The following is a 144179-nucleotide window of genomic DNA, read 5'->3' as shown; positions in this document are numbered from 1 at the left end:
CCGGGGACATACTGTGGAGGTGGTTCTTTGTTTATCCTGAAATAAACGTGAAGTTCAATCCTACCTTGTGCGACATCGTCTTTGTGACCACAACATAATTTTGGCGACGAGTGGTCTTTTCCGAACCACCTCCGAACCTACGCACAGTGAACCTGTTGGAGGCGGACGCAGCACCATCAACGGATCTCCTGTGAAGGTGAGATCGATTCCATCGTTGGAAGCATTTATGGAGAAATTTTTGGGCGACCCTCTGTTGGAGCTCTGATTTAATTTTATACGCGCTTTAAGACTCATTTGGCATATCGCGTGTGCGATGTCTACACGATTTGTTTACATTTGTTCCCCGGCCGCAAGCGTTTTCTCGCTCCATTACACCTCGCATCACGCACTCTTCTGTGGTTAGCGCGCCCTCTGTTGTAACTGCCTGTGCGGCGCGTGTTTGTGTAACAGCGCGCTCCTTCAAGGACATATAATTCAAGGACGTATAATTCAGGACGTTTCGTCATCTGGTTTTTGCGGAATATTTAACTTACCATAGTTGTTTTGGAATCTCCTTGTGGATGTTTATTCGATCAACGGTCTAACAAAAAAAAAAAAAAAAAAAAGGGAAAGGAAGGTGAATTTCCTTTAGAAAACGGACTGGTGGTTCAAATATTGCTAATGAGGAGGTTGCAGTTATTGGCTGTACTTGCATTTACATTTTTTTTTTTACCTGTTTTCATTATTTTTTTTTACGTTCAATTAGTCAAGTTTTTATTGTTCATGCTCAGGCTACGTACTATAATTCTGAACAAATTTTGTCCAGAACAACGTCAGAAGGTTCTGTGAGTGCTATTTATATATTTTTTCTTTATTTAGACGGACACATTTTAATTGATAATATGCAATCAGTCTCTGCCCCTCCTCCATTTCTAGAAACACCTGGTGAACCACCGGTGTCTTGGTCTCAATGGTTTGATGCTTTTGAAACTTATTTAGGAGCCATTGGGGCATCACGATATAGACCTGAAAGGAAAAAGTTTTTATTATTACATTCGCTGGGATTTGAAGGCCGAGAGACTTTGAAACACCTTCCTGAAATCGAAGTGACAGATAATGAAGAATTGGATGAATATCAGGAAACAGTAAAGAGACTTATCTTGAGGTTTGATAAACAACCTAGTCTTGTTGTATTGCGCCACAAATTCTTCAAGAGGGTCCAGCTACAAAGTGAATCGATTGATGAATTTGTTAGTGCGCTTCGTATGTTGTGTGCACAATGTCAATTTGGTGCATTCCGGGATCAACTAGTCAGGGACCAACTCATTGGGAATTGTTATGACAGACATATTCAACAAAGACTACTTACGATGGGTGATCCTTCACTTGAGGATGTAATAAAGCAGATACTGTTGAGGGGTGAAAGGTGTATTCCCCCGTTTGATTTACGTTCTGGTCTGATTAATTTAGCGCATGAGGGACATTTTGGAGCGACTATGACAAAAAGGAGGTTAAGGGAGAGTTATTGGTGGCCATCTATGGACAAAGAGGTTGATATGGTTGTCAAGGAGTGTCTTGTTTGCAATTCGGCGGAGAAGGGATTGAAAGTATCTACTCCGCCGTTGCATCCTATTGAAATTCCTGCAAGACCGTGGTCTAAGCTGGGGATAGACATGATTGGCCCATTTAATTTTGTCCCTCACAATTTACGATATGCATTTGTTCTTATGGATTATCACAGTAGATGGCCTGAGGTTCGTTTTTATGCAGTTCCTTCTGCGTCTAATGCTGTGAATTTTCTTAAAGAAGTCTTTTTGCGAGAGGGCTTTCCTGAAATCATTATTTCTGATAATGGAGTACAATTTGTTATTTCTGAAATGGAGAACTTTTTAAAGCAATCTGATATTAGGCACTTGAAAAGTTCATTATATCACCCCCAGACAAATGGTTTGGTCGAAAGGATGAACTGGGTGGTTGGTGACTGTATAAAGTGGGCTAGGCACAATAATTACGACATACTTGAAGCAGTGAGCACCATGTTGTGGGTCAATCGTTCCACACCCCATTCATTAACTAATGTGTCACCTTTTGAAGCTTTAAAAGGGCGTAAACCAACCACCGTTCTCTTCCCTTCTTGGTTGGTGAGTTCGTTGAACGGCAAAGGACTGTGTGGAAGTAAAAGGGGATTGGAGTGGGAAAAGGTGAGGTCTGGTCAAGAACGTATGAAGAGGAGATATGATATGATCAGAGCTACTAAGTTATGCATGGTTCACCCTGGAGATTTGGTGCGTATTAAAAAATGTGTGTCTATAAAAAAAGGTGATGACAGTTTTGGAAAGCATGTCAGGGTGAAGAAAGTTTGTGGGAGTGCAATTATGGTTGAAGATGGTCGCTGGTGGAACGTTTCCAAAGTGGTAAAGCTATCTGATGGTTCTGGGTTGAGTCCTTGTAATGACATTGACAGGTGCACGAATGGAAGTCCATTGTTACATGTTCAAAATTTCCATGACTCAGATACTCAAAAGTCGGGCTTACATTATAAGGGAAGATCTCCACGCAGATCTTCCCGTGAAAGGTTTTTGCCATGGAAATTAAGACCTGATCAATAGTATTTTTTTTTAGTTTTAGTGTTTTTGCTCTCCTGGAGTTCTTACTATTTATTTTTTTGTATTTATTGTATTGTTTTGTTTTAATCTAAAAAAAAAAAAAAAAAAGGAGAGAGATGGTATGTTGTGTATTGCTAATCTAGTGTTTGGCTCGCGCGTTGTTGAGTCGAATGGGGGACTCGTGGGTAGAATGTGGGGTGTGGAATGTGGCCTCGGGGTATGGAATGCGGGAGGTGCGGCCAGATGGAGAAGGCGGTTGGAGTGGTGCCGGGGACATACTGTGGAGTTGGTTCTTTGTTTATCCTGAAATAAACGTGAAGTTCAATCCTACCTTGTGCGACATCGTCTTTGTGACCACAACACTCTTCTATTCAGACAATATTTACGGGCCTATTGCATTACAGGAGCCTGATCCATTATCTTCAGAAAGGCATGACGTATGATTGTCTAGTTTCATTATTCTCCAAAGCTCAAGAGGACCTCAAGTGGTGGCTTCAACACATAGAAGCGTAAAACCACAGAGCTATTTTTGGGACTGTCCCGGATATCGTCATAGAATCTGATCCTAGTCGTTGCAGCTGGGGAGTAAAGTGGGGGACTTTTCTACCGGAGGGCGATGGTGTGCACATAAATTGCTTGGAGCTCCTCTCAGGGTCCTTTACAATAACATCCCTCTCTCTCACGAAAAGCAACTGTTGCATCCTCCTTCAGACGGACAGTGTGTCAGCAGTCAGGTACATCAACTATCTGGGAGGAACCAGGGTGCGTCTCCTGGTAAACATCAGCAAGGAGTTTTGTGCATTTCTGTCTTCGTCAAAAGATCATTGTGATGGCAGAGTATCTTCTGAGCAAAACTGGAACTCCAGATTCCTGGTGGATGACAGCAGTTGGAAGCAACATCCTCAAGTTTTTCCGATGATTCTTTGATCATCCGGCCCGTGTCAGGTGGATCTCTTACATCTAGACTGAATTGTCCGTTGAGCAAGTTTTACTGCTGAAGACCAGACACAGCAGCGCTGGCTATGGATGCTTACCTGCAGTATTGGCTCAAAAAATTCATTATGACTTCCCTCCGTTTGCAATGATTCCCAGAGTTGTGGCGCAGGTGTGGAGACAATCAGCGACAGTAGTTCTAGTAGCTCCCGTTTGGAAGACTCAGCCTTGGTTCCCGGATCTTCTGGAGTTGTCTGTTTCTCTTCCTCTTCTTCTTCCCATTTTCCCAATTCTCATGGTGGATCCAGTTGGGTCTCTGCACCCTTTACTTCTTCAAGACCAGTTAGTTCTCATGGCCTGGAAAATATCGGGAGGCATGGGCAAATTGAGGGCATTTCAATGACCGCTGCTGCTTTTATATGACAGGCATGGGCTTCATCCACCCACAAGCAATACTCTTGTGCCTGGAAGAGAAGGGTGGGTTGGTGCCAGCAAAGGAATGTGGATTCCGTTGGCTCAGTCCTGAAGGATATTCTGAATTTTATTTCAGAATGTGTGGATTCTGGATTGTGTTACAGGTCAGTAAACAATTTCAGATCAGTTTTGGCAGCAGGTCATGAATATATTGATTGCAAAATAGTGGGTATGCATCCCTTGGTGTGTACAGTGCTGAAAAGTATTAGGATTGCTAATCCCCTTAAATATAGATAGGCTTAAGTATGGGACATCAATTGTATTCTGTCATTCTTTGAGACTTTGCTGAATAATGCAGATTTATCGGTGAAACAACTTTCTGCTAAACTGACCAAGTTTCTTTGCTTAGTCTCCTGTCAGAGGGTATCAGATGTGAAAGCCCTGGATTTTTGCCCTGAAGGTGTTTCCTTTATCATATCTAAGAGAACAAAGATAATGTCAAGCTCTATTGATTATCCAGCTTTTCCTCATAATGAGAAATTATGTGTGAGCAAATGTTTAAAGGTTTATGAAGATCGTACAGTATCTTGTTCAATAGATCTGTTAGGTCCCCTAATTCTGATGCTTCAAAAGCCTTTCAAACCTGTCTCAATGGCGACCCTCACTTGTTGGGTACGTTGGGTCATGGCAGGAGGTGCTATTGACATCACCATGTATATAGCTCATTCTGCTTGTGGACCTATGGCCTCTAAAACCTTTGTATTATGATCCAGATTAGAAGATTTATGGCATGCCGCTGATTGGTCTTCTGACTGTATTTAAAGCATTTTATTATAAACCTATTGTGCATGCTTCATCTGTTGTGATGAGTCAGCTTTGAACCAGAATAATCAGGAGCCTCCGGTTCTGATTTAGAATCGAACATTTTCTAGCATAGGCAACAAGAATTTTAGATTCGATTAAGGACACAGAGATGAGAATTATACCACCCTTTGAGACAGATAAACCGTTGTGTCATCCTTGATGAAATTGTACTTGGTTCCTTCCTGTATTCTGTCATGTTTTTCCCACTCTACTTTTCATTATCAGGGACATTGGGCTTATATTTTCAATCTCATGTTAGGCTCCAATTAGAAACAAGAATGAAGCCTTGTGGAAGATTCCTTTCCTGATGATGCCTGTTGACCTCTGGGGTCAAGAGAAATTCCATTCATCCGGATGTTTGGTCCAGAAGTTCATTTCCTGTTGTTTATGGACTTCGGTCTCATTAAATTAGACTGTTAGTGTGGTGTTCTCTGCATGTGATTCTATGAGTAGAATCACATGCAGACTAGTGGAATGTAGAATGTGGAACATATGGGTGGAAGAGGGATGGTTGGGATTTGAAGGAAAACAGTGAAGAGACTGTTGATGGATGAGGTGTTATGAATATACCTGCTTGATTCAGCTAATGGATATTTGTTGTGTTTTTGTTTCATATACACCCAACTTTACATTGGCGACGAGTGATGGGGAGTAAACACCTCAGTGTGTCGTATGCTATGCTTAATATAGCTGTGTGAATGGCACTTACAGAGGAGAAGAGGCGGTGCGAATGAAGAAGTATTTTTTTGGGTTACGACGTTGGAGGCCAGTTGGAGTTGTCCTGGAGTGGAGACAGCTGTGACTTGGACCATTTTTGGCAACACGGGGAAGATTGCAACATTTTTGTGGTTCAGACAAGGTCCCCGATCGTCAATGGGCTGAATGCTCATTTCGTCACTGGAACGCATTGCGTCTCAGGACAGAGAGCGTGTACTGTGGCCCAATTCCCTTTTGAAAGTGAGTGCCAGCAGCGTTGTGGTGGCCATCTTGGATGTGCCATTTCACTGGAATTTCACCAACAGCATTGTGGTGGTGAATAAAAAAAGAAAAGAAGGAACAAGTGTGTTTGGAGGAATGAGTAACTGAAGTGTAATCAGTATTATACAGTGACAGTATTATACAGTGACAGGCATACCACAGCCTTTCATCAGACCTGCTGCTATTGGTGATTAAAATTATGAATCGGTGACAGGCACAGCTGAGCCTGGAGTCTCACACTTAGTATTACATAAAGCATAAGAAGTATTTTGAAGCCAGTCTAAGGACAATTTTGTTGTTAAAAATGCTAAATGTTACACCACCCCCATTTTTTTTAAGTAGTCCAAGTGAACCTATATATTCGTGGGGCAAATGGAAGAAAATGTTTAATCACTATGCAAGGGTATGTGGCCCCACCCTGAGTACAGAGGGGAAACATGCATTATTAATGCATTGCCTAGGAGGAGAAGGGCAAGAGGTGTTAGAAAGTGTACCTAATTTGAATGTTGAAGAAGAAAGAAGTTTGAATGAATTTGAAATTTGTTTATTGAAAATGGATAAACATTATTTACCAAGACTGAGCACGATAATGGAGAGATATTATTTTGGAAAGAGAGAGCAAGGAAATTATGAGTCGGTGGAGGAGTATATGACAAGTTTAAGAAAATAAGCAGCTTCATGCAAATTTGGTACCCTGGTGGATGAAAGGATTCTTGATCAGTTTGTGTGAAAGAGTAGTAGTGATAAGATATGTGGAGAATTGTGGTTGAAGGATGAGCCACCTTTAGAGGAGGTACTAATGGTGGCAAAGGGAGTTGAGCACATGATGAAGTGTGTTACAGAATTAAGTTCTATAAAAAATAAAACAAGTAATGACACAAGAAAAATCGAAGAAGTATATGTGAAGTAAAAAACTAGGGCATGGTGAAAGAAAAAGAGAAGGATCCACATGAAAAATTAAAGGAAAATGTTTCAGGTGTGGTAATAGTGGCCATAAGGCAAATGCAAGTAGTTGTCCAGCTTTGGATGTTGTATGCAATGAGTGTGTTTTCAAAGTAGGAAGAAAAAAAATAATAACGTTGTGAAAGAAGTCAAAGAGGTATCTAAAAAAATAGTGTTTCAAGTTAACATATATTCGGATAAGAATAAACACCCCAGTGAAAATGTTATAGTGGATTGAGTGAAAATGTGATTTGACTTATGTTCACAATTAACCATTATTACAAAAGAATGAATATTGGTGAAAGGAAAGAAATTACAAGCAATGGATGTGAACAATTGAGGGTATGGAGGTCTGCCGATCAAAATGATAGGTTTCTTTGGATGATGCTTGGAGTTAGGGGGAAGAAACATTTTGGGAAAGGGGTAGGTTTCAAATAAGTTGGGCACATCAAAGATTGTTGGGGGTAGTGCTTAACCCTAATGCCCAGCATCATGTGCAGGTTAAAGATGTAAACGAAATTAGATGGATTTTGTGCAGAAATTTCTAGAGGTATTCTCTGAATCCTTGGGTTGCCTTAGATAATGCAAACATAGGTGGTCATTATGAACATGGCGGTCTGGACCGCCACGCCGGCAGTGGCATCATTACCGCCAACAGTACGGTGGTCTAGAACGCCATATTCTGAACACAGTAGTGAACTGGCTGCAAAGCAGCTAGTTCACTACCACCCACTGCCAGGCCAGATTCGACTGCCGGGCAGACTGTAAACACTTTCGACCCGGCGGTGGAGGCAGGACCGGCTGTGGGATTTTGATCCCATTTCCACCAGGGATTCCCTCGTGGAAAGCATACGGGTGACAGGAATAACCATTCCTGTCACCTGTATGTAAAACACCAGGGGCCAGATGTAGGAAACGATTTGCGACTCGCAAACGGCAAAAATTGCCGTTTGCGAGTCGCAAATGTGAGTTTGCCATGCAGAAATGCATTTTGCGAGTCGGGACCTACTCGCAAAATGCATTTCCGACTCGCAAATAGGAAGGGGTGTTCCCTTCCTATTTGCGAGTCTGAGTGGGATGCAATACCATTTGCGACCGCGTACGCGGTCACAAATCGTATCGCAGTTACCATCCACTTGAAGTGGATGGTAACCCACTCGCAAATTGGAAGGGGTCCCCATGGGACCCCTTCCAGTTTGTGAATGGACCCCAAACATTTTTTTCAGGGCAGGTAGTGGTCCAAGGGACCACTGCCTGCCCTGAAAAAAAACCAAAACTAAAGGTTTCGTTTTTTTTTTTAAGTGCAGCTCGTTTTCCTTTAAGGAAAACGGGCTACATTAAAAAAAAAAAAACTGCTTTATTTAAAGCAGTCACGAACACGGAGGTCTGCTGACTACAGCAGGCCTCCATGTTTGCGAGTGCCTTGACTCGCTATGGGGCCGCAATTTGCGACCCACCTCATGAATATTCATGAGGTGGGTCATTGCGACCCCATAGCGAGTCGCAGTCGGTGTCTGAGACACCGTACTGCATAACATTTTGTGAGTTGCAAATAGCGAGTCGCTATGACTCGCTATTTGCAAGTCGCAAAATGTTTCGTTTCTACATCTGGCCCCAGGTCCCCTCCTTGCTACTACACCCACACACACCCCCAAGCCCCTAGATCCGCCCCCACCCCTGAACCCTAAAATCCAACCTCCCAGCCCTCCACCCCTAAAACCCCATGTAGGTCCCCCAGCTCGACCCTCACCATCCCCCACCCCTACATACAGGTCCCACCCAAACCCCAAACCCCCACATCCACATGCACCCATTCACCTACATGCACACACGCACACATGCACTCAGACACACATCCCCCCACACTCACACACACCCCCATGCACTTGCATACTCACACACACACCCTCCCCCCCTTTCCCTCTCGGACAGCACTTACCTCTTCCGTTGCACTGCTCTGGGAAGGAACGGGCTCCCTAGATGCTGCTCCGCCGCCATCGCCGCCTCTCCATACACCACCACGCCTATAAATGCATCATTATAGGCGTGGCTGGTATGGACTGAGGTGGCGGTGAGGGTGGAGCAGCAATCACCCCTGGCACCGACCGACAGCATGGCTCATGGAGGCCCTCACCACCATCAATGGCGGTGAGGCTCCATGCGTCATTATTTGGCCGGATGCCGGCCGCCACCACTGGTGGTCTTCGATTGACCCCCAGCACGGTGTGCTACGGGGAATTCCGCCAAAAACGTAATGACCACCATAGTATTAAGTTGAAGAGAGGTGTGGTTCCAGTGGTTGCGAAGGTGAGGAGAGTTCCCTTGGCATTACAGGAGTTGGTGAGTACAGAACCTAGGAGACTAGAGATGCCAGAAGTAATAGAGGAAGGAGAAGCAACTGAATGTTTGGTTCCAATAGTTGTAGCAAAAAAGAATAATGGAGATATTAGATTGTGTGTGGATCTCAGAGCGTTGAATAGGGAAGTGGTGGTTGACAGGTTCCCTCTACGAATATTGAAGAAATAGTGTTGATATTGGGAGGAGCAAAACTTTTCACTAGGCTAGATTTTGCATCTGCCTACCATCAGGTGGAGTTGGATGAGAATTCACAGGATCTTACTGCATTTATAACACCTTTCGGAGCATTTAAGTTTAAAAGGATGCAGTTTGGTCTTGTATCAGCTGCATCTGTCTTTCATCAAATTATGAGCACAGTATTGAGAAATTTGGAAGGAGTTAAATTCTACCAGGATGATGTGTTGATATTTGGTAGTACAGCAGAGGAACATGAAAGTCATGTAGGTATGGTATTAAAAGAGATTGAAAAAGGCAGGTCTCACCCTCAAAAAGAAAAAGTGTCAGTTTAGCATGACTGAGGTTGAGTATTTGGGACATTTGAACTCAGGAGAAGGTGTTAAAACCCAAACCAGAATTGGTCAACACCATTAAAAACTTAGTGACACCTCAGTCTAAGGAGGACGTAAGTTCATTTCTTGGAATGGTTGAGTATTATGGAAGGTACATAAGAAATTTAGCAGAGAAATCAGTGAATATCAGAGGATTGTTGAAGAAAGGGAAAGAGTTTTTATGGAGTAAGTTGTGTAAGGCAGAGTTTCAGAGAATAAAGAAGAATTAAAAGAGGCACCGTGCTTACAGATGTTTATTCCTGTCAGGCAGACATACATTATCACTGATGCAAGCTCAAAAGCTTTAGGAACTGTGATGGTACAAGATGATAAGGGAAAGAAAAGATTGATAGTGTGTGCTTCCAAAACATTGAGTGGTGCAGAAATAAACTATTCAGTAATTGAAAGGGATACTTTGGCCATTTTCTGGGCTCTCAGAAAATTTAAGAATTTCTTTTGGAGAACTGATTTTGTGGTAATATCATATCATAAGCCTCTTGTAGGAATATTTAGAAATAAGGGTCTGGACTGTATCTCTGCAAGGATAAGAAAATGGATAATTGGACTGCAGGAATTTAAGTTTAGAGTGGAATATTTACCTGGGATATTAAATGTGAGTGCAGACTGTCTTTCAAGGTTAGTTGACATCAGTCAAACCAAACAGAAACAAGAAATGGAACGAGGTGTGGAAGAAGAGGTTTGTGAAGTTAATTGGAAGGTGAATGAGATTACTCTTGGGGCTATAACAAAGGAAGAATAAAGAGATGAACTACGTAAAGACGAGGTGTTGGGGAAAGACATGGAAGCATTGAAGAATGGAAATTTTCGCAGTTTGGAAAAAGTCTGGAATTTAATTTAAGGGGAACTGGCTATTGACAGATCTCTGTTGTTAAGAGGAACCAGATTAATTCCACCATTGAATCTGAGAAATGGAATAATAAAACAAGCTCAGGAAAGTCATCTAGATGATTGTTAAAACAAAAGAAAATTTGAGAGCCAGTTTTTGGTGGCCAGGAATGGATGTAGAAATTGAAGTCCCGAAGTGTGTGCAGTGTTCTTGTAGTGACAAAGTATTGAAAACTCGTCAAGTACCCATGGTCTGCAGGAAATTACCGAGCAAACCATGGGATGAGTTGTCCAGAGATATTGTGGGTCCATTGCAAGGCTAGCAATCCACTCCTTATCTCATTGTGTTGATGGATTTGTACTCAAGATGGGTGGAAGTTAAAAGTGTAGGAGATATCTCATCCTAGAGTGTGAGAAAATATCTAGAAGACATTTTCAAGAGAGAATGTTTTCCCAAGAGTATTTTGTCTGAGAACGGACCACAGGAATTAGGAAGATACTTGGAGTCTTGTGCCATTATACACAAAAATGTGTGGTTTATCATCCTGAAACGAATGGGGCTGTGGAGAGATGTAATAAATATGTAAAAGAGAGTATACAATTGGCAACAGTGAACTGTTTTGATTGGAAAAAGGAACTACAAGAAAGGATAACAGTGTATCGTCTCTCTCCCCACATGACGACTGGGAAATCACTATTTGAACTGTTCAGAGAAAGAGTGCCCAACATTAATTTGCGTCCAGGATGGATGGATTGTAGTAAAAACAGTGCAAACATGGTTAAGAGCAATTAGAGGCATAGGGAAGAAAGATTGATGCTCAAAAGGAAACAAGACTTTGATAATAGGAAAAATGCTTGCAATGTAGAAGTAAAAGTGGGCGATGTAGTAAAAATTGAAGCCCCAGTAGGATTTACGATATGGTCAATATATACTAAAGCACAAAAAGTAATGAAATTATTTCAGAATGCTATAAAAATGGCAGGTTGTAGGATATGGAAGAAGAATAGAGTGGTACCATTGAAAGTGATGGTTAGAGAGAAGTCGGGTGAAGAAATAAGTGGTGATAAGGGTGTAAATGAAGGTTTTGTGAAATCAAGAAGTAATCTCAAGAATGACAAGAGTGTCGATGTGAGTGAAGAAAGAAGGAGTATTAGGAAAAGAATAAGACCAGAATATCTTAAGGATTATGTTTTCAAATAATTGTTTATATGTCATATTTCTCTTCTGTTTCATTACCCAGTGGTGTGGTGTTTATAATTTCACTGTTATATAAATTTAAATAAAGAAGGGAGAAGTGTATTGTTCTCTGCATGTGATTCTATTTGTAGAATCACATGCAGACTAGTAGAATGTAGAATGTGGAACATATGGGTTGAAGAGGGACGGTTGGGATTTGAAGGAAAACAGCAAGGAGACTATTGATGGATGAGGTTTTATGAATAACCCTGCTCGATTCAGCTAACGGATATTTGGTGCGTTTTTGTTTCACCTACACCCAACTTTACAGTTACTCTTGCAAAGAAAGAGGCATTCAAGATGATGTCTCTCTGTTTTATGGTTTAAATCTATGTTGTTGGGTTTAGGCAAAAGTTATAACAATCTTCCACCCACAACCACTGGCCAGTGGGTAGAATAAACAAACTTTAATATGAAAGACTATCAATGGGAAACCGGAGGCAAGGAGTCAAAAAAGAGGGGGTCCATGAGGGTAGTCTGGGAGAATGACATCTGCTAGATAGTGTTGGGCACACGCATTAAATGAGGAGAGGGAGGAAGGAGACAAAAGGTCACCAGTCACCGGAGGGTGGGTCTGCCAGGCGCATGATCGGGACGTATCTGGTGCAACATGCACAGATACGTTGGGCAGGTCAATTCTATAATTTGTCTGAAAGGTATCGTATGCAAACTGCAGCTGCGTACGAGTCACTGCTGCCGTCAGCTTTTCCATACCCATTAGTTTTCACAGTTTATGCAGCCAATCAAGTCTTGTTGGGATTCTGTCTAAGCCCAATGGGGAAAGCAGTTGCTTGGAGGCTCCAAACAACAAGGGGAGGGCATGTCCTTTTGAAGATTTCAGGGGGTATGTCAAGTGATTCCGAAATCCCAGTAGGATATAGCTCGGGAAGTTAGGAATACTGGTATTGTATATTTTGTCTACTGCCTCCAGAACCTCCGACCAGAAATGTCTTATTTAGGGACAATGCCAAAGGAGGTGTGAAAGTGTACCAGTTTGACTGGAGTGGTGTCAACCAGTATTGTCACTACCCCTTTTCCTTTGGGCAATCCTGGCTGGGGTATAGTACCAATAGTGAGCAATTTTTAGAAACATTTCTTTGCTGGAGGTGCTGTGGGCAGAGGCATACACACGATGGAGGATATCCCGCCATTCTTTAGTGGTAAATGTGCATTCGCACTCTGCTTCCCATTGTCACTGAGCAGGTGATGTACAGGGCGTTGCAGCTGTATTAAGAAATAAGTAGATATCAGAAAGTAAGTGCTTGTCAGAGGATCAAGTGAGAAGCCATTTTTCAAAAGGTCTAAGAGGTCTGCTGGCAAAAGAATGGACTGGTGGGCAGGAAAACCAGTGGCGGATTGCGGTACCCAGCCAATAGGCAGTGGGTGAGAGGCCATACACCAATTGGCATTGAGTAAAGTTGAGAAGGCCATCAATGTCAAAGAAGTCACCTACCCTTTTAGAGTTGGCCTCCTGCCATTGGAGGAACGCAGAGCTGTGCAACGTAGGGGGGAAATATGGGTTCCCTAGAATGGGTGTCTGCGGTGACATGGGGTAGACAGTTTCCCTTGGGCTTGTACCTTGTCCCAGATGCCCATCGTAGCTCGAAGAATTGATGATACATATACCCTTACTGCCAGTGGAGTTTCATAGAACCCCTGGTCTATGAAGCACCAATGTTTTTCAGTAGTAGGTCGAGACCATTCCACCATGTGACACACCTATGCTGCCTGATAATAGCATAGCAAGTGTGGAATGACCAGTACTCCCTTTGACTAATGTAAGTATACCTGTCTCTTTGCCATATTTGCCTTCTTCCCATCCCAAATATAGGGGGTCATTACGACCTCGGCGGTCTTTTCAAAAGACTGCCGAGGCCGCGGGAGACAGAATACCGCCATTGCCGGCGGTATTTCTGTCTCCCTATTATGACATTTCCGCTGGGCCAGCGGACGGTAACAGTGTTACCGTCCGCTGGCCCAGCGGAAATGTCACATCAACATTGCTGCCGGCTCGTAATAGAGCCGGCGGCAATGCTGCTGTGCAGCGGGTGCAGTAGCACCCGTCGCGCATTTCACTGCCCGAAATTCGGGCAGTGAAATGCGCGACGGGGCTATGCCTGGGGGCCCCTGCACTGCACATGCCAAGTGCATGGGCAGTGCAGGGGCCCCCAGGGGCACCCCAAGTCCCCTTACCGCCAGCCTTTCCATGGCGGTGTGTACCTCCGGAGATGTTAAAAGGCTACAAGAGGGTCCCATTGACACTCCCCATTGCTTTACCGGATGCATAACTACATGGATCCACTGACAGAACTGTTGGCCAAGGCCAAACCTCTCCAACACCAGACTCAGATATGGCCAGTGGACCCGATCAAACGCTTTCCTTTGCATCAATAGAGAGGAGAAAAGACGGAAGGTGGGAGCATTGCGCCTTATCCAAAAGATGGCATGCGTTTTATACTATCACTACAGCCTTGTTCAGGTATAGACCTGGTTTGATCAGGGTCCACTAAGCTTTGCTAGGGGACTAGACGATGTGCCAAAATCCCAGTGTAGATCTTGGCATCTACACTGAGTAAGGAAATTGGCCGGTAGGGAAAACATTGTGTATGGTTATTACCAGCTTGGGGATTACCGTTAAGGTAGCTAGGTGCATGGTATCCATCAGGGTAACTGTAGAACTCAAGGAGTTATAAAGGCCCCCTCGTATGGGAGTTAATAAGGGCCCAAAGAGTTTATAGAAATCTGCAGTGAAGCAGTTGTGCCTGGGTGCTTTGCCTGGTTGTAGTCTCTGTATTGCCATGAGGACTTCTGTAGGGTAAATATCCCCATCTAACTTCAGTATATCTCCCTGGTGGATGTGTGACAAAGGGACCTTTGTTGGGTAAGAAGCTGCATTTGCCAAGACCAAGTCCTCTGCCGTATAAAGTGCAGTGTAGAAGTGCTCAAACTCTTTCATGATTGGCCCATTCTGGTAGATTGCGCGACCATCGGGGCCTATGAGTGTCTCTAGCCCCTGTTGTACAGATTGCGAGCGAAGACGGTGAGCCTGTAGCCTCCCCGCCCTAATCCCACCTGTAAAGTAGGTCTTTTTCGAGCACAGTAGGGTGAACTCTGCCCTATCCATATCTAGAGCCTTAAGTTGACACTGCTTTGCAAAGTAGCCAGTCTGTTTGTGTGAGTCTTCTAAGTCTCATATGTTAGCCTCCAACTAGGCACAGGTATCATGCCTATCTTTATTGAGGTGGGCAGCTGTTGCAATGAACTGTCCAACCAGCACTGCCTGCAATGTGTCCCACAGTAAGTCCATAGGTGTATCTGGAGTATCATTGTCAGCTAAAAAGATGTGATAGTGGCCATGATGTCAGTGACCATCTTTTCATAGTTGAGAAGTTTGTGGTTGAGGTGCCAGAAATGGGAGGGAGAGTTTTGGAATGAGGAAAGGCACACTTGAGCATAAAGGGAGACTGGTCATAGAGGACAGCCACTCCGATATCCACACTGAGGTTGCAGAAGTGATGCATGGGTACTTGAGGAAGAGGGGCATAATGATTTGCCAGCGTACACATGTGGCCATTGAGGTGCAGTTGAAGTGCTAGGAGCCTGCCAGGTATGTCTATATGTAATTGTGTCACATTCCCTAGGAAGTGTGTGGCAAGAAGAATTGCCACCCGGCCTTCTTTCCTTGCCCTGAACAAAAGTATTGTCAATCAAACCATCAGGAACGCAAGCGTCGCCAATGAGTCTGAAGGAGGTGTGTTTCTTGGATAAGGCAAACATCACGTTTAGCATACCTAAGCAAGGATAAGCATGCCAAGAGCATTGAGGCCTTGAACGGTCAAGCAAAAGATATTATTCACAAGTGAGTGGAGAGCCATGTGACTCAAGGGAGGGCTTGGTAGCAAGAGTGTATCCCCCAGAGGATTGCCCGTGTGGGGGTGCCCTAGGAGTATGCGCATTGGTGCAGGATGTTGGGTGAGGGAGGAGAACAATAAACAATATAACAGATAGGTTCCCCACCTGGGATGATGGTATACTAAAACCTGAGGGTCCAAGTCATTGGCAACAACTGTGGCAGTCCTCCAAAACATTGTGGCATGGGAGCTCTGCTACCAAAGGGCCAAAACAACAAAGGAGTTGGGCCAGTTCCTGAGCCGATATGGGCCATAAACAACAGGATCAGTGCTTCAAAACACTGGGAGGCCCCTGCATGTCATCACGTCAGCATGTGGGTACCATTAGAGACTCCAAAGTTTCAGTGTTTGCTGTCAGGTTCTGAGACACTGTTGCTGCACTGTAATTGATGTAGTAATGCTGCTCCTTCTTTCCGGCTTTCCTTCTCCATAGGTTTACAGACCAGCTTCTTGGATTCAGGTTTTAACCACTTAACGATGCAGCGGAGCTAGGCAGCCTGGTAGTATGCTGGAAGATTATGGACCCCTATGCCTCCTTTTATAGAAGTTCAATAGCTTTGCTCACGATTCATTTGAGGGCGTATATCCGCCACACAAATCAGTTGATTGCTTATTGTAGGTTATTGATCATTCTGGCAGAGGCTCTAATAGAAAATAATTTGTGGGAGATCAGTCACCTTGAGTGCTGCAATCCTACAGAGCCACAAAACCTGCTATAGACACCATTGTGTGAGGTCGCTCATAACCTGTCAGAGCAAGTTCTTGTAGTTAAGGTCACATTTTCAGTCACCGTTAAGATCAGTCAGATCCCCAGGTAGGGGTTGGAAGATGACAGCCATTGTATAGGGAAATGGCTGGAAAGCTGCACTTCTATGTGTGAGGGAACTGACAGGCTGAGGGCCAGGGAATTATGGATGTTGATCCGGAAGCCTGCAGCATCTCCAAAGCTCGCTGTCTCCACCAAGAATGCTGGCAGAGCTGTCAACAGACTGTCTAGGGCCACTATCACATTTTCCCCGTACAAGCAGATGGTGTGGTCCTCCCCGCCAAAGCGTACCCTAGTATGGGTGGTCATGTACCCTTTGGGCAAAAGGCTCCATATATACCGCAAACAGCATGGCAGATGGGGGGCACACCTGCCGAGTCTCCGTGTGAATGGTAAAGGGGGTCAGGGTGTGACCGTTTACTCTAACAGTTGCTCTCGGTGGTCCTAGTTATTCAGTTACAAAACCAGGCGCCAATCCCCAAATGGGTGGGTGTCGCCTCTAAATATGGCCAGTGTAAAGACCCCTTCTTTGTCAACTACATGGAGAATTGGCTTAGTAATGTGACTGCACTGCCATTGCGTGACAAAACCTGCTTGATCCGGGGCTATCAAATCAGGCATAAGCAAGTTAAAGCGTGCTGCCAATATAGTGGTAAGCAGCTTAACATCAATACTGAGGAGGGATTTTGGGTGATGCACTGCGGTTTGCCTTTCTCAGGCTGGGGAATAAGGACTATGGAGGTGGCCATCATGGTTGCAGGCATGGTAAGAGGGCTAGAGATGGAGTTAAATAGACAAGTTAGTATGGGAGCCAGCATGTTGCAAAAGTTCTTGTAAAAAACGTCTGGGAAGCCATCCATCCCCAGTGAATTGTGAGATTTCTGGCAAGCTATGGCCGATCTTACTTCCTCTAGGCGGATTGGGCAGTCTAGTTCATCTGATTGTGCTGCTGTAAACTGAGGTGTTTATACGCTTCGCAAGTACCTATTAATATTATCTGCAGGAATGGACTGAGCTGAGTAGAGGTCCTCTTAAAAGTTCTGGAACGGGAAACATTGAGGTTGCCCCTGTCGATCAAGGCACCGTTGCTGGTCACTAGTGTCTTGACCCTCGTAGCCTGCTTTTGAGCACGTAGTTAGTTGGCCATGAATCTGCAGCATTTATTCCTTCCCACATAGAAGGAGTGCTTCAGAAACAGGAGAGAATATGCTGCTCTATCAAGATTTATGCTTGTGAGCTGTTTTCTGGTGACCTCTAATTGTCGCCATACCCTGGGAGTGCACGTGCGGTGATGTATGCGATCTAACTCTCTCTAACCTGCTGTTGGAGCTACACCCGCTTCCCCTGGTGCAATGTATTATCAGCTGTGGAGATCGCAAGGAACTCACCCCTTATGACTGCCTTGCAAGCATCCCACAGGAGTGAAATGGGAGCGCCTCCAATGTCATTAATAGTCATGTAGTCGTGAATGGCTTTTTCTGTTTGCTTAGTCACATCAGGTCTCTGAAAAAGAGTCTCTTGGAGATGCCATGGCTGGTGCACTCGGGCGTTCGGGGGGAGTACTAGATCTAGTGTCACCACATGATCAGATAGGGAGCGTGGCTCTATGCCAACTGCAGTTACCATGACCTGCAGGTCGGTAGTCCCCAAAAAGTGATTGTGGTGGGCGTAGGTTTTGTGTATGTGTGAGTAAAAAGTATAGTCGAGGGACTGCGTATGGGAGGCCCTCCATAAATCCTGTAGCCCCATTTGATGCAGCCATCGAGCACCTTCCTCAAAACCTCTCCTGTTCCCCTGTCCCTCATTCGGGGCATAGAAAGAGCCTAGCATAGGGGTATCTGCCTCGACCCTCACCTGGTGGACCAACAGCCTACCCTAATTTCACTGAGTTTGTCCTCTATCTTCCCTCTAAAGGACCTGGAGATCAGGATGGCCACTCTGGCAGCCTTAGTGGGTGCTGAGGAATGAAACTGTTTCGGGAAGTCTCATGATTTAGGACAGTACCGATTCCCTGAGACCAAATGTGTCTCCTGGAGAAGGCATATATCTGCTCTGGTTTGTGCCAGGTAAGAAAGGATATCTCTCCTCTTAGTGGGGTTGTTAAGGCCCTTCACATTAAGAGTGGCAATCCGTAGTGTATCGTGTATGGAGGTGCTCGATTGTGGTCGCTATGGCAATTGCTACTCAAAGGAGCTTCCTGTATACTTAATGTGTGCTATTGGACTGTGAAGGCCTGGTGTTTGATGTTGTGATTTGAGCGTGGCCCTCTTCTTCATACCATGAGTACAACGCCCCCCCCGGAGAACTGCTCTCCAACAAAATAAACAACAACATCCCTGGATGGGTCGAAGCCTGGGCACGAGTCATTGCCACTCCATAATTCTCAAATTTCAGGATCCGTGGGTAGATCCACCTGTGCCACCCCCCTATGGACCCACCAAAACCCTCCAAAATATCCAACCATATGGGCTCACCAAATCAGGTTGTCTCCATTTTATCAGTATCGCCAGCTTGAGTCTCCAACACTGCACACTGCTCCTTGGAGATGGTTTCAGGGTCCAGTCACATGCCGCTGGGCAGAGGTGAGTTCCTTTGCAATCTAGAACATCTAGTGGCTCTGCGGTTTGAAGGGCTAGGGCAGTCTGTAGAATCAGGATCATGTTTGAGTCTGAAAAGTTCACAGGCAGCAGTCACACAGCAGAGTTGGTGGCGCCTGCCCTCCCATTGAAATATAATGTGGAAGGGATGGCCCCAGGAGTAGGAAACGCCCTTCTCTTATAAAGGAGCCATTACAAGGCAAAAGTCTTGTCTCTTTTGGAGGGTAAATGCTGAGATGTCTTGATACAGCATCAAGGTGTGGCTTATAAATTGTAAGGGATGGAGCTAACTTGCCTTGTGAAGAATCTGTTTCTACATTGGGAATTCAAGGACACACTCAAGGATATCAGCTGGGTGAGAGTTTGCAGAGCAGAGGAGGCCCACCCTGGGTGCCCTATCCAGCTGAATGTCCATTTTCAGGATCTCTAAGATCTGGGGAACTAGGGCTCTGATGTAGGACCCCCACATCACTCCCTTCCGCAGCTGTTGGGGCCCCTCTAATGTGGATGTTATTACGTCTTGACCTATTTTCGAAGTCTTCAGCATGTTTTTGTAAGTCAATGTGTTGCTCTTTGAGATAAATAATCTCCTTTTGGAGTTGATCAATTTCTTCGTCTTTGCTAGAAGCGTTGTCCTCTAAGGTGGAGACTCTGTCACCCATCTTGGCCAGGTCTGTGCAGACTGACTGCAGGTCTTGGAATAACTCTCTTTTGAGTGTTCGGAGATCTTCTTTTAGCGAGTCAAAGAGGGCTTTGAGAAAGTAGCAGGTGATGGGGCCCTCTTCTTCATTGCTTCCCGGCAATGGGCCTTGGATGGACTGGGAGGGCAGATCATTCACTGCAGACCCAACCGGCTTTGTGAGCATCTCTTTTAGGAAACGGTCTTTCTTGGTCCATGCGGCTATGGTCGGGTGCTCCAGCTTCTGGCAGTGCTTCAGATGGGGCGTAGCACAGGGACCTGGTTGGGCCTTCCAAACACAGGAAGCTGCAGTGGATATGGATCACCTAAGCGTGTGAGGCTGAAGAAGGCTGAACTCTTGGGCCTTGAAGCCCCTGTAATAAGGATGTTAAGTTCGCCTGATTCATGGTCATAATTGCAATAAGTAGAGCTTAATAAAACATATACAATTATGATATAAACCCAATAAAAACCTTTATCAGAAATAAACGTTTGTCTTTAGACTGTAATGCTTAGAAAAGCCCCAAGAGAACAGTACAATGAAAATAGCATTTGTAAGAAGCATGGTCATGTTGCTATATAGTTAGCTTCTAAAGGGCATACCCACATGAAAAGAAAATGACTGAAAGTATTGTAGTGTAACCATATAGTTATCCTTTAAAGGGTGTAGTGTATTACAAATTTTCAGGGCTAGCAGACCTACTACAATGATATTACAAACAAGACCCTTAAATCACAAACTACTCTCTGCTAAAAAAAACCAAAAGTTTCAGCCATGAGCAAGATTAAAAAGACACTGAAAGGAGGAAGGGGTTATTATTTTGGGGTCCCACTAACCTAGTGTGGGGACCTAGAGATGATCTAGACAGAAAGGGTTAATTGTGCTGAATGTTTTGAAGGTGGTCCCATTGTCCGAGGACCACCACAGGCCGAGGTATGAGCAAAAATGTTTTGCAAAAGAATGCCCTGCAAAGCACTATGGGATGACCGCGTGCATCAAATATTGTGGTATGTTGACTATAATGTTCAGAACAGCCCCTAAAGACCATCGCAACAAAAATATCATTTGTAAGAAACATGGTCATGTAACCATATAATTAGCCCCTAGAAGGCATTATCACATGAAAATAGAATGGCACAAGATAATCTAGTGCAACCATGTATTTAGCCTCTACAAGGCATCATGCCTCATACGTTTTCAGGCCTAGCAAGCCTACAGTAATATTAAGGCCCTTAGAACACAAACTATTCCAAGCTCTAAAACAAAAGTTCCAACCATAAGAGAGATTTGAAAGAAACTGAATGGTGGTTGGTGTTATTATTTTGGGGTCCCCACTAACCTAGTGTGGGGACCCAGAAGTGACCTAATTAGAAAGAGTGTGTCATGCTAAACGTTTTGGCGGTGGTCCCATTGTCCTAGTACCACCAGAGGCTGAGTTATGGGCACAAATGTTTTGAAAAAGAATGCTTGCAAAGCATTAGGGGGCAACATTTTCTGAGTGCAGTTAATGTGTAGTATTGGTTCTCCTGCTGTTCCAGGACAGCCGCGCTGCAGATTTCTGTGTTTTTTAGCAAAGTATTTATCAATTATAATTTTTGGGAAAGGTCTGATGTGTGAAGGGGAGAGCCAAAAGAAATGACTCTGATTAGTTAACTGTGTGAACAATGTGACCAGCGTTTCAATACTGCAGATGAAATTCCCGCTGTTGGTGCTGTGAGCGCCATGGCTGCCATGGAGCACGAAGTGGAGAGACAAAAAAAATAATTCTCTTACGCTAAATCAGCAATCGTGAATTATCCATGTAACAGGGTCAGTCTGCAAGCCGGTAATAAAACTGCCCCAAGGCGAGACAAACGCAAAGCAATTACAAATGACATCAAGCGATTTTTGAAAGGCACGTTCACAAACGAGTGAAAGTGATGGACGTGAGGTGGTCATTTTTAAAAGCCCACAATACTTACAACAGGTCAGAGCGCTTGCACGCTCGACCTAAAAAGCAGAACGTCTGTCTTTCATTGAGCCTCGAACTGCTCAAGCTGTTCCGCTGATGTGGGATTTCAGTTTATGTGTGGAAACTTTCCCTGCAACCCATTAGATTACAGTGGTTAACCAAACAGATTTTTATGTTAATTTCCAGAGCAACACTGGCATCTGTCTGGTTGCAAACGTTGGTTGGAGTATGTGCAGGAACTGCTGTGAATTCTTTCTCTTTTCTCACCTGCTAGATGTGTCTCAAATTACACAGGCTCTTATTACGAGTGGCCCATTGAGTTTAATGACGACATTAATAGCAGTTACCCGGCACACTGGAATTACAAACTGAGCAGGAACACCGGAGGTAGTTGTATTATACCCAGAGATTTCACCTGCTGTCAGATGGTGAAGTCTCTGGCTGAAATACCAAGAAAAACAAGCCTTTGCAATGCACTAGGGTCTCGCATTTGTCGGAGTTACAACTGTTCACAGTTGTAAACTCCCAACCGGATTTTTCCTGCATTAAAATAAAAAAACAGCGCGATCGCGCTGTACACTTCACACAAAGTGCAATTATGATCGTAACCGGCAAAAGGGCAATTAACGAAACGCTTGACTTCTGCCCAGCGAGATCGCGCTCGAAAACAGAGAAAAAGTAGTCCACAACCCCCAGCGAGCCTCGCATGTTTTCTGTACTTGCTCGCTGCGCTCGAGGAGGGCTAACCACGGAAAAGGCATGACGGATGCGTGCCTTCCACTAATCAAAAGAAGAGGATTCTAACAGGCAAGCCAACTTGCCAAAGAAAGACACTGACGTGACGTCGACGGGGCTCCGAGCCCTTTTCTAATACCTAAAGCGTCTTGCTAGCAATACTCATACGCGAGCACATGCGACGCAGGCTCGACCCTAAAAACGTGGGAATCACCATAGTAATTCCAATTCCCTTATCATTCCCCAAAAACTAACATTATTGGAACCCCTAGTAACTGTAGTTGCAAGGTTGAGAATTTCCGGGAATTATAACAGCCACTCATAATGAGGGACATAGTCACAGCTTTCTAGAGGTGCAGCACTCACACTTGGAAACAAAGCATACTTGTCGATTGCTCATTTGCTGGGGCTGGATAGATCTTTTATCCAGGGAGCATATCCTAAAATAGTGGGGGAACTAACCAAGTTTCGCAGTATGCAGAGTAATATCTTGACGCATGACATCACAACGTGTGACAGTGCACATGGCATCAAAACGATGAGACAGCACAAGAAGTTACATCCAATTTTAACACCTCAGACATGTTTGCAGTTCTATCATGAGTACATCTGGGCACACAACGAGATTTGACAAGTGAGAGTTTGTGTCAGGATTGTACCAAAAAAGTGATGCAATCATGACACAAAATGTGGTCCTCGATTTATACATTTATTTTTAAAACCTCTGCCACCAAAAAAATGGCAGCAGGGAGAAATAAGGTAGTAAATCTGTTCTGCGTAATTGGTTGCAAGGTCTGCACTTTATCTTATGAGGGTAAGACACCTGCTGCAGAGATCTTTGTGCGGCCAGTAAAGCTCAGGGAATAATAATAATGGAAAGATAACCCTAGAAGTTAACACATTTGCTGGAGAGAGTTGTGCTCTGTCCATCCCCAGTTTAAATCAAAGTAGCATAGAGGGTTGTCGTAGTTTGGACTCTTGCTTTGAGCAAGACTGCTGGTCTCAGGATGACAGTACTTTCGTTCGTAGGTGACTAGGTCTCTTCCTACAACTATTTGTAACTGTTGTCAAAACCTTACCGGCTTACTAGCAGTACCTCACCGAAAACACAATAGTAAAAGGTGATTTGTAGCAGTCGCTTACGCATGGACTCAAAATACAATATCTCAGGGTTGTCGTGGTTAAACGGAAATTACCCTTTTCTCACAGATTTATAATGTCTCATACAAACAAAGGCAATAACACAGATGCAGTAAAGTTATAATAGTTTTTATTCAACATAACTGCAATTTGTGATAAGTTGCATGAACTGCAATGATTAGGATAATGAATATACCAAGCAACAGTATAGTAAAGAGGAGAGTCATTGTTATAAAGACCCCCACCATTATGCAATATAAGATAAAAATATATGTATATGTAAAAGATGGAATAAACCCTAACACCCTAAGGAGAGTACGTCTAACCTTCTACTTAAAAAGGAAGAGCTGGGTTCGTTAAACCTAATCTGCCAAAACCATGTCCATGAGAGGAGCCCCCAACCCTCGTTACCTTGGAATGAGGTCTCTATCTCAGACTCCGCAGGGACACGAAGACTGGATCAGTGTCAAGATGACTGCAGCATCGGTATCAGCGATGGTGGCGATGCCCTCTGGTCGGAATCCCTCTGATTATCTGTCTAAAAGTGTGTTGTATTTATACAGATCTACAAGGTCCCCTGACATAAGTGTTATTCATAACAATAGATAACAGGCATGCTTGGGACGGCAATTAATATCAACAATCCCTCGAAAGTATAGAGAGGGAAAATCCCTAAGTGTGAATGCCTACTGTATGTTTGTCTTTGGTGCTTGATCTTGACGCCTTGGCGCAGTGACACTGATAATAGAACCCATAACAAGTGGCCTAACTATAAACAAGGCCGCCATTTTAAAGGAAATAAATAATTAAATGGACTAAGCCAGAGCAAGCTAAGTAGGTTAAAAGTCACTGGGTGACGGGGGCACGAGTTTACAAGCCTACGGCTAAGCTAACTCCTGTTAACCCGTTAAAATAAACTAGGATTCACTACAGGGTTAATGTGTCTCCTGCAAAACAAATCATATAACATGCAGATGACAGATACAATTTTATGTAGCTAGGTAAGTGGGTTACTGCTTTTAACACAAAGATCCTTTTTGGCCTTTGTGGTTCATAAATTGTACTCGTCCTAATATAGCACAGTGAGCTATGAATAGCATGTAACCTCATTGTCTAGTGTGGCATATCCTGTACGTTGATTTAAACAACATGACCTATTGTCAACGTATAATGTGTACATGTGCTACAAAGAACTCTGACACCATGCATTGGGATGAGTAGCTCTATTAAATAAAATAAAAGAAAATAGTGATGGTTTATCCCGTTATTTACACAAATATTTTGACTAACACATTTGACAGTCTTACATTGCATGCATATCTCTTACATACAGGGACTGATCAAAGTCAAAAGCATGCTTCTCTTAAGTACCTGTGAAGTGATAAGCTATGTGCCTTTTGTTTCCCCTCCATTGCATTTAGGTGTGAGGCTCCAGATTACTCCCTTGCCAGTAGAACCTAAGAAAAACAGGCCTGATGGCCCCTTAACTTCGGCCTTTGCTTTTGGCCAGCTGGAAATTAAAATGAGAAAGCCCCTCCCCACCTGCATGTTGCTGCCCAGAAGGAAAGCAGACAACGTGCAGGCATATTTTTGTGGGTCCCAACTTCTTGTCAGGGTGGACATCATCCACCCTGTAAAACACCATCATGCATGTACCCTCAACTTGTGCCCTGCTTTTATCCCACCAGGCATTTCCCTTGTGGGCTGGAGCTCAGGGAGGACAGTTTAGAAAGCCCATGGCCTCTCCTGAAGCCTTTGTCAGTTTCCTCAGACCGCCAGGTTAGTTTCAGCGTGGTAGAGAGGCTTCAAGAGAGAGGAAGAGAGGATGTGAGGGAGGCAAGAGAAGAAAGGAGACAGAAGGAGAATGGATGAATAGAAAAAGATTGTGCAAGGAGAGAAAGAGAGTAGGACTGGTTTGAGCATTTTTGCCAGGGCTGCTTTTGGTTCCCCAGTCTGGCCGTGCTCATCTGTTATTCCTTGTTGGTCTCCAAATAGAGTTTGCTATGGCTACATTTCTAAAGGTTAGACACCACAGTGATTTGAGGAGTAAAGACAGGCTCACTGCTGCACTGCTCAATAAGCCTAAAAGCTTGAATGATTTTCTTCCACGAGTAGATCAATATGAATTAATATTTACTTTTAATAATATAACAATTGGAGTTTCTTCCTTCAGTATTCACAATGCAGTTTTGTCCACATCCTTCTAAGTGCTCTTTTACCACCTCTTCAGCTTGGGAAACCCCACCTTTATCCCCATGATGATGCCTGGACTGGAGCAACCCCTGGGCAAATAATTTAGCAACACCATATTTTCTCTTTTTTTTGCCTGGAATGACACGCTCCGCATTGCAGATTTTCGTCATTCTCTTAGGTGGCTACCTATGTGATAATTATACAGTCTTCCTTACTGCCATTTGTCTATACACTTGTATCAACTGCTGAGGTCTGGCCAGATATTCAGAGCTCTTCTGCTATTTTCTCAGCACAGTGAAACAGGGGGCTTTAAACCCAATGGTATTGTTATTTCTTCTTGTGGGTAACACTGAAGATTTATTTCAAATCTACTCTACATATAAAGAACTAAAGACTGAGTTAGTGGTCACTTATAACAATTAGTTCTCCATGTTTTGCTGCTCTCTTTCTGGCGATACCTGCAATTGTTGCACAATATATTCTGTTGGAAGCCTTTTCAGTGCGGCTGTATTCACAGATTACTACATGTTCATGTGTCCATTAAGCCGCAGTCCAATTGCTTATAAAACTGTAATTATTTTTTTACACTCAGCTGGAGGGAAAATCTACTTCTCCTCAGTTTATGACTCAGACTGTTCCTTCCTCAATACGAAGAACACTGGATTAATTTGCTGATTCTGCGGGGGACATTTATCACTTGGTCACTTGACTTATGATGAGTTATTGTATGACGCCCTCTTACTCATTTCAGTCAAGTGCTTTTCTATACAGCTTCTTCTAGAAATTCTTCACAGCTGTTGTATTGGCAGGTCAAAGAAGCTTTATTTTCCCACCGAAGTTCAGTCATATAAGCTTTCAGACTCAGACTTTAGTGACAATTTAATGGAAAACCCAGTTCCTCCTCGTGATATGGTGCAAGCTGCTACTTCTTGCTCTTATCTGCATCCACTACCTCAGTGAAGCACATAACAACATCAACTAGTAAGAGACTTAAATAGGATCCTCCATCTCCTGACAAGTTACCCTCTCTTATTTCAATGGAGATCTTATTAGAGGAAATAAGACACCTTTGCCCATTTGTGGAGGAGACCAACAAGAGAATTCAAAGTTTGGATGAGAAATGATCTGTTATGGAGAGGAGGTTTTCTGAGGTAGAACAGCGAGTTAATGATTAAGAGGATGAAACTAACTTGGAAAAAGAAGTTCAATTAAAGAAACTCTCATAGGATTTAGAAAATAGGAATAGATGTAACAATATGTGTCTGTACGGCTTCCAGATGGAAGAGGGAGAACATCCTGTTTCCTTTTTTGCAAGCTTCTTGCCTCAATTATTGTTTCTTCCTCCCTCCACTAACTTAAATTTAAAATGGGCACACAGACTGGGCCGTCGTCTTTTTCCTTGTGCTCCATCTACCATGCCTCAAGGAGTGATCATTTCATTTTTAGAATTTACTGACCTCTTATAAGTATTTAATGCAGCTAAATAAAAGAGACAGGTTGTGTGGTCTGTCAAGGGGATTTTATCACATGGGATGTTTTGAACGCTACAGCTAATAGATGGAAAGAATTTCTCAACCTTCATCCTGCCAATACTTATTTTGGGGGCTCGCAATGGCCTCTTCCATCCATGTTGCTTCAAGGTCATCTATCAAAACAATACTACCATATTTGAGGATCCATCTGCACTCAGAAGATTTATAAACTCTCACATGGCTAATACTATGAATGCAGCTGGCTCCTCTAGTCACTAGCATTTTTCATATCAATTTCATTGAATTTCAATCTTGTTTATCTTGATATGATGTTATTCTTGGAGAAGTTTAAATGCTAATTTATTTTTTGTCTCCTAAACGGGATACACAAATTCTAGGATATTCCCCATTCTTCTCTCTTCCCATTCCATTGTTGGTGTGTGACCCTTGTAGGATGTGCCATCTGTGTTGTCACCACCCCACGTTTTCTTCTTGTTTTATATCAAGGTATGTGCTTTCAGTCATCAGTTTTTGACATGTAATGTCTTCCCTTGTGCTATTTCATGTTTCCTTTCCTCCTGTTCCTTTCCTTGTTTTCTCCTTGCTTTATCTTAAATGCCATTTGTTTATTGATATATGTTATGTCTCTCATTCTTGATCTGATGATATTTGTATTTTGTACTCATTTTACAGTTTGGATTGTCCTCCTGAGCTCTTCATACCTATCTTTTGCATGTCACATTCAGGATAAAGTTGTGGAATATAAAAGGATTCATTAACTCTATAAAGTGACATAGAGTGTTGTTCCATTTAGCTAAGGCTAATCCAGATTTGGTTTTATTGCAAGAAACTTACTGAAATGACTTTGAAGCATCAAAACATAAATGTGGTTGGGTAGGCTCAGTATTGGTATCTCCCACTTCTAATAAAAAAATGGTGTCATTTTATGTAGGAAGAATTTAGATCTTAAGGTTGTTTCACAAGAAACCTATACTGATGGCAGAGAGCTCATTGTCCAGTTGCTTATTAACACAATTTCCATTACGTTTTTTAATGTTTATGGCCCTACCCAAATTGATTACAATTTGTGCCCCACAATTTCACAAAAATGTCTTCAATATAATGTTACTTATTTTATTTTGGAAGGTGGTTGCAATCAAATTATAGACCCTTTTCTGGACAGAGAATCTTCAGTTAGGTTTCTTCTCCATAAAATGCATCAACAGTTTCACTCTGCTATTGCACAAAGTGCTTTAATTAACAGTGAGAGACTTTATAATCCAACATCTCAAGTTTCTGCTTTTTATTTTAACACACATGGTGCTGTTACTAGATTAAATCACATTTTTATTTCCGAATCTTTATCCAAAAATATTATCCAGTCTACCATTAGCCCTTTCCTACTTTCAGATCATGCTATGTTAGTCACAGCTTGGACTTGGTTGTTCTTCAACTTCTCTTACCTCACTGGCGATTCATTATCTCTGTATTAAAAGACACGCAGTTTTCTACATCTTTCATGTCTTTTGCCTCTGAATTCTTTTCCTTCAGTGACTGTCCGAATACTTCGCCTCCACTTTTGAAGATACTGTTAAAACTGCTACCCGTGGTTTTATTATTGGATATGTCTCAAAGAAAAATAAAGCCTTTGCTAAAGAACATAAATCTTTATTGAACTCAATAAAAGCCAAATTACAATTTAATGACACTTCTACTAAGGAGGCCTCTTCAATATTGCTGAAAAGTAGTTCCCGCTTCTACAGTGCCAAAATAAAGCTAGTACATTGTTAGCTAATTATCTTAAGGTCAAAAAGAAATGGTTTAAGATAGAAACCTTGACTAGCTCACATGGAACAACTCTATTTAAGGATAAGGTATCTAGAAGGAGTTTACTACATTCTACAAAACTTTATATACTCCTGAATCCCAGGTGAAGTTAGCCAACATTCACTCCAACATACTCCTAAACCCATTCCTACACAACTTGATTTTAATTCTTTAGAAGCAGATATATCTAAGTTGGATATTTCACAAGCGCTCATGATCTTCTGTAAAGGGAAGATGCCTGGTCCAGAAGGCCTCAATGCAGAGTTTTTTTTCCACTTTTCAAATGTTCTTCTACCTCACTTATTAAAACTTTTCCAATGTTTTACCACAGTAAGTTACACTTAAGATGCGTTTAAAGAAACCACAATTTATCTTATACATAAAGATAGGAAAATCCTGCTCTTTGTAAAAACTATAGGCTTATCTCTCTAGTAAATATTGATTATAAAATATGTGCAAACATTTTAGCATCTCGCATTGACGTCTCCCTCCCATACTTTATTGGTAAACAGCAGTCCGGTTTTATAAAGGGAAGATTAGCGCCTGACAATACTCAGTCATTTTTTTTTTTTTTTTTAATTTTCATTCAACAGTTCTCAGCATACACTGACATGGTCAAACATGCAATATCACAACTGACAATACAAGGATAGAAGCATATCACATTGTCAGCGTCCATTAAAGTCAAATAATCATTAGCAGCATAGAAATGTACAAAAGGCACAGCATACTACAGTTCCGAGCACCCTCCAAACCCCTTCCTCAACCTATCGGCATTCCCTCCCAGACACTTCTTTATTGTCCTCTGTATGCCCCCCATTAGCCCCAAACCTTTCCCCACTTTTACAGGCATCCCCAACTCCAATAGATCACCTTCTCAGCTCGTTGACACCAATCCACATCTGCTTTCCAATCCACCACCCTTGGAGGACGATCCATTCCCCAGGTCCTCGCTATGTTCCTTTTTGCCACTCCAGCGCCAGCAACAGCCATACCTTTTGGTATTTGGGCCAGTCCTCACCCCCAGTCACACACAAGCTATGCCACAGCGCCTCCAGTGGTACAGCCAGGCCCAGGACTCTAGCCATGACCTGTACTACCCCCCCTCCAGTATTGCTAGATTATGGGATAGTCCCATAGTATGTGAACAAAAAGAGCTGTATTCCCTAGGGCACAGGTCTGTGGTGCATCTCCCAAGCTGGTGCATAAGTGATCTGGAGGAATATGATATGCGCAGTATCCTCAGCTGTATCAGATAGAATCGGGTTGAATAACTATTTCTCTTGGACTTTGGATAGCTTCCACCCAGTCATCATCTTCTGTTAGCCCAAAGTTCATCTCCCATGCCTCCCACAGGCTTTTCAAAGGGTCTGGGGAGTTCTTCATTAGCTTCCTATAGATTAGTGAGTTGGCTTTGTCTATCATAGGATAGGATTCAGCAGTAGCTGGTCTTGTAAGGGCGTGTATTCTGGCAGTTGCTCCCCTTCCAAAACGTGTTGCAGCAGTGCGTGCCCCAACTGTAAGTATCAAAACCTTTCAGAATCTGCCATCTGATATTCTTCCTCCAGGTCCTCAAATGTGATTAGTGCCCGGTCTCTCCAGATATCCTCAAGATGGTCAATGCCCAGGAGCCCCCATTGTGTAATCCCTTCAAGTTCCAGACTCCCGCAGCAGATCGCTGTCCCATAGTGGGGTTCTGTCTGTTGGCCTACCATCCCATTCCAAGAATCTAGTGGTTTCATGCCACATCCGTACCACTGTTCACATGTGAGTTGGAAGCTTCCTTTCTCACTTCCTTTGGTACAATATTGATGGGTCACCTCAACTTCCCTTTGCCTCTCGATCCACCGATATGTGGGCTCTCCTATTTCTGAGAACACCCAATCATTAATTGTAATTATTTGGGCTGCCCAATAATATTTCTGTATATCCAGGACTGTGAGGCCCCCATCTGCTACCTTCCTCTGGAGCTTACATAATGCTATTCTTGAACTGCCCCATCCCATAACAGTTTATGCAGTTCACTGTCAACCTTGTATGGGGTGTTTTGCAAAATATAGATTAGAATAAGGAAGGCCATTATCTTAAAGAGAACAGCTCTACACATCAGGGACCCAGGGAGTCGCTTCCAATGTGCTAAATCATCCCACAATCTTTCTAGTTAAGGGAACAAGTTCTTAGCTAGGAATTCGTCAGCATTCTGCATTATATGAATGCCTAAATATTTGAAACCATCTTTCACTTTCAAGGCTGAACACCTGGACGACAGGGTGGGGATAGATTAAGGGACTCATTCCAGTTGATTTGATAACCAGAATAATTGCAACTATCTGGAAGATGTGCAATAGCCTGTCAAATGTAAGGTAGGGTTGTGTGACTTATAACAGTATGTCATCGGCATATAGGGAAATATGTTCTTCTCATTCTCCCTCCCCTGTAATACTCAGAACAAGTAAGTCTTGACAGATCGAGGCTGCCAGAGGCTCAAGTGCCAGCACAAAAATCATTGGGGACAGTGGACATCCCTGCCTCATGTCTTTGTGCAGGGCAAACGGACCAGATAGTGTGCCATTAACCATCACTATCGCATCTCGAAAAGGATTTTGATCCAAGCACAGAATCGTGGGCCAAATCCCATTTAGTCAGGGTTTCAAATAGATAGGTGCAGTCAATGCTGTCAAACACCATTCGAAAGTCTAACGAGAGTAGCAAGGCCTTTTCCCGTCGTTGGGTAGCAGTCATGTGTAGCACCCCATATAGGCACCTCAGATTTAGACGGGTGCTTCTATGGGGCATGAATCCTGACTGGTCAGGATGGATCACCTAGGTTATCACTGTCCTTAGTCTATTTTCCAAGGCCTTCAACAGCACCTTGGCCACCAGATTCAGAAGTGATATGGGCCTGTATGAGCTTCAGTTCTCGGGAGGCTTGCCTTTTCATGGGATAACCACAATGGTTGCCAGCCTCCGAACTTCCGGCAGGCAACCCACTTTCCTAGAACATAAGCATTGGGCTTTGCAACCTTTTCCATAATAGTTTTGTATAGTTCTACTGGCAGGCCATTTGGGCCCACAGCCTTCCCAGACTGTAATTCTCAGATGACCCCTGCTAACTCTTCTACCATCAATTCTTGATCTAGGGGGATCTTCTGGGGGAAAGTTGCAACCGCCTGGGGGGATTTTTCTCACTCTATAAGTCCATGTCCTCGACAGCGCAGCTCTCTCCACTCCGGTCGCCAGCCGCAGCGCTGCTTCTCCGCCTCGCGGAGCTGTCTGTGAATTTTGAGGTGGGGGAGCATCTACCAGCGGCCTCCAGCCCCATCGGTCTTGTAATCTTGTCTGGAGTACCCAGGTTCTGTCACTCCTTGGGGGCACCAAATCTTGTTTCCTCTCCCCGCCACTGGTTGTCTTCCTGGAATAGCACATCTCCCCTCCGCTGGATCCGCAAAGTCCGATTGAAACAATCCAACGCCTTCACCTTATTGACAAGCCCAGCACAGGCCTCTGTGTCTTCAGGCCAGGAAGGCGGGGGCAGATGTGGTTCACCCGCAGCAGGGCAAGGGCGTTTCAAATGGCTCCATCAGAAGTGCCCACCTCCGCCTCTTCTATTCACCTTTATGGAGGCCGCCTCCCTCTGCGTGGCCTCCGTTCCATGTGGCAACCGCCCAACACTTGAGTTATCCTCACCTATCTAGGGGCAGTTTAGGATGCAGCAAGCACTTCATCCTTATTGCCGATTGTCTTTAATTGTTCTCTGGCATACTTTGGTGCAGTGGAGATTAAGATAGATGGTGGGGGTTAATTCAACGGTCGCCCCAGAGCTCCCAAGGCATGTCCCCATACTCTGCTATTTTTTAAGGTTTTCAGTAGAGCCCCTCTCCTTAAATATCTGCTAGCAGCAATAACCATTGATGAGGAAAAGGCTTTTGATATGATGAGTTAGGAATTTATGTTCAAGTCCTTCTCTTGGCATGACTTTGGTCCTAAAATGATTGCCCTATTTTCACTCTTGTACTATTCTCCCAAAGCTTCAGTGTCCATTGATTGGTTAACCTCCTCATATATCCCTCTTTCCTGAGGAGTTTACCAGGGTTGTCCTCTTTCCCAACTGTTTTTTGTTTTAGCACTTGAACGCTTCTTATCTCGTATTAGACAGAACTCATCCATAACAGGTTTTCCATATGATGACCAATCTTTAAAATTGGCAGCGAATGCTGATGACGTTCTCTTTTTTTATCTCACATCCTGAAGTTTTTCTCCCAGCACTACTTACAGAAATGATCTCTTTCTCCAAAGTTTCAGGATATAAAGTTAATGTGGATAAGGCTGAAGTACTTCCCTTAAATAAATATACATCTTAAGAGTCCTTTAACACATCTTCTTTTCAGTGGGCGCCCTATAAAATAAAATATTTAGGCATCTGGTTTAGACATTCTGTTCAAGACGCTGTAACTCTTAAGCATAAGGAATGCTTTATTCAAACTGAAAAATGTATCTCATCATGGAACCTGTTATTTCTGTCATGGTGGGGAAGTTTAGACTCCAATAAAATGATGCTTTCTCCGCTCTTACTTCACATACTTTCTATTTTTTCAGTGAATATTGATATTGAAAAAAAACCTACTTCACCCGTTTACCCCACATGCCAGTCCCAAGCCTCTTCCGGCATTGTGAAGTGCCATGTTTCTCCCTTGGCCACCACTCGCAGTCTCGCAGGGCATAACATCATGTATTGACATTCTCCCATAGGAGATTCTTTCTTTTTCTTCAGAATCTTCTTTTACTTCTCTGCCCCTTTTTCCGCATACTTGTACTCTACATCGATCAATAAATCCTCCTGCTACTCTCTCCCGATCTACCTTTTTAGCCAGGCCTATATGGTATAACAACCTTATACGAATGCACAATAGACCTATCTTTTGGAAGTCTTGGAAGGATAAAGGTATTATGTGGCTATCACAACTATTACTTCTCCTCACTTTAGACACATATTTCATTGTCCTTATTCTTTTCCTGCTTGCTTTTCGTTGTTTATCGAGGCTATTCTAGATTTTTGTTCACTTTACAGGATAACTCTTACTCTATAGCTTGCAGTTTAGATTTATCGAGAGTCCTCAATTCTTACTCCCAAAGCTTCCATAAGAGATATGTTTCTTTTACCTCCTAATCCCGTCCCAAACCAAATTCAAGACTGAACTACTTTGCGAACATAACTTAGGTATTACTTGTAATGTTTCATTTTAGAATAGGGCTTCATACTCATAAAATATCCTGGTCATCTAACATGACTTTACATTACTCCAGGTCATTGTGCTAAGCTCTCTACATATAAATTTACCAGAGGGTTGGTCTTATGACTTTCCTAACAGTGATATACATATGTTATGTTGGTGCCCCAGCACATTATCATTTTGGCATAGGGTTTGGGCTCAAATTAGACAGGCATTTAAATTCTCCTAGCCTTTTAATATCCTCAATCTGTTTTTAGGGACTTTAACTAATGAGTTTTTCTCCATTAACCTAACACCAAACTAATAGATGTATTTTTGGCAGTAGCCTTTCAGCAAATAGCTGCCAATTGGAAGTGCTCATCTAAGATTTCATAGAAGACTTGGCGGAACTCCATTTGTCATCATCATACATTGGACATTACTTATACATCTACCTGTACATATTTGCATAATAGAGATTCTTTATGATTGCCACTGACTGCCTTCATTCAATCTAATGTCAATGATGTCTCTCCTACTTTCAGAACCTGCTCTGAAACCTTCCAGCCACCATGAAGCTTTACCTCTCTGCCCTGCTCCTTATTACTGAATATGTTTATATTTCGATGTATTTTTTATGTGCAGTGTGCACATAGAGGTGGGGTGCAGTCAGTGCGCCTAATGAGAGTGCAAACAGAGAGGAGGCAAAAGGCATCTCAGGGACCCCAGGCACCCCCTACCGACGGGTGCATTAAGGCACTGCATAGCCTGCGGGTCTCTGTCCCCGTTTGAATTGCAGTTGTGTTGCTGCCTGCGAGGTGAAAGGTGGGCTGACAGCGTCAAACAGTCGGCGTTTCACCAGTGCACTGTTCCAATGCAGGCTCGAGTTTGCACCAGCACTGGGAACGGGGCATTCAGTGTACCAGAGTGCACTGCCCCGGTCTGCGGTGCGCCACACAGGAGACCGGGGCAGTGCACCCTGTTTGTAATAAGGACACGCTTCCCTTCACCAGAGGGCTACGGTGATACATTGGAGTGGCCCACACCTTCAAACTGAGGAGAACAACAATGTAACTGCCTGCTACTGGGGAAAAAGCATTAGATTAATTAAGGAAATATGTAAATACTTCTTTTTAAAACCCCTCACTGCAGGTTCATTGAAGTCATCAGATGACAGCATCGATCTGTAACCCTTGCAAAAAAACAGAATTGTCAATTATTGTGTGGGGCGCAGATGGTTTCTGTCAGCTGATGGGAGCCCAGCGTCCTAGAAAGCAGTCATTCAGTATTTACCAAGGCAACCTTCAGTCAAAGTTAGACAGTAAACTGAATGCACATTAGTAGGAGCCGAGGTTTGGGATAGTAGGACTAGTTCTAAGCTGGTCCTTCATTCGGTCACCAGCGACCATTGAGATTTAACCTGCAGTTAACTCGGTGTACATCAAAGGCCAACTCCGTACTCGATCTTTCACCAAACATGCTTTAGGCTAAAGATCCTTGGCAGTGACAGCCCCCATCCCTGCTTTCTCCTTAGAATTTCAGCTATTAGAAAATATGGAGGCTGGGGGGGAAGAACAGGGGATGGGACCCGCTACCAAACCTCTGACATCTTGACTACCTGAAAACCCGGTCTGGTTTTCTAGAGGAAGTTCATCTGGAAGAGAATCAACTGTAGCAATCTGCTCCACCATACTATCTCTGTGGTGGAGAAAATTCCAGAAGTGGAATCTATTCCGAACTGACACTTCATCTAGAAAAAAAGAGAACTTCCATTAAAATCAGATTAGACATTTCATATTGTATACAAAGGGATACATGAATATCTGTGGCATGTAATGTATCTCACTGGCTCTCGTGACACTAGTGTGGAGAGAATGCAGAGTGCATTGTGGGAAACTGCACTGCCGAAAGCCAGGTACTTTTTTTTGGTCTGGCCACTACACAGCTCAAGCCCATTGCCTATTTTTGGTTGGTATGTCACACTCATTTGCTTGCTTCTTCTTATTCAATGGCTTGCCTTCATTTTCTTGAATGTGTCCCTCCCTTGGAGCATGATTTAATTACCATCTTAATGACTGTCTGACTTTTATCGTTCCACTGCTCAATTTTAGGAGACCACATTTTTGGCTAAGCGATCTATGAGAGTACATGTGTTTTCCAGCTCTCGTTTTTTTTGTGCTTTTCCTCCCACCATATACCCACCCCCTGCTCTGTTGTTGCTCTGCCCCTTGTGTTCTGCTCTCTCAATCTCTTGCGTGCTTCTCACCTTTGCTTCCATGTCCCCTGAGCTTCATGTTGCTCTCTCCCTTGTGTGCTTTTCCACTGGCCCTTTTTTCTCTGTCCCTCATATGCTGTTTTCTCTCACTCTCTTGTGTGCTTCTCCCTGCCATACTCCCCGACCCCCATGCTCCGTGTTTTTTTTCTCCATAGTGTTCTAAACCCTGAGTTGCTCTCCCCCCGCCCATCTCATCTCAATTGCCCCTCACCCAGTAGCCCCTTACTATTTTTTTGTTCTTTCTTGCTGAAAAAAATATTTTTTTATTCAGTGAATCGCTAAACATAGAAAGGGAAAATGGCGCCGTTGTCATTCTGTAGGCGCACACAAGTCCGGTGATGCTTGCACACTTCTACAGAATGGCACAGGCAGCATCAGTGGTCACGGCATTGTGCCTTTTTTTCTTCATTATTTTCTTTGCCGATGCTGCACACCATCAAAAGTCTACACTGCCCTAGGAAATAGGTCCAAAAGACAAAAACTATTGGCTTTGCTAATGCTTATTGTATGATAGTATCAGCAAAAATAGTTCATTATATTTATTGACTTTATGGACTTTATGGAAGCTTTCCTGGTTACTCCTTTCTTTTGATATTTACAACATAAATTACTTGATTTCCTATGGCTGCACATACCCAATTAGTATGATTAGCAAATCACTTAGTAGAAATTCTAGATTTTCGAGCAAAATCATTTGTGATTAATAATCTAAATAATATACGATGTCTGTACTCCCACACATATTATACTATGTCTCAATTTTTCACCTGGCGTGAGTGCTTAGGAGACGTGAAATGTGAAAAGATCTTGATAAATACCCCATGTTAGCTGTGAGGAGTTTCCCTATCTCGGCCCATTCCTTCTCCAATGGTACAGCTTTGCTTTTCCCATTATAAATGCAGGTCTGCAAATAACATGATTCAAAGAAAAAAGACAAAAAAAGGAAACACTGAATGAGTTGTTTCCACCAGGACATGGGACAAGATTGCAAGTGTAAAAGACACCTGGGGCTGTGACTTGTTCTCCAGTCTAATGCTGGGCATAGAACAAGCCTTCGTTTTCGCTGAAAATCTGCTGCCTACAGCGCACACTTTACATTCGCTTGGAAAATCTACTAGTCAGTGCATGAACTGCAGACAGCACAGCTCAGAAATACAGAGGCCATTACGGCTCTGTGCTTCTCAGCTTTATTGCCTGTGCCTCAAAGAAAGACACTTTAGTCTTTATGCTTCGCTATAGAATGCAGTGTAAATCATACATCTTTTGGATAAGATAGAGTGCTAGCAGCGGGTCTGAAGCCATCTGGTGGGTATTGGGCTTGCTTTGAGTTCTCTAAATGAGACAGCCATGTGTATGATGGTTGGGACAGGAGTTTCAATATAGACATATCTTGTGTCCACAAATGTCCACCAGTAATTTTGATCTCCTGTGTCGAATTATGTTTCTACCCTGTAATGACACTTTTTCTTGCTCTAGGTAACTGGCCATTTAAAAAAATGGTTATCTTCAAAGATGTTCCTATTTCTTTGCTGTAGTGCACGCTTGAATGAGTTAGGAAGTGGTGGAAAATCTTTGCTTGTAGTAATGTGTGGTCTGATCTACATCGGTCGGATACACCTTTAGCATTCTGACCCTCTTGGAAATTGATGGTCAGTTCTAGATCATGTCTGCCATTCCTGTGCATCAATATCAATTCAATATTCTGTCATGTGCCCTGGGGTACAATTCTACTCGTTCATCAGCTCCAGTTCTGACCTGCTTGCAGATATGAGTCTTTGTCCATGCGACTGACCTCATTTTCCAGGTGTTACTTGCTGTCTGTCTATTGAATAAGATATGTTCACCAGTGAAATTAAAAAAATGTAACAAATGTCCCGACAGACATAATAACGAAGGTTCCCGCTTCCACTTGTTCGGGCTATAGTCTGAAGGCTTTCATCTGAGCAGCCCTTGTAGCTTGCACCAGTCCCTGTCCGCAGGGCGCACCTAGACTCGCCCCATACCAGAGCATTCATCAAAAAGATGAGTCCTTCTTCAGTATTGCCTACCGGCAACTATAAATACAAAAAGGAGGATGAAGAATTGAAAAACAACAGCCTCACTCATAATGCAGCAATGACTACAGCTGACCACTATCTATTGTCCTGCTGCCAAGCACAACTCTGTAGCAGCCTTTCCTTTTTTAGCTATGGCACTGGCCTTACTGGCCCTGTTCAATTTGACTGCCGTCCTAGTCTGACTTCAGATCTACACAACAACGTTAAGGACTTTCCAAAAGCAGCCTAAGTGCCTTTGACCAATCCTTGTACCACCTCAAAAGCACTGCTCCAGTTTTCCTGCACCCAGAGACCAAACCTCAACAGCTGCTGGGAAACAGCTTTCACCCTTCTCAAAGATGAAATCTTTCTGCCCCTAGCAGGGATTCTCTTGCTTATTCTAAGTGCCCAATGCAGCCCAGACTCACTTTCCTCTACATGCCCCTTTACCTCTTTCACAGCCTCAATGGCCTGAGCTACTGGACCACCCACCTGTCTCAAACAAACACAGCAACCCCAAGTTCACCTAACTTCGCTCTCCTTATAAGGCTGCTCAGTGCGTTGTCTGAATATGATCTTCCATCACATCTCGAACATGCAATGTAACACTTTGTGCTGACGAAGCCCAACGTTTCGGGATTGTTATAAGTCAGTATCCAGCCTCTGCTGCTTAGCAGTGCTTCTTGGGGCAGTGGCAAACACCTCTGTGCTCACCAAGAACAGAACAACCTTCTTCGTGACCTTTAGTCTGGTTATATCTGAGGTGAAGGAAAGTGATTGCTTCGTTGAACATCAAAGAATATTTGCTCACTGCCTTATATTAGGGTTAGGCCTGCACAATGATCCTATTTATAGTCTTCCATGGGCATTTAACTCAACTGACTACAATGGACTACAACACCGATGCTCATCTTTATGCGGTGTTGGAGGAGCAATATTTGAGAAACAGTCCTTTGAAGTATCACCTCCTTTTTCAGTTGCTCTCACCATGCAAATCTGGCATCTTACGTCTTGCGCTGGAACAAAGTAACTACAACAAACATCAGCATCGCATCAGACTGTCTTCAACTGCTAGGTTATATCCTTGGCTAGAGTCTTTGTACGGTTCATCTTTGGCTAGTATCAGGGGCGACTCCTCCATGAGGGCGGAGGAGCATCGTCCCCCGCCAGAAGCGACAGCTGCAAAACCTTTACAAGGAAACAATAACAAACAGTGTTTGTTATTGTTTCCTTATAAAGGGGTGGGGCCACGGGGGTGACGTGCTCTGAGGGGTAATGCTTGGGGATTCAGCACTCCCCCAGCACTCCCCCTCAGAGCGCATGTGTGTTTGGCCGGCCGTCTCGGGCCCGCCAAACACACATGCGCACAGGGCTCTCTCCAGCCCAGCAATGCTGTTGCTGGGCTGGAGAGAGGCTGACTAGGAGCACCCTGGCTGGGCCCTCCCAGCCAATCCTGGCGCTGCTTTGAGCAGCATCAGGATTGGCCGCAGGGCAGGCTGGGAGCCTGTGACTGCCTCCAGCCAGCAGAGGAGTGGCTCGCTGCGCAGGAGCCAAGGTAAGTTAATTTTTTATATATATTTTTAATGTTATTATTACCCCCCTACCTGACGAGCCCCCTTTCCCTCCCCGCGCGCGCCACCCCTCCCCACCCCCTTCAACACCTGCGAGCCGCAACTGGCTAGTATATGTTTGCTGATGATCTTCTGATTCACATCAGAGTGTCTAACAAATCTAGGACAGACTTGACAATGGGGGAGTGATTAACACACGTCCACAATTGGATGGATCAGAACTTGGTTAAGCCTAAACTCAAAGACTGAAGTGCTGATTTTAGGTTTGCAACTATTTGGCTGACTGCCTTCTTTGGGCTCTTTGTTGTCTCACTCTCAAAATACCTACGACTTGGGAGTCACCATGAATGCAAACATTTGACTGATTTCACTGGTCAGCATCATCAAATTGCCTTTCACTACCTGTGCATACTCTGAAGAATCCTACCTCTGCTGCACCTGCTGCATGGATTATCTTTGTTCCTCAGTGTTAAATTGTAGGATTGACTACTGAAATGGAATCTATCAGCCAAGACGATGATTCAGCTTCTAAGAGCTTCTAAGAGGTAAGAGTCAGTCAGTAAGCCCTAAATCTTAGAGGCAATAATTCCCCTGCACTGATGACAAGCCATTGGTTCCTGAGCAAGGAACCCATCAAATGGATGCTTCATGCACTACCGATTCATCACAATGACATCATAGCAGCTGACCAGATGCTTGAGATTAGCCATCCAACACTTATACAAGACTCCCTCCACTGGAAAGGGAGGGTCTTTGAATAATGCTGAACTTAGCTGGTTGTTGTCCCTTCTTAGAGTATGATCCAGTGTCATCTAGGTCCACAGCTTGTATGCTGCTGGAACTGTAATCCGAACAGTGAGAATATTCTTTCTTAGGAGGACATTTTCTCGCCTTCCAGGCTGCATGCATTTCTGACAGAGCCCTACACTGTTCTCTGCACCCACCAACCTGCAGAAGTCCAGGGAAAGTAATCAGAACAGTTTCAGCTGCCTGTTCCCGGATGTAGGCTTGCCATGCTGTAGAGGTTCCTGCTTCCAATAAAGTACATCTCTGCAAGTATTCCTGTAACCATCCTGAGCATGGGCCCAGATGTTAATCCTTCTCTGCAAGGCTGGGTAAGCTATTTAAGGTTTGGCAAACAGGGTGCACAGCCATGCGTTGGTGGTGCCCCAAACCAGCCAAACTCTCTACTTAGAGTAAGGAGAAGCAATGGGTTTACATCGCAGAGCGTCAGCTGGTCCTACTGGCATAAACCCTTGATCTGGCAGCACATCTGTCACTAAACCTTCAGGTTATGGTGATGAGCATCCTACCAGATCACTCACTTTCCCTACCTGGGACGAGTGTACTTCTGGGGGCCTCTAGTAATGTAGCCATTATATCATAAGTCAATAAGCTCAAACTGCTGTGAGACGAAGTCCAATTGATCATGCCCCAGTCGCTTCAAGCAAGGTGCACCATGTCAGTCAGGGGTATCCAGGCAGTAACAGGCATTAATTGCTTGAACCTTTTAGGTACAGCTCGCAAGCGCTCTGGCCTGTTGTAATCTATCTGTGGGCTTTTAACCACGCCCACCGTACGCCCATCATTATTACTCGTTTATGGGCTTGCCTTTCAAAAATCCTTTGTTGTCATTGGTAAATGCTTTACTTTTGTCCCTTCTTGGGGTAGTTTTGTTACCACCTTAGCCGTCGACCCTGTAACGTGGATAATTGCACATATGCTGATACGTTTTACTGCAAGCTAACTTCTTTTTCCTTTTGTGTCTCTCCTTTGCACGCATGCTCATGGTGGCTGTAGCACTTTGAATCGGCTTGCTTATATCAATTGTTTTACTTTTCATTTTCAATTTATGAGGCAAGAAAAGTCCAGTTAGGAATTTACAACGCTAATAGCTCTAACCCCAGCAAACACAAGACCCCTTGCATTGTAAATGCTTGTTTACATCTGCCACCACCCTTGCTATTAGTGGCATAGGTATTGTGAAGGGAGCGTCAGGACCTAAAACTAAACAGGGCTCTAAGAGATCCATGCTGCCTTCAAGAACGCCATCTGCAAACACCATCACCTCATCAGATCTGCCAAGAGAACCTCCTTCAAAGACCGCCTTGAAAACAATGCACACAACAGCAAGGAGCTCTTCAACATCGTGAAGGAACTCTCCAACCCCAGCACCAGCACAAACAACATCCCACCATCACAAGACTTGTGCAACTCCCACGCCTCCTTCTTCCACCACAAGATCACAGACATCCACGACAGCTTCAACAGCCAGACCACCCCGCCAACCACCGACTCCTCAGACTCTCCTCCCACCCTCAACTACAACCCCCTGCTCGTCTGGGCCACATGAACACAATCAAAACCATGTGCACTATCAACTCTGGATCTCTGTCAGACCCATGTCTGCACCACATCTTTAACAAAGCAAGCGCCACCATTGCTCCCCACCTCCGCAAAGTCATCAACATCTCCTTCGAGACCGCGACCTACCCCGAGAGCTGGAAGCATGCTGAGATCAATCCCCTACTCAAGAAACCCATGGCGGATGCGAGAGACCTCAAGAATTTCTGCCCCATCTCCCTGCTCCCATTCCCGGCCAAGGTCATCAAGAAGATCATCAACAGACAACTGACCCACTATCTCGAAGAAAACAACATCCTGAAGCCATCCCAGTCAGGGTTCCGCAGCAATCACAGTACCGAAACTGCCCTCATTGCCGCCACTGATGACATCAGGGCCTTGCTCAACAACGGCGAAACTGCGGCCCTCATCCTCCTGGACCTCTCTGCCGCCTTCAACACCATCTGCCACCGCACCCTACGCACATGCCTCCACAATGCAGGGATCCGGGACAAAGCTCTGGAGTGGACCACCTCCTTCCTCTCCGGCAGAACCCAGAGTGTCTGCCTCCCCGTTTCCGATCCAAAGCCTCCAAGATCATCTGCGGCGGCCCCCAAGGATTATCCCTCAGCCCTACACTATTCAACGTCTACATGGCCCCTCTCGCCCACGTCGCCCGGCTACACAACCTTAACATCATCTCCTACGCCGATGACACCCAACTGATCCTCTCCCTCACCAAGGACCCCCTCACTGCCAAATCCAACCTCCACGAAGGAATGAAGGCTGTTCCTGAATGGATGAGGAACAGCAAACTGAAGCTGAACTCAGGTAAGACGGAGGTCCTCATCCTCGGCGCCAACCCCTCAGGCTGGGATGACTCCTTTTGGCCGACCGCTTTGGGAGCAGCCCTGATACCCACCACCCGTGCATGCGACCTGGGCGTCATCCTCGACTCAACACTCTCCATGACCAAGCAAGTCAGCGCTGTCTCCTCATCCTGCTTCAACACCCACCGCATGCTCCGCAAGATCTACAGATGGATCCCCACAGATACAAGAAGAACAGTCACCCAGGCCCTCATCAGCAGCAAACTTGACTACGGAAACGCCTTCTACGCAGGAGCCCGGGCCAAACTCCTCAAACGGCTGCAACGCATACAAAACGCCTCCGCACGCCTGATCCTCGATGCCCCCCGCCACAGCCATATCACTCCCCATCTGATAGAACTACACTGGCTCCCCATCATAAAAGGATAACCTTCAAGCTCCTCACCCACGCACACAAGGCGCTCCACAACACTGGTCCAGACCCCATCCTGCCAACTCTGCTCAACCAACCTTGCTTTCGCCACCATCCCCTGCATTGGAAGAACGACCACCGGAGGCGGACCCTTCTCCCACCTCGCTGCCAAGACCTGAAACACCCTTCCTCTGCCCCTACGACAGACTGAAGACCTGCTGACCTTCAGGAAACGCCTCAAAACCTGGCTATTTGAGCAGTAGCAGCACCCCCTCTCCCCTCAGCGCCTTGAGACCCTTACAGGTGGGTAGTGCGCTCTACAAATACATTGATTGATTGATTGATTGATTGATTTTACTTTCTGTATTCTCAACTCCCTTGCCCTCAGTAGTCCCTCATAGCCAAAAGGCGGTGTTGGGAAAAGTGTACTGCAGATAAACCTTGTTACATCATCAAGGTCAAAAACTGTGTAATGTCACTTCTACTACCCCTAGTATGTTGCTCGATTGAGTCAATGGGTGGCTACCATAACCAGTAGAGCCTAGAAGGGGTACAGTACTGACAGCATTTTGAGGATTGGTGCACAGACAGGCGCTAGGAGCCCCTTAACAGAAACCCTTCCCTTCAGTGCCTGAGCATGTATTCTATTGTTTGGTCAATGCTATACAACTCCTCGTGTAGGATGGAGCATGTAACCATATCTGGGCAAGTTGAAGAAGGCCCTGCTGTCCCACCTACTTTTGGGCATTTCCCTGGACTACCACGAAATCCAAGAGCTATTGAGAAACATGGTTATATAGAGAAACAACATTAAGGGCCTCATTACGACCCTGGCGGCCAGGGGTACACTGGCGGTAACACCGCCAACATGCTGGCGGTATACCGCCAGTGTATTATGACCATGGCGCATTAGCCACGGCCATACGGCTGGCCCCTCCACTTGACTGCCAGGCTTCCGCCAGGCGGTCATAATCCAGAGGGCAGCACTGCTGGGGATTATGAGTCCCCAACCGCCAGCCTGTCCATGGCGGTAAAACCACCATGGAAAGGCTGGCGGTAAGGGGGACTCGGGTGCCCCTGGGGAACCCTGCACTGCCCATGCACTTAGCATGGGCAGTGCAGGGGCCCCCAGGCACGGCCCCATTACGCATTTCACTGCCCGAATTTCGGGCAGTGAAATGAGCAACGGGTGCTGCTGCACCCGCTGCACATCAACTTTGCCACCGGCTCTATTATGAGCCGGTTGCAATGTTGATGTGACGTTTCCGTCCCTGGCCCTGTGGAAATGTCAAAATGGGGAGCCACAAATACCACCAGCACTGGCGGTATAGTAGCGCCCGCTGCTTCGACGGTCTTTTTGAAAGACCGCCGAAGTCAGAATGAGGGCCTAAGAATGGTAAGACTATTATTACCTACATATAAAACATCCTTCTCGCTATTTTGGTCATTGATATTGCCACTACAATATTTTGGCACATTGATAATTCCCACATAATATTCTGATATCCAGCCAGCAGTGATCCTGTCAATTCAGGTGGCAGGAAGATATAATTTCTGGAAACAGCAGTCTTCTCTGTTCAGGAGACTGAGGTCTGCTCTGTTCAGGAAACAGTGGTCTTCTTTGTTCAAGAGACAGCGGTCTTCTCTGTTCAGGACAAATTGGTCTTCTTGGTTCAAGAGACAGCGGTCCTCTCTGTTAAAAAAAATAGTGATCTCTGTTCAGGCGACAGCAGTCTTCTGTGTTCAAGAGACAGTGATCTTCTCTGTTTAGGACACAGCGGTCTTCTCTGTTCAGGAGACAGCCGTCTTCTCTGTTCAGGAGACAGCGGACTTCTCTGTTCGGGGGACAGTGGTCTTTTCAGTTCTGGAGACAGCAGTATTGTTAGTGAAGAGGGCAGTGTTTTTGTCAGTGTCAGTGAGGTTGCTGATGCATATTGCTGGGTTGTAATCAGGACTCATTTATCGCAAAAGGCATTTTAACATTTTATTTTCAAGACCAACAGAGTTGAGTCAATAAGAGATGAAAATATGGTCTAATAACATATATTGCATGCCTGTGCATAGATAACTGACCCGGAGACATTCAGTATATTCGCAGCCGGGAGAGCGCACAGAACAAAAGCACTTTGGAGAGAGAGCACAATTGCAGAAAGGTGAACAGCGACTTCCCCTGCTTGTCAAAACATCCCCCAAAATATTGCCTAAATCCAGAAAACATTGGCCAAGATTTACTAATGCTTTGCACCAGGTCTGTAGCACTTTTTTGACGCACACCCAGCAACAACTGTTCGGGTGGGATTTATTATCCAACACAAATCAGGGTTTGTGTTGGATAGTATCCCAAAGTAACACAAAAATGTGCTATACACTGCTTTGCGCTACTTTGCATCAAGTGGGCATTCCGTGAGTGGAACACTGGCTTTCCCATGCAACCACCCATGGTTTTTGATGCAAATCGCTAAATAGCAACAGTGCTAGACAGGGATTTGCTCCAAAATATTATGCTTCCTCGAGGCAGGCGTGGCAAGCAGAAATGTTTTCACTTCTTGTTTTTTCAACTTTGCATGTCTGCTACATTGTACAACACACCAACAACATGGGAAAAAACGTAAACCATAGTTTTTGTACGAAAAGAGACCTGTTCCAGTCTCAAACAAAAGCTTTATAGAACGCAAACACACTTGCACTATGGCACAAGGATGTGTGTGTTGGCACATGGCTGCCAAAAGTGCAACAGCCCTGGAGAAAGAAAATATCCACCATATTTTCCTATATATGGCTCATTTTGTCTCTCCCTTTGACGCAAGACAGCGCAGCATCTTTGGTGCAGTGTTGCTTTGCATCAAAAACTTGTAAATCCCCAGATTTACTGTGGGTGGCTGCCTTAGAGGGCCCATGTGCCACCCATGAAACCTCCCTTTGATGCAAAATAATGCAAGCAGTGCATACCACAAATTTACGTTACTTTGGAAAACTAGCCAACGCAAATCCTGATTTATGTTGTATAGTAAAGTCAGTCCTAACACTTTGCGCCAGGTTTGCTTCACGAAGGTGAAACAAACCTGGTGCAAAGCATTAGTAAATCTGGGCTGTGGACCATAGTGTAGAAGTTAAAATGTAGTGCCTGGACTAATTACCAACATTCAGTAACCAATGGGTAAAGCGTTAAGGTACTCAAAGACCAGTCACAGAGACAGCAGGTGCAGAAATATGGAGGCAGCAGGGTCCTGCGATAGTGAAACAGAAGAGAGCAGCAGGTGCTCAGTGTGGAGCAAGTTGCAGCATGGTGTTAGCCAGGTCTAGCTTTATAGCAAGGGTGCAGTGAGCAAAGCGTTGCAGGTAGCTGGGCCGTGCTGTACACAATGGATGCAGCAAGCACAAGTCATTGGGGCTACTTGGGCTCAGTTCTTTAACAAGGGGGTAGTAAGCACAATTGTTGGGTGTAGCTGAGCCCTGCTCTTCACCAAAGGTACACAAAGCACAAGTGTTGAATGTAGCTGGACTCCCTCTTGCTAAGGGTGCTGCGAGCATAAACATTGGTGTAGCTAGGCCCCGCTCTACACCATGAGTGAACAAACATGAGCGGTGGGTGTAGCTGGGCCCTGCTCTTCAGCAAAGGTGCAGCACGCTCAAGCTTAAATTTACTGGTCCCTGCTCTACAACAAGGGTGCAGCAATGCACTGCCTTGCGTTACTTTGTACCAAGGGGTGTTCAGGGGTGGTACTTGGGTGTTCCCATGCAACCACCCATGGGTTTTGACACAACTCCCTAGCTACAAAGAATTACAGACAGGGATTTGTGCCAAAGTCCTGCTCCTCCTCAAGGCAGGGAAACAAGGAGATTTATTTTCATTTCTACTTGTTCCCCACTTTGCAAGTGTGCTGCATTGTACAGCACAGACACAAAGGGGGAAATGCCTAAAAGCATAGTTTTTGTACTGGAAGTGACACCTTTGAGCACTAAACCTATATTTCCCATTATGCAGACACCTTTGCACTTTGGGGCATGGGTGTCTACGTTGGTGCAGGCAGCCAAAAGTGCACCAGCGCAGGCAGAGAGCAGAACAGCATCACGTCTTAGTAGACATGGCTCTGTTCTGCTCTCTCCTGTTCACGCAATGCAGCAACTTTACTTGCTGCCCAACATTGCGCAGCTTCTATGTAAATCTGGGCTCAGGGGTCGAGTGGACTGGAAACTTTGAGGTTTATTCTGCACTGCACTACTCTGCATTTTATTAATAGCCATTTGGGATAGAGGCAGAATGCAGTAGATTAAGAACAACTGCAGAAATTTCCGTGCTGTAGGAAAAGAGGGACAGGTTGAGAGAGAAAGTTAGGGAGAGGCTCTGGTGGTGGTGGGAGAGGGTATATAAGACTGAGGGTGAAGGGATAAATGGGAAGTACCTGTGAAAGCTGGTATCTGGACAAGGAAAATTATCATAGCCATAGACTCACTGTGAGAGGCCGTGGGAAAGAGGGTTACAAAAGCGAGAGAATAAATAAAGTCAGGCAGAGAAATGACGTCTAACACACGAAAGCATAGTGCATGGGTGAGAAAGCGAAGTCTAGAAAGGTTCAGGGAGGTCTATATCATAGGAAAATGCAAAGAGACCAAAAGATGGGATAGAGACTTAGAACTAAGAGGGACATAGAATAATCAATATCTGATACATTGAACATAAAGGCATAGAGCTCTAGAGCACAGAGGGACATGGAGTCCCGACACAAATAGTGACACAAAAGAAAGTGAAGCATGGAGACACAGGACTGGCTCTAGTGCTGGTGACGCCCAGTCTAGCCCCCTCCAATCTGTAAACCCCCCCCAACAGCTCCTCGCTACCACCCGTAAAAAGGCCCCTCATCTGTCCATAGACCCTCTCGCATACATTTCATTTGTTTTAAAGCGCTAATAAAGGCTTAATCCACATCAGCCATCCACATAAAAGAAAGATCTGTTCTTTGCAGCAGGCATATTAACCCTCTGTGCTACTTTACGGTGAGTCAAAACTGCCACTGGGCAAAAATATGATCTCTCCCTCTAGCAAGAACAATAATCACAAGTGTTAAGTGGACATTTTAATTGCTGCCTAAACGCTGGAGCACGTTATTTTGTAGCAGGTGTTTTTATAGCCAAAGTTCAATTGTAAGTTATTGCTAAAGACAGCGCCCCCCACTGAGGTCAGTGCCCCCTCCAGGCCTGCGCCCACTGCAGCCGAACCAGTCGCACTGCCCTACAGCCAGCCCTAAGGAGACATCGACTACAGAAACAAAGCAACCTAAATCTCAGAGAGGAAAAAACAACTTACAACTTTAAAGGGGAGAAACATACAATGCAAATGGAGAGAGGCACGAACTTAGATCATAGAAGAACAACTTAGAACAAAGACATGGCATACACCTACTGCACAGGAGAAAAACAGTCCTAAAATACAGAGTGCAAAACAGAGCTAAATAGTAACAGAAAAAAAATTCTGGAGCCCAGAGGGAGGAACACAGCTAGGATACTGAGGAAGCAGTGCAATATCAACTGAGAGAAAGCCATGGACAGGACACTGAGTTTCAAGATTAAATGCATTTGAGTCAGTTCTGAAACACACAAGGGTATTTTCCTAGTACCGTGACTTCTGCCTCCATGACACAGGAAGCTGTTTTCCTGCTACCGTGCGTGACTCCGGAGCCTGTTCACCAGAAGGAACACTAGTCAAATGTTGGGCCTGCCTAGTTCTGAAGCAAACTGGCTCATTAATGGTGCGCCTGCCCCGAAGAGCCATGCTGTAAAAGCTGTCCAAGAAGCACCTAAATAGAATGGACGAGAGGCCTGGAACACATGGAAAGTGCAGGGGTGAAGCGAATAACACCCAGCGAAGGATGGACCCAGAATACCAGAATACAAAGAGCGCAGGCGCTGAAGACACGTGTGAGCTGAAGAGATGATGAGTGCCAGGAACTCGTCCACTCCCCGGCTGCTGGCCACTCTCCAGGAGAGGTGAGCGGAGTTTGTCAGGTAGAATGAACCATGAAGCGAGAGGCTGCTTACAAACCCAAGGCAGGCAGTTCAAGTAACAGAACTGCCAGTAATTACTGCATGGTACAGAGAGCGCCCCCTATGGCCTTAGTAATAAATGCAGTGTGGGTGAGCACCCCCCATCTCTCCAGGAAGACACTGCACAGTCCACGGACCCTGCCACATTCATCTGCAGTGACCAGCACCTCAGAAGACTTGAGTGACCCCACCCCTCCCCGCCCCCTGGATATCCAGGGTGGACAAACAATAGTCTGTGTACACCCTGCCCTCCAGCAGGGGGCACTGGGTCTGTGCAGGTGGAGGAGAGTCTGCAGGGCAGCACGGCTCGGGCTCTGCGGGGGATGGTGGGGGCGCCCGCCAGGGTCTCAAAGTGCCCAGTCTCTTGGGAGTGATTGGCATATGCACCTCTTTGACATTTAAAAGCTCCACCGCGGCATTGTACAGGGTGACACGTGAGTTTGTGTGGAAATATGCAGGTGTGAGGAATTGTGTTCCTATCAATGAATTAATTTGTGAAAATATACATATGCTTGTTGGAATGTGTCTTTTGATCAATTTGTGAATGGGTGTGAAAATACATACGTGGATGCCTGTGTGCAGGTGTACACATGGGAGAACACAATACGTCTATAAAGGTAAACATGCCTGCAGTCAGGGGAAGAGCCGATTTACATGTCTGACACTGTACAGTTGTGTGTGGGGCTTAATGTTTTTCATTAGGAATGCACATGCCAGGAATGGAAATTGTGTGTGCGCGAGAACAGCGCCGCCCAGCATGGATCTGTGTTTAAAAATGCGTGTTTTTGTACCGGCGTCTCTATTTGGGAAGGCGTGACTCGGTAATGTTAATATGTAAGAGAAGTGTGACTTTCCTCCAAGTGTTACAACTGCATTATTGGAAGGTGAGACATACTTCCCTGAATGTATACATCTCACTATCTGTGTGTACGCACCTAACTATATCTACCAGCTAAGGAAGTACGCAGGATGCAGATCTGTGAATGTGCATCCCTGTGGAAGGCACATGTTCAATGCCGACCATGTGATTGTGCTTATGTCTTAGCATGTTAGTCTATGTTGCATTGTGTGCTCCTGTGGTGAAACCTACACGTGGGTCTGTCAATGTGAGCGCTTGTATGCTGATAAATGTATGTGACGGGGTGTCCATTTTAGGTGTTGAACGCCCTGATCCGCGCCTCATTTTCAGTTACTTCATTGTTATGTAAGTGAGCTCAATTTAGTGTCAGTGTATTCACATTATCTATAGAAGGATATCTAGAATTCAGGCATAGTTTGGACCTTTTGGGACCAGCATTACACACCGCTGTCAAAGCGTTCACGTGTAAATGTGTGCACCAGCTTCACGATGTACATGTAGGCATTTTACTGCAAGTTTGTGTGCATTGTGCACATCTGATTACGAGGCAGTGTCTAAATATGACCGTTTGCACTTCTGTACCAGAGCATTGTGCATGCAGTCAAGTACATACTGAGGTGAGCCTTGTGCAAAATGTGCTTGTAACAGAATGCATGTATGAATACTTGCAAAGAGTTGCTATTGCATTATTGTGCCAATTCACAGATGCATGCACATCACCACTAAAGCAAGTATACATCAGCGCTGCACTGCATTGTTCCGCATGTGCACTGGCCATAGTGTGGACCCTGATTGTAAATCAATACACTTGTGCCTCTTGTCAAATGTGCGTTGATTCTGAGGCTGCATCATCATGACTGCGGATCTTTGCCAGTGTGCATCAGTGGAAGGGTGTACTTGAGTGTGCATCAGTGGAAGGGTGTGCTTGAGTGTGCTTCCTTACACGTGTGCATCAGTGGAAGGGTGTGCTTGAGTGTGCTTCCTTACACGTGTGCATCAGTGGAAGGGTTTGCTTGAGTGTGCTTCCTTACAAGTGTGCATCAGTGGAAGGGTGTGCTTGAGTGTGCTTCCTTACAAGTGTGCATCAGTGGAAGGGTGTGCTTGAGTGTGCTTCCTTACAAGTGCGCATCAGTGGAAGGATGTGCTTGAGTGTGCTTCCTTACAAGTGCGCATCAGTGGAAGGGTGTGCTTGAGTGTGCTTCCTTACAAGTGCGCATCAGTGGAAGGGTGTTATTGAGTGTGCTTCCTTACAAGTGCGCATCATGGAAGGGTGTGCTTGAGTGTGCTTCCTCACAAGTGCGCATCAGTGGAAGGGTGTGCTTGAGTGTGCTTCCTTACAAGTGCACATCAGTGGAAGGGTGTGCTTGAGCGTGCTTACTCACAAGTGGACATCAGTGGAAGGGTGTGCTTGAGTGTGCTTCCTTACAAATGTACATCAGCGGAAGGGTGTGCTTGAGCGTGCTTCCTTACAAGTGAGCATCAGCGGAAGGGTGTGCTTGAGTGTGCGTCCTTACAAGTGTGCATCAGCGGAAGGGTGTGCTTGAGTGTGCTTCCTTACAAGTGAGCATCAGTGGAAGGGTGTGCTTGAGTGTGCGTCCTTACAAGTGTGCATCAGCAGAAGGGTGTGCTTGAGTGTGCTTCCTTACAAGTGTGCATCAGTGGAAGGGTGTGCTTCAGTGTGCTTCCTTACGTGTGTGCTTTACTAGTAGAATTTGCATCATTACAAGTGCCGGTCATTGGGAGTGTGCATCATCACGTCATTGAGAGCGTATATCATTACTAGTATGCACCACTGTGGCTTGCATCCAAATTGTGTATTAGAGTGAATGTGCCTCTTTTCAAGGGGGTGTTTAGATCATACATGTGCGCTTCTGTGTGGGCTGCATCAAAGCATGCATTCGTGAGTGTGTGCCTCATTACCAAGATGCCTCAAGGTGGGATGCATCCTGAGTGCGGTTCGGTGCAAATGTACATCATTACAACCTTACATTAGCTTGAGTGTGCAGAATTACATGTGTACATCAGCGTGCGCTTGCCTCAGTAAGAGTCTGCTTCATTGGAAGTTTGCCTTGGTGTGCATGCCAATGCCATGGTACATGTCACCCTCTATGTGCCAACTGCTGATAAAGCCCCTCTTCCTTTATCGATGCCCTGAGCAGGACCAGTATACGCCTTGGGAGGATCTAAAGTCTAGAATACGTAAAACCTCGCTGGCAGAAGATTCCGAGCATAAGTGTCACTTGGGAGCATTGAGGACTCTCTACACCCCACCTCGGATAAGGGGTCACAGAGTTTAAATGATGACTGACTGCAGGAGTCGGAAGCAAAGCATGATGTCCAGAGGAATGGGGGGCTTGAGCTGGTTCCCGTCAAGTCGCAGGTACCGCAAGCGGGGGATCTTCTCGGGCTCAGAGGAGAAGACTTCGAAGGACACCATATAAGGGCAGATCTCTGTGCCGTTGACCTCTGGAAAGGAAAACAGAGAATTACACATTGTTGCTGGTGAAGGTGGCAGTCAGCGGGTAAGAGTAGAGGGAACATTTCAGCAGAGAGAGACCCCATACTGTCTTGAAGGCCCATCTCACTAATTTTCATTGCTTGCTCTTTCAAAGCAAGGAGTATGGACGTTTAATAGTTTCCTGACTGCTCAAGTCAACACTAACGGGACATTATTACTGCCCCCTATAACAGCCAGCTTCCTCAACTCAATCCTTTTCACAAACATGCCAGACAATACTGGTAGCACTAATTCCTCCCAAGCAGTGATCTATCAAGCCCTCTGCAATAGTGATTAATCATGGTCAGGATTAAAACCTAGAACTTCAAAGTTACCACCTGTATATTCGCAGTAAGCAGACATACTGGCTTATTCAACCCTGAGCTCTCACTGGGCACAGCTACCAATCCCTCATCGTGTATGTGAAGACCACGTAAGACGACCAGTAAACAAGTGGGTCACTGCTCTCCAGTATTCCTAAGGATGATGTAGCAGACAGATAGACATCTATATTATACTAAGATAATCCCCCCCCTGCAGAAAACCCATCTGAATTAATAGTTTTACAAATCCGAAAATGCCTCGGGGTGAGGATTTCAATAGGCTCCAAATTCACAATTAAAAGTCCATTTATTCACAGCTGAATTGTGTCTGCAATTGCAGACATAGAAGAAATATCTTCCTTTGAAATCAGAGTGCATCATTATTATTGGATTTTCTTCATTATATTATGAACAAAAGAACACTCTCTTTAGAGACAGAATACCTGTTATTTTCCAAGAACAGCAAACAAGAAACTGTCGAAGCCAGGCTTAATCACAAAGACATTGATGGCTTAGAACCCCAACTTTCACTGAATGCCAAGTCACTTGGATTCCCCCTCAAAAACATATTGCAAAAAACAAAGACAGCTGGTAGGAACCAGCTCGGTCGCCTAAAGAAAGTGAAACTGTATTTTCCAGAAAGTGACTTCAAAACTGCTCTTCGAGCCTTTAAACCCGTGCATCTGGATAGTGGTCACAGTCTGGTCCATGGCCTTTCAGACTTCACACTGGCACCGCTTAGTGACATCCTTCATCTTGAAGTCTCTGCCAGGTGCTCTTGGCGGGATCCACTTGCTAAATACGGAGAGCTGAAACACAACTGGTGGGTAGACACACACCCGCCTTCTTTATACCACCCGGTGTATGTGGAGGAAGGGTGCTATCTGACTCACCTCAGATCTGCTTATGGGCATGGAAGTAAAGTGGATACCTATGCCACCATGGGATATGGGCACAAAGCTGTGTGATTGGGTCAAAGACACCCTGCCAGGTCCATATCCACTTCCCTTCAATCTGCAGCAGTATGGCACTTCCCTTCCCTCTGCCCCAGCTCACACAAAACTGGTCATTGGATGTAGGCAGCTGGGAATGGACACCAGACGCACAGCATCTTTCTCCTCGAGATGCATCTATCCCAGAGTGGCACGTAGCCTTTAATCGTCCTTCTTCTGCAGTTTCTTCAAGAAACAGTTGAACCAACAGAACATAAGTTGTCAAGAAAAGTGGCTCCAGTTCGAGTCACCACAGAGAGTGTTTGACATTTGTGTAAATTCGGTCTGTGGTTTCTAACAAACCTTTGAGCAAAGGTGATTTGAGAGCCTGCTCGTGAAAATGATTTTCTTTAACCCCCCCTCCAAAAAATTGAATACCGTAAAGACTGACCCTAAGTGGAGAAGTGTGGCACAATGGTTAGAGCGTCAGACCCTGATGCAGAGATCTGGCCTGGGACCAGGGTTCAATTCCCGCCTCGGTGGGTCTTGGACTCAATTCCCTTGGACCAGATAATTCTCGCCTCGGTGCCTAATCTAATTAATGGGTCCCACTCTGTAACTTTGGGCAATAGCTTGCTTAATCTCCACAATGACCCTGACAGTGCTTGGATGTCTGGCTTCACCCTGGGGGTGCCCAGGAGTGGGCTCCTCACAGGGAGAAGCCAGGAGGGGGTTCCACAGCGGTATGCATACAGCACCTTGAGACCCTAACAGGTGAGTAGTGCACTATACAAGTGTGAAGTTTACAGTTTAAATTAGTATCAAATGGCTGTTTTAGAAGCATGCTGCGTTTGCAGAAGTGGAGAGGGGAAGGAAGGGCTTGAGGTTTGGCATCTGCTCTCTGTAGTCTTCAGCTAACAGTGGACGCCTAATTGCACTGCATGTTTTTGTTCTGTTTATAATTTAGGAGGAGAGTGCTGATAGAACAAAGAACCTGATTACATTTGACAGCATGGTCTGATTATTCAAAGGGACTGCCAGGAGTTCAGAAGCAAGAGCATTTGACATGAGCAGCAAATCAAATACTAATTATCTAGGTTTTCCCATCAGTTGGCATCTGATATTCACAGAAGTAATGTCATTTTATCTAGGTTATTGAAAATAATTCTTGGATATTACAATATTTTGCATTTTCTGCAGAAGCTATAGGTATTTGTGCCTTAAAATAGCTAAATATTCATGTGTAATGTTTTCCAGTTATAGGTATACTATAATCAGGGACACTTAAATTATGCAGTTGTGCAGCCACAGTGCTTTTTGCATTATTATGGATTTGCCACATAGCCCATCATGTGATGCATATTCTGCAGATTTCAACAAAAATATTTTTGGTTTGTAGTTCAAATGGCTCAGAAGTTACAAAAACCTCAGCGCATGTTGTGGCAAATCAATCAATCAATCAATCAGGGATTTGTAAAGCGCGGCTCACCCGTGAGGGTCTCAAGGCGCTGGGGGAGGTACGTAGGGTGCTGAGGATCAGTCGAAGACCCAGGTCTTGAAGTCCTTCCTGAACTGTGACAGGGTTGGGGATTGCCTGAGGTGGATGGGGAGGGTGTTCCAGGTCTTGGCGGCGAGGTGGGAGAAGGATCTTCCTCCGGTTGTGGTTTTCCGGATGCGGGGGACGTTAGCGAGGGCCTGGTCGGTGGAGTGGTGTTGTCTGGCAGGAGTGTAGAAGGAGAGTCTGTGGTTGAGCTAGGCTGGTCCGGGGTCGTGTAGGGCCTTGTAGACATGGGTCAGGAGCTTGAAGGTGATTCTGTTGTCGATAGGCAGCCAGTGTAGGTATCTTAGAAGGGCGGAGGTGTGGCTGTGTCATGGGGTGTTCCTGATGAGACGGGTGGAGGCGTTCTGGATGCGTTGTAGTCTTTTATGGATCTTGGTGGTGGTTCCGCCATAGAGTGCATTGCCGTAGTCGAGGCGGCTGCTGGCAAGGGCCTGGGAGACTGTCCTTCTGGCTTCGGTGGGGATCCACTTGTAGATTTTTTGAAGCATGCACAGGGTGTGGATGCAACCCAATGAGACTACGCTCATCTGTCAGTGCATTTAGAGCGATGAGTCTAAGATGACGCCGAGGTTGCGGGCATTGTTGGCGGGGGTGTTTCCTAGGGCGGTGGGCCACCAGGACTCGTTCCAGGTGGAGGGTGTGGATCTGAGGATGAGGACTTCTGTTTTGTCCGGATTTAGTTTGAGGCAACTATCTTTCATCCAGGCGGCGACTGCTTTCATTCCTTCGTGGAAATTGTTCTTGGGGGTGGTCGGGTTGTTGGTGAGGGAGACTATCAGTTGGATGTCGTCGGCATAGGAGACGATATTGAGTGCGTGGCTTCTGACGATAGCGCCAGTGGGATCATGTAGAGGTTGAAGAGGGTGGGACTCAGCGAGGATCCTTGGGGGACGCCGCAGCTGATCTTGGTGGCTTCTGAGAGAAAAGGGGGGGAGCAGGACCTTCTGTGTTCTGCCGGTGGCACAGTGAAGACATCAGCTGTGGTCTGTTCATATGGGCTGAGGGGGCCATACCCTTCACCTTTTTCCCGGCAAGGAGAGTGTCTGTCAAGCTGAACAAAGGTCAGCCTGGCAGGCACTCCACTTGTTCAGGTCAGGCAGCCAGGAGTAATACATGGGCTGAATGTGCAGACTCCTGGCTACCTAAGCCAAACTTTGCCAGGCTGAGCATGTCACAGCTCTGTGGGTGTGACCTCCTCAGCCTGGCAAAAGTGCCTTGTGCTGTGGGGGAACATCACTGATTGCCTCAGACCTGGGCGCTTCAGTTTAAGCCCTGAAGTGCCCATGGCCGAGTGTCAATCAGTGACACTTCGTCACAGAGTGGGGTCACCAATCTCACTGAGCCCATCCTACTCTGTGATGAGTGCAGAACTGCTGACTTCCCTTACTGTCTGCATTAGGTCGCAACCCTCCTGGGACCTCCGAGGCTTCCCTCCCTACAGTGAAGGTAAGCTTAACGTGTTTTTTATGTTTCATGCATTCATGCGTATGTATAAGAAGTATGGGTATTTGTAAGTGAGTGTTGTGATTGGATGAGTGTGTGTGTCTGTGTGAATGCATGTGTTTGAGTGTGTATGTGTGCGTGTGGTCTCCTGCCCCCATCTGGTGAGATTACCAGTCACCACTTGAAGACCCTTTGCAAAGGTTGACTGGTCACCTTTCTCTTTCTTATTAGTTGAATGTTAACTGCTACTAATGAGGTGAACCTATGCCCACACAGTGTTAACACGTGTAAAAATTGCAAAGTAATAAAGTAATAGCATCCCAAACTGTGCCGCATCGAGCTGCATAATTTGCCATTTCATGCCACATAATTTAGTCAACACTGGCACATAATTTGGCCTGTCCCTGGTGCATAATTGAAGTGTCCCCGATAGTCGCATTTCACCCTAAATGCACTGTTAAAGCATTTGTTGTTCGAATGTGCTATTTAGCGCCCATCTCCCGCCGCACAGCCTGGTCACGTTCCAACCAGCTGCCCAGCCTCGACTTCCTCTAGCTCTATATCTGTGTTTACATGCGAAGGTAGAGGCCTGTCACAATTATGAGGGGCGCTGTGATTGTTTTGCACCATGATTGTGTTGAATATGTTGCTTGTGCTGTGTTGAACCGTCAGGATCTAAAAGAAAAACTCTACAATCGTCACATAAAGTAATCCTAAGATTTGGGAAAATTCTGTCCCATGACTCTTTTTTAAAGACCTGAAACTTGCTCAGCGCCTACTACAACTTTGATGGGTCTTTTTAGGTTTGCGTGTAATGGCGCTTGCGCCATTCATGGTCTAAGGGGCTTAGATTCAGCCTCCTTCAGCGACTGGCTGTTTTGACTCAGGAGCCTTCAGCCATTGGCTTAATGCTTTGTCAGTGACAGCTTGGAGCAACCTGCACAAGTTATGGAGCCTGAACTTCTTTCTGTTGGCTGTATTCATTTATTCTTTCACCTTTTTAGAATGCACAACGGACTATTTTACATCTGGAGAATACACTTTGTTGTCAGACGTTTAATTCTGTATCTCATCCATGCTTTGTATGCACAGAGCAATATATTTTTCAATGTGCTTCAACTTTTCGGTGCTTCTTCTCTGTGCTGTAACTTTGTAAACAGGTACTTTATTTGACAATATTTGCGTATGGCATTAAACCTATGTAACTGTCTATATTAGAGCATATGCGGTAGAACATTATCATACATTATCGTTTTTCCTAAAACACTTGTTTTGATTGAAAAACAAACTGCAAAATGTCTTCGTTTTTAAATAGTGTTCACCGTGCTTTATTTCTACGGCTAAACCATGCTTCGGATTTTTTTGTTAAGACGAAATATATTTCTGTGTAAAGTGTTCGGCCACCCATTGGGTCTTGTCCGTGCTATATAGCCCTAATAATAAATCGAGCTGGATCATGAGAGGAAGAGTGGTTCTCAGGTCTTGTCCCTCAACTCGGCATAGAGTGTTTTGAGTGGGCATCCACAGAAAGCGCTATGGGGAGACGTGCTGCAGGGGGAGGCGGGTTGTGCTTTCTCCCGCTACACTCCTGGGACAAGCTCCAGTTCCAGGTTTAATGGTAAGAGGTGTTTGCTGGAATAAATTGAGCCCAGGTAGGAACCCATCTGGTGCCCACACTGTGTTCAAGTCTGGAGACAGCTTAATACTGCATTATTCAGAGTTACCATGAAAGTTACTCCAACAGGACCACAGCTGGCTCATGTGTGGTAAATTGACTTTTGTTTTCTATGGTCTTATACGAGCTATCAGAGCCAACTCTACTAGGCCACCCGTCATTGCATAGCTCACGGCATCCAGAGACATTTTAAGGTATGGGCAAAGTGGGCTCTGGCCCAGGGCCCCACCTTTTAAGGGGGGCCCTTGCTATTTGGTCAGGACAGGAGCCTTGGTTAATTTATTTGAATAGTTAACCTGTAATAACTACCTTTACCTCTTTTGGTAATAGAATGTTGGCAGGTATACCACAGCCTCAGACAGGGCTGCCCCATAGTCCACTTCCATGCCAATCTGTTTGCTTAATGTGGATCAAGGGACTCCAAGGGCAACTCAAGACAAGGGTGGGTGTTAGTATGGGTGCTGATTTTAAATAAGCAATTGCCTATCATTTTCTTTCTTTGTTTTACTATTAATTAACTTTTAAAGAATGATCAATGGACGTGATTTAGCTGAAAATGGATCATAAGTGCAAAGATGATGGGAAAAGCCCCCCCAAAATCGGTGTGGCCTTGCTCCCCGAAATCCTAAAAGTGTCCCTGATTGCATCTGGCCCTCACAGCATCTCTGCTGTTGAAGTCAGCTACAACAAGCTGCGTAGAGCACATGCCCTGACTGCACCTTGAACCAGACATAGCTTACTTTGAAGCATGCCATCAAAGATCTCCCTCACTCACTTCATGAACCAGAGATAGCTTACTTTGAAGCGTGCCATCAAAGATCCCCCTCACTCACTAGTCATCTCGCACAGCCTGCCGCTCCTCCAGCTTTAACATCCCAACCAGCTGTGTATCCCTTGCCTGGCTTTAGTTCTCCAGTCTGGCAGTACGAATCCCTTCTAGCTGCACATCCCTTGTCTGGCTGTATGTCTCCTGTTCAGCTTCAGATCTCTTGTCTGGCTGTATGTCTGATGTCCAGGTGCACATCCCTTGTCTGGCTGTATGTCTCCTGTCTAGCTGCACATCCCATTTCTGGCTGCTTGTTTCATCTCCAGGTGCACGTCACTTGTCTGGCTGTAGGTCTCCTGTCTAGCTCCACATCCCTTGTCTGGCTGTATGTCTCCTGTCTAGCTGAACATCCCTTATTGGGTGTATGCCTCATGTCCAGCTACACATCCCTTTTCTGGCTGTACAAATCGTGTCTGGCTGCACATCCCTTGTCTGGCTGTATGTCTAGCTGCACATCCCTTGTTGGGTGTATGTCTCATGTCCATCTGTACATCCCTTTTCTGGCAGTACAAATCCTGTCTAGTTGCACATCCCTTGTCTGGGTGTATGTCTCCTGTCTAGCTGCACATCCCTTGTCTGCTTGTATGCCTCGTGTCTAACTGTTCGTCTACTGTGCAGCAGCACATCTCTCGTCAGACTGCCCCCTCTGTTTGAGTGAACATATCAAGCAAGACCTAGTAATCCTGCATTGGGTTATGCCACATCCTGTAGTCCGTGAGACTGAGATACCTTCCTGAGGCCATCCCTCTTGTGTCTCCCCAGGCCACCTGTGGCTCTTCAGGCTGCCCCCGAATCTCCATCCCCGGGCCATGTCCATCTCTGTGTCTTCTGTCTGCACTGCTGGCTTCCTGTTCACAGGTCATTCCAGGCCCTGGCTACTTCAGATTGCCCTGTTCCCACCAACTGATCCTGGCTGTGTCCCCTCAAACTCACGCTGGATCTGTCTTTGACCCTTTCCTGGCTTGCCTCTCCTCAATCTGCCCATGGCTCGGTGTCTTCAGGTTCACCGATGACTGTCAGGCAATAGCTATTCCAGCAGCCCCTTCCTCCTAAAGCTTAGGCTGGCTCTGTCCCTGCAGGCCCCCTTACTCTGTCTCGTTACCCCACTTCTAACTCTGTGCCCCCCCACCCTCTGGCTACTCCGCATGACCCTGCCTCCTGAGACCGTCTCTAGCCCCGCCTCCCATGCAGTCACTATGGAGTGAAATCCTATTTCCCCCACAGATCTGTGGCCAAACTCCGTTTGTATGTTTCACACCTATTTAGATGGATAAAAGCCAGGTTATGGCGTTTAAGAAGTTTGGCAGCTGTGAATTAAGGACCTGCCTAACCTCAGCGGGACAGACTCTGATAACTACCAGATGCCAGAATTAAAATGGAATGGCCAGCCTCCAAGGCTTTATATTTCAAGGATTCAGGGGTTATCTGAGGATTTCCTTTCACTACACCCTTGTGTGATAGGGTTAAGAAATGAAGTTCAGCTCTGGTTAGAGAAAGGAGGAAATACTAGGTCGTGCATCTTCGAAAGAGGTATATTACCGAATATCACTGGCCTAACTATTTTTGGGACACCCTCCTATTGCAAAAAATGTTCTGCCTTCAAAGGAATATATGAATGTATGAATTTAAGTGAGTGTTTGTTGAGACTTGTAGAACACTGTTATCACCTACCGACCGCACAACAGAACACAGGAACCTAATAACTTCTGCTAAGAGCCATACCATACAAATAACAAAGGAGGGTACATAGGTTATGCCACTCCTGATTGAGAGAGCATCGGGATTCTCATTTGATCAGAGAGATTCATGCTGTAGGAGACTTCATCTGGGATCAACGTTTACCATGGAGAGATTATCGATGAAAGGCTGACAGCGGGGCATTTCTCTCAAGGGATTTCCAATCAGTATTGCACCTTGACCGGATTCTCGAACGAACTTAGGTTTAATCTTCAATTCACATAAAGGACAATAGTACTTTTTTATATTTGTGTTAACAGTTTAAATTCCGAGGTAGGTTTTTCATAGGCCGCTTATGTTATGTTAAGCTGTTTTTGTGTACTTTTGGAGTGACAAGAGGCAGAACGTACCCAGTGAACATCTTCCTGCAGCAGTAGTGGAGGAATCCTTCAATGGTTTCCCAAATTTCTGGAAGTCACCAGTAGCTATTGTTGCATGACTCTCAGTCATGCGCTCGTGGATGTGTCGAGCAGTGGTCCCCTTCGAGGCGTACTGCTTCCTAGCGTCTGCGTGGCTAGTTAAGGAAATTCGTTCTCACCGTCTCTGGGGGTGCCATCACAGGAGCCTTGATTATGCGTGGTTGACCCCTGAAGGGAGTCTTTATAAACTGTCAAATTGGCAGCCCAGAACTTTTCAAACTTTCTGATGGGTAGACCACTGAAGATCCACACACCTCATAAGTGTTCCTAATAAATATTTTCATCGCGGTAGAGACTAGAAATGTAAAATCCACCGATTTCTGGGAAAAGACCTAAAACTTCTGAGAACTGGCAAATGGACTCCCCCGTGAATTTAGCAGGATTTGCAGATCTGCAAGAAGTTCGATGGAAGTCGTAGAGGAACTTGCAAACTGTTACAAAAAATAAGAGCAAACAAAACAGATAGAAGCACATCCTAAGTCTGTGTCTGAGAAACGAGAAACTACAATTCATGCTCGATGCTTCAGTATAAGGAGTCGGTCGCAGTGGAAAGCCTAACCTTAGAATGGCAGTATGATTCTGGCGCGAGGCCTGATTGGCCACCCACGAAATACCGGAGATATGTAACCTGGAAATTCAGAAAAAAAAACGGGGTGGAAGAGTCCTATGTCCCTCTGGGCTGACTGAATTTTGAAAAATTTGTGAATTAAGGTCCACATATCTTGAAAGGCCAAATTAAAGGGCCTTAATGCTATGACTCTTCATCGTTGCAGCCCTCGAATCCTGACCCAGGACTGGGAATAGGAAGTGTAGGACACAGAGTATGCCCAGCATTGCCATAGTCTAATCTTGGGTCCAGAAAGACCGAGGCAAGAGTCTGTGGCCCTGCAGATACTAATCCTGGGAAGGTCCTGCATTTGGAAAGAAGATGCACGGGCTCACCCATGCTTCCAGGCCATGCCACATGATCCCAAAGATCAGGATCCTCCATTATTTCTGTCAACAACTTGAGCTCAATGTGGCACCTCCAGTTTATGACTGCCACTGTGCACTCCTGAGAAGGATCATTTACAGTCTCTCGACTCGGACACAGATTCTGTTCTCTGAGTGTGGACAAAACCCAACCTGAAAACACAAGTTCCATTGCACCCAATGCCAGGGATAGTGAAAATGGCATCATGCCGTCTTTGACCCTACATATCACAGGGTAGGCCGCTTGTCATGCTATACGACCCCCTCCCGATACTGTTCCTGAGGAACTGTGGAAGGGGCAAGGAGTGAATGCTATAGAAAAAAAGCATACCTTTCAGAGCTCTGCTTACTTTCTGTTCAGGCAGGATCTTTTAGGCCCTTTGAGACCAGCAGTGGTAAGGGCAGCAACAGAGGCACCAAAGAACAGCCTCCGGCTAACCTTAAATAATATCCAGGCCTGAGAATTGTGAAGGCAGTTCAATATCTCCAAAACCTCCTTCGTTTGAAATGCTGCCATTTTGGTGGCAGTAACACACAATTAAGGTGAGGAGAAACCAATGCTTTCTTTAGGGGGCAGCAAACGACTCAAGCAGCTATTGAAATCTGAGCAGAAGAAACTAGCTTAGCACTGTGCCAGAAAATTATTTTGGACGAGGACCTAAAAGGGAGCCTGATTTCAGACTGGTAAGCAGGTTTGTAACCATACCAACTGATACCTGCTGAAGCCGGTGAAAGTGTGGTCTGGAAGCTGGAGCGGACATATGCAGTAGTGAAGAGGCAGAATAAATGTGTGCATGGATATAAGGAATCTGCCCAAAGCAAAATTAAGAGCTTTTTTCACCTAACAGCCAGGCTCTCGGTCTCTGACGATATAAACAGCAATAGCAGTGTCAATCAATGATGTGTCATAGGTGAAAATTAACTTTTGATCAGGGAGGACTTGGCAGCCTAACACAGGAACCACACAGACCTTGTGCGGCACGTGTTCTCATACCTAGATTACTACGCCCACCATTACCAACCTCTTTGGAAAGCTGATTACTCACTTTCAATGACATTGTCATTCAAGTACAAATGCTCCAGTGTGGCGCTGATGGGCGGCACAGAGGCCAGTCTGTTGTGGGACAACTGCAGAACCAGCAAATTCGAGACGTTGAAAACGTTCTTGGGTGTGCCTTTGTCAGACAATTGATTGTAGTTTAATCTGATGAAGGCCAGGTGAGGAAAGTCTTTAAAGTAGTCATCAGGTATTTCCTCAATATTGTTCCTGTCCAGAAAAAGCTGGTGGATGCTGCTGGGGACCCCTGATGGCATCTTTCGAAGGATGTTGTGGGCAAGATTCAGCTGCATAAGGTTCTTTAAGCCCTTGAAGGTGTTCTTGTTAAAGATCCCATCGCTAAGCTTGTTGTGGTGAAGGTCCAAAAGCAGCAGGTGCTCCAACTTGTTGAAAACACCCGCAGGAATTTTGGAGATCTGGTTTCTGCTCAACCTCAACTGTTCCAAGTGGGCAGGTAGGAAGGCAGGCAGTTCCTTCAGCTGATTCCTCTCCATGTACAAGAAGGTGAGGTTATCCATCTTCTCCAGGATGTTCTTCTCCACTCTCCTGATGCGGTTGTTGTCCAGGTTGATCCATCTGAGCTCAGTTGCATTCCTGAAGGATTCTTCCTGAAGATCATCAATGAAATTGTTCTGCAGGTAGAGGTACCGGGTGCGGGCAGGGATAATTGGGACCTTTCTCAGGTTTCGGCTGTCACAGTAAATTGCTGATGGGAAATCTGGTGGGCAAAAGCATTCCCGTGGGCAGTCTGGGAAAACGGATGGAGGACCAGGAGGAAGAGGTGGTGGCAGGTCCGTCGGCTCCACAGGTTCTGGAGGAGGTCGGGTGGGCTTCTTGGGTGGCTTCGGCGGCTTGGCCTTCGTTGGCTTTGGTCTGCGTTGCCCATCAACCTCAGAGAACAGTAACAGGATCAGGGGGAACAGCAGAATTAAAAAGGTCTTCATGGTCCAGGATCCCAGCAGCTGGAACACAGAAAGTGCAGAAGAGGCTAGTTAGACATTGTCCAAACCAGTGCTTACACTCTCAGATGCACTAAAAATTTGTTTAACAAGGAGACATAGAAATATGACATTGAGAACAACCCGAATATGTGCTGCAACTTCTAATGATGTTTCCACAGAAAATAGTTCCCTTCATACTTTATAGATCTCTTCCCATGGCGAGTCTGTGAACCCCACTGCCTCAGTCCCTCCTGCTTTCTCTTGTCATTTGACATGTCTCTTGACGTGTCATCTGCCTCTGCTCTAGCATTCTCTGTTTCCCCTTCAGAACAGTGTGTCACTGGGCACGTGGTGGTGCATGGTGAAGAAGTTGTGTGACTTATCAACACAGACTTTGCAAGATGATGCACTAGAAACCTCAATACTTAGCTTGTCTCAAGAAGCAGATGAAAATGGGTACAGATGATGCTTTTGAGTTGTGTGTGTTGAGATTGCTACTGCCAAGCCAGCTTCCCCTAGACAGACTTGGAGAATGCCATGTTGAAAAAGGGCATGACATAAAAGGACCGCTTCTCCTTCCAGTAAGACATCCAGTACAGTGAGATGGCAATCCTTGCACCCATGTGTCTACCAGGCGGATTAAGAACTAGACCTCAAGATAGTAGCTGGAAGTGCTAACTCAGCATTAGATGTGTACAGATGTGTACGTGGGTCACCTGCAAAAGCAGGTATTTTCTGCCATTATAACTTCACTTAGGTTTCAATCCAAAACACACCCCTTAATATGGAACTCCTTACCCCCTCCTCCACAAAGCTTTATAATCACTGGATCTCACACATAGCACATAATACCCCAAAATGGGTGACGATTATTCCTGCTGGCAGTGAGCCATTGAAGAAGGAAGCGAGCCAGCTGTTGAGAGTGCAGTAGAGGAATCAATCTTATTAGGGGTGATGCCTTGTGACTGGCTGCACCCCAACTCCATCGGTCTTTAAGTATACCTGCATTTCTGTAAATCTGCTTACTTTCATGGTTAGCAGTCTGCCTTTGGCCCAGGCCTCGAACCCTTGCACTGTGCTTTTCTGCCCTGACATCCCTTGTGTGGTCTGGTGCTCTTGTTAGACAGTTCTCACGCACTCTGTAAATGTAGCTGACCTCTGTAAACTGAGCGTGCTATCTATTTGGAATTGAAAGGTATCTGTCATCAATCTTCCCTGTACAACTGACAGATAGAAACCCTTTCCGGGACACCAAATGAGCCCTCCCATTGTATTGGTGAGTTTCAGGAGGTTCTTGCAGAAGACTTTAAGAAACAAGCATTGGTAAAGCCAATAGGTGTCACCTACGCAAGAGCTATTTTTTTTGCCAATGTGTTTTAGCCATGTTGTTCACTAGCGCAGCTGCTGTTCAGCATAGCCAAATATTTGTGGCATAGAGGACAGTGGCATGGAGTGTCATAGAGCGGAATGGCGAAGAGTGGAGTAGAGTGTTGTAGAGTGGAGTGACAGAGAGTGTTGTGTATTGGAGTGGCATAGTCTGCAGTCGCATAGAGTGGCATACATTGGATTGACATAGAGTAGAGTGGACTAGCATATAGTGTTTCAGATTACAGTGGTGTAGAGTGCAGTGGCACTGAATTCAGTGGCGTACAATGCAGCATAGTAGAATGCAGTGGTGTAGATTAGAGTGGTGTATAGTAGAGTGCAGTGGTGCAGAGTGAAGTGGTGCATAGTGGAGTGGCACAGAGTAGAGTGGTGCAGAAGTAGAGTGGAAAGGACCCCAGTGACGTAGAGTGCAGTGGGATAGAGTAGAGTGGCGTAGAGTGGTGCAGAGTGGAGTGGCATAGAGTTGAGTGATGCAGAGGGTAGTGGTGCTAAGTAGAGTCAAGTGGCATAGAGTGCAGTGGCGTAGAGTGCCCAGTAGAGTCGAGTGGCATAGAGTACTACAGAGTAGCACAGAGTGGTGCAGATTAGAGTATAGTGCCATAGAGTGCAGTGGTATAGAGTGGAGTAATGCAGAGGAGAGTGGTGTAGAGTTCAGTGGGGGATAATGCAGTATTGCAGAGTGGAGTGTCAGAGTGCAGTGGTGTAGAGTGGAGTAGAGTGGCGTAGAGAGCAGTGGTGTAGAGTACAGTGCAGCGTAGAGTGCAGTGGTCTAGAGTGTAGAGACGAAGAGTGCAATTCTGTATAGTGCACTGGTGTACAGTGCCGTGGTAAAAAGTAGAGTGGCATAGAGTGCAGAGGCATAGAGTGGAGTGGCGTAGATTGCAATGGCTTAGAGTAGATTGCTTCAGGTTAGAGTGAAGTGGCGTATAGTGGAGTTGTGCAGGGTAGAGTGGAGTTGCATAGAGTGGCTTATAGTGTAATGGCATAGAGTAAAATGGTGTAGAGTGCAGTGGCATAGAGTGCAGTCGTTAGTGCACAGTCGATTAGAGTGGTATACAGTGGATGGGGCATATAATGCATGGGCATAGAGCTGAGTGTTGCAGAGTAAATTGAATTGGCGTAGAGTGTATGGGCATAGAATGCAGTGTTGCAGAGTGGCGTAGAGTACAGTGGCATAGAGTGGAGTTATGCAGAGTAGATTTGGTGTGGCTTATACTGGAAAGGTGCAGATTGCAGTGGCAAAGAGTGCAGTAGTGTAGAGCAGAGAGGCAAAGAAAGCATTGGCACAGAGTAGAGTGGTACAGGGTAGAGTAGAGAGGAGTAATGTGAAGTGGCGTAGAATGCGGTGGTATAGAGTGAAGTGGTGCAGAGTGCAGTTGCATGGAGTCGTGCAAAGAGGAGTGGTGCAGAGTAGATTGCAGTGGTGTGGAGTGGTGCAGAGTAGAGTGGAGTGGCACAGAGTGGAATTTTCCTGGTGTGGTAGCACACTGCCATTACAGACAGCACATTTTCAATTGAAATGACCATTGCATTTGCACGGGCATTCAGCATTACTAATAAAACTATACAGTACACAGGCAGAAATGTGTGGAAATTGCATCACCTAGTTTACTGATTCAGTTTGATCATATTAAAGTATTTATTTTCAAAACACTTAAGAAATACAAAAATGTGCTTCATTTGTGCATTCATAATTCTGATATTTTCTGAAATACTTAAACAGTTCATTTAAATGTTGTATACTAGAAAAAAAACCTCTTTCTTACCCCCAGTATCCAACAAGATTGTCGCATAAATCCTCTCACTTTGAAATCAGAGAAAGAACAGTAAACAAGAGCGCTTGGAAGTCAGCGCCTGACATTTTACATCAGTCTTTGAGTGCACAGCAAACGTGACGAGGTTGACGAGGTAAGAACAAAATTTAAAGGCCCGTTAACAGAAAGCGAGTTTGTGGAAGGATACAGAAAACACAGTTTAGGCCAGTGGTCCCCAACCTGTGGTCCGGGGACCCCTTGGGGTCTGCGAAGCCTTCTCAGGGGGTCCGCAACTGCTTAGGAAATTAAAATATATTAACAAATATTGACAAATTAGGTCCCCAGCTTCCAGTAATGACTCAGGCGGGGATCCCCGGATTCCAATTATGATTCAGTGGGGGTCCCTGGGTTCTATTAATGTTAAAACGGGGGTCCATATAAATCAAAAGGTTGGGAACCACTGGTTTAGGCAATGGCAGGGAACGAACTGAGCCTGGAGAGCCTAAAGCAAATAAATCCAGCAAATCAATCAATCAATCATTGGATTTATAAAGCGCACTACGTACCCGTGAGGGTTTGAAGGCGCTGGGGGGGGGGGGGAGGTGTTGTTACTGGTTGAAGAGCCAGGTCTTGAGGAGTCTTCTGAAGGTGAGTAGGTCTTGAGTCTGTCGTAGTTTGGTGGGGAGGGTGTTCCAGGTTTTGGCGGCGAGGTATGAGAAGGATCTGCCCCCGGAGGTCTTTCTTCGGATGCGGGGGATGACCGGGAGGGCGAGGTTAGTGGAGCGGAGCTGACGGGTGGGGCTGTAGAAGCTGAGTCTGTTGTTTAGGTAGGCTGGTCCGGTGTCGTGGAGCACTTTGTGGGCATGGGTAAGAAGCTTGAAAGTGATCCTTTTGTCCACAGCAAATGGAAAACCAGAAAATATGGGTTGCAAACCACAAAGCCAATGGCAATGAACAAGCGGAATGCATTCCTAGGTCAACTTTCTGAAAGTCCCCAAGATGTCTTTAGCAAACCAGACAGCTGTGCTGTCTGGTAGGCTGCGCCCTAAAAATGATCTGAAAAGTGGCATTATGTCATGCACATATTGTCAGGAATGTTGGTCGGCTCAAGGCTCTCTTTCAGTGGTAGCTGAACACACTCTCCTAAAGACAGGGTTCCATGAAGCTGGCACGAGATGTCGTGCACATTGTGTTTCTTGGTGTTCGTTTCACTATTGTCCCATAAGCAGAGTTCAAGTAGCATGTACCAGAAGGCTAATGAAAAAAACACTCTGGGCTAGGTGGTGTGCTCAGGGTCGTGCTGTCCTATAGGGCAATCAAGCAGTGCATATAGGGCTGGGCTGACAAGTCAGTGTATGGTCTGCTTTTTGGCTCTTTGTGGGCCTGTTTTATGGTCTGATGTGCCGTTTTTTACTGTTAATTTCTCTGAAATTACCAAAAACTCTGCCTGCAGCTAGCTCAAAAGCGTGCAGTCTCTCATAGCTTGCAAAACACCTATACAGCTTGCCATTTGCACTTTGAAAACCGCCCTGATTTGAAAAATGTGGACAACTTGAAAATGGCACTGATTTGAAAAATGTGGGCCACTTATTGCACTAGATGATTCACTAATGTGGAGGCACTTATAATTTGTTTCCCGAGGCCTATTTTCTGTCCCAGTCCAACCTCGGATCTCTCACTCCTTGCATCAAGCAACTCTATGCAACAAACTCCCCAGCCTCTGACGACCCCTCTATCAAGCCCCTATACCCTCCGCACACAGAATGCACACCCTGTGATTCTCTACAGCCTGTTTCTCTTACAGTTGCAATCCTCTTTATGGTTAATGGATGGTTAATGTACCTGCACCAGAGCATTGCATTCACTGTTCGATCTCACGTTTGCATTCAAATAGAATGTAGCAGATTAATGCTTTTTTTTACAGATATCATTGTGTAAGTTGTGCCCTCACTTGATCCTTTCCTTTGACGTCTACCTGAAGGCCCTTCATCACCTGCTGCGTTGGGCGGATGTGTTGACTTGGACTTGGTGTCTCCATCCCCTTCCTGCCTCAGCCTAGTTCCATCTACCTATTTTAGGGTCGAGTCGGCAAGTGCATGCACCAGCGCATCTGTCTCACATGCGAGACACTGTTGTGGCTTGGAGCCCGCCTGTCGCTCACCATTTTTGGTCTGCGTGGCACTTTTCTTTACGGCCTTGTAATTTGTCAAGGCATGCCTGGCATCATTTCCATTCCTCTGTGTGGAGCAGGGATCAAGCATTTAATTGATTTCAACTTAATTAGTGCCTGCCCGCTGCTACTGACGTGGTCGAGATACTATTTTGTTCTAACTTCCCGTGCCCCGCAAACAGAAGGCTTGTGACTGGCAAAAACGTACCCAGCAGGACAAACAAAATTGCAAAGTTTTATTTTTAAATCTAACTTTATTTTATTTTGTTAAGTCATAGTTTCTCAGTTTCCACTCTTGTTTTTCTTTTGTTTTTGCTCGTAGGCGCTTTTGTCAAAATATGACAATTAACTTGTTCGAAATATGCAAGACCTACTGCATTGCAAATGCTTGTTATAATTATCTCCCTTCAAGTCATCGCATCACTGGGTCCTGTGGTATGTCAGTGATTAATGTAACAATTCAGAGGCCATCAACATGCCATCCCGATGGTTCACTGTTTACTAGATCAGAAGTATATCTAGCTCAGACCACACCCTTCACGTTAAATACAATTCCTGTTCCTGTGAAAAGCAGAATACAGATCAAAGGCTTTTGGCTGTCTAAATGTTTGCTGCTTTAGTGGTACATACTTGCAAGATATTCTGATAGATGATAGCCTCTCGTTAATCTGTCTAGCTACTTTTTGAGGCATCCTGGCCTAGCACCGGACATAGCGGACATTTAGGGCCTGATTCTAACTTTGGAGGACGGTGTTAAACCGTCCCAAAAGTGGCGGATATACCACCTACCGTATTACGAGTTCCATAGGATATAATGGACTCGTAATACGGTAGGTGGTATATCCGCCACTTTTGGGACGGTTTAACACCGTCCTCCAAAGTTAGAATCAGGCCCTTAGTCTTCAAGATCAGAATCTCCATAGGCATGTACAGCTCCCAGAGAAGCAACATGGCAAAGTTGGAAAAAAACACAGAAAGAAACTTTCCTATGCTAAGCCCGAGAATCTGGGAAAAGATCCCAGTACAGATCTGACGATCACCCTCCCTCCTCCTGCTCCACAGCCTCTATGAACATCATTTTGCTGCACCCTAAGCCCTCCGCCCCCCCGACCATTCCTTTCCACTTTTTACCCCTAAGAGGCACTTTCTTCCTTTAATTACCCACCCGCCATGCCCCTCTCTGGGGAAGGATGCTTCGGGTCAGAGATCCCCGCTCTTCTGTCGATAATAATGCGTAGCACATGTGCATCAAACAAAACTGTGTGCAACAGCCCATGTTCAACAGAAAATACTGCTCTACAGATGTTGAATAAATAACAACAAGGAGTAGAACTGAGCATACAAAGAAAACATGTTATTTATAAGTAATGCAATACTTTCACCCACATTGAATATGTAAAGTAACAACACACTCCGGATACGTTGTAATTAACTTTTAATCTCTGTACCATTGAGTACTACTTTTTTTTTAGGGTAAATCGTTGCAGATGGTGCATTTTTAAGTAAATGACGTCAGTTCCATTGACAAAGCATTGAACAACAGGAATGGCATTACTTTCACAAGCAGCGTCTGAGAACGGTGATGGTAAATACGGATTTCATAGCTCGGTAGGCAGTAACACTGGTTAAAGAATGTTATTCTTAGAATACTACAGATCTGTGCCTAAGGAGTCAGGGTTGTCACCAGGCACTTTTTGGAGGTTTGGGACAAATTGTGCATTTGTAGGACTGAAAGACAGATTTGCAGGTATTTCGTAGATTCCTCACGAGGATTTTGAAGGAATTAGAGGTAGTGGCAAATACTGTATTTTTATAGTAGGCTGACGATATTGGTTAAAACTTGTTAAGGTGCAAACATTCCTTGACACAAAATGGGGGACAGAATATGCTCACATATGAGGTACACACCCCCATTAAATGTTAGGGAAATGTGTGGCAAATGGTGCATTCATAGCATGATGGTTTGGTCCTATTATAGAATGTAAGGAATACTTGGCTGCAGATTGTAGGATTTAAAAACATTTTACGTGGGGTGGACTAGCTGTCCTGCTAATTAAGTGGCAAATATTCCTGACGGCTCTCGGAAATGTTTATAAATGGTGCACTTTGGTCTGATTTAAAATCTACTTTAGAAAGGAAGCACATTATGCAACTATCAGTGGTTTTAGCATAGCTTAGAGCAAACGTTACTAGCGAGTTTGAAGTACATCTTGATTAATAAAGTGACAACTGAGAGATGTCTGCAGACGAAACCTAAAAGCAGAGAAGTTGCAGAGCTCCACTGAGAGAGGTAGCAGTGTGATGTCAACCTCTTTCTCAGAAGGCTATTGCGCACCCAAGGCAGAAGGGACATCCCTTCTGTTCTTTTTTCTCATCTGTTTTTTATCTGTACAGAGCAATAACTGAAAACTATATAAGTGAGGAACTTGGAAGATTTTCTGTCAATTAATGTGATTGCCCTGATGAAGATCTGAAAATCGTGAAACATGTTAGCAATTTGTACAAACAAAGGACTAATACTGATCATTTGTATTTGTAATCATCTGACATGCTACTAGAAACTATACTTGGGTGTATCCACCATATATTTTGTATTTCTCTAATGTGGTCATGGACAAAAGATCACGAAGTCTGATTAGGTCGAGCACCAAGCGCTTTGACATGTTGTAAGTATTGTGGGCTTTTAATCATGCCCTTCTCACGTCCATCACTTTCATTTGTTCCTGGGCTTGCGTTTCAAAAATTACTTGAGGTCATTAGTAAATGCTTTACGTTTGTCCGGCCTTGAAGCTGTTTTTGTCACGTCTTGCAGACTGCCCCTGTTACATGTATTAGTGCATGATTGCCGATATGCTTCAGAGTGGACAAACTATTTTTTTTCTTTTGTCTCTCCCCTTCGTGCTGCATGGCGGCCATGGTGCTCACAGCGCGAACAAACACAACAACGTGAACATGATCTGCGGTATTGCAGTGCTGGTCACATTGTTCACAGTTATCAAATCAGAGTAACTTTTTGTGGCACTCCCCTTAACCCATTCGCTTCTGGGCCTTTTCCCCCTCCTGTGCAGAACCTTTTTTGGGCTATTTGGGGTAGTTTGCACTCATAACTTTTTGTCCACATAAGTTATTCATGACAAATTTGCGTCCTTTTTTCCAACATCCTAAGGTTTCTAAAGGTACCCAGAGTTTGTAGGTTCCCCTGGAAGAGACCAAGAAATTTGCCACAATACAGCTAAAATTTCATTTTTTGGGGAATAATTGGGAAAAGTGCTGCAGAAGAAAGCATGTTTTTTTTTTACCTGGACATGGCATCAACAAATGGTTTGTGGTGCTAAAATCACCATCTTCCCAGCTTTCAGGAACAGGCAGACTTGATTCAGAAAACCACATTTTTCAACACAATTTTGGCATTTTACTGGGACATACCCCATTTTTACTGTTTTTTGTGCTTTCAGCCTCCGTCCAGTTAGTTACAGATATGGGTATGAAACCAATGCTGGATCCCGGACAGCTAAACATTTCTGAAAAGTAGATAGAATTATGAATTCAACAAGGGGTCATTTGTGTAGATCCTTCAAGGGTTTTCTACAGAAGGTAACAGCTAAAATACAAAAATATTGAAATTGAGGTAAAAAAAGAGCCGTTTCTGTTCACGTCTTCTTCTATAACTTTATCCAGCTATGGCAGATTTTTTAAAGCAATATACTGTTACATCTGCTGGACTCTTCTGGTTGTGGGGATATTTAGGGCTTGTAGGTTCATCAAGAACCGTAGGGACCCAGAGCCAATAAATGAGCTGCACCTTGCAGTGAGTTTTCTTTGTATACCAGTTATACAGCAATTCATTTGGTGAAATATAAAGAATGAAAAATAGGTATCAAAGAAACCTTTGTATTTCCAAAATGGGCACAAGATAAGGTGTTGAGAAGCAGTATTTGCACATCTCTGAATTCCGGCATCTCCATACTAGCATGTGAAATACAGGGCATTTCTCAAATAGACTTCTTTTTTACATTTGGAAGGGAAAAATGCAGAGAAAGACAAGGGGCAATAACACTTGTTCTTCTAGTCATTGTTCCCCCAAGTCTCCCAATAAAAGTGGTACCTCACTTTCGTGGGTAGGCCTAGTGCCTGCGACAGGAAACGCAACATGGACACATCATATTTTTACATTGAAATCTGACGTGTTTTTTGGAACATGCCTAGCTGTGGATTTTGGCCTCTAGCTCAGCCGACACCTAGGAAAACCTAGCAAACCTGTGCATTTTTAAAAACTAGACGCCTGGGGGAATCCAGGAAGGGGTGACTTGTGGGGCTTTCACCAGGTTATGTTGCCCAGAGTCCTTTGCAAACCTCAAACTTTGTCTAAAAATCACTTTTCCCTCAAATTTCGATGCTGCAAAGTTCTGAATCTGAAAAGAGCCATACACTTCCATCCACCCAGCATTCCTCTAAGTCTCCCGATAAAAATGGTACCTCACTTGTGTGGGTAGGCTTAGTGCCCGAACAGGAAATGCCCCAAAACACTATGTGGACACCTCACATTTTCCAAAAGAAAACTGACATGTTTTTTGCAAAGTGCCTGGCTGTAGATTATGGCCTCTAGTTCCGCCGGCACGTCGGAAAACCTAGCAAACTTATACAGTTTTGAAAACTAGACACCTCGGGGACTTCAAAATGGGGTGACTTGTGGGGCTCTCACCAGGTTCTGTTTCCCAGAATCCTTTGCAAACCTCAAAATTTTGCAAAAAACACTTTTTCCTCACATTTTGGTGATAGAAAGTTCTGAAATCTGATAAGAGCCACACGTCTCCTTCCACCCAGCCTTCCCCCAAGTCTCCCGATAAAAATGGCACCTCACTTGTGTTGGTAGGCCTAGTGCCTGTGACAGGAAACCCCAAAACGCAACATGGACACATCAAATTTTTACATTGAAAACTGACGTGTTTTTTGGAAAGTGCCTAGCAGTGGATCTTGGCCCTAGCTCAGCCAGAAACTAGGAAAACATACCGAACCTGTGCTTTTTTTAAAAACTAGACACCTATGAGAACCCAGGATGGGGTAACTTGTGGCACTCTCACCAGGTTCTGCTACCCAGAATTCTTTGCAAACCTCAAAATTTGGCAAAAAAAACACCTTTTCCTTTTATTTCCGTGATAGAAACTTCTGGAATCTGAGAGAAGCCACACATTTCCTTCCACCCAGCATCCCCCCAAATCTCCCAATAAGGCCTAGTGCCCGTGCCAGGAAATGCCCCAAAACACAACATGGACACATCAAAATGATCTATTACAAAACTACCTGTTTTTGCAAGGGGGGCACCTGCGTTTTTGTTCCTGGGCTCAGCAGCCATCCAGGGAAACCTACCGAACCCAGACATTTCTGAAACTAGACACCTGAGTGAGTTCAGGGAGATGTGACCTACATGGATCCCCCACTGTTTTTTTAACCAGAATCTTCAGCAAACCTCAGATTTACCCCCCAAAAATCAAATTTTTATCACATTTTTGTGTGGGATTACAGCACTGGCACACCACCCAACGTTCCTCAGACCCCCGATAAATATGATACCTCACTTGTGTAGGGGGGAAGAAACGGCCTAAAATATATTTGGCCCCCTGGGGAGCAACCCTTGCTAAAGGGGCCACTCCCCTTCTTTGTTTACTATGTGTATATAAAAATCCCTGGTGTCTAGTGGCATTCCTGCAGCACGGTCGCTATGCGATTGTGCTGCTGGAATGCTCAGAGAGACATGAAAAAGAAAGGAGCAGCCTTTCCCTTCTTTTTCATGGCTCTCTGACCTCACCTGCCCCGTTACAGAGGAGAAACTAATCCGTTTTTCTTCAGTTGCGCTAGAAGCTTTGCTTCCAGCGCGATGGGGCGAACTCTGATCGTGTGCTGATGTCATCAGATGTCACTTGGAGGGAAGGGGGGGTCAGGGGAAGCATTTCCCCTGCCATCCCTGCCCAGGGGAGGGGTGTGGGAGGCTAGTGCTCCCGACGTTGGCCGGGTGCAGGATGAACTGGTCTCGTCCTTGGCACACAAGCGCCGTAGCCGAGGATGAGACCAGCTCGTCTGCGGCACCCAAGGGGTTAAAACACTTGAAATTGATCAGACTTTACATAAAACAGAAATCCTCAAAGCGAAAGCAGGTCTCCTGGCAGGGCATTACTTTTACAAAACATTTTTGCTCCTAACTCAGCCTGTGGTGGGCCTAGGCTAATGGGGCCACCTACAAAACGTTCAGCACGTCTTGTTCTTTCTGTCTACATCATCCCTGGGTCACTACACTAGGTCAGTGAGGACCCCAAAATAATAACCCCTCCCACTATTCAATGTCTTTTTAAGCGTTCTCATGGCTGGAACATTTGTTTCATAGCTGGGAAAAGCTTGTGTTTTAAGGGTCTTGTTTGTAATATCATTGTCATAGGCCTGTTACCCTGAAAATGTACTATGAACCTTTGGGGGCTAAATATATAGTTACACAGCATTATTTAATGCAATTTTTTCTGTGTGGTTATGTCTTCTAGGGACTAGCTATATAGATACATGACTATGTTTCTTACAAACGCTATTTTCATTGTTGTGTCTTCTATGGGCTTTTCTAAGCATTATAGTCATATCAACATGCTAAAATATTTGTGGCAAGGAAATTTGCTCGATAATGCTTTGCAGGGCACTACTTTCACAAAACATTGCTCATAATGCAGCCTGTGGTGATACTAGGACAATGGGACCACATTCAAAACATTGACCAAAATGTGCTCTTTTTGTCCCCATCACCTCTGGGTCCCCACACTATGTTAGTGGGGACTACAAAATAATAACCCCTGCAACCATTTATTATCTTTTTAAGCTGTCTTATGGCTGGAACATTTGTTTTACAGTAGGGAGAAGTTATGTTTTATGTGCCTTGTTTGTAATATCATTGCAATAGGCCTGCTAGTCTTGAAAACATGTGTAATGTGCTATGTCCTCTAGGGCCTAAGTATATGGTTACACTGCATTACTTTCTCCTGTTTTTTCATACGGATATGCCCTCTAGGGGCTAACATTATGGATACACGACCATGTTTCTTACAAATGATATTTTTGTTATGGTGCCCTCTTGGGGCTGTTTTAGGTATTACAGTCTAATGCCCAAGGTTTATTTCTGATAAAGGTTTATATGATAATTGTGTATGTTTTAATAATCTCCCCTTATGACAATTATAAACCATGATTCAGGTTAACGTAACATCCTTATTACAATATGACTGTTTGAACACTCTTGATATGTTTAGGTGACCTGTCTAGTTTATTTCTCCTCTGTGGCTGTTGTGTATAATTTTTTGGGGAATTGTGTTAGCCAGCCAGCAACTCTGATGGTGGGGGGTGAAAGTGATATTCTATTGGAATTAGCATGGCAGATTTAAATTAAGATGTTAAATGACATTATGTTCATTTTTTGCTGCAGATAGAGGAAGAAGGTAAATGGGAGTGTTTTAGTTACATGCAGGGCCACTGGCAGGATGTGGTAGGAAAAGACAAACTTATGAGTCAGGATTGACCAATTTATGTGGCAAGAAAAGTCCAGTTATGAATTTACAATGCCAGTAGCTCTAACTCAAGCAAATGTGAGACCTATTGCATTGCAAATGCTTGTTCACCTTTGGGCTGGTCCATGGTTGCCCGTAGTATGCATCTAAGGCACTTATCATGCTGCATGTGCAGCACAGCTGAAAAGGGAACTAGAGATCAACATTTTAGGGTGTGCAGGCAGTCTGTTTATCAGCACTGTCCCATAGTGTAAGTGCTCACAAGCAGTGCCAATGTGCAGGCAGGGGTGTCAATCTATAGTTGCAGCTAGTGTCAGGGTGTGCTTGCAATCTGTACTGAATCTGCAGGCAGGCAAGGTCAGTGTATGTGCTTGCAGGCAGTCTCAGGAATCTGTTTTCGGGCAGTGCGTAGTTGCAGGCAAACAATATCAGTCTGTGCTCGCAGGCAGTATCAGGATGTATTTGCAGGCAGTGACAGGCCTACAGTTAGGGGTGGTCAGTCAGTGCAGGCAGGCAGGCAGTCTCTGGGTGTGCCCACAGAAAGTGTGTCGCCCGTCAGTACCACAGGGAGGTTGGCTCAGGAATGCTTAGAGGTGATGTCAGGCTTGCAGGCAGGCAGGGCCAGTCTATGCTTGCATACAGTCTCATGGCTGTAGAGAGCCACCTGGGCACTCTTATACTTTGTTGCTATGTCGGGTCAGGTGGGCTGTGCTCAGGCAGAAGATATAAATAAACGGCCGAGCTGGTGACCCCAGCAGTGCAGCAGATAACTCCTGTGTGTGGTGTCTCTTGTGTATGCACGCGCTACGACTGCGCAGGATGGACAGGCCGCACATTACATTGGTGATGAGGCGGCATGTTGCCACCGTGCCCGCCACCAGTGACTGCAGAGTGCGGTGCTGCGAGCGGCTGCAATTCACCTCAGCAGAGCAGGCCGGCCGACCGGCACGTGGTGGCCTGGCCATGCCTGGGTGCATGTGGCCCACCACGCCAGTGCACCGCCCCAGGTGCAATACCCGCTGTCATCCTGTGCCGGCTGCTACCAGAAGGGACAGTGCGTCCAACCCGGTCAGGTGCGTGGAGGAGGCATGCATGATGATGAAGCGGAAGGCCCAGCAGGCGGGCTCTGGAAGCGGCGCTTCGTGGCAGCGAGACCTCGCTGTGTGGCCCCGCCCCATGCCTGTTTGCAACGTGCACCACAGCATTCTGGCCCTGGAGGACCCGGTGCATGAGCTGGAGCCTTTGTTCCTTCCTCAAGCCTTCACCAAGCAAGGACATTAAATAGTAGCACTTGGTCTGGTGGACGTATGGAAAAAAGAAAAAAGAAGGAAACAACAAAGGACCAAACCGTAGAAAAAAACTGAATAGAGCACATGGGACACGCAAGTTAAGTAACAAGGGCGTGTCACAGCAGCAAGCACCACCCGTTGCAGGGGCCCACTCTGCAGTAACATTACTACCCCCCCTTTAGTCAGTTAGCTCATCCTGCCACGGCGGCGCCACGCTGGCGCCATTGGCTCAGCCGCCTGAATAATTACTTCTGCACCGCAAGGGAGTCAGATGGGGGTGTGCAGAGATCTCTCATGCTGCACCTGGGTGGAGAACTATATGAACTTTTCCAAACACTGACCAATACAGGGGCCCGGGACGATTTTGATGCTGCAGTGGCCGCGCTAAACCTGTGTTTCAATCCCCAGTTGAACCCGGATTATGAGAGTTTTAAGCTCAGACAAGCGCAACAAACTGACATGGAGTCGGTCGACATGTTTTATGCGAGGTTGAGGAAGTTGGCAAGCACTTGCTTAGGTCTTAACCAGCATGAAAAGATCCATGCACAAATCATCCAGGGGTGTAGGTCCAACATGCTACATAAACTCATCCTCAAACAACCCAGAATTACACTTGACGAGATCCTGACATTGGCTCTCTCACATGAGTTCTCAGCCAGCCGGGCTGACGCAATGGCTGCCAATTGAGTGCAGGGCACGATGATGCCCAATTCTGTGCGACCTGCCGTTGTGAAGGAAGAACAGGTGGAGGCCCTACAAACGCACCAATACCCCCTGCATCAGCTGCGCCAAATGAGGCAGAGTGAGAAGGAGTGTGGCAGCTGCAGGCTGGAACATTGAACATTGGAAAGATTTCCTTCGAAAAGGAAGGTCTGTTCAAAATGTGGGAAAGTGAACCACTTTGCGAAGGTGTGCATTGGGGGGCAGCCCACGCAGAAACCGATGCCGGCGGGAAGGATAGCCATGCAGCAGCTAGAGATGGAGGACATAGCAAGGGCAGATGGTGCAGAAGTGCATGTGGGAAGTGTACCCTACGAAGACGAAGGTGAGGAAGACATCTTCATCCTCTTGTTTGCTGGCTGGCAGAAACAGAAGCGAAGCGCCCCCAATGTGCACAGAAGACATCAATGGCACCCCAGCAACAGTCTTAATTGACATGGGAACCTCATTCAATGTCATAGACATTGGTCAGAATCAACAATTGTCGCCCTGCCCCAAAATAACGCCGTGCCACACCAAGATCTACACATATGACGGGCGCAAACCGTTGCCCCTCTGTGGTGCCATTGAGGTAACAGTTTCCTGCAAAGGGCAGGTGACTAAGGGCAAGTTCCAAGTGGTTGAAGGGAAGAGAGGGACATTGCTTGGGTGCAATACCACCGAAGACCTCGAGCTCATCTTCTTTGCTCGACAAGTTCATGACACTCAGGCTGACTCGCTGTTGAACGAGTTCCTGCAACTTTTCAATGGACTAAGCAAGCTCAAGGGGAAGCAATTCATGTTTCATGTCGACCCAAAGGTGCAGCTCATGGCAATACACCATCGCTGTGTCCCATTTCATGTACGGGACACCATGGAGAAGGAGCTACAGCTCCTGGAAGATCGGGCGTGATCAAGAAGGTCACTGGACCAACCCCGTGGGTGTCACTGTTGGTGATTGCTCCAAAGCCACCAGGAGCCATCCGCTTGTGTGTAGATATGCGGTTCCCACCATGCCTACCATGGACAACATTATTGCTGGTTTGAATGGAACCCAGTGGTTTTAGAAACTGGACCTGAACGCAGGATATCATCAGTTGGAGCTTGTCCCTGAAAGTCAAAATATCACAACATTCTCCACACATGTGGGGCTGCGCAAGCTGAGGTTTTTCAGAACGCTATAGGAGAACCCGTGTCAGGACTCGAAGAAGTACTCGGTCTGAGCGACAACATTCTCAACACGACTAAGGTGAGAAGCTTTCTGGGTATGGTGATCTATTGCAGGCATTTAATTCCCTATCTGGCCACCATGGCCGAGCCCCTACGACAACTCCCAAGGGTGTACAGTACATGGAACCCGAGCGAGGAGGCAGGGCAGGCGTTTCAAAAGTTTAAGGAGGCCCTGTTGGACAAGGCCACAATGGCGTATTTCAACCCGTTGAGGAACACTGAAGTGGGTGTCAATGCCAGTCCGGTGGGGCTGGGTGCGGTCCTGCTACAAGAACGTACGGACCAGGAGTGGGTGCCCGTGGCATATGCCAGTAGAGCACTGTCATCTACAGAATCCCGGTACGCTCAGATCAAGCGGGAGGTGCTGGCTATCTGCTGGGCATGTCAGCACTTTCATCTGTATTTGTACAGACATGAATTTCAGGTGGTCACCGACCACAAGCCTCTGGTCTCCCTGTTTGCTGGGTCGACCCCTCTGGCCCTTCAGTCGTACCGATTCTGTGTCATCTACTGGCCTGGTGTAGACAACTCAGCTGACTATCTCTCACGACATCCGCCAGAGTGCCTACCCATTGAGACACAGGAAGAAGAGACTGAGGGGATGGAGAGTTTTGTCAGAATGGTTGTGCAAGCGGCGTGCCTAGCTGCCATGCCAATATCTGAAATAGTGGAAGCCTTGAGCCAAGATCCTGTCATGAACTGCACGAAAGATGCGTTGGTCCGGTGAGGGTGGTAACACTTCCTGGATGGTTCTCGGGGTTTTGACCACAGCGAGCGGCTGTCTATGCAAATGACCTGGAAGGTCCGAAATGAGCTGTCCATGGAGAATGAAGGTCTCCTTCTGCGTGGTCGGAGGATCGTGATTCCAAGAAACCTTTGGGACAGAGTGGTTGAGCTGGCCCACCAAGGGCACCAAGGGGCGGCCAAGACCAAAGCCCGCCTCCGGAGCAAGGTCAGATTTCCCGGTATGAACACCACCGTGGATGAGCGAGTGCGGGGATGCCATTCCTGCGTATTACAGCCATTAGTCAGTTGAGTGCTCTGGTCCTCACTGAAGCCCCTGTCACCAAGTCTTGCACCAAAATAAGTATGGACTTTGGGAGCTTTCCTGATGGGCGACTGACTCTCATCATGATTGACTCGTACACCCATTTTCCCGTTATAGAACTAGTCGCCTCCGCGGCCTTTGAACAAGTGCGACCAATGATTGAAAAGTCCTTCCTCATGCTCGGCCTCCTGGAGGAGGTCCGGACCGACAATGGTCTGCCCTTTCATGGACAAGAGTTTGGAGACTCCCTGCACCAGTTAGCCATCCATCATCGACGGATCACGCCATAATGGCCTCAGGCTAACGGGGATTTGGAGAGATTTATGCGGACACTCAACCGAGCCCTGCAAATTGGGGTCGACCAAGGCGATGATGCCGAGTGGTGCATGTACAAATTTCTACAAGCCTATCGCCAGACACCTCATAGCACCAGCTTGTGCACCCCTGCAGCCCTCATGTTCTGGCAGCCCCCTCGGGATTACATACCTGTTGACTCCCAGTGGCAGACAGGGGAGATGGATGTGGAAGCTGTGCATAACAAAAGAAGGACAACTAATGAAAGAGCCAGTGACCGAAGGAGGACAAGGCTCCCAGATATCAAGAGGGGCAACACTATGGTGGTGAAGGATCGCCATCGTGGACTGAAGTTCAGGACTCTGTATGAGTCAGAGGTGTGGACTGTGATGAAGGTGCATGGGACCATGGTGACAGCCCAGTGAGGAGAACAGAGGGTCACCTGCAATGTGTCGTGTTTCAAGCGGGTCGAAATGTCTGGTGAGAGCATGACTGATGAAGTGGCTGAAGAAGAAGTGGAACCTGGAGAACTTTCTGGCAATGCTGCTCCTAGCAGACTCCCTGACGTGAGCCCGGTCTTGCCACCGACCGAGGAAGAACCCAGCCCTGGCAAGAGTGACAGCCGTCACATGCGGTATCGTCTGAGGCCCAATCAGGCACCCAGCCAGAGATTGAAAGATTTTGTGTGTTAACTTGTAAGATGACCATCGGCAGTCATTTGTTCTTTCCTGAGAGAAAACAACTTGTGTTCGTTGCTTACCCTGTGATTCTTTCTTTCTGTCTTTTCTCTTTTTTTCTATCGCTCTCTCCCGTTTGTTCATGCCTCCCCTTTTTGTTCTGGGATGTGGGAATGGTTGATTAAAATAGGGGAGGGATCTCTTATACTTTGTTGCTATGTCGGGTCAGGTGGGCCGTGCTCACACAGAAGATATAAATAAACGGCAGAGCTAGTGACACGGCACTGGGCAGATAACTCCTAACTGTGTGTGGTGTCTCTCGTGTATGCACACGCTACAACTGCGCAGGGTGGAAAAGCCACACATCACAATGGCCTGCTTGCAGTCAGTGTTGGGTTTGCAGGCAGCCGTAGTCCATCCGTGCATGCCTGAAGGCAGTATCAGTATGTGCTTGCAGGCAATGCCAGGTGTACAGAGACCGCATCAGTCTACCCTCACATGCAGTCTCAACAAGTGCTCACAGAGTGTCGGGTCTGCAGCAGGCACACAGGTAGGCACTCATGTTCTGCTTAAAGGCATGTCAGTTATGGAGGCAGGCAGTGCCAGTCTGTGCAGGCACACTCTTTTAGGATGTACTTGTAGGTAGTGTTAGTTGTGCAGGCAGTTGTTGGTTGCGGAAGTAGGTGGTGTCAATCAGTGCTCCACGAAGTGCCTGGTGTACAGGTGATCTGTCTAATGATCAGGGCATATGCCACATAACTGATCATCTGGTGCATAATCTGCAGATTGAAAAATATATATTAATTTTCTTGTAAAATCGCTGCAACACATTTTGTCGCAAAGTGGAAGGCCCTTTCTGACAGTTGACTAGTAACCTTTCTGTTGCTTATTGCTGTATTTTGGCGTAAAACTGGTACTAATGAGGCGAAAGCTTTGCCCAGATAGTGTTAGTATGTGTAAAAATGGTAAAATATTAAAGTAATACTATTGCAATATTCGTTGCATCAAGCTGCATAATTTGCCTTTTGTTGCTGCATAATGTAGTCAACCCTGCCGCATAATTTGGTCCTCCACTGGCACATATTTCCAGTGGGCCTGCCCATATTGTGCCAGTAGGCAGTGTGAGGTGTGCAGGCAGGTGGTGACCATCACTGCTCGCAGGCGGTGTTGGGTGTGGAAGAAGGCAGTCTCAGGCTGTGCTTGCAGGCAGTCTCAGGGTGTGCTCATAGGCAGTGTTGGATGGGCAGACAGCCAGTGTCAATATGTGCCCGAAGTCAGAGTCAGTCAGAGCTTACACAGGCTTACGGGCAGTGTCAGGTGTGCAAGCAGGCCGTGCCAGCCTGTACTAACAGGCAGTCTCAGGGCGGCCTTGCAGTCAAGTGTATATGCTTCCAGACAGTCTCAGGATGTTCTCCCAGGTGGTGTTGAGTGTACACGAATGCTGTTGAATGCTGTTTCAGTGCTCGCAGGCAGTGCCAGGTGTGCAGGCAGGCCGTGCCAGCCTTTGCTAGAAGGCAGTGTCGGTGATGTACTTGCAGTCAGTGTCAGGTGTGTATGCAGGCAGTCTCAGCATGTGCTCACAGTCACTTCCGGCTGGACAGGCAGGTGATGTCATTGCTGACCAGAAATGTCAGGATGTGCTCACATGCTGTGTCTGGCGTGCAGCCAAGCCGTGTCTGGCTGTGCTGGCCTCAGTGTAAGTCGGTGCTCACAGGCAGTCTCAGGATGTACTCGTGTGCTGAGTCGTTTGTATGTACAAGTAGGTGGTGACTGTCTGGTGCGTAACGCAGGCCCCTGCAGCCCCTGCCGTACAGGAGGTGGGGAGCCTTCAGGGGCCCCCAGAGGCACTGAAAGTAGGAGGTCGGGGGTGCTGCACCACACCCAAAATAACAATGCTGTAGCTCAGAAGGTGACGTAGCAAATAAGCTGCATTTAAAGTGTGTTTATATCTCGCCACACTTCAATTATGGCTTATCCTTTTAAAAGGGACATTAGTGTCTATTTTTCTTGCTCTGAAGGCAAACCAAGAGGATTTTGTAAAGTGCACTATGTGACACTTGCTGGCGTGCGGGAGTGTGAAAGGAAAGGCTGTAGGTTGATGTTTTTTCTAATAAACAACAAAATATAAATACCTTTAAATTAAGCACACAAATGTTTCATTATGTATCAGCAGCAAGAAAAGTATATACAAGGGATATTATATTTGAAATAGTGTGCTTCAAAATGTAACTCCAGCTGCATACTACACCCTTACCATTCTCCTGCTGAATGGGCGTAGCTCAGTTGCTTCACTTATTCTTTGTGTGCCACTTGGATTTTCACAATCCCTATGACTTGTGTGATGCACAACTGAAAATTCTTCCAGCACCATTGGGGGCCACACAATCCTCCAGGGAGTGGTCAATTCAGCTCAAAGTCAATGAATATCTGTGAGATATGGGAGGCTCAGAGACCCTCTTCACATTCTGCAGGGGGGGGCTCATCATTTTCCCTTACGCCACTGGTGCCGGTCTTGCAGGCAGGCTATGTGAGGCCTTGAAGGCCAGCAGTCTTTAGTCTCTGCGCACATGTTGTGCCGGGTGGACTGGCAGACATGTCAGGCCATGCTGGCCAGCAGTATCAGCCTGTGCTCGCTGGCAATATGTGGTGTGCAGGCAGGCCACAATGGCCACCAGTGTCAGTCTCATTCTATCCTCACACGCTGTGCCAGCAGTGTCAGGATACATACATGCCGACCCTCCTGATTCAGGAAGGAGAATACAGATTTCAAGGCTAGTCTCCCACCTCCTGCTTCATGCATGCAAAACCCAATTCCTTGTGGGCTTCAGCTGACAGTGACGAATCTTGTGGCTCTTGGAGGCCAGTGTACAACATTTTTGTCACACTCTATCAGCCTGCCATAGCGCTTTCTCTGTGCTCCTGGCAGGCAAGGGAAAAAAATATGTTTGCATTTCTGATATCCGACCCTTCTGCGGCATACTTGAAAGTCCCATACATGCCAACAGACTGAATTCAGGCTTCAATAGAAGTCAATGGGAGAAGTGCATTCTCCTGATTATTTTTCTAAAATCGCTCACTTTCCTCTTCTAAAACGTTGGCATGTATGAGGATGTGTTGCAGCTGCCGTCCATCTCCTTCGAGCCCCCCACCCAAGGCTCACATTCCTCAAGTCACGAGTAACTGACTGGAACAGCCTCTCTGCCTCATGCTCAGATGCAAAAGCAGTTGTTTCCAGCTGGTTCTGGTTAGTCTGACATTCCCTCCAGGCCCTAGGCAGGCTCACTCCGATCTGGAACTGCCAGGGTCTGAGAAGAACTGAGGCTGGACATCTCTCTGGCAAACGAGGCTGCAGACAATCCATGGTGTGGGGGGGGGGGGTGTATGTGTGTCAGAGACTCCTCTCCTTAGCGGCAACACCCCCCACCTGGTCACCCACCCAGATCCCACAATACATACCACACCAATTTCATGTTTATGGAAGAATTGAGGCCGCAGTTTATTTGGCAATTTTCCAACGTACAAGCGATCCTTCAACCACCATTTCTTTATTTATTTGGTGAGCCTCTGTACTCCTTACCATAGCTACAAGCACTGTGCCCTAAATTCAGTGCCAGCCAGTCTGCCCAGGTGACCTCTCACTTTCGGTGTAACCATTCACTCAGGTTCGGGGCAAGCGTCTGCTTTCAGCCCCACCGGTTGACCTTTCACTTCCGGTGCAACCACACATTCCCTTCTGGGGAAGCGTCTGCTTCCAACCCAACTGGGTGACTTTCACTTCCTGGGAAGCCAAGCTTTCTCTCTGGGCAAGCATTTGCTTCCAGCCTGCCAGGTGACTATTCACTTCTGGTGTAACAGTTCATTACCTTCAGGGCAAGTGTCTCCTTCCAGCCCGTGAATTAATTGATATCCTGGTTGAACGTCTCCATCCTCTCTTGCAAGGTGACCCAGTCACCAGCACACCAACTTCTTCCAGGCCACAGGCTCTGCCATTGATTGTTTCCTTGCAGTTCCACCCACAAGACCATTGCGGGGACCTGCCAACGCCCACTGGCGCTTGACTGTCACCTGTTTGTGGCTTGTTCCCCCTGACAACCTGCCATTTTTGCCAGGTCGCTGATGCCAATTCGCCTATGCCTCTGTGACATATGTTCCTTGTTGTACCCAATCTGTAATCCTTGCTTTCCGAGGGTGGGTGGGTTTCCTCTGCAGCATCTCCAGGAGAAAGAAGGCCCTGTGCCAGGTTGCCTGTGGTAAATACCCCCACCCTCAAGGCATCATTCCTATGGTTGGATTTACGATTGGGCTGAACCCAGTGCCCCACTTCCCTACCCAGTCACTTCCTTTTCTTACTTTATTCCTCCTTTGCCCCCATCCAGTCCGGGTTCTGCTCCCTCGGAGTGGCCTCCACTAAGGCCCACAGTCCAGTCATATCCTCTCACCCCTTCGGGGAAAGGGGGGAGGTGAACCATAGGACAGGAAGAGCGCCTCCTGGCTCCCTGCAGGCACTGGCCTCTGAAGTAATCTTTTACTCTATACCTTCACTAACGTTTTATGTATATGTATTTTTTTGTTGTAGCATAGGGGCAAAATTCAGGACCCAGGTTTTTTCTTATTAACTTGGCTCCTGACTTACTAGAGGGTGGCAAAAGAAAATTTGAAATAAAAAATGGCTGATTTACTGCTAGCTCCTTTCAGCATGCTGTATTGTAATTGCATTTATGTATCCCTCACCACCACTACGAGTTCACAGTGAGGCGAATATCCAGCTGCTTGAAACGTCTGTCCCTTGCCGTTCATGCATACAAATATGGTATTCTGATCGCCCAGTGTGGAGCAGCAGGCCTGTCACCATATCTGAAGCTGTAGTTCCATGACATGTGGCCAGTTGATTCCATGTAATGGGGACAAAAATGTTCAGGTTCTGGGTGTTGATTTACCCTATCAGTGCATTCTGGGAGTTGAAGTCATGATTCATTTTTATTGAGCCAACTGGACAAAACACCTGGTAACAATGATATCTAAGAACAATGACCATGAATGGAAAATAGGAGTCCTGGTGAAATGAAGCCATCTGGTCACCCTAGTGACATGCCATCACATCAAAGGTGGCAGACGTTCCTGGAATGATAAATGCAGCGTCCATAATAGCATTCACTGCAGAAATGCATCACTCATTGGTCATTGCCTTAATCTCCTCCTGACTTGACTACTGCATTGTCCTTTATTTGAACACTAACGCATCCTCTTTGAATAAACTGCAAGTGGTGCAGAATGCGGCTTCTCACCTCATTCTTAACACACCCCGAGGATGTCAATTACAGAAGACATTTGCACGCTGCACTGGCTTCCTATCTGAAAGCGCACCTCTTTTAAGGTTATCTTCTTGGTCTTATTAGCCCTTTATCATAAAGGATCTAAACATCTTTCTGATCTCTTTAACTTGTTTGTGCCAGGTAGGATGATCAGATCCTCGCCAGGCAGGAAAGTTACCATCCCCAGGTTTCACAAAGTTAGATGAGGCTGACATGCTATTTCCGTGGCTGCCGCCAGGTTATGGAACATTTAGCCATCCCACATCTCTAAGCTCGACTAATTTGTCTTGTATAAAAAATCCTTGCGAACCTGGCTTTTTTCATCCTAGTTCTTTCTGGCACTGTAGTCGTTGGTGGGTTCTGTCTCTTTGGCATAGCGCCTAGATCCCTTCAGGTTTAACGCGCTCTGTAAATTCAAATTTCATTTCATTTCAAATGTGAGTGCTCAAAATGTCTAACTACTTAGGCCCTGATTACAAGTTGGTTGAAATATTCAGAGCACTGCATAAAGCCCTGTTTTCACAGGGCTCGGAGTTCCAAGTTGGGTGGTATTTACAGTATCCAGTAATTACATGATAAGTTAAAAATCTCGCCCTTCTTTAAAGATCAGCAGGTCAACTATGTCGGAGTTTAACAGGGGAAAACTGTATGGTATTTACTGTGCCTTACAGATTTTGGTGTTATAAGCACCAAAATCCACATGTTGTTACCCAAAAACTCGTCATACGAAAAATACAAATGTGGAAAAGGTAGTACAAGAATCTGATTAGGAATAAAAAAGAGCAATTTTTTATACTAAACACTGGACTGAAATGTTGAAAGTAATACAGCCGGGGAATTAAAACTCGGTTTTGGTAAATAATATTTTGATACAAATGTTATGACTCTACCATATATGATTGCTGAAGAAGAAAGGGTCACTCATGTAAACAATTTGCTTGGTCCCCCACCCTTTTAAAAAAATGATCGAAAACCCCACATAGGTGACAATGAAATACTAGATCTATTTTGGGAAAACGGATAAAGGACACAACAGTATCATTCAACTTAAGAAGGATTGCCAGCTCAGATAATTGCAATAAAATGGAATGTTGATTGGTTGACAGATAATTTGTAATTAATATTTCAATGGATGGCCTAAACTAAAATAATCTATGTATCTTGGAGGGGCTCTATAATAAAATCATTTCCAAAGAAAGGGGGTGGCAGCATTCCTGCAAATTACAGGTTAGTCTTCTAGATGTTTCTAAGAAGAGTTTTGTAACATTTTTCTAAAACTCCTACAGCAATAGATTGTTATTAATAAGCTATTATCATTAGTGCAGAGAAGCTTTCAGACCAGTCACTCTATAGCTCACCAGTGTTTTGCTGATGGGCAATCATAAAATCTCTTTAGAGATAAATCAGAGGCGGCTGTGTTGTTGATTTGCTGATTTTCAAACAATCTTTGATACAATGAAGGGGGCAGCTATGGAATACGAATATAAGTCGGAACAACGAATGCTGGAACCACGCATGCCTAAACAACGTGGTCGGAACAACAACTGCGTTGGTACCACGAATGCCTTTACCACAAATGCCTTAACAACAATTTTTTGTTGTAAAGGTATTACTGGTAAAGGCATGCGTGGTTCCATCATGTGACCCTCCCATCCTTAAAACAATCATACCCAACCCTGCCCCTAATAACAATGATACCCCTACCCCACTACCCCGAACCCCACCCCTAAATCTTAAACTACCCCCACCCCTGAAACTACTGCGACTCTCCACCCCCTAAAACTTAAACTACCCTGACCCCCCACCGGCCCCTAAAACTACCCCAACACCCACCCCCACTAAAACCTAAACTACCATGACCCTCCAGCCCACCCCTAAAAAGTAAAAATACCCCAACCCCCACCCCTAAAACTAACGTGACCCCTCCACCCCCCTAAAACCTAAACTACCCCAACCCTCCACCCCGCCCCTAAAACTACCCTGACCCCCCACCCCACCCCTAAAAAACTAAAAGTACCCCGCCCCTAAAACTACCCCCTAACCCTGCCCCAGCCCCACTTACCTGAATACCGCATCCCGCCACCCCCTCTCAAACTTAAACTAGCCTGAACCCCACCTCGCCCCTAAAAACTATAAATATCCCAATCTCCCCCACCCGCCCCTAAAACTACTGCAACTCCCTGTCGCATTGCGGCAAACCGCAGCCCGAGCAGGAAATCGCCTCGGGACGTGGTTGGGGCCGCAATTTGTTTTCCTGGCCACAGGACTTGCCGCGGCCCCTTTTTCCGGCCTCATCTCGCACGAGGCCCTAGATTGGGCATCGGGCCTCGGTGAGTTCAGGGCACGGTGCGCCCTCAAAATTAGAAGTGGGTGCCCTCTCACCACCCCTCACTTACCTGGTGTACCAGTTCTTTTTCTCTGTCTTCTTCCAAATAGGAGCCATGTTCTTCTTTCTCTCAGCATGCCCTTCTTCTATCTCTTTCCCCGCGTGCATTAGGTTCCTTTTCTAAAATGGCGTCGTCATCTATTTTCTCCTATAGTCCTTTCCCAATCCAGCATGGTGTCTTTTATCTTCCTGTATGTCACTTCCTGTTTTTGGGTATATAAGGAGTGGGATTCTTGTTCTCCTCGTGCTGCAACACTTCCTTTGGTGGTGATCTTGCTCCCTTTCTTTTTCCTCCAGCCTTTTTCTTCGCCTGCTCCTGTTTCTTCCAGTTATTGTTTTCTTTTTATTGGAAGAGTTACCTTTTTCTTGAGCTTATTCTCTGTTCCAGGGAGTTTCAGTCATAGATGTTTTTTCCCTTTGGGGTTTTTCCTCTGGGACACCTTCTGGAGGGCATGGACTGCCTTTTGGCCTCCCATTGTCAGCAGCACCGTGGCTACCAGAAAGGGTGACCCTTACCTTGGTCAAGGCAGGACCTACAAAGATCGAGACCATCCTGCAGTTCCAGTTGGCCCGAGCCATAAGCGACGAGTAAACCGTGACACTCCCCACCCCCCAAAACCTAAACTACTCAGACCCTCTCACCCCATCCATAAAAACTAAAAATACCCCAACCCCGCCCCTAAAACTACCGCTATCCCCCACTCCCCTAAAACCTAAACTACCCAGACCCCCTGTCCCTAAAAACTAAAAATTCCCGATCCCCCACCTTGCCCTTAAAATGGTCACAGCTCCACTTACCTGACTGCGTCCTCCTCCGAAGCCGACTCCCTTCTTCAGTGTCTTAACCACGCATGTGCGTTGTTCAGCACATGCGTGGTTAAGTCACAGAAGAACAAAGTTGTGGTTAAGGAAAGTGTTGTTCCGCTTTTGTTGTTCACTACTTCGTTCTTTCGGAGTCGTGGTTCGGGATGTTTCCCATGGAATACATTTCTTTAATGAAATGTCAGGTGTGGCAACAACCTATTGGGTTTGAATAGAATTGTGTACCTCTGGTTGTCTTTCAAAAAAGGATTAATTTATGTAATGATTTACACCGAGTTTATATTTTGGCACGTGCCCCTTCAGGTCTGTATGTGGTGGATTTGTCAGCCTAACTGACCAATTAAAGCTCCTTTTCTCCTTAAATAGGAGCAATAGATATCCCTTGTCTCCTTTATGGGACTGTCTTGTAATGCTAAATTATAATCCAAGAGGACTTCAGGAAAAGATTACTGCAGTATCTAGTTATTGCATGGATAATTTTCTAAAGGTAAATGTAGAGAAAAACAAAGTATGTATCTTTTGGAAAAAGGTTTCACATTTGTTTTGGTTCTTGGGTAATATTAGGGTGGAGGAAGTTAAAGCTCATAAACGTCTAGGGTTGATTTTCCTTCAAATAAGAAGTTGGGCGATCATGTAAACATTATTAAATCTAGGGCACTCCCACAAGTGAGTTCCCTAGTAAAATTCAATCATGTCCACGAGGGTTGTCATTTGACCCTCTTCTAGACCATTTTATGTAAGATTCCTCCCACGGCATTTGATGGTACACTCTGTGGAAAACGCATATTTAAGCCGAATACTTAACCTCTCAAGGCGGCCAGTCCTAAAAAAGTATTTGTTGCTAATTATATTTGATGTCATGGTCGCACTTGGCAGGAATTTGCTCATTACAATTCTTACAAAGGCTTTTCTCAAATGACAGCCCATCCGAAATATTCCAAATCTTGAAGCACATCACACTAAACACAGTTGGGCCGTCCTGAAATATACTAACAAGATTAAACGTTATGACTTATTTTCAGGGGTTGTAGGACACTGGGGCCCTTTTTCTTCAAAGATATAACTGCACGAAGCAGCGTTGACTGTGTCCATTTCTCATGACAGAGATTATTTAATCTGAAAAATCTTCACGCACATTATCCTTACAAACGTTGGGCAATCCAGATCTTTTCCAACATCTCTACCATTTCCTAAATCCCCGGTATGGTTTACAAAAGTAAGGACATAAGGGGATTTATATATGTCCATTTTATGTGAAGTGTATTCTTTCTTATGTTTTAATAGACTACCCACTGTTCTTAAAATTTCGCCATCAATTTTTGAAACCCATTTTTTTAAATACAGAGTATATACAAGGTATAACGATACAAGGCTAATATTTGATGCTCTGACACTACCATCGGTTTGGACTGATGCTTAAAAGCTTTAAGAAACTTAATAAACTATTAACATGTATGTAATAAATTGAGGTCAAATTAATTTTATTACTCTGCCTCAATTGTTTTATGGGTGAATGTCTTAATAAACCTATTTTTTTTCTTCTTTACCCAGGCAGTGTTAATACGAGTCAAAATGGCAAAATAATGGAGTGATGCTATCACAAAGTATTCCGCATTATGCCACATCATTGGCTTTTTGGTGCATAATTAATTGACTATGCCACATAATTTGTTCCGCCTCTGTTCCATAGTTCCAGTGGTCCAAGGCACATTGTGTACACTTCAGTTAAAGTGTACACACCTTTAGAGATGGGATCTGCCCTCTGAGACTCTCGAAGCTCATCCCGCCCTTCTAAAGTGTCTTTCTTCATGTGTCATTGCATGTAGTTTCAGGCAAGTATAGGTTCAATTAATATTTAATTTTAATGTCATACCACAGGAAAATATTGTATTTGTATTACAGACAAGGAAGTTAGAGTATTCTTCACATTTTGTTCCACCGCATAAAAGTGGGGCTCTGCATCATGCCTCAAATCCACACTGGTGTAAGAATAGCACAATGCCTGGTTTATGCAAACCTATTCTTAACAACCAATCAGATGCTTTCAGCTGGCATTCCTTCCTAATGGAACCTGGCATAGTAACTGGTGCTGTATGCAAACACCCATTTAATCTTACTGACCAAGCCTGCTGATTGCCAGCAGGCTACAGTATATGTTTTGATGTTTTTTCAGCTGAAACCCCACATTGAATGTGGAAAGCCTGGCCGGGTGACCGCCCCACTCTGCATTCTGCAAAGACAAAGCCACTTAAGGTGACCAGCTGGCCCTGTCAGTGTATTCCTATTATATGACAGACGGTCTCATCCCAGCAAACAGGACAAGAAGCAATATATATGATTAATTATCTTAGTCTTGGCTCAGCCTCACCGGCTTTCCAGCAGTCCGAAAACAGATCACTCTGAACTGCAAAGACGACACACAATAGAACCAAGGGAAGTCAATATTTCACACTGGGCTCTTTAGTAAAATATGAAGCACGCGTGCACTAAACATTCACACATTACAAGTGTCTAAACTGTTTCTGTTGAGCAGCTGTATTTGTTATATCGTAGAGACTAGAAGTGATCTCAAGTCCCTTTCGCCGCCATCTTGAAATCCGTAAGCTTCCTTACCGGCTGGTCTGCCTGCCTTGTGTGTTCAGAGCTGCCCAATCATTGTGTGTGAACTTAGCACTTTGTGGCCGACTGTGAGACAGTGTGTTTTATGAATGGGCAGTTAGTTCCTCCCATGGATGCAGCTTGGTCAGTAAGATTGTGGGGATGTGTGTAGGAAAGTACCCTCGTTCTTGGCATGGTTACCCCCTTTTTCTGCCTGATGTCAGTGTGTTTGACTGGGATCCTGCTAACCAGGACTCCAGTGATTATGTTCTCTCTCTCCCCAAACGTTGTAGTTCATCCCACAATTGGCATGCTGGTGCCCCCATATAAGCCTTCAGTATATGGTACCCAGGGCATTGGGATTCCAGGGTATCCCTATGGGCTGCAGCTGTTATTCTGCCACCCATAGGGAGCCCATGTAAAGGGTTCTGCAGGCCTGCCATTGCAGCCTGCATGAAACGGGTGCATTCACCCATTTTCATTATAGGTTACTGCCCCAGGTCACTATAAGTCACCCCTATGGTAGGCCCTCTCAGCCCGGAGAGCAGAGTGCAGATACCTGTGTATGAGGGCACACCTGCAGTAGCAGAGGTGCCCCCACACACTCTAGATCCATTCTCCTGGACTTTGTGAGTGCGGGGATGCCATTTTACGTGTGTACTGGACATACGTCAGTACCTATGTCCAGCTACATAATGGTAACTCCGAAACCTAGACATGTTTGGTATCAAATATGTTGGAATCATACCCCAATACTTTTCCAAGTATTGGTTGTATGATTCCATGCACTCTGGGGGCTCCTTAGAGGACCACCAGCATTGCTCAAACAGCCTTCTGAGGTTTTGCATGCAGCCCCAGCTGCTGCCACCTCACAGGCAGGTTTCTGCCCTCCTGTTGCTTGAACAGCTCAAGCCCAGGAAGGCAGAACAAAGGATTTCCTTTGGGAGAGGGGTGTTACACCCTCTCCCTTTGGAAATAGGTGTTACTGGACTTGGGAGGGGTAGCCCCCCCCAGGCCACTGGAATGCTTTGAAGGGCACATTTGGGGCCCTCTGTGCATAAAGCAGTCTACAGCAGTTCAGGGACCTCCAGTCCCAGCTCTGGCGCAAAACTTGACAATGGAAATGAGAGTGACCACTCCCCTGTCCATCACCACCCCAGTGGTGGGGCCCAGAGCTCCTCCAGAGGGTCCCTGGGTTTTGCCATCTAGAATCCAAGGTTGGCAGGGATCTCTGGGAGCATCTGAGTGGCCAGGTCAGGCAGGTGGCGTCAGAATCCCCTCCTGATAGGTGGTCACCCAGCTGGGTGACCAATCCTCCTTTCAGGGCTATTTAGGGTCTCTCTTTTGAGTGGTTCCTCAGATTCAGCTTACAAGATTCCAGCAGCATTCCTCTGCATCCCTTACCTCGACTTCTGATCAAAGGAACTGCATCTGGACTCTCCAGGACTCGACAATCTGCAACAAAGACAAAGACTTCGCCTGCAAAATTGTTTTACCGGCTCCTTTCAGCTTCTGCAACATTTCCCCGGCCGTGCATCCTCTGAGGGCAGCCCGTCTTCAGTCTGCACAGGAAAGAAGAAGGAATCTCCCTTGGAGTGAATGAGTCACTCCCCTGCATCTGCAGGCACCAACAGCAAAGACGACCGATTGCATAGATCCCCTATCCTGCTGAGCTGCACGAATCCTGCATCATGCGTCATGGTTGGAAGTGGTCCTGACGGTCCTCTCTAACAGCTATCCAACTTGGGTGGAGGTAAGCCCTTGCCTTCCGACGCAGGAGAGTACCCCCATGCACTGTGTCTTATGCAGCTGCCAAGGCTTGTTGGCACTTCTTGCCAGGGGTCTTCAGGCATCGTGTAGCTCCAGTTCCCAGCACTCCTTCCTGTGACGCACAGCTCCCTGAGCGGCTCTCCTGTGGCGTGAGACTCCTTTTTGTAGTGCTGCATGGGCTTCATTTACACCTTCTGTGTCCCCATCCTGTGGGACTTCTGTGCATGCTGTCTGTGCTTCTGTGGGCTCTCTGCAATGCTGAGGGCCCTCTCTGACTCCCTGTCCTGGTTTGAGTCCTCCTGGACCTTGCTGGTCCCCGGCAGCACCACTTTCCGCCAAACAGAGTTTTGCCTGTGCCAAGGCTTGTTGGTGGAAACCTGACTGCAAACTTCCTTATGGCATGGGACATCCTGCATCCTCCAGGAACTCGACTCCGACTCCAGGGCTGAAGTGCTCACTCTTCTACCTCACCATCGACCAACTCCTGCATCCTCAGCTTGGTGGGTAGGGGCTCCTGCCCCCACTGGACTCTGCTGTATCTTCTGGACTTTGTCTCCTCTTTCCACGGGCCTTCCTCTTTAGGAATCCACCGTTGGTTTCTTGCAGTTGCCTCTGGGTTTTGCAATTCTCTTCTTTTCTTCTAAGTGGGTGTTTTGAGGAAATTCTAGTGACTTACTCCTGCTTTCCTGGTTGCTGGGGGTGTTGTGGTACTTACCTTTGTGCTTTCCTGTTACCCCTAGCACCCCTCTACACACTCCACTTACCTAGGTGGGGGTCCAACTCTCGCATTGAATTTTTCTTAGTATATGGTTTGTGCTCTCTCTAGGGCCACTATTCTCTATTGTGTTTTACACTGTTTGCACTGTATTCTAACTATCCTTATGCCTATTTCTGACAACTAGTGTATATATCTTGTGTATTAATTACCTCCAAAGGGAGTATTGCCTCTATAGTATTTTTGGTGTTGTTTTACCATAATAAGGTACCTTTATTTTTGTAACACTGAGTGTATTCTTTCATGTGTGTAAGTGCTGTGCGACTATAGTTGTATTGCATGAGCTTTGCATGTCTCCTAGATAAGCCTTCGCTGCTCATCCACAGCTACCTCTGGAGAGCCTGGCTTCTAGACACTGCCTACACTACACTAATAGGGGATACCTGGACCTGGAATAAGGTGTAAGTACCTTAGGTACCCACCACACAACAGGCCAGCTTCCTACATTAGTGGTGCAGCGGTGGGATAAGCACTTTCAATTACCTTATCACTCTGTCACCTTGTACTTTCCACAGGAAAGACCACTCTTTACTTAGAGGCATCATAGTACCTAGTGTTAGGAATCTAGTCTCTGGGTTTGGGAAAGCTTGTCTCTATGTAGACATGGTATGTGTTAGAGTGGTGTATTGTGTGCCTAACCTCCCTAACTTCTAGTCTCTATCAAGAGGTTTGGAGCAAGGGCTATGCCTAGACCCATAGCTTACCCAAACCCAGAGTCTAGATTCCTAACACTAGGTACTATGTGTACCTCTAAGTAAAGAGTGAGGCCATGAATTCTCCTTATGATAACCTGACCTTCAAGGAATTGAAAGGGATGTGCGCAGTGCTTAATTTGTAAATTAAAAACGTGCCGGTGCCCAAAGCCCTCCTATCTTATACATGTGGCTACTGCAATTAAACATGCAAACACAGAATACTGAGGCAGCGTAATCCTGAAGTCATCTTGGGCCTCTTCAATCCATTTACAGCCACTTCCTGTCCCTTCAGCTCACTCATGTATCTTTCTGCGTTCTCCCTTTGTGGCGCTTTTTCGTTTTTCTCTCCCTCCGTCTTTCCCATATGTGTCTTTTGCTCGCAGTAAATGCTTGAGGCAGAAAAATAAGTGCCGACCCTCAAAAAAAGTGCTGGTGCCCCGCACCAGAAACAACAAGCACAAATTAAGCACTGGATGTGTGCTGAGAGGAAGCTAAACATGGGGAGGAATCCTATAAAGAGCCTGCTCTTAGGCCTCCTCCTCCAGGATGACCAGGAACAAGCTGGTGACCAGGAGGAAGGAGTAGATTCTAGCCCCTCAGAGCTTTAAAAATACATTTTAGATCTGTGGGGGATCAACAGGGTACCTCAGAGGGTCACAAGGTTTCTAGCAGACCCACTAGCATAGCTGGAAGCACTTCAAGAAGTGGGAGGGGAAGCCATACTGGTAGAGCTCCCTTTACACCCAGAGAGCTAGTGGAAAGGGTCAGTAAAGCCTATAGACAGATCCTCCTCTGCCCATTCCTATGTCACCTCAGTATATGAGGGGACCAACTGCTCAAATCCAGAGGGAGACTCCCTAGAAAGGGAACTCAGAAAACTGGGGCTCAAACAGGCAAGGCTGAGGCTGCAGCAGCAATAGCTAGCCCTAGATAGGGAGGCCTTAGCAGTTGAGAGGGAAAGGCAGGGGTTGGGGCTAACACCTCATGGTGGCAGCAGCTCATGTTACAGGGAGCGTAGGGTATGGGAGGACTCCTTTGACTCTAGAAACCTGCACAAAATTGTTCCCTCCTACGAGGTAGGGGATAATATTTATAAATGGTTTGCTGCACTTGAGAGGGCCTGTAAAGGTCTGAGGTCCCTCAAAGGTAGTGGGCTGCTATCCTCTGGTTGTCCTTCTCTGACAAGGGGAGGGATAGACTTCTCACTGTCAGAGAAGAGGATGCAGACAACTACAATATCCTTAAGTCTGCACTCTTAGATGGGTTTGGTCATACCAGAGAGCAATATAGAATAAAGTTCAGGGAGACCAGAAAAGAGTCCTCGCAAGATTGGATAGACTTTGTGGAGTTCTCTTAAAGCTTTGGAAGGCTGGTTACATGGCAGAAAAGTGTCTGATTATGAAGGCTTGTATAACTTAATTCTGAGAGAGCATATACTGAATCATTGTGTGTCTGGTTTGTTGCACCAGTATTTAGTGGACTCAGATCTGACCTCTCCCTACCAATTGGGTAAGAAGGTAGACAAATGGGTTAGAACTAGGGTGAGCAGAAAAGCTCATACAGGGGGTGACAAAAACAAGAAAAAGGAAGCAGGTAAGTCACATGACAAAGGTGGGGACAAAGATAAAAGAAAGAGTCTTCATCAGGCCCACAAGACTCCTCTGGGGGTGGGTCTAAACCCTCTTCCTCTAACAATCAGGTAAAAAAGCCTTGGTGTTGCATGTGTAAGAACAAAGGCCATAGGCCAGGAGACAGCTCCTGCCCTAAGAAAAACACCAAGCCCCCCACCACTACAACCCCCAATCCTACCTCTAGTGCCCTTAGCAATAGCAGTAGTGGTGGGAATAATAATAATATTAATAACCAATCCAAGGATGTAGTAGGGCTAACTCTGGGAAGTGTAGTGGGGGCTGGTTTAGTTAGGGAAATTACTGAGGCTGTTTTAGTCTCAGGGGACATGGACTTTGCCACCCTTGCTGCTTGTCCCCTTAACATGGATAAGTACAAGCAGCAACCCTTGATAAATGGTGTTCAGGCAGAGGCCTGCAGGAACACAGGTGCCAGTGTCACCGTGGTGACTGAAAAACTGGTGTCCCCTGAGCAACACCTACTTGGTCACCAGTACCAAGTGACAGACGCCCACAACAACAGTGAGAGCCACCCCATGGCAGTTGTTGATCTCAGTTGGGGGGGGTGGGATGTGGGGGGAAGTGGGTGGGTCCTCGTCCTAAAAAAGTTGTAGTGTCCTCAGACCTACCTGTAGAGTGTCTACTAGGGAGCAGCGTGGAGACTTCAGCTTGGGCTGAAGTAGAGTTGGAAGCCCATGCATTTCGTGACTGGGAAGTCATTGTCTCCCAGGGATGTAGCTTGGTCAGTAAGATTGTGGGGGGTGAGCTTCAGATTTCCAAACAATGAAGTTGGTTAAAATACATTATATGAGAAGCAGGGCTGGAAGGTGTCTTAAGGAGCAGTAAGTAGGAGGGCACTGGAGTGCAAACCTTGAGGAGTATTTAAAACCCAGTACTTTGTAAAATAAAAAAATTTAAGACCTTTAAAACTGAAACGAATGTGTGTGTGTATGTTTTTGTCTGCATGTGTGTGTAATAATCCCAAATGAAATCCGACAAACACGTCACCATACCCAACTTAAAGCACCTGTACCTAACTATTTACTACAGAATATATTTATTAGTGGGCGTGTGTTAGACCTGTCAGCTCTTGGCTTGGTTTCCCCTGTCTTTTTGCTTCTGACCTCCTGGCTTTGATCATGTGCTGAATTTCGTTTTTGCTAGCTTTAGGACTCTGGGCACTCTACTACTGCTGACTATTGTTAGGGTTCATGTGTTCCCTGTCTAAACTGTATTGGTGATTGGTTTATCCATGATTGTCATATTTGACTTATTAGTAAGTCCCTAGTATACTGCACCAGGTGTGCCCAGGGCCTGTAAATCGAATGTTGCTAGTGGGCACCCACTTTTCAGGCCCAAGCCTTCCCTTTTATTACATCTGCGTCACCCCTAAAGTAGACCCAAGGCAGTCCCATGGACAGGGTACAGTGTATTTAAAAGGTAGGTCATATACTGGTGTGTTTTAAATGTCTGATAGTGAAAATCAAATTTAGCAATATTTCACTATCGCAAGCCCTGTCTCTCCCACAGGGTAACATGGGGATTGCCTTGAAATACCTTTTAAATGTAATTTCCTATTGGAAGCAGATAGAGCCACAGAGTTTGTCTCTGAACTTACAATTTGAAAATACATCTTTGGTGAAGTTGATTTTTGAATTTTAGGTTTGAAAATGCCAGTTTTAGAAAGTGAGCATTTTCTTTCTTAACTATTCTGTGCCTCTGCCTGGCTGTAGAATACATGTCTGGGTCATGATGATAGTTGGGCTGGTTGTGCATTTACTCTAGACAGTCACACAAAGGGAGCTGAGGTGTGCCTTGCATATCGTGATGGCCGTCACCAGGCTGATGGGTCTTCCTCAGCTAGAGTGGTGGGAGGAGCTGACACTTACACCTGAGCAGGGCTGTGCCTGTCCTTAGTCAAAACATTCTACAACCCCCTGGAGTGTGTCTGGGACCACGGCAGGAAAGGAAGGGGCTTGTGCACTACAAAGACTTCTGTTTGAAGTTCGCCTCCTTCAAAGACAACAATGGGTATAAGTACTGGATCTCTGACACCATATAATTAGAACACTTTTGGACTGTGGTCTCTCTGCCATGAAGAAGAGATGAATGCTGTAGGAGGAACTGCTACTGTGCCTGTTGCTTTGTTGTGCTGGCCTGCTGCTTGCTGCTTCTATCCTGGGAGTGAAAGTACTGGACTTGACTTTCTACATTCCGCTTTTCAAGGTTCTGCAAAGGCTTCAACTGGTCTTGCCTCCTGTTAAGAAGTCTCAGGGCCATCAAAGACTTCACCTGCCACCACTGGAGCTCGCTTGCTGAGAGTCCTGACTTGCCAAGTGGTGCCAAATCCAGTTCCTGGGCCCTTGGAAGTTAGCTCTGGTGCAACCAAGGAGAAACTAAGCACGTCGACTCCAGAGCGACTTCGGAATAGGCACTGCTCTCTGACTTTGTGCCGCTGCCTTCACCGAAACCGTGGTCCCCGCGGAGTGCAACAACCTTGACCTGCCTCACAGGCCTGACACAGCGTGAGTCCCGAGTAGCATGTCGCCAACGTCCCTGTCATCCGACTCCCCCTCAGCACCTGTGGCTCGCTCATGTGTGATTGCGACACTGCAAAGTCGACGCTTTGCATCTTGACCTGCTGGATTGATCGATCCTGCCTTGTCTTAAGGAACCAACGTCTCTCCCCCAACCCCACATCACCTCCCCTACCCAGCAATAAGGAACTGACGCCTCACCTCCCCGGTAGCAGCAAGGAACAGACGCTGCACCTGCTCCAGCGATGCCTCGCCTCCTCGAATCATCTTTGTTTCCTCATCGTTTTGCAAGGTACTGTACCTGGGGTCCGTGCGACTCCGTCACTGGCCCGCACTACCTCGTGAGTGGCATCGGGCTGTTGGAATCGACTCTATCAAGACGGTGTGATAGCCCCAGTTGGAGCTATCGTGTTTCTAAGCACTATACTAAGATTTAATCTTTGAAAAATTGTATCTTTACTCGTGTATGTTGGATTTTTGTTGTTTTGTTCTTGTCTTACTAAAGCTAAATATTGGCTTCTTTCTATCTGGTGTGGAGTGCGTTTGTGGTATTTTTACTGTGTTACTGTGTATACAAATGCTTTACAGGTTGCCTCTGAGATAAGCCAGACTGTTCGTGCCAAGCTTCCAAGGGGCTGAGCAAGGGTTATCTTAGTTGTGTAACTCCATTACCCTGACTAGAGTGAAGGTCTCTACTTGGACATGGCGCAAACCACTGCCAACTAGAGACCCCTTTTGCAGCAGAGTGTAACATCTTTAAAAGCCCCCCTGAAGCTACACCCTTGGAACCTCTGAGAGGTTAATCATTCTGGGGCTGTCAGTAAAGTGAACCTGATATGTGATTATCACTGTCAAGTCCACCGGCCTGCAGTAAATTCCCTATAGCTCAGGTTCCTTACATGCAAGACTGTTACTAATCAGATGTCTTTAATGTTGTTTGTTTGTAGGTGTGTGTGCTGGCATCTAACACTCTCAAAGATGAACTGGCCTACCAGAAAATTAGTGAATTTCTAGGCAATTCAGGACCTCCGAAAAAGTAGGGCTTGGCCAATGTTAGTTACATGCCAGGTCAAGTCGACTATGCCACATTTCTACAGTCAGTTTAAAGATTCTAGATATTTGGGAAATTCACTGACTTTTAGGTTTAGCTTACCAGACAGCACAAGCTGTCTGTTTCCGAATAAAATATTGTGGGCTTTGCAAGAATACAGCCTAGGGCTTCAAGCTCAGCCATAGCTTATGATTGACTGGCCTTGCTGTCACACCCATTTGGCTGCTTCTTACTTGATGGTTTTTTGTCAGCCTTGGATTTGTCCCTCCCATCTCTTTCATGTTTTTTCTGCTCATTTTAAGGTACTACCATTTTGTTTTTGTTCAAGCACTCTATGAGACTACATTTGTTTTCCAGCTGTCTCCCCTATGTGCTTCTCTACCACACCGGCACTCATGTTCCTCTCTCATGCCTCTATGCTTCTGCCTTTCGCTCTCCACATTGCTCTCTTTCGCCGGTGTTCTCTCCTCTCTTATTGCATCTCCCCCGCCTGCTGTGTTGCTTCTCCCCCTGTATGTCATATTGCTTCATAGCACCCCCTGCTCATCCATTAATTATTTTTTAACGTGCTTTTGAGCTACTTTAAAAAAAAATGTCCATCTCAGATAACTTGATAAAAAAAGCTTGTGTTCTTTTGTAGGCGTCTGAGGGCCTGTTGAATGCATACACATGTCTTCCAGATGAAATGACTGTTGTACAATTGTGACTTTTTTTAGCCATGCTGCACAGAAGTCGGTTGGTGCTTGCTTTCTCTAACAGCAAAGTAAGCAGCAGCGGTGAGTCTATATGGGCTGAGGGGCTATTCCCCTCACTTTTTCCAGGCAAGAAGAGTGTCTATCAGACTAAACAAAGGTCAGCCTGACAGACACTCTTCTTGTTCAGCTCAGACAGCTGGGAGCCACAAGTGCTAAATACACAGGTTCCTGGCTGCTGACCTGAAATTTGCCAGGCTGAGGATTTCACAGTCCTGTGGGCGTGACCTCTTCAGCCTGGCTAAAGTGCCTTGAAGCCCTCCCCCTTGTGATGAGTGGGAGCATCACAGATTGCCTCGTACATGAGTGCTTCAGTTTTAAGCCCTGAAGTGCTCATGGCTGATTACCAATCAGTGCCAAAGTGGGGTGGGGCCAGCAGTCTCAATGACCCCCATCTCACTCTGTGACGAGTGAGGGAGTGCTGACTTCCTCCACTAGCTGACCTTCGGCCAGTCAGTGGAGGAAGGCAACAGTCTCAACCCTCCTAGGACCTCCAAGGCTTCATCTCAGAGAGCTGCTAAGATATGTTTTATGTGTTTTTTTTATGTTTGGTGTATGCATGTATGCATGAATGTATGTGTATTTGTGAGAGAATGGATGTGTGTGCATGTGGAAATGCATGGGGGTGAGTGTGTGTGCATGTGTGACCCCCCCCGCATCCCCACCCCGGTAAAATAACTAGCCGCCACTGAAAGTGAGATGATTTTGTAAAATGAACTATTTGACAATATTGCAGGGGTACAGTAGATGTAATTTGTCTACCACATAATAACATTTAAATACCTGTAAATAAAGGGCACAAATGTTTGAGACTATATCAGCAGTTCTGGAAGCACAAATGAAGCTAAATTTCTTTGTAATTTTTAAGTGTGATGGAAACAAAGATTTTAATAGGATTAAAATAAAGACATACATATTTCCTTAAACTAGATTTCCACACATTATCACTTGTGCACATTTTATCAGTAAAAAACTGTGGCCCATATTTATACTTTTTTAGCGCCACATTTGCGCCGCTTTTGGACGCAAAACTTATTTTGTAAGTTTGCGGCGCTTTTGCTTAAATAAATGACGCAAATGCGGCTCTAAAAAAGTATAAATATGGGCCTGTATGTCTTAACGAATTTAGTGGCCATTTCAATGAAAAACGTGGGGTCTGTAAATGACAGTGCACTACCACACCATGCTTTAGTAATATGTTTGCAACAGTGTTCTCCAAAAACCATCACGAGCTAGGTACTACACCCTTACCAATATCCTGCTGAATACATTTGCTACACTTATTTTTTTGTGTGTCAAGCTTGGAATGTTCTCTATGACTCCAATGATGAAACATTGATGGCAGCACCCTCACTCTGAAAATTGTTCCAGCACCACTGTGTAAGTCGTTTGTGGGTGGGTGTTTATAATGGGCCACAACCGAGATCTCTAGAGTTGACGCTGAAGGCAGTAGGAGTTTCTCACAGTGCCTGTAATGGGTCATAAAGATATTCAGAATACATGCTCATCGAATCCTTGGCCTCTTTACAGAGCAATGGTCTTGTGTGCCAATTGTAGCTGTGATTCTCTGCAAATGTTTGAGAAGAGGTACACAAATGTTGAAATATCAGCAGGATGAAAGTAAAAGAAAATTAAGTGCTTACTGGTGAGTGGATGTGTTTGTGTGGCGATGATGAAGTGAAGGAGATACAAGGACATACGTGTAGAAGAGAGTGAAAAGACTATGTTGAAGAGGAAAGTGATGAGATGTAAGAAATGCAGATGGAGGATTTTGGAGAGATGTGAGGAGAGTTAGGGCATATGTGTCTAACAGAGAAAGAGCCTGCAGAGGAAAATGGAGTGGAAGAAAGAACAGAAGTGATCAAAACACACTGAAAACCAGTACCCTTTCCACAGTCCTAATAATGTTTCATTAATAGTATCATATTTTCATAATTCAAATATTTTCAATTCAATTCTAAATATTCACATCAAAATCTCTTTACTCGTTTATCTGGTATTGCTAACAAGCATTGGTAAAGCCAACACATTTGGCTTTTTTTATGTGCATGTCTGCTACTGTGTCATATGTCTGGGTGCAAGAACAAAATGGCACCAACGTTCTGGTCAGGTGGTACTCTAAGGAAAGCACAGGATTTTTGCTTACATGTTTGAAGCCACACCCTTAATTATACATGCTGCTCATCTTGAAAAAGGATTCCTAGTTAGCTTCATAGACCCCCTCCCCCTACACACACTTTTTTCAAAACACCTAGGGCCTGATTATGAGTTGAGAAGTTATTTATTTCCCCTAATACATAACAATACGATGGGGTAAGTTATTTATCAGATGCGATAAATAAGACTTATTACAAGTTTATAGGGAATAACATGCGGATTTTGATTTTGAATGCACCAAAATCTGTATGATACAGTAAGTACCATATGTTTTCCCCTGTTACATTTCGGCAGGTTGAAACCTGTCGAAATTTAATGATGGCTGATTTATGAACGCATCAGATAAATATTGGATGCGTTAAATACCTTCACACTTGTAAACAGGCCCTTAAAGGGCTATGGTGGCTTGGCAGAAAGCCAGACCAGGGAGTATGCACACCACTCATGTCATGCTAGCATGAGATATACTATGTCAAGTGCACTGCACTAATTAGCACTGAACTGTTACAGCTATTTCAGCTATTTTTGTCAGCTGGATGGCCTCGTTCAGCTGATCAAAGGATGTGTCTACATAGCATCCTACAACCAAGTATGAAACTCCACTGTAAGCCAAGAATAAGCCAGATTTGCCAAAATGCACAGCACTTGACAAACGTGCCAAAGTGCTTGAAATTCCAGGAAAAATTAAATATTGTACAATTTAATTGTTAGAAATGGGGTTTCTGGTTGGCTAGAGTATGCACCTCATCTAGGCTGAACCCACCCACTTTAGTCAGGGCAAGGGAGTTGCACGTCCAAGATAACCCCTGCTCTCCCCCTTGGTAGCTTGGCATGAGCAGTCAGGCTATCCCAGAGGTAATGTGTATAGCGTTTGCACAACACACACAACACACGTGATGCACTATCCCCACCACAAAGGAAACACAACACCAAGTTATATAAAATTATACTGTATTGTACACAGCGCAATTATTAGACCGAACACGACATGTCAGTAATATCCTGCTACCCAAGCAGTTGTCAGAACGTTACACATTAGTTACTCTGCAGAATCAGCAGTAGTCACATATAACACACAGGTTACTTATCATTCTGCAACATAAGCAGTAGTCAGGAATCACATTACTACACAAATGCACTTGTCATAGAAATATCATAAATGCCCATATCAGGAACATTATAAAACATATGGTAAGCCAGGAAAACATATTAGCATGTTATGCCCATAAAAGGAACATTAGCAAACATATATGAAACACCTCATAAAAATAGGCAGGTTAACATATAAACCATGAATGTCCATATAAGGAACATATGGCATATGTATGCCCTTTAAAAGTACCTGGTTTTATGATGAAAGGCACTCCCAGTGCCAAGAAGAACAACATTGGGCCCCAATGCTCCTTGTACTCACTTTCAGGGCCACTCCGATGATTAGGGGAAGAGAGGGGTGACATGCTCCCCTTCTGGGTTTATAACAGGCTCCTCCAGGGGCCTGCGATCTCTGGGGGCCCTCCAGATCTCCACTGGCCCTCCTACATGGAGGGCCACAACAATGTCCCAAAACAACAATTGGGGGCCACAAAAGGGGGACCTGCGTTGCAAGGGGGCCTCCGTTGAGGCTTCCACCCTGCCCACGGTCTCTGAGAACAAAATCAGGGCCATAGGAGCGATCACGGTCCTAGCGCAGGGAACATTGGAGAGGGATTCTCCCCCCCTTACCCCCTTTGTCCTGCTTCCAGGGTGGCCCTGAGATCAAGTCAAGGAAAAAGGAGCACAGGTGGCAGTGCCCAGCAGCAGGCCAGCGCAAGAGGGATGCAGGCAGTTCCTTACAGTGACCAAGCAAGTCACAGGCCAGCACAGCAGCAGCAGTCCATGGCGGTTCCTGGTGAGTCCTTCCAGCATTCTGTGTCCAGTTCCAAGATGTCTCCAAATTGTGGGGAAAATTCCCCTGTACTTATACTCAGTTTTACAGTGTGTTTACAAAGGAAGGGGAAAGGAGGTTCCAACCAGTTACAACTGGTTCTGGTAGCCCCCCTCTTTCCTCCAGCACAGGCTCCAAACAACAGTTGGGGGTAAACAACCCTATTGTGTGAGGCCAGGGCACACCTCTATATATGTAGGTGTGCCCCGTCTCTCCCTTCTCTCAGCCTAGGAAGACTATTTAGTATGTAGATGCACCTCTGTGACACCTCCACCCTCCCTGTGTACAGGCTGTCTGAAAAGTATGCGCAAAGCCCAACTGTCACTCTGCCCAGACGTGGATTGGAGTCAAGCTGCAAAACACCAGCGTCATAAGCACAGAGAAATGCTCACTTTCTAGAAGTGTCATTTCTGTAATAGTAATAAAAAATCCACTTACACCAGTAAGCAGCATTTCTCACTACCATTACAATCATACCAAACATGCCTATACTACCCCTCATAAATCAGACAATACCTACTACACCTAAGGCAGGGCATTTCCAATGCAATCCTATGAGAAGGCAGCACTCACAGCAGTGAGAAACCAAATAGGCTGTTTGTCACTACCAGGACAGGCCACGCTACCTGGCACGTGTCCTGCCTTCTACATACATAGCACCCTGCCCATGGGGCTAGCTAGGGCCTACCTTAGGGGTGACTTACATGTAGTAAAAGGGGAGTTCTGGGCCTGGCAAGTAAATTTAGATGCCAGGTCCCTGTGGCAGAAAACTGCGCACACAGGCCCTGCGCTAGCAGGCCTGAGACAGGTTTGAAAGGCTACTTTAGTGGATGGCGCATGCAGCGCTGCAGGTCCACGAGTAGCATTTAATTTACAGGCCCTGGGTATTTCAAGATACCACTGTACAAGGGACTTACAGGAAAATTAAATATGCCAATTAGGTATAAGCCAATCACACCAACTTTAGAAGGGAGAGCACCTGCACTTTAGCACTGATCAGCAGTGATAAAGTGCTCAGAGTCCTAGAGCCAACAGCAAGAGGTCAGAAAAAATAGGAGGAAGGAGGAAAAAAGTCAGGGGATGAACCTGCCACAAGGGCTAGCTCCAAAAGTAATTATAATGCAGAGATCACATTTTCTAGAGGACAATAATATTCTCCACTTTACCCAGAATGGGTTTAGACCTAAGCACGGTACAGAGGCTGCGCTCCTCATAGTTGTTGAAGAGACTAAAAGGCTGTTGGATCAAGGAGGATCAGCTACCATTATTCTTCTTGACCTAAGTGCACCATTTGATACAGTCAATCATTATATTCTTGTTGACAGCATTCACTGCTCAGGTATCTTTGGAAGTACCTTCTCCTGGCTTTAGTCCTTCTTCAGAAACAGGACTTTCCAGGTATTTGAGGGAGACTGTAGCTCAGATATTTTCCCATTGAACTGTGGAGTACCCCTCATTAAGCCCCACTTTATTCAATCTGTACATGTGTCCATTGGCTGATATCGTCCTCCTTTTTGGGATATCCATAATATCATATGCGGACAACACCCAACTGGTTTTTGCCCTTTTGCACAATCAGGATCCCAGTTCTTTGACTCTTGGCCCCTGTCTAGAGGAAGTAGCCAATTGGATAAACAACTTGTTCCTGTAATTAAATGGTGATCAAACTGAGCTCATGATCCTTGGCAACTCCTCAAATCCTTACCTGAGCCTCCCCAACTCCAAGATGGCTACAAAAAGTCTGGAGGTTTGGTTGGATAATTCCCTGACCATGATTGCTCAGGCCATAAAGCTACCTGCAACCGGTCATGGCATTCTCAGGATGGTCAGAAATATTTTGCACTTTCTTCCCCCTTCTTCTAAAAAATAGTGGTCTAGGTACTTATTCTCTATCGCCTGGACTAAGGAAATTCATTGTATCTAGGAACCCCAAATTCGATAATAAGAAAACCACAGGATATACAGATATACAGACCTCCGCTGAAAGGATTCTCTACAACATTCCCAGGCACGAGTCTGCCCGGAAAGCTTTGTCTCCCCTTCACTGGCTCCCAGTGGCACAGAGGATTAAGTTTAAAGCCATCTGTATAGGCCAAAGGGCTGGCCTCGATAAAGGCCCTGAGATCTTGTGACACCCTATAACTCAGGAAGAAATCTTCAATCTACTGATGTCTGCCTGGCTGTGATACCTCCCATCAAATAGGCCAGAAGTGGTGGTCGGTCCTTTAGACGCAATGCTGCTAATCTCTGGCACTCCTCACCCCTCCCCCTGCAGTCAACAAAGTTGGAACTCCCTTTTTCTAAACTATTAAAAACCTGGCTTTTCAACCGCTGCCTACTCTAGTGTCCACTGACATACTAGCCATACACTAATTAGCGGTGGGACGCTTGTGGGTAGCTACGCACTCTATAAGCGCCACATAGATAGATAGATAAGTAAAAGTTACTAGTGACATTTGTGAACATAAAATCTAAAACTTTCCAAAATTGGAGAAATTAACAACCATCTCAGGCCGGAGCCCTTAATGCCATATACATCTCCAAGCAATTAAAGGAAGTAGTCCTTGTGGTAGCATATACTGCACAAGGCCCTGAAGGTCCTGCGGTGCAGGAGACTCAAGCCTTCAGTGATCCCCAACCCTTCAATGGACCCTAGACAGTCAAAGGCCAAGGAGTGTGAGATATTGGAGACTCGAGAGCAGGCGCCGCTCCTCCGTATGTGCGGAGGAGCGTCGCCCCCCTGCCAGCAGCAACCACTGCAAATCCTTTTACATGGAAAGGATAATAATCTATGTTTATTATCCTTTCCGTGTAAAAGGGGTGGGGCATTGCGGGTGACGAGCTGAGGGGAGTGCACTGTGCACTCCCCTCAGAGCGCATGTGTGTTTGGCAGGGCATCTCGTGCCGGCCAAACACACATGCGCAGAGGGCTCTCTCCTGCCCAGCAACTCGGTTGCTGGGCTGGAGAGAGCCTACACAGGCTCCCAGTCTGCCTGGAAGGGCAGGCTGGGAGCCTGCGCCCGCACCAGCGACAGGAGAGAAGCGGCACAGGAGCAAAGCAGGTAAGTGTTTTTTTTAAATTATTTTTTAATTAATTTTCTCCTGCGCCCTCCATGGCCCACCCCCTATGCCCCCCACCCAGCCACGCGAGCCTCTCCTGCTCCAGGGCCCCTCTTACATTGTTCATGAGGGAAGCATTTTTGCGCTACAGCACTGGACCAGAGCCCCCACCACAACAGTGAAGCAGCAAAGAAGTGTGCACTTCGTTGAAACAGTTTGACCTTGTTATGCAGTGCCTAGCAGTGTACATACCAGTGTCTTTCGTGCCCATCACTCTAGAGCAGTGACTCTAGACCTGTGATCCCAGTGGAGTAATAATGGCCCCCCGCTGCCCTCCAGGGCATCCCAGGGGTCCCCTCAGCACAGTGCCCGGAGCTGTAGTATGGAAAATGGGTGGAAAACGGGTGGCACTAATTTAGAAAAGCTCCACCATTCCCATTAAAATGTTTATCTTTTTATTGTTTTGTGAATTAAATTAAATATTTCATAATTTGTGTATTTGTTTGATGAATTCTTGTTTCTGCACTTCTGGGTATTTTAAGGTGCAAATCATTAAAATTGCTGTAGTATGGAAAATGGGTGGAAAACGGGTGGCACTAATTTAGAAAAGCTCCACCATTCCCATTAAAATGTTTATCTTTTTATTGTTTTGTGAATTAAATTAAATATTTCATAATTTGTGTATTTGTTTGATGAATTCTTGTTTCTGCACTTCTGGGTATTTTAAGGTGCAAATCATTAAAATTGTTTAGGCCAGACTACCGGTTTTCAGTTACATCTCAGTTGGGGGGGGGGTCCCTGGATTCCAACAATGAATGGGGGTCCGCAGAAGTCAGAAGGTTGAGAATCACTTCACGTGTCAGCTGGATCCTCCCCCCCATTCAAAGACTCCAGCCACCCTACAGGGCATGAGCAAGCGACGACTCTACCTCCCGAGGGCTACCTCTATGCAGTGTAAATGAAGCAGAATGTGGACTTGTGCGAGTCATGCAGTATAAATGAAGCATGCTGTACACCCCTGAGTGGGAAGTGTAGCTATGTGATGCTTGCGATGCAGTGCATTCGAAGTACTGTAGGAGATCTGCGCAACGCTATACACTGCAAGTAAAGAAGTACTCTGCATTTTGATGCAGTCTGATTGAAGTAGTCTGTATATATGGGCATCGGAATATGATGTCATTTAAGCAGTCGCTAAAGCTGTGTCCATGTGTGCAGTATGGTGCAGTGTTTCTTAAATGGTAGTGTGCAATAGTGAGTACATGCCCTATAATGCAGTTGAAGTAGTGGTCTGTGTTTGTGGAGTGCAACTACAACAGTATTACATATCTGCATTGACTACATATCTGTGAGTCAGTGTTTCTTGAATGGCACTGTATGTCTGCGCAGTGGCAAGTAGTTTTTATTTAATCAGTATGACTGAAGTAGTACTGTATATCTGTGTAGTGTGATGCATTGTAATTGAACTAGTATGATATCTGCAGTGTAACTAAACTAGTATTGTTTATCTGTGCAGTGTGATGCAGGGCAACTGAATTATTAAGAAACCTGCACAACATGAAGTGTCATTGAGCAGGCCCCTCCGCTACCCCCTGCAAAAAACTGCCAAGCGCTGGCAGTATACTGCCCACTGCCCTGCCTGTTGCTGCTTCCTGCTGCCTCTGTTAGCCTGCTGCTTCTTGCCTAATTGAGGGCGCTGACGCCTCCCCTTTGCTATTCCCACTCTTTCTTGCCCCCCAGGTCCTACCGCATTACTGCCGTTGTTTCTCCCGCTCTGTCCCCACCCCCGCTGCAGGGCCTACTTAATGACAGTCACTCATGATGCCACTGAGCAGCCCCTCTGCTCCCCCCGGCACTTACTGCCAAGCACTCTGTAGCTCTGGCAGTATAGCACCCACTGCCCTGCTTGTTGCTCCCTCCTTCTGTCTCTGTTAGCCTGCTGCTTCTTACCTAATTCAGTCCCCCGAAGCCTCCCCTTAACTCTTCCTGCTCTTTTATGCCCCCCTGGCCCCACTGTGTATCCGCCGTTTTTTCTGCCACTCTGTTCCTCTTCCCAGCACCCCGCACCCCTACCACTCTAGGACGTTCTTAATGGCGTTTGCTGCGGATTACCATTGAGCAGGACCCTCCGCTCCCCCTGCACTTACCGAAGGCGTGCAAAAGGCAAGCTTGTCTACGTCTGTCTGGGCCTGGACCGTGCCCAGCGCCAGAACCCCTGGTCCTCCCACCATTCGCAGCTACTCCAGAGATGAGATCCTGGTCCTCAAAACCGGACGCCAAGAATCCCGGTGCTGCACGGCCTCTCTGCGCTCCACCAAAGGACCTTTTACCTGCCGCTACTGCTGCTTCTCCTGCCTCACAGGATTGCCTACCCACACAGGACCCAGCACTACTACCTCCCAGAAGATTACCACCAACCTGGAGCTGTTACACTGCATCCAGCTTAACACCCGCTCCCACAGCAAACACGCCATGGAAATCTGGGACACCATCACCACCCTCACCCAAGACGTAGCCTTCATCACTGAAACATGTCTCAACCCTGCTTCCAACCCCGACATCCCCACTGCCACCCCTGACAGATACAAGATGTTACACCAGCACCACCCCAACAAGCAGGGTGGTGGAATCACCATACTTTTAAAGGAAACCATCCAATGCTCTGCTATGAATGACGACCCAACACCTGTCAAGGAGCACCTTAACCTCCTTCTCTACATTGACCCCAAGACAACCATAAGAGGTACCATCGCATACAGACCATCAGCAACATCATCGCCGCCCTCACCATTGCCTCCCTTCACTTCATGCTGCTCCGCGACCTCAACTTCCACATCGAGGACCTCAAGGACACCAACGAAAACCTCAACAACATCGGACTCACCCAACTAGTCTTCACACCCACCCACACTGCTGGATATACCCTCAATACCATACAATCTTCTCCTCCAGCGACAAAATCATATTCACCCACTTCACGGAACTCTCCTAGACTGACCACACAACCATCTCCAAGACCCAGCACACCATCTTCAAGCACTGAAGTGCCACCTGCCGCAGCTGGGAAAAGTAAGTAAGAGCCAATTGATGCAGGCTCTCTGCACCACACCACCCGATATGTCAACCAACCTTGACCTAGCCCTCCACAACTCCTCCACCTGGATGAGCAAATGTGCCAACAAAGTCACCTCTGAAACCGTCAAAAGCCAACAGAACATCAAGACAAGCCAGCTGGTACACCCCAGAGCTAAGAACCCCCAAGCATAACTGTCTACTTCTACTCAAGAAGTTATGGTGCATCTCCAAGGACCCCTCCGACAGTGCAGCACACAAAAAATCACTCAACGTCTACCACTGGTGCATCAAGGAGGCCAAAAGAACAGCCATCACTGACTGCATTGACCCTGCAAACAACAAAACCAAGGAACTCTTTAAGGTTATGAAGGAATTCTCCAACCCGACTGCCACAGAAAACACAGTACACCCCTTCCAGCAACTCTGTGGCTCACTATCCAACTACTTCCACAGCAAGACTTCCAATAGCTACAACAACTTTAACCCTCAACTCACTTCGTTCAGACCTGACAACCTCATCCAAACGGCGCACCCCAGCCCAGCCATAACCACATGGGCATCACTAGATGTCAGACCACCGCGATCCTCATGTCCTCCACCCACCTACCATCTCTTCAACCTGGGATCCGACATAACCAGCACTGAACTAACCAACCTCCTCAACATTTCCATTCCTACAGCATCCTTCCCAGACGGATGGAAGTATGCAGACATCAGAACCCTCCTAAACAAGACCTTAGCTGACCCCAGCAACTTCAAGAACTACCGGCCAATCTCCCTCCTCACATACCCATCCAAAGTACTCGAGAAGGCCATCAGCCGACAGCTCACCGACTACCTAGCACGGAACCATTAACGCATCACAATCAGGTTTCCGGGCCAACCATAGCACCGAGACCCCACTCATCGCCGCAACAGATGACATCAGAGCCCCCCTCGACCAATTAGAAACAGTGGCTCTGATTCTCCTCAACCTGTCAGCAGCATTCGACAGTCGCCAACAACATCCTCATTGATAGACTCCACAACTTTAGAAATCAACATCACGCCATCAAGTGGATCACCTAATTCCTCTCCAGGATGCACCCAGAGGACCCACCTACCTCCGTTCTCCTCTACCCCCAAGAACATCATATGCAGCGAGCCCCAAGGACCATCACTCAGCCCCACGTTGTTCAACATGTCCATGACCCCCCCCCTTGCGGACATCGTCAGAGCCTACGGACTCAACATCATCTCCTACGTGGATGACACCTAGCTGGTCCTCTCACTCACCAAAGACTCCACTAACACTAAAACCAACTTCTGCAATGCCATGACCGACGTAGCCAACTGGATGAAAGACAACTGCCTAAAATTGAAAACCAACAAAACTGAAGTACTGATCTTTGGAAAGAACACCTCCGCTTGGGACCACAGCTAATGAACGGAAGAACTCAGACCCACTACCACATAGACTGACCATGCTTGCAACCTCAGAATAATATCGGACAGCCAACTGACCATGAAACAACAAGTCAATGCAGTCGCCTCCTCCTGTTTCCATACTCTCATTATGCTCCGCAAGATCCTCTGATGGATCCCAGTAAACACCACAAAAGATCGTCGCACAAGCCCTCGTCACTAGCCGCCTCAACTGCGACAGCACACTCTACACGGGCATCTCTTCCCAACTCATAAGACTCCAAACAATACACAATGTAGCAGCCAGGCTCATCCTGGACCTCTCCAAGCGTACACACATCACTCCTCACCTCGGGAAACTCCACTGGCTCCCTGTCAAAAAAAGATGCCAGTTCAAGACACTCACACACGCCTACAAAGCCCTCCACAACCTGGGATTGTCCTACTTCAACCACCGGCTGAACTTCCAATTTCCCTCGAGACACATGCGCTCTTCCTCACTCACCCTCACATGAGTCCAACACATCCATTGCACCCACAGCGGGCCGTGCATTCTCCTACATCGCTGACAAAACCTGGAATGACCTCCACCTCCAAACAGCACCCTCCCTGGAAGACTTCAGAAAGCAACTCAAAACCTGGCTTTGTGACGTAGATGCAGCTACTGCAGCACCCTGTGCAATGTGATGCAGTGTAACTGAACTAGTATGACACCTGCACAGTGTGAGGCAGTGTAACTGAACTAGTATTGTATATCTATGCAGTGTAATGCAGTGTAACTGAGCTACTATGAAATCTGCTCAGTGTGAGGACGTGTATTGTATGCGTGCACTGTGATGCAGTGTAACTGAACTAGTATTGTATGTTTGTGCAGTGTGATGCAGTGCAACTGAAATAGTAAAACACATGCAGAGTGTGAGGCAGTGTAACAGAACTAGTATTGTACATATGTGCAGTGCGATGCAGTGTACTCCAGCTGGCTCCAGTCTCTCACAGAGGGTGTGTTATCCCAATCTGGCTATCAATGGGGGGTCAGGATGGGTCTCAGTTCTCCTGTCAAAGCGAGCAGTGAGTATTATGATTAGTAATACTGTCAGGATTAAGTGAAGCTGGCCAGATGTCGACTTTCGGCTGATAGGCACAAGCTATGTCAGACCTATCCTTCCTCTGTTATGAGTGGTGCCTGCTTCGCAAGTGAAATTAATCTGGGCTAGGCTGAGCCAATTGCAGAGTCTGGGCAAGGCTGGGACTTTGTGGCTTTGACACTAAAGGGGTTCTGTTGACACTCATGTGCCTGGCACTCAAAGTCCTTGCATTATTTAAAGAGGGCGGCCTCGCTCTGTTGGTCGTTTCAGTGCAGAGCCATGAACATGAAGCTTGCTGGCAGCTTTAGATTGTCCTCGGATCTGAACGGGTGGTCGCATCACTCTAGAAGTCTGGTACCTTCTCAGGCTGGAGTTAAGATCCTGAAGATATTATTTTCAGCCCTGTTCACTCTCTTCTCATATTACTGCATTTACTTGTGTTAAAATGGAACATCTCTGTGGACCCAGAAGACAAATAAGTACTCTTTATTCTAGGGGCTGTTGGCCCGTCCTCTGGTCTATTGTTGAGTTATTCATGCATTTGTTCCACCTACCACGGCATACAGCATGAGGACCAGGGTCAGCCCACCTAAGCCCCTGCCTTACCTCCCTTTGAGTGGAGGCATTCTGCTCTCTGCACACTGTCCACGTATGCACAAAAGTAGCCCCCTTCAGTGACAGGGACTACTAGCTCAATGTGCACTTTTTGATAAAAACAAATATTTGCCTTTGACTTTATTTATTTTTTTGGCATGGGTCAGGCAGCCCCCCCCCCCAGCACTGCTAACAGGCCGTTTTCACTGCTACTGTGTGGTCACATGCATGTGCTACAAACTAAAAAAGCATATGTAAAGTATAATATGGGCAGTCAACGTCAGACCTGTTTGATTTGCCAACGCTTGTTTTGTTTATTACATACCATCCACCTCTGTCCTTTAACAGCTTGCCCTGCCAACTTAATTTCCATAATTATGTCAGGTACAGTGCATGGGACAACCATGGCAACCACGCAATACGTTTACAGACGGCTGCCAAAAAAAGCCTTTAGATTCGCAATTTAACCAAGAGCACACAATCACATTGTTTCAGGGAGCAGGCACCCAGCTGAGAATGTCAGCTTCTTTTTTTTGGGTTGAGCGCGCAGGCACTTTGACCTATTGTAAGTATTATTGGCTTTTAACCACGCCCATCGCACGCCCACAACTTTCTCTCGTTCGTGGGCTTGCCTTTCAAAAATCCTTTGTTATCATTGGTAAATGCTTTACATTTGTCCCTCCTTGGGGCGGTTTTGTTACCGCCTTGCAGACTGCCCCTGTTACAGGAATAATTGCAGATTGCCGATACTTTTGACTGTGAGTGAACTTGTTTTTCTTTTTGTGTCTTTCCTTCGCCCTCATGGTGGCCGTGGTGCTTCGAATCGGCTCTCTTATGTCAACTAGTTTACATTCTATTTTCAATTTAAGTGGCAAGAAAAGCCCAGTTAGGAATTTACAACACTAATAGCTCTAACTCGAGCAAACACAAGACCCATAGCATTGCAAATGTTTGTTTAGCTGGTTGTCCCTTCTCTTACCTTACATACAGATGACTCGCTCCTTCCCTTTCAGCAACTCAAGGTCGCCATTACCGTTCAGGAGCGGTTGTCATTTACAAGAAAGGAAGGGGGCTGTTTTTCTAAAATGAATAAAGCGTGGGGGCTTTGTCCCAATCAATCCTACCCACTTTGACCTCTGCTCACTCCAAGCCACACCTGTGGCTCCCACTTTCTGCCTCAATCGATCTTTCCTTTGCCTCTTTCTTTGCACCCACTGCCCTCTCTTTTCTCATTCTTTCAGTCATCTTTTCTCTGTGTCCATCTTTCTCCCCCACTTCTCTCTCTCTTAATCCCCCATTTCTTTGTCTCTGACACTTCTTCCTCTGCTTCGTGGCACTTTTTTTGCTGCTCCATTTCTGTCTCTTTTTTCGTTTCCTTGCCCCTCCCTCCCTCCTAGAAGTGTTACATTTTGTGCAAATAAACATGTTTTGGACTGGATAAGGATGTCATTCACTGCCCCTGCCAAGGGCTAAAGCTGCAGTTGTGGGCGGCAGAGTGGTACTTCTGAAGGGGCAGGCATTGGGCTGTGCTTCTGCTGGTACAACTCGAGGCATCTCACTCTGTACAAGGCACGAATAAACAGGCTAGAGGCGAGTAGGTAACCTTAGGTGAGTGAGATGTGGCTTATGAAGTGAGGTCTGGGCAAGTTGCAGGAATACAATAATAGAGATTAAGGCAGATAGGCATGCGACCTGAAGTAGGTAATACCCGGGGAGAGGATGCTTGCAGAGAGTGGAGGGTAAGGAAAGGATTAGCTGAAGGAAAGCAAGGAGAGGGAATAATCCAAGGTTTGCTGATGAACCCATCATGCCCAGTATCTGCATTCATGCTGGTACCAGTTCTCCCAGGCTATTCCATCCCATGGCATTTATCACATGCTGATGCCCCCTCTTCTGTTCCATCAAACGGCACAAGTACAATGAGGCAGAAGGAATGCACACGTCACTGTATCCCACTGGCCGGCTTCATTTTACCACCACCTCTTTCCATGATCCACTACAAGGAATCCAGGATAGGCTACCGCCCTGTTTCCTCTCTACTGCTGTGCAGTGTTCTGGCATGAATAGACAAGCGGCCAGGAAACTCAGAGGGTGGTCTCGTGCACTTCCCAGCAGCCCAGACGTGAGTGCAGAGGAAAGACAACTAAGGCCACTGACTGAACCTTATTTGTATGTGAAGTCTGGTTCATACGCAACTATGCCTAGTACAGACCTGCGGGTGCCACGGTGGCTTTCAGGGCTTTGTCTTGCAGCTCACACATCCCTGAAGCAGTTCCGTTGCCTGTAGCCTACATGTGGAATTCCGAGGTGACTAACACGTTGGCCTCGCTTCCCCCTCTACTACGACATGCACCCTTTTGGTAATGTGCATGAAGCCGTCCCTGATGTTGGTTGTCAAATTCTGCGCAGTATGTGTTTTCCCAGTTTTGCTTAATTTTGCTCTGTGTTATACAAACCCAAAATTGCACAACTATTTTGACTTGTACTTGTGTTGGCCGCCTATTTACATATTTTTAGATTAGTATGACTTTATCAGATGTCTGTAAGATTAAACCATGGACTTGAGCCACTGCCCAGAATTTGCTTCCATGTCATGTGGTCACCCTCACAACAAATAAGGAGAAATTGTATCTGTGGCTGCAGGTGCCTGCATGTGTGCAGACCTGCGCACAAGTAAAGTCCAGATTGTGAGGCCCTCTATTCTGTGCTGATAGCACTCTCTGAAAGAAACAGACAAACACCCCAAGATCGCGGAAGGAGTGTGCAATGGTGACCTGCCCTCATAATGTTTCAACAGAATTGTGGATACTTTTAAGAATGTGTTTTAAAATGTTATAATGTAGAAACATTTAGGTTGGCCCTTCAAAAATGTGTGTTTGTGTGCGTGTCCGTCTGTGCGATGACTGCACATTTGTGGTAGGTGTGTGTGCATGTGTTGTCCCTGAGTATGTTTGTGGCTTGGACAAGGATGAAAACGTGAAAAGTGAGAAAATAAGGAATTAAAAGGAGAAAATATGCAGCGGTTGAAATTAGAAGTAGGCAAAGGTTAAAGGGAGCGGAAGAGGCATGGGTGTGATATAGGGGTGGTGAGATAAAAAGGGGTGTAAACAGTGAGTAAGGAGGTGTGGAGAAAAGAGGCTTAACGCTAATGGGAGCGGGAAATCCTCTGGAGAAGGTGGAAAAACAGATAATGAGAGCATTCCTGGGAGCCTATCATGGAAATATCAGGAGAAGAATAGGGGGGAAAACAGGGAAAGAGGAGGAAGAGGGGAGATACTGAGGAGAACAAGAAGAAGGATGGAGACAGATGGGTGGAGACGTATGCAGGGAAAAGATAGAAGAGCAGTGCTTAATTTGCCAAAAAATATGTGCCAGGGCCCTCGTAGGAGGCCACGTCAGCCCGCACCACCCATAGACCCTGCCAGCGCTGCCAAAGACAATACAAATAAAACTACTATCACACTCCTGCATGTATGACAATTCAGACTATTCTGGGTCCCCTGAAACCATTAGAATGGCTTGGATGGCAGGTATTAGTAATTTTTAATGTATATTGAATTTATGAACAAGTGTTGTTGTGCTCATCTCTTGAATAGACAGTGCCACTACTGGCAGGCTGTCATAGATGTTGGTGTTGACAATGAAATGCGGTGCCGAGCACTTGAAACCACTGGCTCAAATTAAGCACTGAAGAGAAAGGGGGCAGTAGAAGAGGAGGAAGAAAGTGCAAAGGAGACAAAGGAGTAGAGAGACTGTGAAGAGAAGGCCATGGGAGGGATGGCAAGAGAAAATGATATAAGAAGGAAACACAGGCAAGGGTACTGGGCGAAATCTGGGAAGATCAGTGGTTAATGTGAGGTGATGGTTGCCGTTGACGCTTACCTCACTCATTGTAACTCATCAGACATTTAGCAACAGCAAGAGAGGGAAAGCACACAAAGGAGAAAAATTGAGAAATGTCACAAAGGGAGAAAAGCATGAAAAAGAACTTGCAAAAGTGAGATAAAGGGGAAGCGAGTGTCTAGTGGTGGATTAATGAGGCGTGAGATGGCTTCAAGACCACACATTCTTGGTATTCGGATCGCCGACATTCAATAACACTGGCCGCAGGCTTCTGAGCAGAGATTTGGGCACCAGCATTTATTATTTTACAAATTAAGCACTTGAGGAGAGACAAGAGAAGATGGGAAATGAGAAAAAAGAAAAGTCGTCAAAAGAGGAAGAAGAAAATGAGAGAAGAGGAGACAAAATGTTAGTGCAGAAGAAAGGGTTAAAGAAAACCAGCACAGGAGAAACAGAAGGATGGAGCATGTGAATACAAGGTTTGAGGGGAGAAGAGTGAGTAGAAGAGAGAGGACAGAGGGAGAGAAGATAAAGATGAGAAGAATCCAAAGTAGAGAGGAAAAGAAGCATAGTAAAGGAGACCGGAGATATGAGAAAGGGTAGGGGGAGGACAAGAAGGGGAGATGGCACTTAAAGAAAGAGAGATCAAGAGCCAGAAAAGCAAAACGTGAAGAGACACAGAGAAAGTGAGAGGAGACAGTAAACGAGAGGACTGGTGTATATTAGTACGATGTTGTAAGGGCGATCAAGATTGAGAGGGGGAAAAGGGCGAGGGAAGATCTGAGATGTGGGAAGAAATGGGTGGGGAGAGAAAATAACAGGATGTGAGAGATAACAAAGGTCGAGGAGAGAAGACCAGTCCAGAAAAAGAAGAGAGGGAAGCAGCAAAGAGAGTTCGAGGTGAAGAAAACCAGGAAACAGACATAGAAACAAACATGAGAAGGAAGAGCTAGGGAGAGAGGGAGACAAAGAAATTATGAGCTAAATAGGGAAGTGACATCAGATAGGACACTGACAGAAGAGTGAGAAGTGGGCAGAGGATAGAAAATAATAAAAGGTTCAATGTGATGGGAGAGAAAGAGAGTAAGAGAAAGAGACAAAGCTGGGAGGACGGGAGAAAGGTGGGCGAGTGACAAGAATACCGGGGTGTGTGTGGGGGGGGGGGGGGTAAAACCTGGACAGTGTGGAGGGGAAAGCAGAAAAGGAAGGGGCGGACAGTAAGTGAAGGGAGGGAGAGGGTGAGTGTCGTGATGCCGCGAGCACGAGGTCAAAGGCTGACGTACAGGTGCGTGATCACAGCGCACTCACGTACGGCTCGCAGCACCGGTGAGAAACGGCAGAGACCGAGCGCCAGCCAGGGCAGAGCCCAAAGGAGGGGGCCGCGGAAGAACAAGCGCTGGACTGCACGCTAAGCGGGTGGGAGTTCAAAGTAAAAAATAAGAATAGAGAAAGAAAGACAAACAAAAGCAATGCACTGAAGATGACATTAGAATAGTGCAAAAGGGCGTTGAACACTTGTAACGCTGGAGATGCCGTTTCACTCTTGCTCTCTGGTGCCCTCTTCGTCAGACGCTCTGGTCTCTGGTTTTCCGAATGGGGCGCTTCTTGCCGGGGCTGCGCCTGTCGCCTGACTGCGCTCTGACTGTGCTGTTGCCTCCTGTCGACCCTGTGCCGTCTATCAATCAGAGTTATCTATCGAACGGGTGCTGTCTCCCAATCAGAGCTTTCTCTCGAGCCGGTGCTGTCTCTCTATCGGAGCTATCTGTCGAGCCGGTGCTGTCTCTCTATCGGAGCTATCTGTCGAGCCGGTGCTGTCTCTCTATCGGAGCTATCTGTCGAGCCGGTGCTGTCTCTCAATCAGAGCTATCTATCGAGCCGGTGCTGTCTCGCTATCGGAGCTATCTGTCGAGCCGGTGCTGTCTCTCTATCGGAGCTATCTGTCGAGCCGGTGCTGTCTCTCAATCAGAGCTATCTATCGAGCCGGTGCTGTCTCGCTATCGGAGCTATCTGTCGAGCCGGTGGTGTCTCTCAATCGGAGCTATCTATTGACTGGGGGACGTCTCTTTCCCTGAACTCTCATCCATCCGATTTTATCTTACATTGGAGCGCTCTACTTATGGGGTGCTTTTGGAAGCACTCTACCCACCGGGTGCAGTCTCTGAACTTGGAGCTCATTATCCATCGAGCACACCTAGAATCTCTGCGGGAGCTGTCTTACTCGTAGGTGCGTTCCATCCCAGGGTGTTATTTCTTATCATAGAGCGCTACGTGCTTGAGTTGCTGTGTCTTATCTGGGAGTGCTGTACACAGGGGCGTTAGACTGTTGAGAACTTTCTACACATCTGATGCTGTCTCACACCTGCCCTGCATTATACCTTAAGAGTGCCGTCTCTTACGCGGTACTGCTCTGTCCTCATAGAGCTATCCCTCCCTCTCAGGCACTCTACCCTCAGGGTCTCTTACCTGGTAGTGCTCTGTCCTCAGAGTGCTATCTCTCATGCACTATACCCTCAGGGTGTTGTCTCTTACCTGGTAGTGCTCTGTCTACAGGGTGCGGTTTCTCATCTGCCGTACACTCTACCCTCGGGGTGCTCTTACCTGGGAGTGTTCCGTCGTTAGGGTGCTATCTGTCACTTACTATGCGCTTGCTTATCTGAATGTCATTTAGCCTCAGGGTTCTGTCTCTCACCTATCGTGCACACACTCCACTCTGGGGTGCTTTTACATACCTAAAAGTGTTCTGTCTTCAGAGTGCTGTCTCTCGCGTTCCTTGCGGTCTCGCGTCTGGAATAGCTCTATCGTCATGGTGCTGTTTTATCCGGGGGGCGCTATGGCCCAAGAATGCTGTCTCTTACCTGCTGTTTCACGTGGTGCTGTCTTTCACCTACAGCGTGCTCTGTTAGCAGAGTGCTGCTGTACCCCTCCCAAACGCCAGCTATACACTCTTTTGGCAGGAGGCTGTCTCAAGTCTAGAGGGCGCTGTTCCCTACAGGGTGCGGACTCTCACCTGCATTACTGTCAGGGCGCAGTCTCGCACCTCCTGCGCCTTGGAACTTTGCTCGTAGGTTATTCATGTCCGCATAAGGTCTCTTACCTGAGCTGCACTCTCTTCACAGGGCGCTGTCTCTCTCCCTCTCCTCCTGAGTCCAGCTCAGCTCTCAGTCTCTACACTGCCAGTGTACTGAGCTCACTGCCTGCACTGCCTCCCGAGACCCCAGCTGGGATGGAGGGAGGGAGGAGGGGAGGCGGAGAAATGGGGCGCGAGGGAGAGACGGAGAAAGCGAGAGAGGAGAGAGGGGAACTGGCAGGACAATGAGACCTTTATCTCCCAGCCAAAGTTCTCAAGATGTGCTGTACACACAGGGGCTGCTTCTCGGCCTGAGCGCTCTAATAACATTCCCTTCCGCAGGGCCCGGCGGGAGAGAGGGCTGTGCGGGAACGACACGTAAAGAGCTTAACAAGCAACAACGTGCTAGATTAGTGAAGATTTCTTTCTTTTCTGCATAAAATTAATCTGAGCATAAGGCCCTTTGCCCTCCTCTGTACACAGCAAATGCGCATAAGACCCTTTACCTTCGTCCGAACATGGCTAACATGTTTAAAACCCTCTAGCCTCCTCTGTGCATTGCTAACATGTACAGAAGACTTCGCCGTCCCCCGTACATGACTAAAGTAGGACCTTTCGCCAATATGTGTGCAGTAGGGTAATACTTTACAGGAATTATGGATCTCAGAACAAGCCTCGGAAACTGCAGTGAACCACATGGCCAGAAAGCCACAGGCTATTGCATCACACGGGCCCCTGGCCCGGCTTGGCTCGAGGGAATACACAGGAGACGAGGGGCGTGGCGCAGGCACCAGCAGCTGCGCTCGAACCATTCAGGGGATCCACAGACCATTCACGGGGCCCCCATTCAGTCCAAGGCCTATGAATATCTGTGAGATATGGGATATTTAGTGGCCCCCGTCAGATTCTCCAGGGAGGCACCATCATTTTGCAGTGCACCACTGCTCGAGGCAACTTCCACACCAGAAACTGAGTGTGTGTGCATGTGTTCTGTCATCGGCCTGCAGTCTCCTGCATTCTGGTGACAAGGTGGGAAACACACCCTGAGGAGTGTAATATGCCCATATGGAGACTGCCTGTGTAGGTACCACAACTTCCTGCAGAGACGCAGTGCTGACATGCCAATCTGCCCTGACAGCCATAGCAGGAGTGGACACCAATGACAGGGATGATGTCTTCATGGTTTCATTCATGAGTCACACCACTCCTAAGTGCATACGGCCAATGATGTGCATTGTCACCATTTCTAAGGTGGATTTTCTGGCCCTGATCAACACCGGGCATCAGTAGATGTCATGACCTTTCTGCAATTCATAGAGTTGAACCCTAAACCTCCTCACCTATTGACTTCAGCAAAGATCTATGTGTATGGTGGTCACATTCCACAGCTTGCTGCAAGGGTCACAGAAATGCGAGTGGCACATGGCTACAACATCAAACACGTCAAATTCCACGTAACAAAGGAAGGTACCGGAATGCTGATTGGATGTCAAATGGCCAAGAATTTCAAATTGGTATTCTTTGTTAAGCACACCCACACAACACAGAAGGAAACTGTGCTCTAAGACTTTCTACTACAACTGTTTCAGGGACTTGGGTGCCTTAAGGGCATGCAAGTCAAACTACATCATGCAAGTCAAACTACATATTGACCCATCCATAAAGTTGATTGCCTAGCGACACAGGAGAGTGCCTTTCCACCTACGGCACCAGTTTGAAGAACTCCACAAATTGGAGCCGCTTGGAATGATCGAAAGGTGACTGGACCCATTCCGTGGGTGTCCCCTCTAGTGGTCAATCCCAAACTACGACATCCAGGAGCAATTTGCCTGTGCGTGGACATGAGGCTGAAGCATAAAGCGATTCACAGAGAATGCCATCTCACGCCTACCATGGAAGACCTAATGGTAGAACCTGATGGTGGCCAATGGTTTTTGAAGATGGACCTTAATACCAACTATCACAAGCTAGAGTTAGACCCATCATGCAACTACATAACTACCTTCTCCAACCATGTCAGCCTTAGAAGCTATAGATGCATAAACTTTGGCATATGTTCGGCTGAAGACGTTTTTCAAAATGGCATATGGGAAGCCCTGTTGGGTCTGGCAGGGGTGCTAAACATTAGCAACAATGTCTTGATATACTCCACACTGGAAGAACACCACCAGAGGCTCTGGGTAACATTGAGCCGCCTAGCGGGCCAGGGCCTAATGCTGCACCATCAGAAGTGCTCCTTCTTCGAGAATTCTTTGGCTGTTTTCTCCATGATAATGCCTGAGAGTTGCCCAGAAGAAGGCGAATGCCATAGAGAATGCAACAGTGCCATACAATGCCACCGAGGTCTGAAGTTTTCAAGGGATGACTACCTAATGTGCTCAACCTAGTCATCATTTCAGAATCCTTGAGAGCCCTCACTAGGGCCAGCATTCAGTGGAGCTGGTGTAATCAAGCCAGCAACGTGTTCCATAGGGTGAAAGAGGCTTTGCTGTGGGATGCTACCAGGGCTTACTTCAACCAACAACACAACATAGAATTGGTTGTCGACACTAGCCAATGCGCAGTACTCCTGCAAGAAAAGAGCAGAGGACAAGGGGTCCCCATCACTGATGCCAGTCCAACCCTCACAGATACCGAGACCCGCTATGCTGAAATTGAGAAGGAAGCATTGGCTATCCGATGGCGTTGACAACATTTTCACCAGTACCTTTACGGGAGACCATTCTAGGTCATCACTGACCACAAACTGCTAGTTCCACTATTAACTGGCATGATGCACATCCCTCCACTAAAGATTGAGAGGTGGGCAACACAACTACATCCGTACACCTTTGAAATTGTGTATCACCCAGGGGCCCACAATCCTGCCAACCTTTTGTCCAGACACCCTCTAGAAAACAGCTATGGTGGGAAAGATGAGTACATGTGTGCTGAAGACTTTGCACAGATGATCACATTGTGTGCCTGTCCCACAGCAATGATGCAAAAGGAAATTAAATCTGCCACTGCCAATTAACCACTTCTACTGAAAGTTGGTGCAGGTGCTACAGCACAAAACCTGGTTGTGATTCTTAGACAGCACAAAACCGTGGAACACGCTTGAAAAACAAAATAATGATCCAACTATGGTGAGTACGAGAAGCACTGAGCTACATAGGTGACGGACTCCTATTACAAGGCCAGCTCAATGTGATGCTGCAGTCCCTATGGCTCCAGGTGATCAACCTCACCCACCAAGGACACCAAGGAGTGGACAAAACAAAGGGGAGACTCCGACACAAAGTATGGTTCCAAGAGATGGTTGGAGCAGTTGAGGAGAAAGTGGAAGGGCGCCTCCTGTGTCACATGATGGGTGGCAGAAAAAGGCCTATCTTAACTGAACCCACCTGAGCATGGATTTCAGGAGTTTCCCTATGAGAGGGTAATCATGGTCATCATCAACAGCCACTCCAAATACTCTGTGGTAGAGCTGACCCAATCAACGGCACTACAGAGAGTAAAATCTATCACGGAGAAAGTCTTCACTCAGTTTGGCTTCCCATTTAAAGGGCAAGAGATCAAAGAATACTTGGCAAGCCTACGTATCCGTCACTGAAAGGTCACCCCCCTAGTGGCTTCAGGCCAATGGGGGAGCCGAATGCATCATGCCCACCCTAAACAAAGCTAAGCACATTGGGCTAAATCAAGGGAATTACCCGGAGTTCTATATGCACACGTTCCTGAGAGCGTACCAACACCCCCCATATTGTACCACTAAGTGCACTTATATTGACCTTCTGATTCAAAGACCTTGTAGGGACTGCATTCCAGCCAGCCATGCCGGCAGCCTCACCTCCTAGATGTAAAGTCAGTGCAATAGAAGTAATCGTGCCAGTAAAGACCGAAGAGCTTGCATGACAACAATCCAGATGTGGGACTGGGTGCTAATAAGAGATCATTACCCCAGGTGGAAATTTGGAACACCCTTTGAGAAAGACCCCAGGCAAGTCATGAATGTTCAAGGGACCATGCTCACTGCCAAACTGGCGGGGCAAGCAGGTGGTTAGAAACATATTGTGGATCAACAAGACACAGGTTACTGACACTGCCTCCGTCTAAGGAGCTCCTGAGGATGACTGGTTCAACCACGCCGGTGGCCAAAGCTTGCCCACTGTGACATCTCAAGAGGTGTCTTGCCTGAGTTCAACGCAACTCCGCATAGAATAGCATCCCCAACTGTGGAACAATCACCAAGGATATGTGGAGGTACTGGTACCCCAGGAAATCTTGGAGGAAAGAATGAAAGAAGCCAGTGATACCACCTCTGGCTCAACCCAGCTCCAGCCTGTTATTGAGAGACTATGCAAGGGAACTGACATACATGGACTTCTAAGGATTTGTGTTTGTTATTTCTCACATTTTATTTCATCACCAGCCCAAACCTCCTTCCCTGCTCCCACTTCCAGTGACAAATATTGAGGGATATCTTGTCATTTCACTTGGGGAGGGATGTAGTGTACCACCCGGGCAGTTCGTCGTAGGCTACTTCATTACATGCACCCCTGAGCCATAGCTAGCCCAAGGGAATAAATAAACGGGAAGTGGATTGTGCACGGCCACTCCCACATCATGAACAGAGTGTGTGAGCAAGTGTTCTCTCATTGGCTGTGCTGTCTCTCGCACAGCTTAGTGCAGCATTCAGCAACAGAAACCACTATCACTCAGGCTCAAGGGACTGAGTTGAACTGCATCTGCTCTTACTCTAGGGTTTCAGTCTTCATATTCTACGCCCAGCCTGCATCAGGTCTTGTTAGCTTGATAAAAGGTGGGCCTTGATGAACTTTTTGTCGACAGCCAAGGTGTGTACACTTAAAATGTGAGGCCTCACACAATCCTTTGAAGAGTGCAACGCCATGAATGTTTTCAAGAAATCCATCATTGTCCAACGTTACCACATACTCAAGACCTGTCACAGGTGAGGAGGATCTCAAGGCCAAAGACACTCTGTAAAACTCCACATACTCCACATACAGTGTTCTAGGTAGAAAGTTTGCAAGATTCCCCTTTGCAGTCACACTCAGAATACCCCAGGGGCAAGACGACATCCACCAAACCACCACCCTGCACCAAACCTGATCCAGGAAGCAAATCCTCGCTGGAGAACCTTGGCGGGTAAATATCATAACTAATGGACTGAAGTGTGTGCAATGAGCGAAGGCTGTTCTCCCTTCTCTTCCTGGAACGAAGGACAGAAGCAGCACTATTAACAGGGTGGGTTTGTATCTTGACCATTACAAGTGTGGGCACCTCTGCATGCCTACTCTAAAGGGTCACTCCTTGGCCTTCTATGTGGTACATTCGTTATTTTACTAAACCACTCATTGACATTTGTGGGGATTGAATACCGTATCCTAGAATATATCTTATTCAGTGGTTATGTCTCTTGGGGGCTCCAGATTTCCTTGCTGCCTCCTGAAGCTTTCAATGTGTATTTGACCTTCATTCAATATTTAGTCTATAAGACGGGACAATGATTCTCTTAAGATGAGATTCAACTGTGTTCAACCTTGCATGGGATCCTATTCCGGATCCAGGCCTTTAATGACTGTTTATCCTTAATCCAAACTGGAGGAAGGGTAATTGGCACCAGTTAAATTGCTTAAAAACAAAGATTTATATCTTTCAGAGACAGAGGAGTGTACTCTAATTGTTTCACTCCTTCCGAGACATCTTAGAAAAGGTCTCTTATTTCAAATCGGAAGGTAAAAATCTTGGCACAGATTTACTAAGCCTTTGTGTTGCCATTGTGTCATGCAACTCAATGCAACACAAGGGGTTAAGTGATATTTACTGATCCACACAAAGCCACCTTGTATGGCTCTGCATGGCTCAGTAAATCCAGAATAAAGCATGGCAGTGCAAAATGTTGCCTTGTGTTACTCTGTGTTGGGAAGTAATTTCATGGGTGCAGTGTGGGCGTTCTCATACTTTCACACATGAATTTTGGTGTATTACCATATTTACTAAGGATAGTAAACCTGGGGATATGTCAAAATGCATCGCCATCCCAACATTTTGCAGCACATGTAGAAAGAGAAAAATGCCGTAGAGGATTGTTTATGTGCAGGAAGTTGTTCCTTCCTGCACAAAAACAATCCGGCCTTTAACATAGGCACCCTTTCACAATGACACAAAGGTGCATGCATTGGCATTAGGCAGCACTCAGTGTGTCAGCGCAGAGAGTGAGAGAGCAGGAATGCACCATATCTTAGTAAATATTGTGCATTCCTGAACTCTCCATTTCACGCAGCCCAACAAGTTGTCTTGCTGCGATGTGTTGGTCAAATGTTAGCAAATCTGGGCCATTGGTTTATGCTGTCCCAAGACACGTCAGTGTTTGTCCTATAGGGGCTGCATTCTCAGTTTTATTATTATCTCTATAAACTCATGAAGCCCCCCCTCCATCTGTAGAGGTCCCAGAAGCGTCATGCTTGGGGCTACCACCCACTGTAGTTTTGGCTCTTCAGCGGCGTCCCCCGGAATTCCATTGATCGCCACAGCTGCCGCCAAACACGGGGATTGGAAGTGAAATCATGTTTCCTCATTGGCTAACAGTCATCAAAAGATTTAACTTCAAGATCAGCTGCTGTACTTTTAAGGCACTGACACTCCTATGGCTGGACTACCCAAGACCTGGTTTAGAGTTGGAGTGTAAAGGAAAATCTGATTAATGGAGGAAGAGATAGATGCAGAGAAAATATACTAGCAGAAAGCCATCCACCATAGAGCGCATGCTGGAGGAAATTCCAAAGGATTTAGAACTTTGGAAGAGTTTCTATTACCACCCACCTCTAATCAGACCCTTGGCCTTGCTCTGTGGTAGGAGCTTTAAATAGACTGTCTCTAATGTATTAATTTCTCGGCTTGCCCACCTCTCTATGCTGAAGATCTGAAGTTTCAGAATGCAAACCCTCCCCTCGCTTCAGGAAGATGACTCCTTTTGAACTGCAGCATGAAACCAAGCTGAGGAATTCATAGCAGGAAGTTAAAATCAGCCCTTTTACAATAAATCAGCTTTCTCTGGTCTGTTGTCTTCCGTTCCTTCTCTCTCCTGTAAGATTAATTGAGCTTTGAGATAGTTGCGCTTATATAAAGGTGCTACATCCATGTTATACACTCACTCATACTCTCACTAACATCTGAATAATGCCTTTCTCCCTTCTCTGCCTGCACTTGCACAGGACCCTCCGCCATTTTCTGTGTGGCCCGACATCTACATAAAGGCTCCATTCTAGTTTGCACAGGACTAGTATGGGCAAAACCCATCACTCTAATCTGCATAGTGCTAACATGTGGAATACGCCCATCTCTCTAATCTGCATTGTGCTAACATGTGTGCAAACCTCTTAGCCTACCTTTGCATATTATTATGTAAATCATGAAGTCATTAATGTGTATACCCCCAGCAACTTTCACTGCATGGTACTACAGAGTGCAAGGGACACTTATCCCTCTTCTGCAATGAGGCAAATAGTGACTAGCCTACTCTGCAGTAGGAAATGATGAACACAAATGTACTCGGGGTAAATTTGTACACAGCCCGGGTTCCTCTAGCAAAAAAGTAGATGCCTGGATGTTAAATGAAGAGAGATAGTTCTGCTATGGGATCTGCCAAGCAACAAAAAACATTTTCAAATGTATCATGAGGTCTTAAACACAGCGAAAAAAACTTCTAACATCACAAAAGTAGTGCTGCACAGAATGACCTCAAAAGACACATTGGTATGAACAAAAGTTAGTTACTATCACCTCCCATGGCCTACATACCAACTGCTCCTACTGAAGTATACTGTAGGTTCTTGCTTCTCATTTTGAAACTAAGCATGAGAGGAAATATCACAGCTACTGATAAACCAGGTATAACTCCAAATTCATTGTTGCAAACTAGATGTGCCCAGATTCAAACTTTGCATCTAATCCTCAGAGCCTACTCCTCCCAGCTATTTCTTTAAGCTTTAGCCCATTACATTGGAAGAAGATGCCAGACTACTGTCATGAAAGCCTGCTCCACCCAGCTCCCTCTTTCATCTTTCGCTCATTCCTGTAGAAGAGGTTGCCACGCTTTGGTCTTGAGAGCCGACTTCGACCAGCTCCTTCTGTCAGCTTTCGCCCATCACTGGGGAAGAGGTTGCCATAATTTGGTCTTGAGACTCTACACCAACCAGTTTCTTCTATCAGTTTTTCAGCCATCATCATGGAAGAGGATGCAATGCTTCGTTCCTAACAGCCTACTCCAGCAACCTTCATCTTTCAGCTTTGGTCTATTACTGTGGAAGTGGATGCTAGACTTCGGTCCTAAAAGCCTACTCCACACAGCTGCTTCTTTCAGCTTTGACCTGTCATCATGGAGGGGGATGGAACGATTTGGTCCTGAGAGCCATCTCTACCCAGCTTGTTCTGTTAGGATTGGCACATCACAGTGGAACTGATCCCGTGGTTATGGTCAGGATTTAAATCCACTGATTCAGACATCAGTTCTGCAGTGCAGTGGATATTGGGAGAATCCAAAGGTTTTTTGTCTCATTAACCCCTTCTCTGCCAGGCCTTTTCCCCCTCAGGTGCCAAGCCTTTTTTTTGGCTATTTGGGGCAGTTCACGCTTAGGCCCTCATAACTTTTTGTTCACATAAGCTACCCACGCCAAATTTGCGTCCTTTTTTTCCAACATCCTAGGGATTCTAGAGGTACCCAGACTTTGTGGGTTCCCCAGAAGGAGGCCCAGAAATTAGCCAAAATACAGTGAAAATTTCGTTTTTTTCAAAAAAATGGGAAAAAGGGGCTGCAGAAGAAGGCTTGTGGTATTTTCCCTGAAAATGGCATCAACAAAGGGTTTGCGGTGCTAAAATCACCAGCTTCCTAGCTTTCAGGAACAGGCAGACTTGAATCAGAAAACCCAATTTTTCGACACGATTTAGGCATTATACTGGGACATACCCCATTTTTACGATTGTTTGTGCTTTCAGCCTCCTTCCAGTCAGTGACTGAAATGGGCATGAAACCAATGCTGGATCCCAGAAACCGCAACATTTCTGAAAACTAGACAAAATTCTGAATTCAGCAAGGGGTAATTTGTGTAGATCCTACAAGGGTTTCCTACAGAAAATAACAACTGAAAAAACAAAATATTGAAATTGAGGTGAAAAAATCAGCAATTTTTCTCTACGTTTTACTCTGTAACTTTTTCCTGCAATGTCAGATTTTTTAAAGCAATATACCGTTACGTCTGCTGGACTCTTCTGGTTGCGGGGATATATAGGGCTTGAAGGTTCATCAAGAACCCTAGGTACCCAGAGCCAATAAATGAGCTGCACTCTGCAGTGCGTTTTCATTCTATACTGGGTATACAGCAATTCATTTGCTGAAATATAAAGAGTGAAAAATAGCTATCAAGAAAACCTTTGTATTTCCAAAAAGGGCACAAGATAAGGTGTTGAGGAGCAGTGGTTATTTGCACATCTCTGAATTCCGGGGTGACCATACTAGCATGTGAATTACAGGGCATTTCTCAAATAGATGTCTTTTTTACACACTCTCTTATATTTGGAAGGAAAAAATGTAGAGAAACACAAGGGGCAATAACACTTGTTTTGCTAATCTATGTTCCCCCAAGTCTCCAGATAAAAATGATACCTCACTTGTGTGGGTAGGCCTAACGCCTGCAACAGGAAACGCCCCAAAACGCAACGTGGACACATCACATTTTTTGAAAGAAAACAGAGGTGTTTTTTGCAAAGTGCCTACCTGTAGATTTTGGCCTCTAGCTCAGCCGCCACCTAGGGAAACCTACCAAACCTGTGCATTTTTTAAAACTAGAGACCTAGGGGAATCCAAGATGGGGTGACTTGTGGGGCTCTGACCAGGTTCTGTTACCCAGAATCCTTTGCAAACCTCAAAATTTGGCTAAATAAACACATTTTCCTCACATTTCGGTGACAGAAAGTTCTGGAATCTGAGAGGAGCCACAAATTTCCTTCCATGCAGCGTTCCCCCAAGTCTCTCGATAGAAATTATACCTCACTTGTGTGGGTAGGCTTAGCGCCCGCGACAGGAAATGGCCCAAAACACAATGTGGACACATCACATTTTTTCATAGAAAAAGTGCCTACCTGTGGATTTTGGCCTCTAGCTCAGCCGGCAGCTGGGGAAACCTAGCAAACCAGTGCATTTTTGAAAACTAGAAACCCAGGGGAATCCAAGATGGGGTGACTTGTGGGGCTCTGACTAGGTTCTGTTACCCAGAATCCTTTGCAAACCTCAAAAGTTGGCTAAAAAAACACGTTTTCCTCACATTTCGGTGACAGAAAGTTCTGGAATCTGAGAGGAGCCACACATTTCCTTCCAACCAGCGTTCCCCCAAGTCTCCCGATAAAATTTATACCTCACTTGTGTGGGTAGGCTTAGCGCCCGCGACAGGAAATGGCCCAAAACACAACGTGGACACATCAAATTTTTTCATAGAAAACAGTGCCTATCTGTGGATTTTGGCCTCTAGCTCAGCCGGCCCCAGGGGGGGCAGAAATGGGCTAAAATAAATTTGTCCCCCACCCCTTCCCCCCTCCTCCCCCAGGAGCGACCTTTGCCTACGGGGTCGCTCCCCCTGCGTGACATTGGCGCCAAAAAAAAAATCCCCGGTGCCTAGTGGTTTCTGCCCCCTTGGGGGCAGATTGACCTAAAATCGCCCAATCTGCCCCCAAGGGGGACAGAAATGGTCTAGATACAATTTGCCCCCCAGGGGAGCGACCCTTGCCAGTTGGGTCGCTCCCTATCTCTAAAAAAACAAACAAACAAAAAAAAAACACACAAAAACAAATGCCCTGGCGCCTAGAGGTTTTTGCCCCCCCCGGGGGCAGATCGGCCTAATAACAATAGGCCGATCTGCTCCTGGGGGGGCAGAAATGGCCTAAAATAAATTTGCCCCCCCAACCCACCCCCCAGGAGCGAGCCTTGCCTACGGGGTCGCTCCGCCTGCGTGACATTGGTGCCAAAAAAAAATCCACGGTGCCTAGTGGTTTCTGCCCCCTTGGGGGCAGATTGACCTAAAATCGGCCAATCTGCCCCCAAGGGGGCAGAAATGGCCTAAATACAATTTGCCCCTCCAGGGGAGCGACCCTTGCCTAAGGGGTCGCTCCCCATCTCTAAAAAAACAAACAAAAAACACCCCCTGGGGGCAGATCGGCCTAATAACAATAGGCCGATCTGCCCCCGGGGGGGGCAGAAATGGCCTAAAATAAATTTGCCCCCCTACCCCCCCAACCCCACCCGGGAGCGACCCTTGCCTACGGGTTCGCTCCCCCTGCGTGACATTGGCGCCAAAAAAAAAAATCCCCAGTGCCTAGTGGTTTCTGTCCCCTTTGGGGCAGATTGATCTAAAATCGTCCAATCCGCTCCCAAGGGGGGCAGAAATGGTCTAAATACAGTTTGCCCCCCAGGGGAGCGACCCTTGCCTAATGGGTCGCTCCCCATCTCTAAAAAAACAAACAAACAAAAAAAAACACACAAATAAAATTGCCCTGGCGCCTAGAGGTTTCTGCCCCCCCGGGGGCAGATCGGCCTAATAACAATAGGCCGATCTGCCCCCAGGGGGGGCAGAAATGGCCTAAAATAAATTTGCCCCCTCATCCCCCCGGGGAAGGACCTTTGCCTACAAGGTCGCTCCCCTTGCTTGACAGCGCAAAAAAAAGATCCCTGGTGCCTAATGGTTTCTGCCCCCCTTGGGGGCAGATTGACCTATAATCGGCCGATCTGCCCCCAAAGCGGGCAGAAATGACCTAAATACAATTAGCCCCTCCAGGGGAGCGACCCTTGCCTAAGGGGACGCTCCCCATCTGTAAAACAACAACAACAACAAAAATCCCCGGTGCCTAGTGGTTTCTGCCCCCCTTGGGGGCAGATCGGCCTAATTACAATAGGCTGATCTGCCCCCATGGGGGGCAGAAATGGCCTAAAATAAATTTGCCCCCCAGGGGAACGACCCTTGCCTCAGGGGTCGCTCCCGTTACGTGAAAAAAAAAAAAAAACCTCCCTGGTATCTAGTGGTTTCTACCCCCCCTTGGGGGCAGATTGGCCTCATAAAAATAGGCCAATCTGCGCCCAAGGAGGGCAGAAATGGCCTAAATATAATTTGCCCCCTATGGGAGCGACCCTTGCCTAAGGGGTCGCTCCCTACACCTAAAACACAAAAGAAAAAAAAAAAAAAGTGTCCCTGGTGTCTAGAGGTTTCTGCCCCCCCTGGGGGCAGATCGGCCTAATAATAGGCCGATCTGCCTCCGGGGGGGGGGCAGAAAAGGCCTTAAAAAAAAATTCCCCCCTGGGAGCGACCCTTGCCCAAGGGGTCGCTCCCTTTATGTCACTTTCCCCCCCAAAAAAAACATCCCTGGTGTCTAGTGGGGTTTCAAAAGCCGGATTGAAAGCAATCCAGCTTTTGAAACCCTGGGAGAGACTTCAAAGGGAAGGAAATACATTTCCTTCCCTTTGAAGCCTCTCCTTGCCTCCCCTATGTGATCGAAAGAGAAATGCTGAGCATTTCTCTTTCGAGAGCTTCCAGCGCGATGGGGGAGGCCCTGTGATTGTCAGCGCGCGCTCGCGCGCTGACTTCCCGGGGGGGGGTCGGGGGTTGAAGGGGTAGGGATTCCCCTTTCAGCCCTGACCTGGGTTGGTGGGGGGGCGGCCGTCGGGGAGCGCTAGCGCTTCTCCCGAGGGCAGCATGCAGGACGTAATGGTTACGTCCGTGGCACCACACAGGCGCTGCCATGGCGGGGAAGGGGTTAGCAAAAGATGATTGTCAATACTGCACTGCCAGAAGGCACTGTTTCCAATGCCTCTAAAACTAATCACTACTCTTTCAATCCAATAGTTGAATGTTGACTATATAACAACTTGACAAAACAATCACACAGTGAGCTCCCCATTATCAGTGAAACATTGCAAAAGATTTCATGGCTCTTGGATGGCTTTTCAGTGAAACACAGGTGGCTATGTGAAGTATGTTGGATCTTATGGCAGCCTTGGATCCATTTCACCATGTCCTGCTGATCTGCCATCTTGAGGAAGCTGGAGGGGTCGACTGACCTGCCCTAGAATAGCCCTCTTCATTTTTGGCCAATAGATTCCAAAGAGTTAAGTGCCCCTTTTTCATTTAACAACCTGCAACATGTAGGGTCCCCCAAAATCTAATATTTACATGGAGCTTGTGCAGGGCTTCTGTAGTAAACAAAAACTGATGTTTCAATTGAACACCGATTATGCCCTGACGTTTTTTCATAAGATCCCCAAATCAGTTTTTCATCCTGCGTTCCTGTCTAACTTACAGATGCTCCTGGCTGAGCAATAGTTAGTTGGAGATAATAGTCTCTGAGTCTGAAGTCCTCATCTGTTGGAATGAATCCCATCTTGAGAAACAACAGCAGCGCAATGATTTGCCATACTCTGGTCGTGAAGCCATTCAGGAATATTTTAAGTTAAACATATGGCTCTACTTTGTGAATCATTGTTCATGCTCTTCCGAATTTACCATCTTTCGATGATAGAGATGCTGTTTCTCATGTTCCAGGAGCAGTGATCATTAGGACAATTGCCACCTGTAGAAGAGGTTTACCAAAACATTCCTTTTAGAAATTGCCAGAAATGCATGGCTGAGTTTTGGAAATTGCAGACTGTGGAGGCTTCTCTTGTGCATTTGAAGATGTGACTATGTGCCGGATCTAGCAGAAACTTCTTATCGGTTCCTGTGAATGCCCGTATTAAACTGAATGGTAGGTACCTTTAACTGAATGGTATGTATTTTTAAGTGAATGGTATGTATCTTTAAGTGGCTCCTATATCCCAGTAGTGAACAGCTCAACACTTTAGATAAGGGTTATTGTGTTTGAGTATACTACTAGAAAATCAAGTCCTAATATTGTTCTCTAACTATAATGTAACCAGAATATCAAATACAAACATTTGTGTCATTTGTGAAGGTAGATGTATAAAGGGAAAGATAGATATTTTATACTTAACACAACATATATGTACTTTGATTATCTATCTTTCTATGGAAAAAAACAAATGTTAAGGAAATATGTATTTATTCTTTCCATACACACTCAACTTAAGCAACTCAAACATTACAATTATTGAAGTTAATAGTTCAAACTTAAATGATCAATTTATGCAGCACATTCAAGGTACTATAAGTTGTGCACCTCTGTACAATGTGTTACTTATAACAAAAAAAAAAAAATTGCTGGACTCCTTCAAATTACTATAAGTTGCACACCACCATACACATTGTTGCCACCTCACTCTCCACACTACATTAACTATAACTTGCCACTCTACCATGCACTGTGTTCTGACAAATCAATTCATTGAAGATGCCAGAAGTAACAAAAGCTATGATTTCACATGCTGTAGTGATGTAATATACGAGGGTTTAACCAGTGCATAGAGAAGGTGCGAGTTATAATGTGCTGGGTAAATTATACATTTAAAGTATAACTATAACTTCTGAATTTCTCATGTATGTGTTGCTTAAGTTGGGTTTGTATTGAAAGAATAAATGAAGGTTCCCTAACTATAACTTATCCTTAACCTTTGTTTTTTTTTCATGGAATTTAAAGGGGTTTTATTTTTTAATAAAAATGTGTTTAAAATTGTAGTGTCAAGCGTTATTTAAGGTGTCATTAATTGTAGTGTTGTGCAGTAAAACTGAGGAGCGTCTGGTAGAGTCGAGTGTCGTACAATGGACTATTGTAGAATGGAATACAGTGCAGTGGAGAAGAGTTGAGTGGGGTACAGTGAGATACAATGGAGTAGAGTGATGTAGAGTGGAGTTGCACACGGTACAGGACAGCGTTGTTCAGTGAAGATGCATAGAGAGGATGGTTGGACAGTGGCGTAGAGTGTGGTAAAGTCTGATACAGTATATTAGAGTTGGATGGAGTGGAGTAGCATACTGTGGACTAAAGTCCAGTGTATTATCGTGTCAGAGAGTAGAATGGAGTGGATTTTAGTGTAGACACATAGGCCCTCATTTCAACATTGGCTGTCGGCTGGACCGCCAGTCGGCAGCCAATGCGACCAGGAACCCGCCGGCCGCATTTGGACATCCCTGCTGGGCCCTAACATTGCAGCCGGCTCCTAATGGAGCCGGCAGGAATGTGGCCGTGCGGCGGGTGCAGCAGCACCCGTCGCGCAATCCACTATCCGTAATTTGGGCAGTGGATTGAGCGATGGGGCTGTGCCTGTGGGCCCCTGCACTGCCCATGCCAAGTGCATGGGCAGTGCAGGGGCCCCCAGGATCACCCTGAGTCCCCTTACCACCAGCCTTTCCATGGCGGTGTTCACTGCCATGGAAAGGCTGGCGGTAAGGGGAGTCGAAATCCCCAGGGCAGCGCTGCTAGCAGATTACGACTTCCGGGTCCACCATGGCGGTATTCCGCCGGTCACTGTGGTATGACCATGGCGCTTTCTCCACGGTCAAAATACGCTGTGTAGTACCGCCAGCCTGTTGGCGGTACTACCGTAACATTTTAGGGTTGAAATGAGGGCCATAGAGTACATTTGAGTAATGTCTTACAAACTAAAGGTGCCATCTCATAGACTAGAGCAGGGTTCTGCAAAGTCGGCCCTGGAGAGCCGGGTCCATGCCAGATTTTTAGCATATCCACATTTAGAAAAAAGCTGTTTCAGAAATCTACATTTTTCTAAATGGGGATATGCTAAGTGTCATATAGTGGAATAGAGTGTTGAACAATGGAGCGTACAGGCATGGACTGGACTGGAGAATTCAAGTGATTAGATACAGTGAAGTAGAGTCTTGTAGTGTGCCATAAAGCTTAGTACCGTTTTATAGAGTAGAGTTATAGAAAATGGAGGTGAGTGGCATACAGTGCAACAGCGTACAGTGCATTGGCATACACTGTAGTGGGGTGTAGAGCATTAATGTACAGTGGAACAGCATATAGTAAAATAGTGTACAGTGGAATATCGTACAGTGTGATAGTGTACAGTTGATGACTGGCATATGGTGAAATAGCATACATTGGAGTGTTTTAGAGTGAAGAGGCATAAATTGGAGTAGGATATATTCGATGAGCGTATATTGGAATAGCGTAAATTGAAGTGTAGTAGCATAGACTCAAGTAAACTGGATTGGCATCTCATACAGAAGAGTGGAGTGCTCTGCCATATAGTGTTTGAATGTGTTGTAGAGAGGAGTATGGTGTTGGACAATAGAGTGTATGGCCATAGACTTGAATACAAATTTAGACAGTAGAGCATTGGCTCTACTGGTGTTTTTTAGAGTGGAGTTACATAGAGTTGAGGAATGTGCCGTGGAGTGGCATAGAGTGCAGTAGTGTACAGTGGAGTCACATTAAGTGGAAATGCATACAGTGGAGTGTCAAAGGGTGAAGTAGCCTACAGTGGATTAGCTTAGAGTGAAGAGATGTACAGTGGAGTTGCATAGAGTTGAATAACGTACAGCTGAGTAGCGTACAGTGGAGTGGTGTATATTGTAGAGCAGTACAGTTTATCAGGGTAAGGTTTAAGTAACATTTTTGGAGGACTGTACTTTATGCTGTGCAGATTAATGCAAGGCAGCGGCTTGCACTGCATTGTGTTTCTCTAGATGTACCAAGTAAATCAGGGCGCATGGTGGCCTTGCGTTGTTTGGTAAATCTTATGTGGGTATTGCGTTGCTCTTGTGATAGTATGTGTAACGCAAGAGTAACACAGCAGCATCCCATATTTTTCCCTAGTGTTCTAGTGTGCCACAATATACCGCAGTAAGTTAGGGGTATACTGTGGTACATGTTGATGAGAAGCCAGTGTATAATTGGCTAATGTCTATCTTTAAATTTTTAAAAGGCAGGAATGATTTTCTAGTACACATTTGTTGTGTTGTGGCTTAGGGCCTTAAATGTAGCTATTTTTTGTTGTCTTTGCTAGATATTACCATTATTTTAAAGCGGTAATAGTTATAGATTTTCTTTTAGTTTCTACATACATTTTCGCTACCTACACAGGTCTGGGGTACTACATAGCATGCACTGTGTTTTTAACAAAAAATTATATTTAAAAAAATATATATTTTAGGTAAAACAGTAATTTATAGATATGACCATGGTACTTCATCCAATTTTGGTGCATAATTAAATATGTAAAAAATTGTAAAGGTGCTAGAGTACACTATGGTGGTCATTCTAACCCTGGCAGTAAAAACCGCCAGGGCGAATGACCGCGGTAGCACCGCCAACAGGCTGGCGGTGCACCGCTGGGCATTCTGACCGCGACGGTTCAGCCGCGGCCAGAAACGGAAAGTCGGCGGTGTACCGCCGACTTTCCGCTGCCCTTGAGAATCCTCCATGGCGGCGGAGCGCGCTACGCCGCCATGGGGATTCTGACACCCCCTACCGCCATCCTGTTCCTGGCGGGTCTCCCGCCAGGAACAGGATGGCGGTAGGGGGTGCCATGGGGCCCCATGGCCGTGCCATGCCATGGGGCCGTAAGAGGGCCCCAAAAAGAATTTCAGTGTCTGCCTAGCAGACACTGAAATTCGCGACGGGTGCTACTGCACCCGTCGCACTCCAGCAACTCCGCCGGCTCCATTCGGAGCCGGCTTCATCATTGCTGGGTCTTTCCCGCTGTGCTGGCGGGCGGCCTTTTGGCGGTCGCCCGCCAGCACAGCGGGAAAGCCAGAATGGCCGCCGCGGTCTTGTGACCGCAGTGCGGTCATTTGGCGGTAACCGCATGGCGGGCGGCGACCGCCGCCCGCCGCGGTTAGAATCACCGCCTATATTTGCGAAATACAGTGTGTTACCAGGTTAGTTAACATACTGATTTTAAAAAAAATTGTTTAACATGCTGTGGTACTGCGGTACGCAATAATAATTTATCAAAATATATAGAAATGTATAATTATGTTTTCCTAACTATTACCACTTAAAGCCAGTGGTAATAGTTGGGGAAAACATACAAAAATTAATACTTACCCATATTTAAGGCCTTAAGCCAGAAAACTGGCAAAGTGTTATGAAATCAACTTGGCTGCCTGCAATTTGTGTAAAGACAGTCATTATCCAATCAGATAATGACTTGTCATCACGAGGTACTGCATTACTACCTCAAAACTACCACAACAACAGATATCGCTATGTTGAAAATCCTAATAACTCTAAAAATACTTCACCTTTTTTTTATGCCACCACAAAAAAGATCATCTGCACACTATAATCTTCAGTCTTGCTGAATTCAAGGTAAATCCGACTGACCGTTTTTATGCTACGAGCACCGCAAAAAGTCTTTGTAAAATGCATTGGGGTCCAAAGACCTGATTTAGATTTCTGCAGACGGGTTATTCAGTCACAACGGTGACAGATATCCTGTCTGCTGGAATATGAAGTGGTATTTATATATCGGCAGATGGTATATCCATCACCGTTGTGGCGGACTAACCCGTCTGCTGAAATATAAATCAGACCCCAAATCCGTTTTCGGGTGCCTCTTGTAACTTTGCACCTCCTTGAAGAATCTATGTAAAACGTTCCATTATCCGCCAGTGTACAACGACGAATTTCATAGTGATTCATCTAATGTGCGGAAAGTTATTGAGGGCCAAAAACCCTAGGAATTCTTATACCGCACTACCCTAACTATAACTACAGTGTGGCTACTGCCACTTTGTAATATATATATGTTCAAGATGTGTGGATGGAGAGTAAATAATAGTAAATCTATACTTAACTCTGCGTACTCATGTTGGGATAGAAAAGCCCCTTGCATGGTTGAGGGATGTGTACTCCTGCCCTGAGAGCCCCAGTTGCTACAATGTCTGCATACATGGTGCTGATTTTTGTTGTCATGGCCAAACACGGATCATGCATATGTGCCATGGGATAGGTCTGTCTACTGATTGTTGTACCTGGAAGGGTGCTCAAAGCATTATCCTCATAGTGGTGAAAGGCTACTGCCTCTGCCAGTGGTTAAGTAGCACAAGTGCTTTGATGGCAGCATACAATGTAATGATCAGTAGGCATGAAAAAGCCTTTTTACCTGTGTCAGTGGAGTGAGACGAACAGGCTCACTCATGTAAAGTTCTGCTGTTGTGTGCTTAACTCATCCTTGGCCTGCATCAAGTTAGTAGGTAATGCTGTGCAGTGTGTGTGCATGTTCTGGGCATATGTGTGCCTGTGAATGGTATAATACATGTAAGGCTATGGATTACATTTTGGGAGACCCAGGAGCATAAGGAGGTAGAGGAATATCCCAAGACAGATTTTCAGATCACTAGATTCCTCAGAGCTGTGTGGGACACACACTGGAGGAAGGAGAGTCAGGCTCTTCAGTGCACTTTAAAGGATGCTCTTGGATTCAGGGAGAGGTCACGGAAAAGGGGCCTCTGTACATCTTATGCAGGAGGTGGGGCTGATAAGAGAATCATAAAGAGTAAGGGCTGGCGTCCTGATGTAATTTTTCAATGCACATATCACTGTGACTGACATCCAGGTGTCAACCTCTATTCATTCACATTGCCTATGTTGTGGGGATATCATATTTGGAGTCACTCCTGCTTTGAAAAACTGCATTTTGGAGGAAGAGCAAGGCAGAGCAGCAGGCACTTCAAAATGAAGAAACCCATCAAAACAAAGTTCAAAGATTCAGACCCTAAATCACATTCAGGGGGTCATTCTGACCTCGGCGGTAAAAGGCTCTTACCGCCGGTCAGAAGACCGCCATTCTACCGCCGTGGCCGCGGTAAACCGCCACGGTCATTCTGACCCACAACTGTCAAACCGCCAAAAACCCGACATCCACTGAAGGCCGCCTCATCAGCGGTCAGCAATAAACTGGAGATGACCAAACCTCCACCGTCACGCCAACACAAACACGCCCATGCCATTACGACCCACGAATCCACGCGGCGGTCATTTAACCGCGGTATACCATTGGCGTTACACACCGCCGCGGTCAAAATACACACCCAGCTCCAAAACACAGCCTCATTGGACAATTTGAAATACACACACCTGATACACATACAAACACCACTCCCACACATCCAATCAACTATAAAACACACACCCACATCACCCACAAACCCCCACTACTAGAAATTCGGAGAGAAGGCGAGAGAGAGAGAGAGAGAGCACAGCTATCGAAAACCCCAACACACAGAGGAACACAACATCATCACCCACACTACATCCACGCACAAAACACCACACATCACCACACACACCACACTCATCACCACAAACACCACCCCACACCACCCCATGGCACCCCAAAGACACCCCAGGTTCTCGGACCAAGAACTCAGGGTCACGGTGGAGGAAATAATTAGGGTAGAGCCCCAGCTATTCGGCACACAGGTGCAGCACACCACAATAGCCAGGAAGGCGGAGCTATGGCAAAGGATCGTCGTCAGGGTCAACGCTGTGGGACAGCATCCCAGAAACCGGGAAGACATCCGAAAGCGCTGGAACGACCTACGGGGGAAGGTGCGGTCGATGGTGTCAAGACACAACATCGCTGTGCAGAAGACTGGCGGCGGACCCCCACCCACTCCACCCGAATTCACAGCATGGGAGCAAGAGGTCTTGAA

At 46.0% G+C, this 144179-nt stretch overlaps 1 protein-coding gene across 2 annotated transcripts; it reads right to left on the bottom strand.

The window, feature by feature from the left end:
- Positions 1-45625: 45625 nt before the first annotated feature.
- Positions 45626-123725, bottom strand: PRELP (proline and arginine rich end leucine rich repeat protein). 2 transcript variants are annotated; one of them, XM_069238442.1, is made up of 3 exons: positions 123583-123725; positions 63987-64959; positions 45626-53021 (listed from the first exon to the last, which is right to left on the bottom strand). In XM_069238442.1, exons 2-3 carry the CDS (start codon positions 64939-64941, stop codon positions 52849-52851), a joined length of 1128 nt encoding a protein of 375 aa, XP_069094543.1. In that variant the 5' UTR covers positions 64942-64959; positions 123583-123725; the 3' UTR covers positions 45626-52848. The 2 variants fall into 2 exon arrangements, with proteins under 2 accessions (XP_069094543.1, XP_069094544.1); XM_069238443.1 differs by lacking the exon at positions 123583-123725 and adding an exon at positions 123344-123412.
- Between the last annotated feature and the right edge of the window lie 20454 nt (positions 123726-144179).

This window comes from Pleurodeles waltl, chromosome 6, assembly GCF_031143425.1.
Source record: "Pleurodeles waltl isolate 20211129_DDA chromosome 6, aPleWal1.hap1.20221129, whole genome shotgun sequence".
Lineage (NCBI taxonomy): Eukaryota > Metazoa > Chordata > Amphibia > Caudata > Salamandridae > Pleurodeles > Pleurodeles waltl.
The sequence above is the reverse complement of the archived record's forward strand: the minus strand, read 5'-3'. Positions and strand labels throughout refer to the sequence as shown.

Excerpts from the sequence above, each read along its gene's own strand:
- PRELP (XM_069238442.1), bottom strand. The coding sequence starts at position 64,941 with ATGAAGACCTTTTTAATTCTGCTGTTCCCCCTGATCCTGTTACTGTTC. Across the intron at positions 53,022-63,986 it reads GAATGACAATGTCATTGAAA|AGGTCAACGGCACAGAGATC; the intron begins GTGAGTAATCAG and ends TTTCCTTTCCAG.